Source organism: Emydura macquarii, unplaced genomic scaffold (genome assembly GCF_026122565.2).
Source record: "Emydura macquarii macquarii isolate MOO-44397 ecotype Brisbane River unplaced genomic scaffold, CSIRO-AGI_Emac_v2 contig_450, whole genome shotgun sequence".
Taxonomy (NCBI): Eukaryota; Metazoa; Chordata; order Testudines; family Chelidae; genus Emydura; species Emydura macquarii.
In genome coordinates this window covers 835,874-974,121 of record NW_027130587.1, presented here as the reverse complement: position 1 = coordinate 974,121, position 138,248 = coordinate 835,874, and the positions used below count along the sequence as shown (strand labels likewise).

The window sequence follows — 138,248 nt, the reverse complement described above, 5'->3', positions numbered from 1 at the left end:
TCCCTTCTCCTGCTCAAAGTTCCTGGGAAGGCGCGCCCTAGCCCTTTAATGGTCAGCCTGGCTCACAAACAGAAACACTGTGTGTAGGGTTAAGTCTGTTTTTAATAGGGCCCAGCTCTGCCCTAGTTACCTATTTAAACAGGAAGTGGATGCTGATAAAGGGAGCAGAAGCTGAAGACAGGAGTGATCTCCCTCCTGCTCTGGAAGCTTAACTTGACCAGGTTCAGAGACGTTGTATGGCCTTTTCGTTAAGGATATCTGGCCAGGTTCTGAGGTAAGAGCCTTTGATTTATTCTCACATGTGCTCCTTCCCTGGGCAACATATTTCTGTGGGCTAGTTTGTTTTGGCTTCTCAGGGCCCAGATCTGTGCACGTGGATTGGCTGACACTGTGGGCTAAGTGAAGGTGCAGCTCACTTCCAGTGCCACGTCTGTCCAACAGGGTGTGCTTAGGGTGGCCCATCCTTTACAGTCACCCTGTTTGTACATCCAAGGCTTGCATTAGCCCTTTTGGCCACAGTGTCACACTGGGAAATCACGTTCAGCTGATTATCCACCACGACTCCCCGTCTGTGTCAGAGGCCCTGCTTCCCAGGGTAGCATTCCCCACCCTGTCCGGATAAGCAGAGTTGGAATGCACTCTACCCTGCCCAGCTGGTATTTGCATGAGCACAGCCACCCTGCTTAGGTACTCAGCATGGTGGGACTGCTTTGCCCAAATGATCCCTTTGGCTGGTGTTGGGTTACAAATCACTTTCCTGTTAAATGCAGGGTAATGGAATGTTGTTCCCCTTATTGTATGAGCAAAGGGCAGCAGAACTGTGCTTAGCCTCTTCTGCTCAGATGATCGTGATCCTTCAATCAGAACTGGCTAAGCAAGGGGCTTGGATGCCAGAGCCGATGAAGCTTGATAGGGGGTGGGGACAGGTGTTCCTGCCTGGAAGTGTGGGTCCTGCCTAAGAGCCCCAGGCATGGTTTAACCTCCCCCTCCCACTGTTCAAAGATAGAGCTAATTAAGATTCCAGTAGGAGTCTTTTGTTTTGTTACGTGCTCACTAGAGCTGGCCTCCTCTGCTGTGGGACAGCGCAGCTTCAGCACTGAGGTTCACCCGCTAAGAGCTGATGATCAGTGAGAGCTGGACCAACCTGTAGTAGCAGCAGGTGATGGTGTGCAGCAGGGCGGCTGGCAGGGCAATTGGTGGAGCAATGCGCAGCTCTTTCAGCCTCTACTTTTGCATGTGGGCTACAAGTAACGTGATCAAAATCGTATTTCATTAGGAATGATTTAAATTCTCTGTGGTGGATTATGGTCCCTTGTCTGTCACTAGTTGTTCTGGAATACCGAAGTGAACAAAAGTGCACTTCAGTGTCTTGATAACACTGTGACATGTTATGTCTTTCAAGTACCTTATTTCTATATACCTGGAAAAAAATAGTCCACAATGACCAAGTAATGATGTCCTCTGAATTTGCATAAATCTGCAGCGAGTCTTATCCATGGTATGCCTAGTAAGGGTGTCTGAACGCTGTATGGTAACCATTGTCTCTTAAGTTTATTTGTACTGGATCTTCTTTCAAAAGTACAATATCATCAAATTCTCAGTCAAGGTCTTCCAGCTTCCTCACTAGGCCCATCGTGGCTGCCACACTGCAGCTTAGAAAGTTGTTGATCTCTGATCCTTTTGATCACATACAATCATCTTCAACCCTTCCTAGAACTGAAGTCACCTGACACAACTCTGACTAGCCCAGGGGGTATTCTGAACTTCATGGGTCAGTTCACCACAGAAACAACTTATAAAACAAAAGTTGTGCATTCAGAGTATAAGTAAGTCCTTTCTGAGATGACTGTGACTCTGCTCCTGAGACAATTTTAAAGTCTTCCCATGAATATTCAGTTTCATTCTCCAGGCAGGCTCTGTGTCACCATATGAGATAGATCCCAGAAACAATGGCTCTTGACTGTCTGTAATATGAGTCAATTCCCTGACTGCTTTGGTGTGGCAAACAACTGCAAAATATCCATATTTTGTGCATTTATTGCACCTTGCGCCTTTGGCTAGATATCATCATCTCTTGGGATATGAATTGTTCCTCATCTTGTGCACGTAGGCCATGAGGCTTTGGTGTTTGCTGGAATTTGTCCCTCTTAGCATGGAAGTTCTCTTTCCTTGCCTCAGGGATCTCGTGATACTGACTTGTAGCACTCATGCTGCAATTGTTACCAGCTATCTAGGCTAGTTTCTTGTTTTTCAAGTTTGGCAAGTTGCTCTTGGTTTTGTTGTCTCACCAGCTCAGACTTCTTTGCTATTTAAACAGCTGTGTGTAGGGTTAAGTCTGTTTTTAATTGTAGCTGCTGTGAAAGCTTTTTGTCCGTTAACCCAATAACCAGACTGTCTGTGAGATTTTTCATGTTTTGCAGTTCCAAAATCACAGTTTTCAGCTAATGCATGCAGAGTTCTTATAAAACATTCAACATTTTCCCCTGATCCTTGAATTCTCTGATGACAACATGCTCTTTCATAAATCACATTTCTCTGAGGTATTAATTATAGAATTATAGAATCATGGAAAGGACCTCAATAGTTCATCTAGTCCAGTCCCCTGCACTCAAGGCAGGACTACATAATAACTAGACCATTCCTGCCAGATGTTTGTCTAACCTATTCTTAAAAACCTCCAATGACACAGATTCCACAACCTCCCTCAAGAACCCTTCCCTAGTCATCTTTGTGGCAATCTGCAGTAAAGTCAAAGGATTTAAAGATATGCTTTCCCTGCTCCCCATAGCATAAATTAAAGATGATTCCTGAATATCTTCAGTTTCCTTATGGAGTTTTGTAGCAATTCAAAATCTTGTGAAATACTGCTTCCAGTCTGTCCATTGCAAAGATTTGTCAACACTGAAGTTCTCTGGCACATTGAAAAGCAGCATGTTGATGTGATTCTGCAACCTTTGTTGCTCTGTTTCTGTTCTCCTCTGGTGCTAGTTTACTTCTGAGATCATGTCATATATTTCTTGCAGATGGTACATTGCAGGGCTGCTACTAGCAGGTGTGACAGGGTTCCTGGGGTGCAACCTGGACTGTGGGACTGCTGAGTCCTCTGTCCCACCAACCTGGGATATCCTTCTCACACTGTGATACTGTGTCAAGCCACAAACCTCTGGCAGGTATTGCACTTACACAGACATCCACAGGCAGGGACACATCCAACTAAGTTACGTGAATACTTCCCCAGCCCCTCTTGAACCAGCAACAGGGAGTCTCCAGCCAATTCCCCCCAACTCTCCAGCCTTGCACCCCAGAACTGTATTGTCTTGCATTGGTCAGAAGCCAGACCACTGTAAGTTTGTTACCCAGCCCGCCCCCTCCCTTGATGTGGAGAGGACAAACACTAGCTTTTGTAAACTGAGCTGAGATTTCACAAGCACTTCAACCAAAATACACTGTTTTAGGTAAAATACAAAATAGATTCATTAACTACAGAAAGATAGATTTTAACTGGTTATAAGTAGCAAGCATAGAGATCAAAGTTGGTTACCTAAGAAACAAAAATAAATCGCAATCTGAGTTCTATAAACTAAACAGGATTTGAATCAAGCAGTGTCTCACTCTGAAACTGGTACAAACAGGTCACAGATCTTCAATACACAGGCTGGAACTGGCTTCCAAGCTGAGATCACTCTCCCCAGTTCAAAGTCTTCGTCCTCCAGATGTGTTTCCAGGTGTTGAGTTGTGGAGGGAGTGAGGCTAAGTGATGATGTTACTTACCCTCCTTTATAGTTTCTTCCAGCTTGCTGGAAAGATCTATGTTTGTGACATGGGCGTCTGCCCCTACTGGTCAAGTGGTCTCCATTGTCTACGTGCTCTCTCTGAGAAATCTTCTGGGATGGTCACTGGGAGTGTGGATTCCCTTTAATGGGCCATCAGTATGTCTGACTACTGCATTGTTGTACCTGGAAGGCTGGTTGTGCGTATTCCCAACCTCACACCATCTTTCAGTAACACACACAGCAAAACTTCACATACAATGGTAGCACACACAATCCAACAGGATATTAATGTTCAACAGGTCAAGTCTTTTAAGGCATACTATGTACAAAACAGATCAGTTGTATGACAGTGGTGAATATGGGGGTTCCAGGGTGCTGCTTTGAGGCTCAGCATGCCCAGCAGGTCAGACTCTTGTACCAGATATGAGCAGAGCTTTTGTCCCAGAGAGATGCACACCAGATGTGGTCACTATAAGATCATTTATTGCTCTGCCAGGGAAGGCTGAGGTTAGCTTGGAATAATGTACGTTACGCACAGCACCACCTAGTGGCTGAACGTATAATACAGTTTAGAGTTCCATTAGAAACTCTTTTGCTCACCCTCGGCATCAGCTGCTCACAGAAAGATCACCTCTCCCTGAAACAGCCCTCTCCTGGGGCCCAAGCACCAGCCTGGGGGATGGGGCCATGCCCTAGGGACAATGCACCAGCCTGGTGGGATTAGGGTGGGAGAGGTAGGTGGGGGTGGGAGCCGAGGTAGTGTAGGGGTGGGAGTGGGGCAGTGTGACTCATGGGAGGTTGGATGCCTGGGGCTGCAGCAGGGAAGGGGACCACTGACTGCAATTCACAAGGTTTGCCTTGTGCCCCAGTGGCTGCTTGTGGCAAAGGCCTCAGTTCCACCTTGGCGAGGCTGCCGCACGTCTCCAGCCAGCTGTGCAGTAATGAACAAGCTATGCCGAGCCTGCTTGCCCAGAATGTCTGCATGCTCCACGAGGGCTGAGCTGGCGCAGCTCCGCTTCCTGCTGATTTATAGCTCCAGCCCCTTATGGCTACCTGGTAGCCGGCCATGTGGGCTTATGGGGCCAATGAGGATAATTTAGTGACGGCAGCGCTGGCCATGAGACATGGCAGGAATGCTTGAGCTGAGAAGCCAGGCAGCAGCTCAGCCTTTCTGGGAGCTTGTGATGCTGGGTGGGGGTTGGGGGCAAAACCCACCATTTTCATAGCAACAAGGGGTTGGCTCTCCGTTATTCACCTATCGGCCTGTTCAGATCTGCCTGACTCTAGGCTGGGCAGGGTCCTGTGGAAAGGAAAACACAGCACCTCCAGCAGGAGAGCAGGGAGCTGACAGCCCAGCACAAAGCGAGCCATGATAAGCAAAAAAAAAACCCCATTTGTCACATCATCAATCCAGCAGATTTCTGTCCCCTGATCTGCCAAGAGACAGCGCCTCCTGCACAATCTGACTTGGGGATTTACCTCCTCCTGGGTTCTCAGTGCCCCCATCCCTTGAGCACACTGCCCCTTTGGTGCAACCAGAAAGGCATTGCCAGTTCACAACTGAGGTTGCATTCAGCCAACAGAGATGCTTCTGCAGTTTTAGCTGCCTGTAGGATATGTCAGAATGTCCCTTCTCAAAATGTTAATCAGTGCTGCTGTCTGCTGTTAAACAGCTGCCATGTTTCACCCCAGAGGTGGCTACATTTCAGCAAAGGGCAGAGTGATTCCTGAATGAATCCAGACCAGAACAGGTGCAGAGAAGAGCTATTGGGATGATCAAGGGAACAGAGGGCCAACCTTACAAGCCAAGTCTCAAAGAGTTTGACTTGTTTAGCCCAACAAAACGAAGTCTGAGAGGGGATCTGGTTGCTCTCTATAAATACATCATGGCGTGAACCCCAGGAAGAGGAAGCACTATTGAAACTAAAGGACAGCGTTGGCGCAAGAACAAACGGGGATAAACTGGCCATGAATAAACTTAGACTGGAAATGAGAAGAAGGTTCTAACCATCAAAGCAGTGACGCTCTGGAGCAGCCTCACAATAGGACGTGAGGGAGCTGCACGGGCCGTCCCTGGCAGGGATAGAGGCAAAATCCCTCCCAGCAGTTCTCCGCTCTAAGAATCTCTCCCCTGGAGCACACTGCCAGCAAGGAGCTGGGGGAGGAAGAGCACCAGTAACGGGCTGGCATTTCCCAGGCAGCACCCTGGAGGCCTGAGAAGTTGCTCACTGAGGCAGGCTGGGCTCTGCCCTGTCTGCCCATGGGAAATGTTCTGCACTGGAATTCAGCCATGCTGGGGAATTCCCCAGGTGCTGGCAATGCCGCTGAAGCAGCACCGCTCACAGTGGCAGGGGCCAAAGCACGGCCGGGGCAGGGCCCCTCAGAAAGCCGAGCCCTGCTGCTGATCCCTGTTCTCAGCCATAGATTCGTGGATTCTGGGGCCAAAAGGGTCCATTCTAATCCCCCACTCTGACCCTGTGTGAGCAGGCCTGACACCCTCGCTCAGTCCTGGGGAAAGCCAGATTCCAGCCCACACAGTTATCCAGGGTTGGGTTCACCCTTCCTACCCTGAGGTGCCTACATCACGGCCAGCTGGGCAGCGTCTCATCCTCTCTTCCCCGAGGCGCTGCCTGTGCGTTGGAGCAAGGGGAGACCGAGGAAGTTTCACTGCTTTCTGCTGCCTCGTGTAGGAGCGGAGCCCACACATTTACCCGAGGTGTGAGTTTAATTGCACAAGTGAGTGAACGTTTGTACAGCATCACAGTAACCTGCAGCCGCAAACACTGACGGGAAAAGGTGCAAAAGAGAGACAGGCAGGCTGGCTATTCCGAACCGAAAGGGCGACTGATGTAATTCAAGGACTGCGTTGAGATCGAGTCTAGTAAACAAGAAAAGTGGGAGCCCAGAAATCAATGGAACAAAACTGGTGTGTCAGAAATTAAGCCTAACTGGTGGATAAAACAATAAAAGGCCAGGTTGTTCCACCCATCACTCCCTTTGTGGGCACATAAAAAGAAAAGATTTCTGGGGGAAATTGACAGAAAAGGAAACTGTCTGCCAACAACCTCTGCAGTCAGCTTTGCCATCACGGCTGCTCTCCACTCCCCACCGTCTTCTGGTCCCTGGGTGCTGTGGTCCTCATCCTGCGAGATGTCCTGACCAGACTGGGCCAGAGAGAGGGACCCAGATGACATCATCACCTCCACCTGCTTTGGGTAAATCCTAACCTCCACCTGGGACATGAGTCTGTCACAGCCCCACCTGTGCGTCCTTTTCCTTTCCCATCTCATTTCTCCTTTTCCAGCCATCCCCTTTTGCCTGCTGTCTAACAAGCGTCTGGCTTAGCTGGCCAAGACTATCTTTTACAGCACTGCTGTGAGCAGAAAGGTGGCCAAACACACTGCCCTCAACAGCCCAGTGCTGGGACGAGTTCGCCAGGTCTCAGTGATCAGATCATGTGCTGTGCCTCTTTCTCCAGCAGTGAAGCTAGTGAGAGCCAACAGCAGAGACAGAAACTGCATCTTCTCTCTTCGCTGTTCTTTTCTCTCCCCTTCTGTGTGTGTTTGTCTTGTTTTGTCTTCTAGGAAACGGGCTCGGACTTCAACAACCGCAATAACAACAGCTCCAGCCCAGCCCAACTGACTCTTCTCTCTTCCCCAAAAAGGACTGTGGTTACCATCTAAGACAAGGGGTCAAACAAGGTTTTTTTTTTTATTACTTCTAAAGACTCTCTCCAGCTAAAGGGGAAGGGAACAAGGGGTGTAATTAACACCAAGCCTTACTTAATACTTGACATGTCAGACACTCGAACTAGTTTCTCTTCTTTTTGGTGTCTTTAGAAAAGGTTGAGAAGGAGTTGTCATGTTGAGAAGGAGTTGTCATCTTGTTTGTCTCTGGAAAGACAACGGCTTGGACACAAAAATGCGTTGCAGGTGGGCCGGCACTCCAGAGAATGTAAAGTTACTGTGGTTTTGGAAACGCCCATGCAAGCCTGTGCCCCTCACTGTGCCTGCCGCACGGTCCCCAGCGTGACCCCAGCAGGCCAGGGAGGTGGGCTCTGGGCAGCGTGCAGAAGTGACTGGGTTGGCGTGGGAGGGCGGAGTACTGGTTTCAGGCCCAGGCACAATCCAACAGCCCAAGGAGGGGGCCAGACAGGGACCTGCACCCGGGAGTGTCTGAGGCCCAAAGTTAACAACAGGGCCAGGACGCTGCCCAGAGCCAGCTGGCTCGGAAGGACGTGGGAGCCGAAGGCTGGCTCCAGTTACGACAGACAGGGACTGTGCACACAGGGACCCGGCCAGGGCTGTAACATCAATGGGGACCCAGCCTTGACACTCACAGACGTCTCCCAGTGGTGTAATGGGGGGGAGGGAAGGGGAAAGGGGGCAGGCCCCTGGGCTCTGAGCTGCAGGGGGCTTTGGGATGGCGCCCCCACCCCCCAAAGGCCTGGGGCAGTGAGGCCATCCCGGCCAGACTGGAGCAGCAGGTAAGTGTGGGGTGGGGGCGTGCCGCACTGGGCCAGCCCTTCAGATGGGAGGGGGGCAGGGGACGCAGGAGGCGCTATGGAGCACCCCTTAGTGCCTCCCTCCCCATGCATCATGAAGGGCCGGCCCAGCTCCCCTCCCCAGGCGGAGGGTGAGGCTGCCCCATGATGCTCTGCGGGGCCTGGCCCAGCCCTTCTTGGCGGAGGGGCAGGGGGGTGCAGGAGGTGCTGAGGGCTGCCCCCCAGCGCATCCCGTGAGCATCATGAAAGGTGCCCCCCCCCCCAGGCTGGGAAGGGCGGCTGCCCCGTCTGAGCCAGAGCCAGACTTCAGTGAGAGGGGCAGGCACTGCATGCCGGGTAAGTGCGAGGGGGGGCAACAGAGCCAAGCCTGCATTTGCACCCCCCACAAGCCCCTGCTGGTACAGACCCCCCTCCCCGCTGCAGCTGGGGGGCGGCGCCAGGACCCCTCCTGCCCTGCGCGGGGGACATGAGGCCTGTGGGGGGGGGCACAAATGTAGGCTTGGCCCCGGGCACCGGAGACCCTCGGTACGCCACTGACGTCTCCCCCAGCAGCTCTGCGGGACAGCTCCCAAACCTAGCAGCACTGCCTCCGTCTTGTCTGCACAGGGCCTCCGCCCGCAGGCCTCATCCAGCACTGTCCCCGGGGCCCCAGACCGCAGCCTCTGGCGCTACCGTGACTGAGCAGGGGGGCGAGATCACCGATGGCACAGAGCCCCAGGCCCCTCGCGCTCCCCGCCCCAGCGGGCTCAGGCAGTGAGCTGTATGGGGAAGAGTGTCAGGCTCTTTGGATGCCCCTGGAGTAAGAGGAGATCATCTCCCCACGGGGTCTCAGTTCCTGGAGGTGGGGAAACCAGCCCATGTGGTATTTCTGCCCCACGAGTGTCTCCCTGGGGCAACGAAATCCTTCTAGGCACCCAGCAAGGCGCGCCGGTTGGTTGGGTCGCTGGCGTGCAAGGCGCTGAGTTCCCAGCCCGCGCGGGGCAGAGCCGGTGCCAACAATAAGCAGCGTCGTTACAGCAGGCAGCCGGCGCGCGGACGACAAGGAAAGCACCAGGCGGCTGGGCTCATGGAACGGCCTGTCCCTGTCCCTCTCTTGTGGGCCTGGGAACCTGCCCACTAGCTCAGCCGGAGTGCTCGACCCTCCCTCTGCAACGCCAGCATTAGCTAGACCAAATGAAGTGACCCCGGCCCCGGCTCAGCCTCGGCCCCGCCGGGCGGAAGCTGCAGCTCCGCAGGGACAGGAAAGCTGAGCACTTTCCTCATCGACTCCAGCCCCGGAGAGCAGCAGGAAGATTATAGGGGAAACCTCCCGCCCCAAGCCCCTCTTGCCCCGGCCCCACGGGGAGCAGGGGAGCAGGGCCGGCTGCCGAAAACAGGAGCCAGGCTCCCGCCTCGTGCCTGGAAGGGCCCTGGTGTTTGAGGAACTGGCTCGGGTCCGTGCAGCGCCCGGGGCCCTGCTTGTTGCACGAGGCTGGGCACTAGCTGGCCACCGACCCTCCCCGTCCATCGCAGTGCGCCTCCAAGGCAGGGCTGGGATCCCCCCGGCACGCGGGGCCTGCCACTGAGTCAGAGGAGGAGGCCCAGGCCCGGCACAAGGCCCTCAGCACTTCTCAGGCTGCCGTATTTCAAACTCCCAAATAGAGGACGCAGCTGGAAGGGGGGTACAGTTAGGGGTGATGAAGGGGATATTGGGGGGGTGTTGGAGGGGTGTGTGTGCTGGGAGAGGTACAGGGGGTGTGTGTGTGCTGGGGAGGTTACGGGGGGGATGGGAGGGGTACGGGGGGTGCTGGAGGGGTGTGTGTGTGTGTGTGGGAGGGGTACGGGGGGAGGGGTGTGAGTGTACCGGGAGGAGGCACCTGGGGGGATGCTGAAGCAGGTACCTGTGACCTCACACTTGACCTCTCCCCCTCCCTGGCCTATCACCTCTCCCGGCCGGGCGCTGAGGCCCTGTGGCAGGGCAGATGGCCCAGCCGAGAGGCGCTTGGCCGTTCCTCTTCCCTGGCGAGCTGGGCCGGGCCAGGGTGGGCAGGATTCGGCAGCTGCAAGTGCAGGGGAGGGAGCAATCGGGGCACGGTGACGGCTCTTTCTAGCTGCCACGTCTGCCCCACAAAAGTCCCAGCCAGACAGTCTCTCTTATTTGAAAACTCTGCCCAGACAGAGGGTGCAGGACCCACAAAGAGGTTGTGTCCGGGGAACCTCAGAGGCAGGGCGACCCTAACTGTTTCTCAGTGGCGGTGGCGGGCGGATCAGTCCAACGTGGGGGTGCCAGATGGGGCCACTGTCAGGTCTCCCCAGGCTCGGAGAAATAGAGCTCTGGCCGCCGGGCGCAGTCATCCCCTGGGTGGGCCGCCGGGAGCTGGGATCTAACACGCTGAGCCCCTGCTGCGTGAGCTGAAGGAGCCAGCTTTGGTAAGGGAGGCTGTAGCGGGCGCAAGGTCCCCTGCCCACGGCCCAGCCACCACTCGAGGGGAGCCTAGCACTGCGCTGAGGGGGCAGGTTCCACCTTTGTGCCTCTGTTTCATGCCATAGCACGGGCAGGGATTTGGACGGGATGCCCCCGCAGAGGAGATAAAGGCATCCACACGCAGCGTCGGTAACCTCTGACTGCCAGGGAGCTCACGCACAGAAGAAATGCTGGTAAACAGAGCAGCTGGCGGAATCTCTCCCGACACAAACAGGCCTTGTGAAATTTGCAAACCCCTTTGTGTTTTCACAGTGGTTCCAGGAATGCTCCCAGAACACACTGGGGAGCCGTCGCTGGCATGGCGGGGGCGGGGAGGGTCGTTTTCCATGTTTTCATTGTGCTTTCTAACTTCTGATTGGCCAGCTGGGCCACACAGTGGGATTTTTCCTTCAGAATTGAGATGTTCCAACTCTGAAATAAAACTAGCCTGTTTTCTAACCCGGCGCCAGGACAAATTCCAAAACTGGAAACCAGAAGGTAACAAACCAGGACTGGGGAAATTGCATCTTCCCCACTCTTCAGCCCTTCTAGAACCAGTGGCCATGGCGGTGGCTGGGGAAGTGTTACCTCAGCGATCCCTGCAGCCAGCGCGCCAAGGATAACCGCACTCCTGTCTGCCGAGCACCGAACCCTTTCCAGTCCCCGGCAGCGTGCTGTGCACCACAATCTCAGAGGCAAGGCCTGTAGGCGCTCCACGCACTAGGTGTCCCAGTCTCCTGCCCTCAGTGGGGTCCCAGCAAACTCTCAGAATCATCTTGTAATGAAGGAATCTTTACTAGGGTAGCAGAAAAGAAAGAGTGTAAATGTCCCAGCTGCAAAATCATAATCAGTTCTAGACATTGCAGAGTCGTTCCTACCTCCTCCCCTGCGGGCAGGGCAGCACTCAGGAGAAAACATCATTTCAAATTCTTTATTAAGTTCCGGTATCAGCTTTTCCATTTCTTTGCCCAGATCAGTGCCAGGCTAATCAGCCTGTAGCTACCCAGGCCATCCTGCCTGCCCGTTTGAATACTGGCACAACTTTAGCACTCTTCCAGACTTCAAAGTTTGCAAAGCTACCAAGTTCTTCTAGCACAGCGGCTTCACATCTAGAATGACAGAACCCCAGGGTCACAGGGGTCATCTAGTCTAACCTCTGCCAAGATGCAGGATTTGTTGTGTCTAAACCATCCAGGACAGGTGACTACCTGGCCTCCTCCTGAAAACCTCCAGTGAAGAAGCTTCCAAAACCTCCCTAGGCCGTCTGTGCCATTGTCCGACTGTTCTCACAGCTAGGAAGTTTTTCCTGAGGTTTAATCTAAAACTGCTATGCTGCAGTTTGAACCCATTGCCTCTTGTCCTGCCCTCTGTAGCAAAGAGAACAACTTTTCTCCATCTTTTTTACGGCAGCCTTTCAAGTATCTGAAGATCACTATCATGTCCCCCTTAATCTCCTCTTTTCCAAACTAAACATACCCAGTTCCTAACCCTTTGCTCACATGGCTTGCATTCCATCCCTTTGATCATCTTTGTCGCTTGCCTCTGAATCCTTTCCAGTTTCTCCACATCCTTTCTGTACAGTGGTGACCAATATTGGACGCAGTACTCCAGCTGAGCAGAGCGGTGCTATCCCCTCCCGGGACTTGCATGCTCTGCCTCTGATAATGCAACCTAAAATTACGTTTGCTTTTTTTGCAACAGCATCGCATTGCTGGCTGATGTTGAGGCTGTGATCCACCACAACTCCCAGATCCTTCTCAGCAGTGCTGCTGCCAAGCCAGTTATCCCCGTTCTGCATTTGTGCATTTGGCTTTTCTTCCCTAAGTGTAGCACCTGACATTTGTCTTTGTTGAATTTCATTTTGTTGTCTGGGGCCCAGTTCTCCAATTCATCAAGATCCTGCTGAATTTTAGCTCTTTTCTCCAAAGTGTTGGCAGCACCTGCCAGCTTTGTGTCATCTGCACACTTGATCAGTCTGCTCTCTACACATACATCCAAGTCATTGATAAAGATGTTAAACAACACCGGCCCCAGAACAGATTCCTGTGGAACCCCCCTTGAGATCTCCCTCCAATCCGACATTGTTCCATTAATAGCTACTCTTTGTTTGCGGGTGTTTAACCAATTATGTATCCACTTAATGGTAGCTCCGCCAAGCCCACATTTCTCCCGCTTACTCATCAGAATGTCATACGGGACTGTGTCAAAAGCCTTGCTGAAGTCCAGATATACCATGTCCACCACATTCCCCCATCCACCAAACCAGCTACCCTGTCAAAGAAGGAAATCAAGCTGGCTTGGCATGATTTGTTCTCGGTCAGTCCATGCTGGCGGCTAGTGATCAGCCCCTCCAGGTATTCAAATGGGATGTTTTATACGTTGCTCTAGTAGCTTCCCAGGTACCCAAGCCAGGCTGCCTGGGCTACAGTTCCCGGCTCCTCCTTTCCCCCCTTTTTAAAGATGGGCACCACAATAGCCCTTCTCCAGGCGTCGGGGACCTCTCCTGTCATCCATGAGTTTGCAAATATTATTGCCAGTGGTTCCCCAGTTCCTTCAGTACCCTCAGGTGAATAGCATCCAGCCCCGCTGATTTGAATTCATTCAAACTGGTCAGAAGATCTGACGTGTTCTGTACTTATCCCGATCTGCCTCCCTTCCCCTTTATTGTCTACGGTAACTTCACTAAGTCGTCCAGTCACATGCTATTCTTTGTGGAGGGACTGAAGCAAAGTAGACATTGAGCAGCTCTGCCTTCCTGTCATCTTCCATCACCAGCTCATCACCTCCACTGAGCGGCCGACCCACACCGTCCCTGGTCTTTCTTTTTTGTCTGATGTATTTGAAGAACATTCTTCTTCTCTGTACCATTTCTTGCCAGCTGTAACTCATTCTGCCTTGGCTTTCCTGATTTTGTGCCTACACTATTGTCCTGCGCTATTCCCATGTACACTTCCTTGGTGATATGCCCCTCCTTCTGTTGTCTGTATGTACCCCTTTTGGTTTTTAGATACATAGCTAAAATCCATGCTTGAATGATAAGACTATCACAGTAGGGATATACTACCACCCACCTGACCAGGATGGTGATAGTGACTGTGAAATGCTCAGGGAGATTAGAGAGGCTATAAAAATAAAAAACTCCATAATAATCCCCATATTGACTGGGTACATGTCACCTCAGGACAGGATGCAGGGATAAAGTTTCTTGACACCTTAAATGACAGCTTCTTAGAGCAGCTAGTGCTGGAACCCACGAGGTAAGAAGCAATTCTTGATTTAGTTCTAAGTGGAGCACAGGATCTGGTTCAAGAGGTGAATATAGCTGAGCCACTCAGTAGTAGTGACCATAACATAATACAATTTAACATCCCACAGCAGCCCACCACGGTAGCATTTAATTTCAGAAAGGGGAACTACACAAAAATGAGGAAGTTAGCTACACAGAAATTAAGAGGTACAGTGCCAAAAGTGAAATCCCTGCAAGCTGCATGGAAACTTTTTAAAGACACCAGAATAGAGGCTCAAATAAATGTATACCCCAATTTAAAAAACATAGCAAGAGGACTGTAGCAAGGCGCCGTGGCCTTCCTCAGAGCCTGGGCCCGAGGAAGGGTCGCGACGTCCCTGCTGGGCAGATCTGGACCCTGCAGGCCAAATACCCTGGTGCAGAGCGGTGGAGCCAGGACAGGAAGGGGAGGTATAAAAGGCCGGCCTAGCAGCTAAGTCAAAGGGAAGGTGCTGCCGGAGACAGACATGCCTTCCCCCAGGCTGTGTTCTGGGCCTGACGCAGGCCGCGTGGTTGTGCAAAGCCAACACCCCACCGACCGGAGCCTCCAAGGCCTGCCCAGGCTGCCGGGCCCGAGTGGCTGGGAAGGGCTGACAGGCCCTAGTAGCTGGGAAGGGCTACCAGAGACCACTAACTGGGAGAAACCCCCTGAGGCCAGCCCTGAGCTGCCCGTCGCCAGTGACCCACTGGAGCTGCCTGAGCCCAGTATGCCGGAGGACCCCCTGCGACCTGGAGAAGCTGCCATCCTCGGACGGCCCCAAGGAGTTTCCGGACCTGCCGCCGGCCGACGATGAGGGACTCGTGTGACTCCCGCTAGCTGTCTACCCCAGCAACTCAGAGGAGGACCCTTGGCTCCAGGTACACGGGTTCAGGGTGGGAGGAAGTAGCCCAGGGACAGCCGACTGTAGTTTGACTGAGTTGTGGTCGCACAAGTGTTGGTGTGTTGCCCTGCTGACCCAGTGACAGAGCCTCTTTGCCACTGCTAGGGCCCTGGGCTGGGACGCAGTGGAGTCGGGTGGGCCTGCACCCCCCCCCCGTCCCTAGCCAACCAGGGAGCCACATAGGATCCCGAGTCTTGGGACCATAGACTCTTTACCAGCCCCGCACCGCCTGGGGGCTACAGACGACTTGACCGTCCCACCTTGCGTGAGGGCCAGGGGTTACAGACTGCGTAGATAGCCCGCCCTGCCTGGGGGCCGGGTCTAAAGACTCGTAACCCACTAGTTTTTTCCCTTAGAACAAGGCGCTTGACCTTCCTCAGAGCCTGAGCCCAAGGAAGGGTCGCGACACCCTGGCTGGGCCATGTCGCCAGCCTGCATGTGGTGGAGAATGCAGGCAGCTTCCACCCCGACAAAAGGGGGGCTGCCCACTAGGACAATCCATCGACCGCTAGATGCCGGTGACAGACGGGACCATAGAGTTCGAGACATTCATGAAGTGGTGAGCTGACCACCACCACCAACAGCAAGCGCCCCAGCTACAGCAACAGCTGTTACAAACGCAGGATATGCAACAACAAAAACTGATCCAGGACCTGGGGGCCCAGCAGCAGGAGCTGCAGCGGCAGAATGTGCAGCAGCTGGGTGACTTGCTGCCCAGACCAGCAGGGCCAGATGACCCCAGTGGCCGACCCCTGGTCTCGGCCCCGCTACTGCTTCGCCTCACAAAGCTGGGGTCCAATGTTGACCCTGAGGCCTTTCTGACAACGTTTGAACGCGTGGCCTCTGCTGCAGGTTGGGCCCCGGACCAGTGGGCCATCCTTTTGGACCCTTATCTGACAGGGATTCCCCAGGCGGCCTACCGGACCCTTGCAGATGATGAGTTGTGGAACTATTGGGCTGTGAAGGCCACCATCCTGGACGCACTAGACATCAACCCTGACATCCTCCAGCGCTGGTTCTGGGGGAAGATGTACCCCCCACAGGGCCCGTCCTCAGGGCATGACCCAGGAACTCAAGGATGCCTGCTGGTGCTGCCTCCAGCTGGAGCAGCACTCCGCAAAGTTGCACTAGAACTGTCTCTACACATCATAACCGCACGAGGGAGGACATGGGTGATGAGGCATCGCCCCACCACTCTGACTGGAGCTGTGCAACTGATGGAGGACTTTTTGGCTGCGGAGAATCCGGCCGCTCCAACCGGCCCCGAGCCCGGGTGGATGAACCCCAGAGGGTCAGCCCCACACCCATCATTGTGGGTCACTCAGACCCGCTGGACCCAGGAGCCAGGCCACAGTCGGCCCCAAATCCAGGCAGCCCTTGGACCCCCCGGGGGCACCGACTGCAGATGAGAAGGACCGGCCCCATGAGTCCCCAGGGAGCATGAGGCCATGCTTTACATGTGGCCAGATGAGACATCTATGACGTCAGTGCCCCACGATGGACTGCTTCCTCGGTTTGGTCTATGCCGGGGAGGGGTGAGCCGGAGGGCCAACCACCCCGAAAGCTATGATCATGGTCGGCCTAGCAAGGAGGCACCTGGAGGCCCTGGTCAACTCTGGGTGTGGCCAAACCCTCATTCTGCGACGGCTGGTCCCCGAGGATGGATGGGTCCTCTGGCAGGTTGGCCTTAGATGCATTCATGGGGACCTGAAGATCTACCCCCACTCTCTCCGTCCCCCTGACCATTGGACAGGTCACCTGGTGCTCCCAGTGGGGCTGGTGCCCCACCTACTGTACCCCATTATTTTAGACTGGGACTGGCCGGACTTCGTGGAGGTTCTACAGAGGATAGGCTACTGAGGAGCCCCTGCAGCACTTCCCACAGGACATCTTGGGGAATACAGTCATAAGCCTTCTCCAGGTCTACAAAACAAAGGTAGACCGGGTTAGCAAACTCCCACGACCCCTCGAGTATCATTGCATGTGAAGTTATGAAATATTGTTGTATATGCTGCTAGAACATGCTGTGAGGTGGGAAACACCCACAAACCAGCTTCTCGGGTAGGACAAGGGAGTGGCCTCCCTCCCCATTCAAGTAAAGTATCCACCACCAGAATTGTCTACAGTGAAGGCTTCTCTGAGGAAGCACGTAGGCAATGGACCCTGTTTGGCCAATGAGGGCAACCCTCCAGGTCACGAGCATTGACTGTTCCAATGAGCTGGAAGAAGCTATAAAAAGGAGGAAGTAAAGTGACATCATCACTTCACTTCACTCCCGCACAGCTCAACACCTGAAGGATCTGTTTGGAAGACAAAAGGAATTTGAAGGGGGGAAAGGAGCCCCAGGCAGGAAGGGCAAGGCAGACCCAGCCTGCGTTTTAGAAAGTGCTTGTACCAGCTAACAAGGGTGAGACATTGCTAATTCACATCCTGTTCAGTATTCTAGAATTTAGACTGTGAATTTATTTTAATTTCCTTGGTAACTACCTCTGATCTTTTAAGTCAACTGCTGATTGTCACTTTAACTATTGAAGAATAGATTTTATCAAAGTTATAATTTGATCTAAAAGAGCGTGTCTTGGATTGAAATGTTTAAGAAATCTTAGCTCAGTTAACAAAAGCTGGTGTATGCGTTCTCCACAGTGGACTGGACTAAGTAATAAACTTATCCTGGTCAGGCTTCTGAACAGGGCAGGAGGGGGCAACTTCAGGGTGCAAAGCAGGGAGCGGGAGTGACCTGGCTAATGGCTGTATCCCGGGTTGATTCGGGAGTGGCTCAGGAAAGGCATCCAGGTAACTCAGCTGGGTGTGTGGCTCCACCTGCTGTCGTGTTGGGTGATAACAGGGCCTGGAGGGGCTGGATGTTTGTCACCAGCAGAGCATCGTGAGAGCCAACCTGAAGCTGGATAGTTAAGGGTGCACAGTGGTCCCACAGCTTCCAGGCTGTACCCCAGGGGTGCATCCCATGACAGGCTCACAGTGGAAAATCTACTCACCACGTGCACCCAATGCTGTGGGGAAAAGGACTAATGTGATTGTTGGATGAATACACAGGGAAGTAGTGAGTTGGGAGGTTGGTGATATACCGCATTGGTGAAATACAGTGCCTAGTTCTGGGATCCACATTTTAAAAAGGATGTTGAAGCTTTGTAGTGTGTAGGAAAAAAAGCCACAAAAATCATTCAACCGCTGGAGAAAATGCCTGACCACAAGAGACATAAAGAGCGCCGTCTGTGCAGTTTATCAAAAAGAAGAATGGGAGGTGACCGGGTGACAAATGGATAAGGACCTTCATGGGGAGAAACTAGCAGGTATAAAGAGTTGTTTTAATCAAGTGGAGAAAGGCAGAACAAGAACCAGTGACAGGAAGCTGAAGCCAGACAAACTGAAATTAGACCCACCTTTCTGAGGGTGATTAACCATTTCAGCACAGGCGCTGGAAGTAGTGGTACTGAGGGTGCGGCTGCCCCCCTGGCTTGAAGTGGTTTCCATCATACCCAGGGTTTGCAGTCTGCTCAATGGCTCTCAGACCCCCGCCACATTGTGCCAGCTTTCCCCACAACCTCCATCCCGATGCCTGACCTCACCTACTCATTTTAACACTGAGATGATATTTTGGGGGTATCAGAGGAGGTGCAAACTTCAGCTTTAAACAGGAACTGCACCATGGCATGAGAAGTTGTCATGACCACTGAGCAGAGGGGGGGCTGCAAGAAGCTGGGGTGTCAGGGGGTCACTGCAAGGAGCCAGACGTGTAGGGGGGTAGCGTGCAGATGCTAGGATGATGGAGTGAGGGGAAGGGTTAAGGTGTTGGGGGGCGGTGTGATGGGGTGTCAGCAGGGGTCACTGTGGGGTGATGGGTGGGGCTAAGGTGGGGGTGATGAGGTGTCTGGGGGGTCATTGTGGGGTGCTGGCATACCAGTGCTGCTCCCCGACTGTCCAGGCCAGGCAGCACAGGGGAAGGACTGGGGCTGCCAAGCTGCCCCATCCAGGAGGAGACGTGGGCTCCACAAGGGCTGCTTGAAGTGCGGCTGATGGTGTTGTGCTGTCTGGGATTTTCCGATGGGAAATGCAGGGTCTGCAAATTTGACATTTTCCACAGGGAAATCAAATCAAAATATTGTGTTCCAGATGTGTCCAACATTTGACTGACAGCCAAATTGTGGGCCAGGGTGGGGCGAGCGCTTTGGTGACACCGGGGCAGGGTGGGGCGAGCGTTTTGGTGACACCGGGGCAGGGTGGGGCGAGCGTTTTGGTGACACCGGGGCCATGTGGGATGAGCACCCTGCTGACTCTGGGGCCATGTTGGTGGTGCTGCTCTTTGGGTGTTGAATTTTCACCTTTCCTGTTCATTGTCCTGATGTGCTGCTGCCCCAGCCCAGCCCCACAGGAAAGCTCAGTCTGGGGCAGAGGAGAACATAGACCCTGGCTCTGTGCCCTCCTGACCATGACGAGGAGGGACACAGAGACCAGTTCTGTGCCCTCCTGGCTGCGTCTCCTCAGCACAGACTGGACTGGGGGGCACTGCCTCCCCCATGGCCGGCTATGAGGCGCAGGCGGGGGCCTGGCCAGCCCGGAGCGGCAGTGGGGCTGGGCGCAGAGCAGAGGTGTTTGCACAGCTGTGCACAGCGGGGCTGAGTGAGCCAGCCCCGGGAACATGATGTTTAGAAAAGCGCCGACTAATTTGAGAATTTATCTCCAAACGTGGAGTCTCAGAGCAGGCGGCCCAGCTGCCGCCGACAGGGCCAAGTGCAGGAATGTGAGCTGGAAGCGGAGCCAGCGGCTGGCTGCTGGAGCGAGCCGACGAGGGGGAGCTGGCCGGCTGGCTTCCCAGCCTGTTTATCTTGTAAGAGGAGCCTAGTCTTAAATTAACTGCGGACACAACGTTAAAAGTGTGAAACAGGCCATTAAACGGTGCAAGGCCCAGCCGCAAAGCTGCCTCCAGCAGGCCGCAGCGCCAAGGGGAAGGTTCCCCAGCACAAGCGAAGCTGGACACAGGAGTGACTCAGCGCCCATGCCAGGGGGAGGCCTGGCTCCTGAGTGTGAATCCAGTGCCTGGGGGGCACATCCTGAGTGTGAATGGCCACTGGTGCTGGGGGCAGGATTAGCTCCTGCTGCACTCAGCACAGGGCGTGTCGGCTTGGCGCTAGTGCTTTGTGCACACACAGCTGTGGCCCAGGCTTCCAGCACTCGTATCCACTCACAGTTTTGGTGGAGTTTGGACCCAACGGGCTGCCTGCACCACATGGACGAGAGCTTGGGAATTCCACTCCCAGCTGAGGTAAAGGCGGGTCCGACACCGTATACAATAAGTCCAGTCCCCTCAGGATCCTGGTCCTCTCCCGCCAGCCCGTGTCCACCAATGCTATTGTTGAAGCCCCATGCACAGCTTAGGGCTATTTTCTCCCTCCTGTGGTGGTTCCCAGAGCCCCGAGTCCTTCTTCCTCTCGCCTCTCTGGAGACTAGGCCCTGCAGCAGAATCTGTCCAGAATTAATTCCAGTGGATCAGCCCAGGCACAGAGACGGTGCTTCTGGGGTGTGGTTTACCAAGAGAAGCACCGAGCCCTGGAGACAGAAACTGGATGACAGGAATGCTCATAAATTCATAGATGGTAAGACCAGAAGGGACCACTGGGAACAGCTAGTGTGACCTGTATAGCACAGGCCAGAAAACTTAGTTAATTCCTGCTGTGTGAACTAGAGCAAATCTTCTGGAAAAACATCCCATCTTGATTTAAAATGGCCATGATGGAGAGTCCACCGTGACCCTTGGTACATTGTTCCAGTGGTAGTTACTCTCTCTGTTAAAAATGTGCACCTTATTTCTAGCCTGGATTTGTCTAGCTTCAACTTCCAGCCATCGGATCGTGTTAGGCCTTCCTCTGCTGACTGAAGAGCCCATTATTACATATTTGTTCTCCACGAAGGTGCTTACAGGCTGTGATCAAGTCACTCCTTATCCTTCTCTTTGTTAAACAAAATAGATTGAACTCCTGGAATCTATCAGAATAAAGCAGGTTTTCTAATCCTTTCATCACTCTTGTGGCTCCTTCTCTGACCCCTCTCCGATTTATCAACATCCTTCCTGAACTGTGGACTGGACACAGGATTGCAGCAGCAGTTGCACCAGTGTCTGACACGGAGGTACTACAACTTCCTTAGCCCTACTCGAGATTCTCCTGTTTATACAGCCAAGGATGGCATTAGCTCTTGTGGCCACAATGTCACACTGGGCCCTCAAGTTCAGCAGAGTATCTACCACAACCCCCAAGTCTTTCTCAGAGTCACTCACTGCCAGGATAGAGTCTCCCATCCTGTAAATATGGCTGTCATTCTTTATCCCTAGATGCGTGACTTTACATTTGGCTGTACTAAAATCCATATTGTTGACTGATGTCTAGCTTACCAAGTGATCCAGAGCAGTCTGAACCAGTGACCTGTCCTCTTCATTATTTACTGTCCCCCAATCTGTGTGTCATCTGTAACTTTCTTATAGACTCACAGACTCTAAGGTCAGAAGTGACCATCATGATCATCTAGTCTGACCTCCTGCACCACGCAGGTTACAGCACCTCTAACCTATGACTGAGTTATTGAAGTCCTCAAATAATGGTTCAAGACACAGAAAATCCACCAGCAAGTGACCCGTGCCCATGCTGCAGAGGAAGGTGAAAACCGCCCAGAGCCAGCTCTTTTAAAACTCTTGGGTGCAAGTGAGCTGGACCTGCTGATTTTAAAATGTCTGACTTTAGCAGCCGCTGTTTAACATCATCTTGAGTTACTGTTGGAATGAAAAGTGTTTCTTCATCATCATATGATATGAATACATCACCAGTTTTTTTTCTCAGATACAAAACAGAAATATTTACTGAAAACTTCCATCTTTTCTACATTATCATTGACAATTCTACCATCTAGTAATGGACCCATGTCAGTTTTAGGATGCTTTGTGTTTTTAATAGACTAAAATCTCCTTTTTTATCTATGGGTATGTCTACACTAGACCTGGCAGTGTAATTTCTAGCTCGGGGAGACAGATTTTATGGTTTACTCTCCCCCAGCCCAATGAAGCTGAGTCTGGCAAGTGAATTCCTCCCATCAGCTGAGTTTGCAGCTTGAAGCTGAAGGGGTGAAGCAAATAAAAACCCCTCACAAGAAGGAACTGGATCTCATTGCTGCTTGGACTCTGGGGGCAAGATTTCTAGACAAAAGCAAGGGATGACCAGCTACTTAGCACGGGTTCACCCAAGAGGACATACAGAGCTTGCTTATCACAGAAGCTTTTATTACCCTTTGAAATTTAGGACTGTAACTCGCGTGTGTGTGTGTGTTTACCTGCTTTAATTGTATTCCGCTTCTCAAACCATACAGCAAGAACACGTATCCCCAAAAAGCCCCATCACCACCCTCCCAGGGCTACCAGGGTCAGGTGGAGTCGGGCAAATTGTGGTACCTGATTGATCAGGAAGGTGATGGCCCAGAAGAACGCAAAGGTTCATGCTCCTGCCCTGGTTCAGGCTTTCCATAGAAGCGACACCAAGAAACCTGGACCCATGTCACCCAGAGGATGCTTCATGGGAGGGGATGATGCCGTAATCCACAGGTCTCAAAGCCAGGTACGCAGGGTTCATAGGAGCAGCCTGCTGACAGTGGCTTATCTGGGACCCACAAAGCCCAGGTGCCGTGTGAGGCTCCATCCCCAAGGTCCAACTGGCAGAGTCCCAGAGCGGCTGATTGGCCCACTGGCCCTAATTAAGCCAGCAGCAGGAACCAGAAGCTGTACAAACTATTGGACTCCATCCTGCTCTGACCCATCTAACCCCCCCTTGTGCTCCCTGCTCCTGGACCCCTGGCTTGATTTCCTGGCATCCCAGCCTGGCTTGAGTCCTGGCATCTGACTCTGGGTTCTGATCTCCAGTTTGTCTCCTGCCTCTGACCTCCTGGTACCCCGACCTGGCCCTCTGCTTCCCAACTAGTGGCTCTGACCTCCTGCTATCCTGACCCAGCCAACTCTTGACTCCTGTCTTGTGACTCTGGCTCCGACTACTAGGTCTGGCCGCCCATGACCCAGCCAGGACAGCTTGTTCAGCCCCAATAACCATGAGGGACTGAGCCCAGTGCAAGAAGGATGGACCCAGCAGCACCAACACAGCCATCAAAAGCATTGGACTTGCCTGAAGGTGCACTCCACCACCTGGTGGATAATCAAGTGTTGCAGACCCAAGCTGTGCAGCTGACCTCTGACAACCAGTGGCTGCAGGGGCAAGTGAGGCAGCTCAGCACCAAGAACACAGTCTGCAGCGCCTTGCCCGGAGCAGGGGCCTGCGATACGCTTGCCTGAATGGTTCGACGGGAACGGCCGGAGTCCTGGGGTTTCATGACCCAATGCCGCCTTCTGTTTCTGAGGCATCCCCAGATCTGTGCCTCTGACCTGGCCACGGTGGGCTTGGCAATCTGCCTGCTGACAGGAGGCGTGTTAGGCTGCACTTCCCTGCTCCTGGAAGGCCACAGCCAGACCCAGCGCTGTCGGACTGGGATGCCTTTCTCCATTAAACAACCATCTTTGATGACCTGCAGCGTGTTAGAACGGCCAAGGCCGCCCTGAGGGGCCAGGCACAGTGGACTTCTATGCAGCGCATTTCTGTCTCCTCTCAGCAGATAGAGTGGAATGAAGCAGCACAGCTGTACCAGTTCCAGTGAGGCTTACGGGAAAAAATCAAAGATGAACTGGCCCATGTAGAGACATCTATGGGCCTAGATGCCTTTGCGGACCTGACCACCCGCAGAGATAATCAGCTGTGAGAATGAAAAGAGAAGAAAGGACGTTCCCTGCAGCCCCCACATGCACACCATGACCTCAGCTTCCGTGTGGCCCGCTGAACCCATGCAAACTGATCTGGCTCATCAGCAACTCACACCCAAAGAAAAGGAACGGTGCCATCAGTGCCACCTGTGCTACTGCTGCAGGGAACTGACCGTGCCATCTCGGCCTGCCCAGTAGGAATGACGAAGAGCTCGGGGGAACAAGCTGATCCAGGCACACAATGGGGAGAGCCGGCTGGGCCTTAAGAGAAAAGAACTCCTCCGTATTCTAGTGCTCACTGAGACAGATCCTGAGCCCCATCTAGGGGCTTCGCATTTGCAGGTGCCTATCCAGCTGGACATCCCAGGGGACCCTGACAGATTCCCCTCCAACAGGCCTCATTGATTTGGATGCAGCGGACAATTTCATGGATGCAGCTACAGCTTGGGCCCTACAGATTCCCCTGCTACACAAGGCCATGCCCGACACAGTCAAAATCATTGATGGTTCCCCGCTGTTTTCAGGTCCAGTTGTGGGAGACATTGTCTTCCTAGAGGCTATTTTTTGGGGACACAGAAAAATAAAACAATTTGGCATGATCCATTCCCTGCATTTTCCCCTGATCCTGGCATCTCCTAGCTGAACCTTCATGACCCCTCATTTACTGTGTGGGTGGAAGGTCCCATCAGAAATCTGCTGACAGCATGGCCAGAGACCAGCGAATGTCGCACTCAGACCCAAGAAGGCCCAAGTAGGTCAGTCACCAGCACTGAAACACCCACTGGGGGAACTACGGAACTTCCCCCCAAGTACCATGATTACCCTGATGTCTTTGAGAAGAATGCAGAAAGCCTCCCTCCACATTGGGACTACAACTGCCCCATAGAACTTCAGCGGAGGTGAAGATTCTGTTTGGGTGGATACATGCAATGTTAGAGCCTGAACTGGCAGCATTGTGAGAATATCTCCAAGGGAACCTGGCCCTGGGTTCATCTGCAAGTTGATTTCACCAGCCCATTCCCCAGTCCTTTGCATAAAAAAGGATGGCAACCTCCACTTCTGTGTCGATTCCTGGGCCCTAACTCAGACGACAATCCAGAACCATTACCCACTACCCTGATCCCCAAGTTGTTGGAACATGTGGGCACTGTCTGCATATTCACAAAACTGGATCTCCAGGGACGACCAGATGGCGCGACCAGATCTGCACGCAGTATTCAAGATGTGGGCGTATCATGGATTTATAAAGAGGCAATACAATATTTTCTGTCTTATTATCTATCCCTTTCCTAATGATTCCCAACATTCTGTTATCTTGGCTGCCGCTGCACATTAATTGGATGATTTCAGAGAACTATTCACAATGACTCCAAGATCTTTCTTGAGTGGTAACAGCTAATGTAGACCTGCTAACAATTTTATATGTATAGTTGGGATTATGTTTTCCAATGTGCATTACTTTGCATTTATCAACATTGAATTCCATCTGCCATTTTGTTGCCCAGTCACCCAGTTTTGTGAGATCTCTTTGTAACTCTCCGCAGTCTGCTTTGGACTTAACTATCTTGAGTAGTTTTGTATCATCTGCAAATTTTGCTGCCTCACTGTTTATCCCTTTTTCCAGATCATTTATGAATATGTTGAACAGCACTGGTCTCAGTACTGACCCCAGGGGGGGACACCACGATTTACCTCTCTCCATTCTGAAAACTGACCATTTATTCCTACCCTTTGTTTCCTATCTTTTAACTAGTTACTGATCCAGGACAAGACCTTCCCTCTTATCCCATGACCGCTTACTTTGCTTAAAGCTTTTGGTGAGGGACCTTGTCCAAGGCTTTCTGAAAATCTAAGTACACTATATCCACTGGATCACCCTTGTCCACATGCTTGTTTACACTCTCCAAGAATTCTAGTAGATTGGTGATAAATCTGAGGGACTGTCCCAGATTTAAGTGTCATAAGAGGAAGTTTTGGAACAAACTTAAAGAGTAATAACTCATCAGGACCAGATGGTATCCACCCAAGAGTTCTGAAGGAACTTGAATGTGAAATTGCAGAACTACTAACTGTGGTATGTAACCTGTCATTGAAATCAGCTTCTGTATCGGATGACTGGAGGACAGTTTACAAGCTGGGGCGTAGCACTGATCCTGTGGACCCATGACAGTTGGCCATCCCAGACAAAGTCCTTCAAAGGACCTTCTGAATTCTTTCTGAAAGCAGGGGCGGGAGATCCAAAACAAAACACTTATGTCACAACATGGAGGCAATTAACTTATTAATAACACCTGCCCTCAGACGGAGCGTCGAGGCAAACACCACTTCCACTTCTGCAACCTCTCCAGAACTCCCTCACAAATCCAGCCCAAAATACCATCTGGTCCCAGTATAATTCTCAACGCCTTCAAGGCAGTTCAGCTCCACAATGGCCCCTCCCCTGCACAACGTCACCGAGGCCTCTTGCAGGCGAGCGTCTCTCTTCCCCCAACTAATGCAAGCTTAGGAAGCCTGTTTAAAAGAGTACTGACCTTCAGTCAAACCCTGGCCAGTGCAGTCACGAGACTAAACACAGACACATCAGCAGCATGTGTGCAGACTGACACCCGAGTACAAGCCAGAACAGGGAAAGAGAGGCCAGAAAGACGAGTTGTCTGCATACATAACAGAGGAGGAGCTTACAGTAATGCAGCCTGGGAACATTCCCCTGCAGACTGGAAAGGGGACGCTCAAAATCCTCTTCACCTTAAGACTGCATATATCATTATACAGCAACTGACTAACGCAGGGGACAAACCTGGGTCCAAAACCAAAAGCTCACTCCCAGCTTCTGGCAGTCAGAGGCTAGGACCACCCAGTGCATGGGGCTGCGTCCCTGCCCATCCTGGCTAACAGCCATTGATGGACCTGTCCTCCAGGAACGTGTCTAGTTCTTTTCTGAGCCCCATTAGAGTCTTGTCATCATGCTGACCAGTCTACACCGAGCTCTGTGTTCCTTTGGAGGATGCTGGGCACAGGCGGGCCTGGCCCACCCGGTGGAGGCATTGCGGGCCCCAGGCATCCCTCCGGGGCAGTGCCAGGAGCAGTGTCACAAGGTCCTTGCTCCCAGGTACAGAGCAGGCAGAGCTTGCAGTGGCTTTGCCAAGCAAGCGGCTGTGAGCTGTGGGTAGATGGTGCCCTCTAGAGGCCCGAAGTGAGTACTGCTCTGTGGAGGGGGGCACGTTCTGGGGATGACTCACCTGGGGACAAGGGCCAGGAAGCCCAGCCAGCAGCACAAGGACAGAGTGGGCTGCATCTTCTCCATTCCTGCCCTTGAATCTCCTCCATGCCTGGGACCTCAGATGGGGAGAACCCCGACTGTCTTGGGGATGGCCAGCTGGTTCCCTTCACCTCGGGACTGAGGAGCCAGCCGTTGGGCCAGACAGCCCCTGGCCACAGGAAGGTCGTGTGACTCAGCAGAGGTCAAATGGAGTCAGTGGCAGAGACAAGCCCAGAACCCAGCTCCCCTGAGGCCCAGGCAAGGGTCCCCCCGCCCCCGTGAGGTGCTCTTTGTGTGATGGGCAGCACCCCCAGCCTTCAGCGAGGATCAGCCCTACGGTGCTGGGTGCTGCACAAACCCAGGACTAGTCCCTACCCACAAGAGCCTGCCTGCTCCCCATCCTGCAGCAGCAAGGCAGCACACGCTTCCCGGGCTGCCAGCCCAGGCCCAAGCGGCTGCACGGGGGAGCTGAGCAAGGCACAGCTTTCTAGGTGTGCGGGTGATGAGCGTGGGAGAGTCTTTCAATCAGGGTTGGAGCCACTCTAGCTCAACCCTGAGCAGCTGGGCTCGAGGCAGGGCTCGCTGGGAGGAGTCTCTGCCCCTCCTGTGCCAGACACGGGATGTCTATGTTTCTCTTCTGGCTGGAAAATCGGTGACGCTGGGGGACAGAGCAGTGCCAGGAGCAGGCCAGCGTGTCCAAACACCCACCACCTGCGAGGCAGAGGCTGAGTTGCCGGAGAGGCTGACCAAGCTGCCAGCCACCCACCAGAGGCCCAGGCTGCTGGTCTGGTGGCGCACTGAGGGACCCATCGCAGACGGCCACTGGGCCTTTTCCACCCCACGTATACGTTGTCTGGGGCCACAATACGCTCAACCAGAAGACCTCCCCAGGGCCTCAGGTGGGGACTCTGCCAGGAGGGGGCGCGCTCTCTGCTGCCGGGTATCCCCACTCCCTCTCCCAGCCCCACATGTGATGGGCAGAGCGACAAGCAGCTTCCCAGCAGGGTTTATTAAAGGCCATGAGCAGAAACTTAGACTTTTGCCTCCTTCCCAAGGAAACGTGGTTCCTTGGGTGCAACAAGGGCAGGGTGAGGCCTTACTCCCCTCGCGGTCTTCATCATCACCATCTCCACGGCCTCCTCCTCCGCCTGGCCAGCAACCCGGAGGGTGTGTTCGAAAGCAGCTTGCAGGAGCCATGCCAGGAGGCTGGTGACCCTGGTGATACAGTAGGTCGGGCCCCAGACTATCAGGACTACCAGCCTCTCCAGGCACCAGTAGCAGGTCAGCAGCCGGAGCAGAACAGCAAGGAACCGCCTCTCCAGTGCCCTCTGGCAGAGACAAAGGCAGGGCAAGGGGAGATGAGTGACCAGCACAGCCGTCCCACAGGCTCAGCACGGGGCTCAGAGACAGCCGGGGCAGGCTGCACAGGGAGGGGGCTTTGGCTGTAGCAGCCTGAGAGCCCCAGGAGGCAGGTCCCCAGGGAGGGGGAGTTCACAAACGCAGCCCCAGCAGCCTGCCACATGCAGGGGCTAGCCAGGGACAGGGGCTGCCCCAGAGACAGGCCTGCTCCAGGAAGGGAAATGGCAGATACACCGGGGGCCAGGCTAACAAGGGGTGGCCCCATGTCTTCCACTGCCGGGAGGTGGCAGAGACTCCGGAGCGGGATTCCCTGGGAATGGGATGCCTTGTGGCCCTGCAGCCCTCTGCCCCAGTCTCACCCAGCTGTGCTGCAGCTGCCTCTGGGCACAGCGCTGGGCTCTCTGGGAAGCCTTCCACGCCAGCAGCAGCAGCAGCATGCAGCCCAGCAGCAGGTTCTGGGCCCAGTAGAAGAACATGTCGGCGCAGAGCTCGAGGGAGAGCCGGGCGCAGCTGACCAAGTCCTCCTGCACCTTCCAGAGGCAGAAGTACCAGCCCAGCAGGCTCACACGCAGAGACAGCAGCGAAAGGCAGACGGGGCTCAGCAAACCTCTCACAACAGTCTCATGCCTCCTGGACCAAGAGGCCACGGGCCCCTGCTCAGAGGCCTGGCCCGGGGCGTCCCGTAGCTCAGAGCAGGCAAAACGCGTCTCAGCCTCCGCGGGTAGCCTGGCAACCAGGCAACAGGGAGGGACGAGCTTCAGCAGCAGCCACTTGTAGAAACAAACGTGACTCCCATAGGGCTGTGGGGAGAAGCGAGAATGAGGAGCATCACACCAGCAGAGCACCCGACGCCTGGGGCTGAGGGAGAGACAACCCTGCCCCCAGGGGCACCCACTGCCCAGGGACAGAGGGTGAGACGGCCCCGCCCCCAGGGGCACCCACTGCCCAGGGACAGAGGGTGAGACGGCCCCGCCCCCAGGGGCACCCATTGCTCTGGGGCCGGTGCAGTAGGTCTGTGGGTGGGTGGGTGCACTGGGGAATTGGCCCAGAGACCCAGAGGGAGGTTTTCCTGGGGGCTGATTGGCTGTTCTCCCGCGGGCTCCCTGTTCCGCCACCAGGGTGACGGTTCTGACCAGCTGCGTCCAGACGCCAGGGAAGCCAGCCATGGCCCTGCGTGTGCCCATAGTGAGGCCTCCTGCGCTCCAGCTCCGTCCAGCACTGGCCTAAGCTCATACACACTGTGACATCAGGCCCGCCTTGCAAGGCGCAAACCAGGCCCCCAGGAGTTACCGTGGCCACCAGACAGCCCCATCTGGTTGCTGTGGTGATGTCAGAACCCCAGACTTGTTGCCATAGGGATAATGCAGAGCCAGACAATAGTTACCATATGGATGTGAGGCAGCTGCAGCTCTGAAGGGTGGATGTCAGGAGAACTGAGAGGCCTCCTAGCTGCCTGCTAAGCAGTGATAACTTGTTTCTCATCAGTTTCCCATCGGTTCCTGCGATCCAGCTCCATCTCACCTGCTCTTTGAACCCCCCACCACACAGCTCTAGGGTCCCCAGCAACACTCCCCGTACTGTTTTAGCTGCAAAAGGCTCCAAAATCCAGGGGCAAAACTCCCACTGTCTTCAATGGAGCCAGGATCTCACCCCGGGTGCTCAGGAATCTTAAAGGGTACATCTGCAGAGACCGCGGCAGCGAGCCTCCCAGGCCGGGCCAGCAGACCTGGGCTAGCAGGGCTCAGGCTAGCACTCTAAAAACAGCTGTGCATACAGTGCTTTGAAGTTGCAGCTGCAGCTAGAGCTCCGGCTGGAAGTCCGCCCCCTCCTTAATCTTCAGAGCCTGAGCTACGTCTTCAAAGCGTTGTCGGCACAGCTGTTTTCAGCCTGAGCCCTGCTAGCCTGAGTCCATCAACCCAGGCTGGGAAACCCACTGCCCCAAGCTGTGGAGACAAACCCACAGTCAGCCTTGCACTGCGGCTGAACTCCATAAAGCAGATATGCCATGGTTACCTACGGCGCTTGTTGCACCTCTGAGCCTTCTCCGGTGCCTCTGGGTGCGTCTCCTGGATGGCAGCGTCCTGCCCTTACCTCTCCTGAGCTCCGGTTCAGCAACTCTCCCACTCCCAGACCGGGCCCTGTGTATCATCTGTGCTTGCCCTGCAGCCCTGAGTGTGGACAGCTGCAGTTCTTCCCCTTGGGAGTCTGTGACGGGTGGATGTAGTAGAAAGTGAGAGCCTGAGACATGAGGCCTAGGATAACAGGCCAGGTCTGAGGCCTGAGCTAAAGTAATAGTCAAGCCCTGCTGTTATAAAGCAAAGTTAGCGGAAGTCAGGCTGTGAACCTGCGCGCAGAGTCTCAGAAACTGGCAAGAATAGAGCTGATATTGCAAAAACACACATTCCTAAAGAAGTGCTCGGCACAACACTCGGCAAACACATGCCAGGAAGATAGTACCAGATCATCCCAATACCCCAAAGATAACAAGGGCTTACTGGCACCTCAGGATGACAATGTGATGGATAGAGATGTTTTGATCGAACCATCTGGTACAATGTAAAGGGTGGTATCTTACCACGTTAGAGGGAGCAAGTACACACGCCAGAGGAGCAATACGCAACTTGTTTGTTTCAATATATAAAAGAGGGTCTCAAAAGGAGTGTTTTTGTCTGGCCATGTGAAGAACAGAAAGTCCTGCCGTTTACTGAGCTGGTCCATACATGCACAGACCATGTATGTCACGGGCATACATGTATTCAGTGTACTTGTAGCACGTATAGCGTGCTCTTTACCATGCTTCATCAGCAATAAATCTGGCCTGGTACCTTTGTTACTGAAATGGATCTCTGGTCTTACTGGGTAATCCAATCGTGGTTTGCTGTATCCGTTATCTGCAGAGCTGATGCATACCCAGTGGAAGAACACACACGCAGCCAACAACTGACAACAGTGGAGAGACAAAATGGCCTTCTTCAACTACAGTACTGATCCTGGCATTCTTTTAGCTCTTCACTGTTTGCTGAGAGATGGCTATCTTGAGCCATCCTTGTCCTTCCTGCCTGGTTCCCAGACAGCCCCCTATGGAGTTCACCCAATTTAGTCGTACTGTAAACACACCAATAACCAGGCCAACGTACAGTATTACCATAAGGTGGATGCACAACTGGTTGAAAGACCATACTCAAAAAGTATTTTTATCCAGATCATTACTCACACCCTCTTGGGACACAATGTGACCCACGTACTTTACTGATGTTCTGCAGAAAGGCATTTATTAATTGAAAGTTTCAGTCGATAGGCCTCCAACAGGTTAAGCACTTAAAGAAGTCCTTCTTCATGTTCCTCCTTCAAATACAATTACATCATCCAAATAAATTAAGACTTGCAGTAAGTTCATGTCTCCCACAGCTTTCCCCATAAGACATTGAAATGTGGCAGGTGCTCCTGAAATTCCTTGGGGCATGCGTTCAAACTGATAGAAACCTAATGGACAGATGAAGACTGTCTTTTCCTTATCTTTCGCTCCCAGAGGAATCTGGTAGTATCCACTCTGGAGATCCAATACTGAGAATCACTGGCTCTCCAGCAAATTGTCCAATGCATCTTGGATTCAAGGCATGGCATACTGGTCAACTACAATGCATCTGTTTAAGGTACAGTAGTCTATACACATCCAGATTTTTCCACTCTTTACAGACCACCACAATGGGAGAGGCATACGGCCTGTGGGACTCTGTAATGATGCCATTCGCAATCAGTCCCTGGAGATGATGTCGCATGTCTTCCATCACTGAGAGAGCAATTTTTCTAGATCTCCCCCAGAAGGGTCGGGAGTCTCATAGTCTGAAGTTGCTCCACTCCTTTTGCACATCCCACATTCCACTCAGGTACTGAGAATACCACGGATCTTTCACCAAGTTTTTTCCTCAAGCATCCTTCCACTCTGCCATTGCTTCAGAACATCATCACAGCTCGTTTCATTACCAATGACTTTAATCACCTTTTCCTGGATTTCAGCAAGTAGGGTTATGACTTTACTGGGGACCAGCACTTCTGCAGGGAGCCTTCCTTCAGCCAGCTGCTCTACCATTGCTAACATTCCTTTACTGCCTTTTAGGCAGATACTCATGACAGGCACTACTAAGGGGGTCACGCCTGCATACCTCAGTGCTCCTACTGGCAGCTCAGACATCTCCTTCTTAGTGTTCTCAATTTTCCTATAGGCTTCAGCACAAAGCATATGGATCATCAGGGTGTTTGGCCATTGGTCCCCAGCTCATTTTCTGCAGTAATTAGTGAGTACTTTGAAGAGGCTGGAGTTGGTCCCTATCAGCACAGACACATCAGAGAGTCTTTTAGGATCGGGGCACATTAAGGAAGCAGTGTCCACCTCTTCTCTTACCCCAGCAACCTCCTCTGGAAATTCCAGGTGCACTATGACATACCCTTGATAGGGGGATTCCTCCATGCTGAGACCACCCAGGCCAAGCCCTGGCAGGGGCTGTATAAGCAGGTGTTTAAGCATCTGGTGGTAAAAAGACTGAAATATGATAGTGTGACAAAGTAGAGATATTCTTGGGGTTTTCTCTGAGTGCTGTATGTGTGCCTCAGTTTTCCCATATGTTACTCATGTATTTCAGTGACGGGACCCGGGTGTGTGATCATTGCAAAGGGCACTAGAGGGCGGATGGGCCTTCCCCAGGCACATGTACACAGACTTACTTTGTAGATCGGCCATCTGCTGTATCAGGACTTGCGCTTGTTGGGCCAGTTCCTCTGCACCGTTCACCATCAGGGCCTTGAGCGGTCATGTGCGTGCCGTGCCAGTGAGCTTAGAGGGCTGGACTTCCCAGGCTGCCTTTTTTCCTCCTCTCGGACCTCTTTGATTAGCTGAGAATAATGGTAGATTTCCCTGTTGTTCTCATAACCGAAAGTGGAATAGAATCAGGTTCTGAGGTTGAACTCCCCACAATTTGGGCCAGGGGGCTGCAGCCTCATCTGATGTGTGGACAAAGGCTCTCGGGCAAACATTGGAAAAGGTTGTGCAGCCCCACACTGACTTAAGCCCATACCATGAACTAAGGTTATTTTCTGGGGGTCCCATCCCAATACCTGGGGAAGAGGGGTTTAAACCGTGGTTGAAACACAGCACTAAAATGCTGCAGGAGTGGGCAGTACCAAACGCTGAGAAGTGAAGACGTCTAGTAGAGAGCCTCATGGGTCTGGCACTAGATGTGATCCGTATTCTACAGCTTGGTGATCCTGAGGTCAGTGCAAAGGACTGCCTAGAGGCGCTCCGTCACACCTTTTGGAGAAACAGAGGCTCAGAGGATATGACAAAAGGTTGAGAAACCCTGGCCTATGAGGAAAGATTAAAACACTGAGCATGTTTAATCTTGAAAAAAGTAGAAACATACTAACGGGGGAACCTGAAAAGTCTTCAAACATATTAAGAGCTGGTATAAAGAGGACGGTGATCAATTGTCTCCATGTCCACTGAAGATAGAACAAGAAGTAACAGGCTTAATTTGCAACAAAGGAGATGTAGGTTCGCTATTAGGAAAAGCTTTCTAATCCCAAGGGTGGCAAGCGCTGGAGCAGGTTTCCAAGGGAGCTTGTGGACTTCCCCTCACTGGAGGTTTTTAAGACCAGGTTGGACAAACACCTGTCAGGGCTGACCTAGGTTCACTTAGTCCTGCCTCAGTCCAGGGGCTGGACTTGGTGCCCCCTCAAGGTCGCTTCCAGCCCGACATTTCTAAGCATCTGTGATCCATAAACTATTGTACCACAGCGCCAAACGCACCAGGGCTTACAAACTGCAGAGCTGCCTGTCACCAGAGGACAATCTGGAGCCCCCGAGAGCAGAGCTGGCTGAGTCCACAGACATCCTCCGTCAGTCCTGTGCCACGCTGAGCCCACAGCTACTTTCTGACAGCTACAAACACAAGACGTGAGGACAGCAGAACTTGGCCTGAGTCTCTGCGGTGCCAAGCGCACGTGACCAGGGTCGGCTCCCCTCGCTCTGCAGTGTTTGGGGCACTGCCAGTCGGACCGGGTGCAGCCACTGAACGGTTCCCCTGCCACTGCACGGGCCTTGGGCACCAGCCGCTCCTCGGCCTCTGCGTTCGCTGCACGGCGCGGCGCGGCCCGGTCTGCGTGGGGTGGGCTACGCTGGAACGATTTCGCGCGGGCCAGGTGTGCAGCTGCTGGCGCCGGGAGGTACACGAGGTCGGGCTCGTGAAGGGCCCCTCGGGCCTGACACCCCCCGACTGTAGCTGCGGCAGGCCCGGCCTAGCCAGTGTGGGGGCGGGCGGGGGGAGGGGTGCTCGTTCACTCCCGCCCCGCCAGCGATGCCGGGCCAGGACACTAGCACGTGACCCGTGCCCCCCGAGCTCGGGGCTCCCCCGGGAACAGGCGCTACCAGCCCGGCCAGCCCGGACGAGGCGAACCAGGGCTCGGCCCGCTCGCAATGGGAGCTGGTGGCGCTCCCGGCCCAGCCCGGCCCGGCCCGACCCTCCCTAGCGTGGGGGGCGGGGCTCTGCCGCCGCGCGCCTCGTCTCGGCAGCCGCTTCGTCCGCACGCGCACGCCGGTCGCGCACGCGCACGCACACCTACGCGCGCAGGCCCGGAAACGCGCACGTCACGCAGGCAGCCCGGGAACAGGGAGTCAGAGGCAGGCCCGCCCCGCCCCACTCCGGGGCCCGGCTACTGGACACAGCAGCACCTGCCCGCCGGCTGGGACCGCCCCCCGCTGGAGATGAGCCAATGGGGAGGGAGGGGCGGGGTTATGCCCGGAGGTGAGCCAATGGAGAGAGGGCTCGGGCTGGAAGCTAACCAATCGGGACGGGGGGTGGGTGGAGCTCGGGCTGGCGCTTCAGATGGGGGCGGGACTGAGCGAAGGGCCGCCGCGTACGTGGAGCGGGGCAAGGCGCTGTCGGGTCTGAGCCCGGGCACGGAGCTGCGGCTCGGGGCGGGGGAGTGGGCGGAGTTAGGGCGGGGCGGGGGGTGCACAGGGGGTTAGGTTGCAGGGTGCGGGGGTGCAGGGGGAGGGCGGGGTGCAGTGGGGTTAGGTTGCAGGGTGTGGGTGTGCAGGGGGGTTAGGTTGCAGGGATGCAGAGGGGGAAGGGAGGGGTGCAGGGGGGTTAGGTTGCAGGGTGTGGGTGTGCAGGGGGGTTAGGTTGCAGGGTGCGGGGATGCAGGGGGAGGGCGGGGTGCAGGGGGGTTAGGTTGCAGGGTGTGGGGGTGCAGAGGGGGAAGGGAGGGGTGCAGGGGGGTTAGGTTGCAGGGTGCGGGGTGCAGGGGGAGGGTGGGGTGCAGGGGGGTTAGGTTGCAGGGTGTGGGGGTGCAGGGGGGAGGGCGGGGTGCAGGGGGGTTAGGTTGCAGGGTGCGGGGGTGCAGTGGGGTTAGGTTGCAGGGTGCGGGGGTGCAGGGGGGTTAGGGTTGCAGGGTGCGGGGATGCAGAGGGGGAAGGGAGGGGTGCAGGGGGTTAGGTTGCAGGGTGTGGGTGTGCAGGGGGGTTAGGTTGCAGGGTGCGGGGATGCAGGGGGGTTAGGTTGCAGGGTGTGGGGGTGCAGAGGGGGAAGGGAGGGGTGCAGGGGGGTTAGGGTTGCGGGGTGCAGGGGGAGGGTGGGGTGCAGGGGGGTTAGGTTGCAGGGTGTGGGGGTGCAGGGGGGAGGGCGGGGTGCAGGGGGGTTAGGTTGCAGGGTGTGGGGGTGCAGGGGGGTTAGGGTTGCAGGGTGTGGGGGTGCAGGGGGGTTAGGTTGCAGGGTGCGGGGGTGCAGGGGGAGGGCGGGGTGCAGGGGGGTTAGGTTGCAGGGTGTGGGGGTGCAGGGGGGTTAGGTTGCAGGGTGCGGGGTGCAGGGGGAGGGTGGGGTGCAGGGGGGTTAGGGTTGCATGGTGTGGGGGTGCAGAGGGGGAAGGGAGGGGTGCAGGGGGGTTAGGTTGCAGGGTGTGGGGGTGCAGGGGGGTTAGGTTGCAGGGTGCGGGGTGCAGGGGGAGGGTGGGGTGCAGGGGGGTTAGGTTGCAGGGTGCGGGGGTGCAGGGGGAGGGCAGGCCCGTGCTGCTGGCGCAGGCTGGTGTTCGTGCCGGTAAGTGGGCGTCTCCCCCTGCCCAGGCATGGCAGGTCCCTGGCGGAGCCTGGCCGAGGTGCGGGAGCGGGTCTCCTCCGTGCACCACAGCAGCTCCCTGAGCCAGCAGATCTGCTTCTATGATGACTGGGCCCAGGAGTACGAGCAGGTGCTGGACCCCCCCCCCCCCCCCCGCGCAGCCCTGCCCTGCCCCCCCATCTTCCTGCTCGCCTTGTCCCCTTCCGTCCTCCCCCGCCCGCTGCCCGGCACCCCGCCCTGAGCGGGTGTTACTCGCACTCAGGCGGCAGGCGGCCGTCACGTCGCTCAGCACCGTGGATAGGCCTGGCCGAATGTTTTTTATTTACTTTGCGATGTTGACGATTAATATCGATATTTTAACTACTTTACTTTCTACAGTTGGGGGAAGTGAAGGGGGCAGGGTTGTGCCCCCAGGTGCACGGTAAGGGGGAGGCTGCAGTCCTGGCCTGGCAGAGCAGATGCCCCAACCAGATCTGCGAGGAGGAGGAGGAGCCACAGGCTATGGGGAGGCTGCCCCACTGCTGAATGGCTCCTGGGAACGAAGCCGTTCAGCGGTGGGGTGGCCTTCTCTGTCTGTCCCTGGCCCCACAGCTGCGCATGGAGCCCTCTGCAGTTGGCTCCACAGTCCCAGCCCCGCAAACTCACTCCCATGGCAGCGGGGTTCCAGAGGGCTCCCTATGCTGCCACATGGCCAGTGGGACCCAAGGTGCAAGGGGGCTGCACTCCTGCCCCTACGGATGGACATTTTTGTTCACCGATTTCCTGACACACTCAGCGAGGGCCGACACTGGTGTGGTGGTGATGAGGGTGGTACACGAACGCAACAGAAAGAGAACCCCGCTATCTTTCTGTCCTCTGTCCTGTCCCCCATCGCACCCCTGCTCCATTGTGCCTATGCCCATCCATGTCCGGAGGCCCCTCCTTCCCCCTGACTCCCATGGTTCGGCCAGTTTGTCTCCTGTCCCCACAACCCCTCTGTGCCCCATGGCGTCTCCCTAGGCGGTGCACGGTGCATAGTTACAAGGCGTGCCTGTTCTGGCAGGATGTGGCTGTCCTGGAGTACCGCGCACCGCAGCTGGCTGCTGCCTGTCTGGCCTCTGCATCCCCAGCTCCGCCACACGAGGCCCTGGTCCTTGACGTGGCCTGTGGCACTGGACTCGTGTCTCAGGAGGTAACTACGATTTTCACAGCATTAACAACGCAGGACTTGCTAGAGCGGGTCTGCTCCCACGTGGACAGTGTCAGGTGCTCCAGGGGAAGGTCCATGACTTCCTGCTGGAGGGAAGTTTCCTCCTAGCCCCACTAGCTAGGGGGTGAATCGTGTCCCAGAGCAGGGAGCTTAGCGCCTGGCCCCACAGCACCCTTCCTGTCTGCAGGATCTCCCTACGCCCGCAGGTCCTGTTCAGTCCTGCTGAGCTCCCTGCCAGGAGCTGGCGGTGGGGCTTGAGCACTACCCGTCCTGCTCCCCCAGGTGTCATTCCCACCCTGCCTGCCCCTTCGGTGGTATCGCAGGTGAGGCCCCGAGCAGGCATAGACCCAGCCCCTTCCTGCGTCTCCCCCGGCCCATAGCACTGCGTACCCTGTCTCCAGCACCACGGGAATTGGCAACCCGCCTCAGAAGGCGTGGGTGGGTCCTGGGGCCTGGCAGTGCAGGAGGAATCGAGGTGCAGCCCCACTTGGGGAGAGCGGAGGCTGGCTGCAGGTGGAAGCGCAGGCCCAGTGCAGGCTGTGCCTCATGCAGCCGCCTCTGCTCCCCTCGGGGCCTGTTTGTCCCTGCCTGGGAGATGGGCTCCACTGCTCAGGGCGCCTCAGTCTCTGCCCCGCTCAGCTGCAGCCAAGAGACGTGGCAGCCTGTGGGGCGCGGTTAGTCACCCCAGGGTCTGAGTGTGAGGCAGGGCGTCCCCCCGGGAGCAGGGGCTGTCACCTGCACCATGTTCTCAGCTGCAGCGGTGGGGGTTCTGCCGCATGCACGGAGTGGATGGCAGCAAGGGCATGCTGGAGAGGGCGCACCGCAAGGGGCTCTACCAGGAGCTGAAGCAATGCATTCTGGGCCAGGAGCCTTTGCCAGCACCCACAGGTATGGAGCCAGACTTTGCTCCTGGGGGGACTCGGGGAGATGGTGCCAGCTACCTGCAGGGTAGAGATGGGGAGGGTTCCCACATCCAGGGGGTGGGGCAGTTAGCCCCGTATTGGGGGTGGGGGACTAGTGATGATCCAGCAAGCCCTCCCAGGGGCAGGGCAAGGGCTGGCTTTCCCCTGGGGACTGTGGAAGGACTCGGTCCCAGGCCAGAAAGGAGCCCGGGGGCTGCTCTGTGCAGGGTGGAAGGGGAGCTGGAGGCGGAGGGTGCGTGTGGTTGGGATAGAGGCTGCATGGGAGCTCGGTGACCCTCTGCCCATCTCCCCCCAGACCATTACGATGCAGTGATTATCGTGGGGGCGCTCAGCGTGGGGCAGGTGCCCAGCAGTGTGGTCCCGGAGCTGCTCCGGGTCACTAAGCCAGGTGAGGTGGGTCAGTCTGTCTGTCTCCTGGCATCCCCTTCTCTCCCCCAGCACACTGCTCTACTACATCACCGCATTCAGAGAGTCCCCAACTTCTTGCTGAGCACCCCTTTGGCCGCTGACGATGTCAGGAGAGCATCCCCCAGGGAGGGGTGATAAACGCACCCGAGTGCCGAGGGCTCCTTTCAGTACAGAGATGCCAGTGCTGCCGGGGAAGGGCAGCTGCGGAGTGCAAACACCAGGGTGAAAGCCCTTGGCTCTGGGGAGGGTTCGGGGTGAATTGAGTGCACTTCACCGTGGGGGGCCCATAGAGGAGACGGTAAAAGCCAAGCCCCGGCTCAGGTGCTAAGGTCAGTGTGAGGAGGCTGGAGACCCTCCATTCCCAGTGCACCCCAGACTGGAAAACAGCGTCCCGGGCCCGGCGTTGCTGCTCCGGAGCTGTCTGCTGGGCTGGTCACGTGCGCTGCTGTGTGAGACGTACCCGGCGACAGTCATTTATCCCGGGAGCCCAGTCTCCTGGTCACGCCTTCATCTCTGAATCAAACACGCCTGATCTCCCCCCCCCCGGCCGGCTGAAGGGCTGTTGCGTGGCGGGCGCCTTGGGCCCAGCCAGCGAGGCCGGCTTTGCCCCGGGGGGAGAGGGAAGCTGGTGGTTGGGCTGAGTGAGGCCTGGCACGGCAGCAGAGGCCGTCCACGGTTACCCTCCCACGGAGCTGGGCTTGGGGTTGACACTAGGTGGCGCCATTGTTCTGACGGGCAGCTGAGTGCGCGCAGCAAGGTGTGGGGCTGCTGCTGTGGGGCAGGCTCCCTGCCTCGGGGTGTGGCTCTCACCTGCCCCCTCAGCCTCCAGGACTAGTGCCCTGCCCGTGCAGGCTCAGCCCCGGGGCAGCTCCCGGGCCGGGCACTGAGAGCGTGTGCTAGTGAGAGCAGCCCAGGAGACAGTCCCATGGGGACGTCCCGTGACTCCTCTCCCCCGTTTGCCCCCCTTGTTTCTGTCTCCTCCTGCCCCGGTCCTGCCCTTTGCTCTGTCCTGGCCCCATGCCTGCACTGCGCCCGGACCCCGCTCGCTCCGTGCCGCTGACTGTCAGCCCCCTGCCCCTTTGCTTGCCCCCGAGCCTGGCCAGGGGGTGCGCCCCACTCTGGCTGCGGGCAGAGCTGATCGGCAGGGCCGCGCCCTGTGCCGCTGGCGTGGGGGCAGGAGCGCGTGACTCAGTGAATTTGGGAGCGAGCCCTCAGCCGCCTGGTGAGTTGCTAAGTGCGTGGCCCTGTCCCCTAGGAGAGACCCTGCACGCAGAGCGAAGTACCTAGCCCGTGTCGAACCCTGTGATTTCATCCTGGCTCCCTCCCATGCTGGCCTGACCCCTTCCCCTCCCCTCCTCTGGGAGCTGAGCTCGGCTGCTCCACTCACAGCCCGCATCTTCCTGCCGCTGGCTCTGGGCCATGCACATCCGTAGCCCTGGGGCTGCCCAAATTCGCTTCCAGCTGCCTCAGGCCTCTGGGCTGTGGGGCAGGGTGTGGAATAGCTGGGGCATGGGACATCCCAACCACACACACACACCGCCCCTCCAGAACACCCCCTCAGATGGGCCCTTGCGGGGCGGGGTGCGGAGAGCTGGCTCTGCCTAGCAGGGAGGATCTCCTGCTCTGCTCCCCGAGGGCCCTACAGCTTCTCTGGGGTGCGCTCGCACGTAGGGGCTGTGGGGCGGCTGGGCCTGGGCCCGCCCTGTGCTCTTGCTGGGGTGCTGGTTCCCTGCCTCTGTCCCTCCCAGACTCCGTCACCCTGGGCCCCTTCTCCCCACAGGAGGCCTGGTGTGCGTGACCACCAGGAGCAACCTCACGAACCAGCCCTACGCGGCCGAGCTGCGGGGAGTGCTGGACGGCCTGGCGCAGCGCGGCTTGTGGGAGAAGGTCACAGTCCAGGAAGTGGAGGAGTGGGAGAGGGCGACTTCGGCGCAGGAGACGGCTCAGGGCTCGGCCTACATCCCCGGCGTGATCTACGTGTATCGGAAGTGTGGGGCCCCTGGCTCCTGAGAGGCAGGCGCAGGCCGTGCCCATGCAGCCAGGTGGCCCTCACGGGGGTGGGTGTCGCTGCTGGCGCTGCGGGGTCGGTGGCGGTGTCACCGCCGGCACTTGTGGGGCTGGCGCTGTGCGGTCACTGAGGTTATCTGTCCGGCTGGCAACATGCACAGAGCCGTCATGAGGACGATGTGGTCCTCAACAAGCCACTGGGCTGCCCCGGCGACCGCTGAGTGTCTTTCCCACGTCCCTCCGCCTGTCTGCACCACCTCTGTCCCCTCCTCCCCACCTGCATGTGCTGGACTCTCCTGCCGCTGCCCACGGCCTCATCTGCCTTCCAGCCCTCAGCTCACTGGACACACCAGCTACAGCTGCTGCCTAGCGCTCTGCTCCTCCGGGCCTCGCCTGCGTCACGTCCTGTCCAGTCCAGCGCCGCCCGCCCCACTCCGCCAAAGCAGCTCGCGCAGTCTCTAACGACTTCGCCTGGCCCCAGCTCACAGCCCAGGCTCCAGCCTCCTCCTCTCAGCTGCCATGAGCTTTCCTACCCCAGTCCTCTCCTGGCTGCGCCGCCTTCTCCCCTTGCTTCCTGCAGGGTCCCTCAGGCTCCAGCCATGGCCCCTCCTCTGCTCCCCAGCATGAGGGTGTACAGGGAGATTGGGATAGACCAGGAAAGGGTCAGGGGCCACCTGCCAGTGTAGCATTGATTGTCATATTTGTTGCTAGCAGCAGGTCTTTCTGCAGGCCTGTGCAGCCTTGGCATGACTAAGCCGGGAGGGGAGGGGAGCTTCTTGTTCAACCTTTGCCTGCCCCTGCCCCCCCATGCTCTGGTGGACGTGCTGGGATCTGTGCTTCAGGGAAAGACCGATCAGCTGGTTTATGCATGCCTCTGGGAGATTTGTCCGGACCTTGAGATATGCAGATTTTGGAGGAACCCGTCTAGTTAATTAACTACTCTGGCGGCCTTAGGTCTAGTTTGAAACTTCTTTTCCGCTTTCCTGATGTGGTGTTGTCTGCTAACCAGAATGAATGCAGGGAGAGGCTTGGGCTCTGGGATCTCTTCTGGGACAGCTTCCGGATCCTCCAACGACAGCTGGAAGGTGAAGCCAATCGAAAGCTGTCGCTGTTCCCAATCAAAAGCTGCCCCCGACTTCAGTAATTATGATGGGCTGGGGTGTTCTACTGAGCCACTGTAGACGTGTGTAAGTGCTTGAGCCTCAGTAAAGTTCAGCTGTGTAGTGAGAGCGCTGTGTGTGGTGCTGTCTCTTCCAGTCCATCTATCGGCTGGACGCCCCCGTGTCATCCTTTGGCTCATTTCCTGGCACCGCCTCGCACGCAGTGAAAGTTCCCAGGAGCTTTGGGCTGGCAGAGCCGCAGATAACAAGGGGAACTCCTCCCACGCCACAGGTCAGCTCCACTCAGATCTCCCTTGCTGCTCCGGCTGTCTCCAAAGGAGATGTCCCGCCACTTCACTGCCCTGTCCAGAGCTTTCCTCCCACCCTCTGAGGCACGGTGCCCAACGCTCCCAGCCACTCAGGCCTGTAACCGGGGCGCTGTCTTCAGCTCAGCCTCTCCTGTGCATCCAGGCCCCGTGCACGGGTGAAGCTCCTTCCCTGGGCCGTGCCGAGCCAAGCTGACGCCTCCACTCCTCCCGTCCTGAGCGGGCGTACCCTGGGCCCTGCCACCAGCACCAATGCAGTGCTGCAGGTACGGCTCCAACTTAGCAAGACAGGTGAGGGGAGAGTCTTAGCGCAACACTAAAGCCACTTGGCTCACTGCCTCCGGGGCCAGTTCCCCGCCCTGTGCCAAGCCAAGCTGACGCCCCCACTCCTGCCGTCCTGGCCAGGCCTGCAGTGGAGGCAGCTCCTGATTTCTGGCCCGGGCCGTCTTAGACAGAAAGCTGCTGGGGCAGAGACGCGCCCTGGTCTGCGTCTACAGAGCCCAGCGCAGCGGTGGCCTGTCCCAGCTGGCCATCAGGCTGCCACCCTAGCTGAAGCAACAGCCGGGCTCCTGTACCGCCCTGAGCAGGACGCTGGGGCTCCGGGTCCCCTCCCCAGCCCTTACGGGGCAGGGTCCATCCCGCTTGGTGAGCCTGGCACTGCCTGGGTTTCCTGGCCTGCAGTGGAATCCACCCCCGGCTTCCCATGGGGCAAAGCCGAGTGCCCGCTCGCCCCGGCTGGTCATGTGCTCCGAGCCAGTGGGGTTTGCTCGGCCGGGGGGGGCTGTGTGTGCTGGGGAGGGATGAAGAGCCCACGCTAGGCCCCGAGCTCCGCTGTGCCAGCAGGGTTTGGGCGCTGCCATGGGCTGATCGGTTCTGTCTGCACGTGCCATGCTCGGCTGGTGCCTGCCTGTCCCCATTGTCCATGCCAGGCCAGTTACGGGCGCAGGCTAGCAAACCGGGGGCACTGGCTGTGCTGGGGCTGGGGGGTGGAGTAGCTGCTGTCCTGGGGCCTGCCTGTGCGTGTGCTGTGCGGAAGAGGGGGAGGCTAGGGCAGGGATGTGGGCAGAGGATGGCACCCGGCCAGCGCAGCTTTAACAAATGGGAGTGCCAGGAAGAAGGCTGGCAGGCAGCCGGGCTGGACTGGCTTTAGGGAGCCCAGCGCGGCCCCGTCTCAGAGACACGGGCAGCGCTCTCCTCCTGCACTGGGGTGGGCGGAAGGGGGCAAATGGCCCCAGGGCTGGGGCAGGTCCAGGGCCCAGACCAGGAAGGTGCCCAGGCACAGGCAGCCAGCACACGGGGGACCAGGAGAAGCTGGGGGCTGGGAGAAGAGCGCATGGACTCGAGGACGCAAGATTTCTGGAGAACTCAGAGCAGCCCACTGAGCGTCTGATGCTCCTACTTGCCCCCCACCCCCCCTTTGCCCCGGGTCAGGGAGGCGTTTGGCTGGGGGCAGGCTGGCTGGCGCTCCAGGAGACGCAATACGCCCGCGACGCCTGTTCTCCTCACCGGGCTGGCGCTCACCCCCAGGAGGCCCTTTGCCGAGCCCTGCAGAGCCAGCAGGGGCGGGGTGGGCGGGCAGGTGAAGAAGCAGAGGCGGGGGGGGGGTGCACAGCCACTGGTGTCCGCACCCTTTCCGAGGCTGACACACAGCAGTAGCAGGACGGGGGGGGGGGCATGGGGAGCAGGCCAGCGCCCCGCTGACGGGGGCACCCTAGGCCTGGCTAAGCCCCAGTGGCTTTCAGACGCTTGAGCATGGGGGACTTGGCAGTGCCGGGGGGTGGCGGGGGCAGTGCTGGGGGAGGGTTGCTGCGGGGGGGGTGTGTGGCTGGGGCAATGACTGTTGGGGGGTTGTTGTGGCTGTAGGAGGGGGTCGTAGCTGTTGGGGGGGGGTGGCTGGGGCTGTGGCTGGGCGGGATTGTGGCTGTCCGTGGGGGATGGGGATCGTGGCTGTGGGAGTCAGTCACTGGCGTGACGCTGCTGGACCAGGGACCGTTTTTAAAGGGGTGTCTTGGTGCCCCCCCCACATCCAAGCCACGTGCAGGCGGCTGGCACCAGCCTCTGCTGCTCCGTGCTGCTGCAAGCCGGGCTGGCCCCTTAGCCCCCAGCACGTTTCAGTCTTCCCGGGGCCGGCCGGGGCAGGCAGCGCTGCGCTGGGTGCCCCGGGGAGTGCTGCGCTGGCACGCGGCGTGGTGACGGCTGTAGCGGCCAGAGGCTGCATTGTGCGGGCCCAGCTGCTCTGCTCGGCCCAGGCGACCGGCTCAGCGCTTGGTTTCTGGCCAGGCTGTTGGGGGGGCTTGTCGGGGACCCTGCCCCTGCCAGGGCTCTCCTGGCAGGGGGGCTGCTGTCCCAGCACCAGGGTCCCACCCCTCCAGGCCTGCCCCCCCCATGCAGCCGCCCCACTTCCAGCTGAGGGGCCGATCCTCTCCCCGCAGAGCTCCTGCCACTGACAGCTCCCGGCCTGCCCCAGGCTGGGCTGGGCTCCTCTGCCCACGGGCGCAGGGCTGGGAGCCGGGGCCTCCCGCTGGCGCTGGGCAGAGCTGCCAGGGGATCTCACCTGTGGCGCTGCCTGCACAGGGTGTTAGCGCTGCCCGGCTCAAGGGGCCGAGGCTGGGGTGACCCGCCAGCCCCGGGGCGACGTTGGCTCCTTGCCTGGCTGCTGCTGCAGGAGCCTGGGGTGCTGCACTGGGCGGTGGCCGGTGGGGGGGGGGAGGAGAGGAGCGGCACCGACCCCCAGTGCAGGGTCTGGCCAGCGCCTCACACTCCCACGCCAGGCGGGTCAAGTCACCATCCCCCTTTCTGTGGGGCTGCAGCTGGCCCTGTGCTGGGGGCTGGGCCGGAGTGAGTAGTGGGCCGGGCGGGGGGGGATGCGGGAGCCCCCCAACCCCAGCAAGCAGAGCCCACTGTCAGGTCTGCACTCCTGCCTCCTGGGCCTGCTCCACGGCTCCTTACGCCAATAACCAAGGGCCTGGAGCGGCCGCCCTGGGGTCTGTGGGCCAAGCGTTGCGCGCTGGTGGGGTGCAGAGCCCGCGTTACGTACAGGCCGGCCAGCCAGGCTGCTGGGGGGGGGGGGGGGGGCTGGCCCTGCACTCAGGAGACGTTGCCAGCCCCAAGAAGCCCTCCTGGAGAAGCACGTCCCCTCTCAGGAGGGCTCCAGCTTGCCCTGAAATCAGTCCGGACAAGCCTTCGTGCCACCAAAGCCTTTATTAAACCCGGCCGGGCTCAGCTGGCCTGACGAGCCCGACTGGAACCGGGTCACGAGCAGCGTCTCCCTGCGCTGCTGGAACTGCTCCGGCCTCGTGCGCGGGGCCCAGACGCCGAGACACAATCACAGGGACGCCAGCCACCCAGAGCCCAAAGTGCCGGCAGCCAGTTCTCCTCCCGGCTCTGGCGTGGCACAGCTAGCCCACCCCGCTGCTCTCCTCAGCCGCTGGTGCGCGCGTCTGCGGGGGGGGGGGCCGCACGCTGACACAGTAGGGCCACGGTTCACAGAGGTGGCTTCGATTTGCAGAGCCCCCGGGAGCCCCTGTCTCCGGAGGTGCCAGCTGGAGCCAAGAGCTGGTATGGGTGCATCAGGCCCACAGGGTCTCCTGTTGGACACCCCAAATTAGGCCCCACTTCTGACGTGTTGGGCTAATCAGTAATATCTGGCTCACCCGTGGTACGCCCACATGGCCATGGGCAGCCCAGGTTGAGCCCTGTGGGGGAAGCGTAGTTCATGGACAAGGGGTATGAAGCAAAACGCCCCCATCACCCCGTCCTGGTCCCCCATTCCCCACCCGTTGGGGGACGGGGGGGGCAGAGAGTGAATACAGCTGCCAGCCCCTGTCATCTCAGGCTGGGGGATGAGGGGCAGGGTGCAGCCGTGGAGGTGTCGCAGGCAGGGCAGGGTGGGGAGGGCACAGGGCCCGGACACAGATGGGAAGGCGGCACATGCAGGGACAAGATGTGGATGGTTTCCACCATCGCTGCTTCCTGCCGTCTCGGGCTGGCTTGGTGACGAGGAGCCGGCCTCTTAGTCACGCCGTCGTCCCTTTGCGGCCGGGTGTGGCAATGTGACAGGCGTGGGCACGCGTCCTTCAGCACGTAGGAAACTCCAACTCAGCCAGCATGTCCTCTGCTCCCTGCACCGGCTTCCCACAGCCGCTCGGCTCGAGAGCCAAGGTCTCAGGCCTTAGCTTCAAGGGCCTGGCCATGGGATACCTGAAAGCAGCTGAAGCTCCGGAGGAGACCCGTGGTCAGCAGCTCCCGTGGGCCAACGGCACCCTGCACATCAGGGTAAAACTGGTCTGTGCAGGAGCCAGGACTGGGGGGCTGGTGGCAGGCTGGGCTGTGCTCCCCCCGGACGCGAGGACTGTAACAGGGCAGGCTGCCCCGCACGGCTCAGGGAAGCAACCAGGGAACGCCGTCAGGCAGGTGCGGGAAATCGCCCGGCCTGGCTGGGCAGCATTTAGCGACTGGGCTGATGGCGCCCCGCGCCGGGCGGCTGTGTGGGAGCTGGGCGTGTATCTGCTGGGGCTGCAGCACTCCTGCCCCCTGCTCTGGGCAGTGGTGCACCTCAGGTCTCCCGCGCCCAGGGGCCAAGACAGGTATTTGCGCCCACCCCCATTGGAGGCAGTGGCGGCAGCGCCCCCTTTTCCCGCTCTACCCTACTCCCCACACTGTGGGGCTGGCGGGGTGGGTGGCAGTGGTGTACTGAGGGGCCCATGTCCCTAGGAGCTACCCCCCCACTGACATCCCCGGTGGCAGCACCGACCCAGCCCTCCGGTGGGGAGCAGGAGTGACAGGGGCCTGGCAGATGCCCCCGGGGCCACCCAGCAGCTGGGAGGGCTACCTGGCCCCTGTGCAGCCGGGATCCCCACGGCTCCCTCCTTGCGTCCAGCGCGGGGCGGGAGGCAGAGGGGAGGGGCTGGGTCAGTGCGGCTGCTGGGGATGTCAGCAGGAGGGGGCGGCTCCTCTGGGGAGGGCCCAGTCGGCCTCCCCCTCTCAGGCTGGCCCCCGGGGCATGGCCCCATCCCGCACCCCCCCGCTCGGGACACCCACTGCAGTCCTAAGCTGTCAGCAGCTGGGCGGACCCACAAACACAGCTGCGAACAGCACAGTTGCTTTTTGTTATTGTTCCCCACTTCTTCATGTTGAAGAATAAACAGAGTCCTGCAGAAGGGGCCACACGCTGACCTGGCCCAGCGCCGCAGTCCAGCGCCCACACGGGCCATCGCACACCGCACTGCCTTCCTCTGCAAGTGCCCGCTGCACTGCGCTCACCCGCCTTTGCTGGCAAACACAGCTCCGTGTGTGTGTGTGTGTGTGTGTGTGAGAGAGAGAGAGAGAGAGAGAGAGAGAGAACAAACCAGCAAAGCACTCCGCTGCACACGCCCTTCTGAGGAGAGGACAACTGACAAGCGATAGATGTTAGTCACGTTGTTAATGCATAACTAGACAGCACTTAGATACTATGGCGTAGAAGCACCTACATGTAACAATAGCCAAGAAGGGGGCCCGTGGGGTGGGATGGGGGTGGGGAGGGGAACCGTGTGGGGAGGTGTGGGGTGGGCTGCAAGCAGGGGGGGGATACGTGTGGGGAGGTGGAAGGTGTGGGGTGGGCTGCAGGCCGGGGGGATACGTGTGGGGAAGTGGAAGGTGTGGGGTGGGCTGCAAGCAGGGGGGATACGTGTGGGTAGGTGGGAGGTGTGGGGTGGGCTGCAGACGGGGGGGATACGTGTGGGGAGGTGGCCCCCGTGGCGTGGGACGCGGGTGGGAAGAATACACGTGGGGCAGGATCTGGACTGGGAGGGGAACCCCTACAAATGTCACACACTCAGGGTGGAAGGCACCGTCTGTCCGGCTGGCTGTACAGGGGGCTCTGCGAGCGTGTGGGGTGGGCAGGGAAGGGGGGGGGGCTGCAGGGCCCCTCACACGTAGTTCTTAAGGGCATAGCTCCCCCCGCTGGAGGGCTTCACCGCTCTGTACTTCATGGGGTATGGCTCCTCTCGGCTGGGGGGGCAGGAGCAGCACAGAGTGGCCCCCCCAAACACCAGGAGGGCACTTGAGGCCCAGCCCACGTAGAGGGCCGCCCCCAGCTCCCTCTTTAAAGCCTCTGGCACCAGGGGGTTGTAGAAGTTGCTGATGATGGTGTGGGCCGACCAGGAGACGGGGATCAGCAGCCCGAGCCCAGCCAGGACGAAGCCGGCCCCGGCGGTGATGGAGATCTTGGCCTTTGCTCCCTGGTCATCGACGCAGCTGGTGCACTCCGCCCCACAGACGGCAACGAGCAGGGCCAGGAAGGACAGCACGATGGAGAGCACAACGAGGGCGCGGGCGGCCTGGAGGTCGGAGGAGAGGTCCAGCAGCGAGTCGTAGACCTTGCACTGCATCTGGCCCGTGCTCTCGTACACGCAGTTCATCCACAGCCCCTCCCAGAAGACCTGGGCCACGATGATGTTGGAGCCGATGAAGGCCGTCACCTTCCACATGGGCAGCGCGCAGGTCAGGATGGTGCCCAGCCAGCCCAGCACCGACAGGGCCAGGGCCCCCATCTGCACGGCCATCACTGCCATGGCTCCCGGGCAAGTCACGCTCTCACCTGTGGGCAGACAGTGGGAAGAGCGGATCAGAGATGCAGCCCTGCATCGCGCACTCCCCTAGGTGGGGCCTGGAAGCCAACCCCCCTGCTGCCCCCCGCCCGACGCCTGTAATCTGTAGATGAAACCGGGCTGCAATGGCAGGGGAGCTGGATCAATGTCCTGAATTAGCTGGTCAGGCTCAGAAGACGCTGCGCTGCCACGGTCTCCCTGGGTGACCTTGGGCAAGTCGCTCTGACCTCGCTGTGCCTCAGTTTCCCATCACTACGCTGCAGGAGAAAGTGATACTTGGGGTCTTGTGTTGGGCTTCTGCACCGCAGGCCAAGTTCTAGAACACAGAACTGGCTATCCAGAGGCAGGGCAGCAGTGGTACCGATGGTTTCCTTCACCCAACCCTTTCCATTATACACCCCTGCTTTCTGTGCATACGTGTGTGTGTGTGTCTGTACATATGCGTGTGTTCACACTTGTATGTGCATGTGTGTGTGTGCCTGCCCCTGATTTTCTGAATGTTTCAGCTACCCAGGCTGTACGCCCTGGCCTCAGTGAGTGGCCCACACTAGCTAGCCTGTGCTCCCACTTCTAATACTTCTTAGCCTAGGGGCCAGTGCATTGGGCTGGGAGCCAGGAGTTCAAGTCTCCTCTGTTGCTGACTGGTGTGAATAATTGTACACTGCGCGCCCTTGTTCCTGAGCAAAGCCTCCTGGGAACAGAACACAGATCCCTGGTAGGGCAGACTCAAGTCTCATCCACTTAGCCATATTATCTCTCAGAAGTAATGGGCTTGGTTATTACTCTCTCTGACCACTAGACAACACTCCCCTCCCAGACCAGAGCCGAGAGCAGAATCCACGAATCCTGGCTCACTGTGTTCCACTGGTGTCTAGGAAATAGCTGTGTAACCCACTGGCAAAATGATTGTTGCACATCCTCTAGTCAGTGGCCGGTCCACATCAGAGAGGATAACAAGCTAGTCCATTAGCTCAAACGGCAGAGGGCTGTGCTAGTTTGAGGGGTCAGGACAGTTCCACAAAATGGAATTTCTGTTTGTTTGTGGGTTTTTTGGTTGGTTGGTTTTTTCCATACAACAAACTGAAATAAAGGAACATTATTAAGGTTGCCCAGTCAAGCACTCAGAAGTTATGAAACGCCAGAATTAAGGTTACCTGTGCAACTGTAATTCAGCCCTCTTGTACATTATGATGCATTCTTTAATTACATGATCACATACTAATCTTTCCACATCTCTGGCTCGTTCAGTGCTCAGGATGGCCTGTGTTTGGGAATGAGGAGGTGTTCAATATCTTTGCATCCTCAGCATTTAAAGTGTGGCCCAGCGCCTCATTTACTGCACACTATGCAAAACCTGCCCGGAAGCAGAATTACTCATTTCCTAACGGACTTTTCTATGGTGCTTTTCACTACAGGACCTGAGTGCTTCACCACACCTGTGGGAGGTAGGGAGGTTATTATTCTCATTTCACACTTGGGGAACTGAAGCACAGAGAGATTAAAAACAAAAGTATTAATTAATTTGGGTGTCCAATTTGAGATGCCTGGCACCTGAGTATTATTTCACACTTGGTATGTATAGCACTTTCTGTCACAACGGGCAGTTATGACATCTTCCGAGCACAGCTCCCAGCAAATTCAGCTGCAGCCATGGGTGCTCAGCACTTCGGCAACTCAAACCCCAGTGTCTCCCATTGGGCACCCAGAAAACCAAGAACAAACCATGAATGACCGACCGTGAACATGCTGGTTTAAGTGACCTGCCAAGCATCTGACAGGAACGCTGTGACAGGGCTAGGTGACATTCAACTGCCTTAACTGGAGACCATCCTTTCCCTTCCTGCAGTCCCCTGCCCCATGCACTGCACACCTTCCAGCAAATGAAACAGGGGCCCTACAGACAAGAGACCCCTTCACTGCACCCCTCTGATTCAGCCCTAGAGCACTCCCCGTCCTGTGCAGTGAATGAGGCAGGGGTCCTGTGGAAAAACTAGTCTGTAATCATGTCATTAAAGACTGTATCATACGACTTACACACAAGGGGACAAATTCAGGTTGCACGGACAGCTCTAATTCTTGCAGTATTGTAGCTGCGTTGGTCCCAGGACAGGAGAGAGACCGGATGACTGAAGAAATATCTTTTATTGGACCAGCTGCTAAGTTAGACCAAATATTTGAAGTCTGATAAAGTTATAAGCCACTGAAAACATGGTTTTATATCGGAGGGCGTTAGGTGGCCTTGGCGCTAGGCATCAGGTGTACATAATCCCTGACTGTTCTGAGAGCAATTCCGGGTTCTGGCATACTCCCCCAGTGCCGTGTTTAGAGCTTCCTGCAGCGTTTGAACCAGTCCCAGCAAAGATCTTTTGGTAGCTGTGCCTGTCCAGCTGTAGCCCGTCCCTGTCCTGCTGTGGTCCCCTGCTTTTGATTCTGTGACCTTCACTCCCGCCCCTGCTTTTCATTAGTGGTTGTCCCCACCCCAAACTCAGTTGGGACCTGGATTCAGTGGCTCCCCCCATTAGGCTGGGGGGGGGGAACCTTCAGTTGCGCCCACCCACCCCCACGCCATGTCGTATGTCAGAGTGGAAGGTGTCATTACCCACAGAAACTCCGGCAAGTCATTTTGCGGGGATGGTAAAAGAACACTCAGCAGGTGCTGGTGCATATGGAGTGAGGGGCTGATTCTGTGTGGTTCTCAGTAAGGAATGAAATGAAAAGCGACAGCATGTGAATCCGTGATCGTGTTTGATTTCCAGACACAGCTGTGGATCACGAAGTAGTGTCATAAAGCTCTGCAGGGTGGACACACCCGGTTACTGCTCCAAAGAAATGACATGCTATTTATCAGTCACTTGTTCCTTTCTCTTTGGTTTTAGTCTCACTTCTCTGCTCTCCTCCATTTCGCTCTGCCTTCTTCCTCTTCCCTACGTCCCATCCTCCTGACCTTCCAAAGGTCCTGCTGATCAGGGGAACACATCAGAACCCCTCCTTTGTATCAGGAGCCTATAGAGTCACTGGAGACTGACATGTGACAAGTATCAGCTCTTCATCATCCTGACCCATGACAGATGGCTGGGGCCATCTCTTCCCAGAGCTAGTGTGAGTGTGTCATGCCCTCATCACTTCGGGTCAGGATGGAACAACTGATGCTAGTGTTTAGAACAAAGGAAGGAGTTTTGTAAGGATATTAGGAACAAAAAAAACCCTCCTGACAATGGGACTGGTCAATTCCTAGATGGAAATGGTAGAATTATCAATAATTATGTGGAAAAGGCAGATATGTTCAATACATATTTCTGTTCTGTATTTGGGAAGAAACTGATGATGTAGTCATATCACATGATATCACTCTTTCAATTCCACTAGTATGTCAGGAGGATTTTAAACAGAAGCCACGAAAGTTGGACATTTTAAAATCAACAGGTCCAGATAACTTTGCATCCAAGAGTTTTAAAAGAGCTGGCTGAGGAGCTCACTGGACCATTAATGTTGCTTTTCAATAAGTCTTGGAACACTGGTTAAATTCCAGAAGACTGAAAGAAAGCTAACGTTTTACTAATGTTTAAAAAGGGTAAACAGGATGACCTGTGTAGTTATAGACCTGTTAGGCTTACATTGATCACAGGTAAGATAATGGAGCAGCTGATATAGGACTTTATTAATGAAGAATTAAAAGCAGGTAATATAATTAATGCCAATCAACATGCGTTTATGGAAAATAGATCCTGCACCCTAACTAGATAGCCTTTTTTATGAGATTACAAGTTTAGTTGATGACGGCAATAATGTTAATAGAATATACTTGGATTTCAGTAAGTTAAAAAACTAGAAAGATACAAAACTGTAATTGTAAAAGGGGAATCATCATCGAACGGGTGTGTTTCTAGTGAGGTCCTGCAGGGATCTTTCTTGGCCCTAGGCTACGTAACATTTTTATTAATGACCTTGAAGAAAACAAAATCATCATGGATAAAGTCTGCCGATGACACAGTGATGGTGTGGTAAATAATAAAGAGGACAGGTCACTGTGTCAGAGCGATCTGGATCATTTAGTAAGCTGGGCACAAGCAAACAATATGCATTTTAATATGGCTAAATGTCAATGTATACATCTAGGAACAGTGAGAGTAATTGTAATGTAATTGTAAAAGTAACCAAGGGTTGTGGCGGATTCTCCATCTCTGACACTTTTAAAATCAAGACTGGATGTTTTTCCTCAAGGATCTCACCTGGGAATTATTTCTGGGAAGTTCTCTGGCCTGTTACACAGGGGGCCTGGCTGGAGGATCAGAGTGGTCCCTTTGAAATATATTCATCTATGAACTTGCCTCGCTCGGGCTGGAAGGGAACTTGGGAAAGAAGTGGAGGAGACAGCTGCAGCAAGTGGGATTACAGACAAACCAGAGAGGGTGAAACCCTTCTCCCTGCTTCCTGCAGCAGGTGCATAAGCGCTGGAGATCTACAGTATGTCCCGGTGGGAACGTGAGGGGCCAGCAAACCACTAGACAAGTCATTCGGCAGTGTCAAGCGTACCGTGATCCAGGCCAGGACGCCAGTCTGGAAAGGCGCCGTCTCTTCACTAGAGACGGGCTGCCAGCGAGCCCCAGGAACACGTTACAGAGGCAGGAGCGTCGCCGTCTCTTGTGATTTCATGGCGAGGCTTGTGACGGTCGGTGCTGCTATTTCAGCACCACATCCTGGAGTCCTGGTATTATGGGAGATTCTCAGCGATTATCTGGCCCTGCTGGTAGCAGAGCAAAGCTGGGAAACTGGACCTCCAAGTCCAGCAGGTACAGAGGATATAGCGGTTTTAAAAATCCCATGATTTGGGGGCCTGGCTTTGTTATTCTGGAGCTCGGGGGGGCTGGCAAATCTGCAGACCTCTGTAATAAAGCTACATCATGGGAAATGAAACAATTAAAAGGTGGACTAATTAGTGGCCGTATTATCTGAGGTATAACTGATAAGCAGGTGACCGGGATATAAGCTCTGTCGCCTTGACCCCTGCCAGGTGACTGGGACCAGGAAACCATCATGTTCCAGGGGCCAGTGAGCCCTGAGTGCGCTACGTGGGCAGCACCGCCTCGCTGGACCCCCCAGCCAGCAGCGTGTCCCCGGAGCAGCCTGCCACGGGGCTGATTCTTCCATTCCCCACCAGCTCCTACTGCCTCAGCGCCCCAGGCTGCCGCGAGGGATCGTGCAGGCTGAGCTCCGGTCACAGGCTGGAGACATGCCCGGGCCCCCAGACAGCCCCAGAGCAGAGCTTTGAGGAAAACATCCCGTTCTCGGGTCAAAACCGCCAGTGGTGGAGAATCCACCTGAGCCCTGCTAAACCCTTCCAATCGAGGAAGGTCGGGCCCCGCCACTGGGGGGGGCAGGATGTGTGGGGAGCGCAGGCCAGGGAGGGTTCCGGCGGGGGCCAGGAGCGGGTGTGGGGAACGCAGACCGGGGTCAGGGAGGGAGGGGTTTTGGTGGAGGGAGATGGTGTGGGGGGGGGGACATGGGATGAGGGGGCTCTGTGGGGGAGGTGCAGTGTATGAGGAAAGCTGGCCGGGGGGGTTCTGGAGGGGAGATATGGGAGGTATGCTGAGAGCAGGCTGGGGGCGGGGACATGGGGTGAGCGCAGAGCAGAGGCGGGGGGCTGGAGCGGCTCTGGAGGGGGAATGTGGGGTGAGCGCAGGCCGGGAAGCAGTGGGGTGTGGAGGGGAGGAGGTGGGGTGAGTGCAGAGCACAGGCCGGGAGGTGGGATGTGTGGGGAGCACGGGCCGGGGGTTGGGTAGCTCAAGACAAGTGTGTGTACCCTGCATCCCCCCACTGCCCCAACCTCTCCCCCCCCAGCCGCCTGCAGTGCCCTTAGCCGGCTGGTCCCGGTCCCAGCCCCGCCCGCGCTGGAAGGGGTCAGACGAGACACAGCACGGCAGGGCTGCAGAGTAAAGTAGAAAATCACACTGGAGTTTATTGACATTACAAATGGGCAGGAAGACGACGGAAAAGCCGCCCAGGTCCGGGTGGTGAGGAAGGAAGGGGGCTCCCCTGCCATGCTGGGGCACAGTCCCGTTCCCGGCACTCTCCTGGCACCCCAGAGTCCCTGTTTGCCCGGCCCCAGAACTGCTCCGCTCCTGGGGCGGCTCAGGCTGGTCTCTAGAGCTGGGAGATGGCAGCAGGATGTGCCCAGGGCCTGGGGTGGCTCCCGGCTGCAATGGCAGCACATGGGAGCTGTAGGCAGCTCAGGCTGTTCCTGTTTGCAGTGGTCAGGGTGCAGCTCCTCTGCTCCCGACTCAGCCAGAGCGGGACTTGGGCGCCACCAGAGGCAGCACCCGGCCTTTCTGCTCTTGCTCCACCTGCCTGGCTCACCTCCCACCACCCAAACCGGTTTCCCCAGCTGGGCGACTGTCACCCAGTCCCCAGCACTGCAGCCGCCCCTCCCCGCCGGTGCCATGCTGACAAAGAACTCGCAGCTGCAGCAAAACAAATACAGGCCTGAGAACGGGTGGAAAGAGAAACACAGGCAGGGGTGGGCTGGCAGGAAACACAAACATCCTGGGAGTTCCCAGCAGAGCTGCGCAGCCCCGCAGGAGCCTGGAAGGGCCTGTCTGAACCAAACACTGTCCTCTGCTAGATGCTAGGAGCATGACAGAGGCTTGTGTCCACTAGCGGGGCTGGCCAGGATAGCTGTCTCGCCAAACCTCCTGGAGAGATGCAGCTTATGCCAGCAAGAGTGCCTCTGCCGCTGTAGCTTATCCCGGCTCCCTGCGAGAAATAAGCTACACCAGCAAAGAACTTTCTCGCTGGTAGAACTGCAGTTCAAAAACGGCATACAAAATAAATCCCCTCCCCACGTGACCCTGCTCTCCCAGCAGACGTTTCTAGTGTAGACCTGGCCACAGCCACCAGGACAGACGCCTAGAGTGAGACAGACACGTACTGAAAGGCAGAAACCCTGTGACAGACACACACAGAAACTCAGAGATGCTGTGTCAGAGACACGCCCAGAGACAGAGACACAGACAGAAACTCAGCCCCAGAGACACCGTGACGCACACCCAGACCGAGACAGTGACAAACGCGCGGACACACAGGGGGCCCTGTCCTGTCGCAGTTTCACTCTAGCAAGGAGGTCTCAGGGGCACAGGACTGAAAGCTCTGTCTTTCACCCCTGTGCGAGGGCCCTGCAGAAACGCCAGCACCTGCTGGGGACCCAAGCTCTGGCTCTGGAAGGAGCCCCGAGGCCCCGGAGAGGAGTGGCAGCCCCTGAGCCCCGCTGCAGCTTCCCCTTGCCCTGCTGAGGCCGGGCTTTCTGCTTCCGAGGAGAACCTGCCCTGCTCCAGCTTCATCTCTCTGCCCCCCTGAAGCCTGGCGCAGCCAGAGGAGACGGGGACTGTTTCTATCTATTCTCTGTCTTAACTCGGATTAAAGAACCAGCTGAAATCTCAAGAGAAACAGAGAAGCCCCTGCAAACTCTGTCACTAGCCCGTCCCCCCGTAACACACACACACACACAGTGCCCCCTCCCCTCACTCCCCCCTCTCCTCGGGTGGGCAAAGGTGGGGCCGGCTGCCCACCCCACGCCATGGCTAGCAGCACTTTGTGGGCATGCCCAGCAGGGCCCTGCCGGCCAGGCGTGGCAAGCACTGGCTGGCTTCCCGCAGGTGACCTTGGGAACAGCTCGCTCCGGCAGCTCTCTGGGTCTGCCACAAACAAGCTGCAGTGGCAGATTCCTGACACCGGGGCTGCGCCGCCCAGCGCTCGCCAGCTGCCCCTGCCAGCAAGGGATGCACTGGGGGCGTGTCTGAGCAGCCAGCCCTGCGCTGGAGGCCTGGCAGAGCAGCAATCCCAGCAAGGCCCCTGCCCAGTGCCCACGGAAAGGCCACAGGCTTCTCTGTAGGGAACCTCCTTGCCAGGGGCTGTCCGTGTCCAGCCGTCAGGTCCAGCGATGCCGAGGGGAGCTGGGCTCCGGCAGAGGCACAAAGTATCAGCAGAGCAGAGGGCTGGATCTGGACAGGATGGAGGCTTCTTGATTGTCGTGCTGGGGCGGGAGGGGGTGGTCGCAGAGGGTGGGGGAGGCCCAGATGGGCAGTTCCTAGACGTAGTTGCTGGCCGGCACGGAGCGAGCGGCCGAGTACTTGGCAGAGTAGTGCTTCTCGTTCCGGGGAGGGCAGCTGCAGCAGAGCAGGGCGCCTCCGATGAGCAGCAGCGCGGACGCGGCCCAGCCGATGTAGAGGGAGGCGCCCAGCTCTCGCTTCTGCGCTTCGGTGACCAGGGGGTTGTAGAAATCCCGGATGATGTTGTTGGCCGACCAGGAGACCGGGATGAGGATCATGATGCCCGCGATGACGAAGATGGATCCAGAGACGATCATCACCTTGGCTTTGGCCGAAGCGTCCTCCACGCAGTTGGTGCATTTCCCTCCGATGACGGCCAGGAACAGGCCCAGCACGGCCAGCACGATGGCAATGACCACCAGGGCGCGAGCGGCCTGCAGGTCCTGGGGCAGCGCCAGCATGGAGTCGTAGACCTTGCATTGCATCTGGCCCGTGCTCTGCACCACGCAGCTCATCCACAGCCCCTCCCAGATGATCTGGGCCACCACGATGTTGTTCCCGATGAAGGCCGTCACCCTCCACATGGGCAGTGCACAGCAGAGGATGGTGCCCAGCCAGCCAATGACAGAGAGGGCAATGCCCAGCACCTGCAGCCCCATGGATGCCATCGCTCCTGCTCTCTGCCTCTCCCACGCCCAAGTGGAGCCGACTCGTGTGTGCCCCTGGAAGCTGAGGTGCAAGACTGAGCTGTTGGACCATTTGGAGAAGTTATACGCCTTTGCAGTGGGTGGAGTTTCATCCCCCTTGCTCCATCCAGTTCGCACAGACAGAATGGGTAAAACCAGTTCCCCAGGATTCCTGGGCTCTGCATTCTCACCAGGCAGTGGTACTTCCCTCCACTCACCGGGCAGCATTCCTGCTGCTCCAGGAGCAGGGACCAAACTCTCGCTGCCTGCCATGGAGGCTGCTCCCAGGGCCTGCCTCACAACTCCCACCATTTGTCCTAAATCCGGTTTTTCCCCCAGCTTTGCTAAAGTCCCATCTGGACAGAGCCCCGCAGGGAGTGGGAGGGGCGAGCAGAGGGGAGGACGCTTGTAGAGCGGGTCTAAGGGCTGGAGCAGGAGTCTGGGCTCTGTTCCCAGCTCTGCCACAGGCCCACTGAGTAACTTTGGCCAAGTCACGTGACCCTTCTGTGCCTCAGTTTCCCCGCTGTAGAACAGCGCTCCCGGGGCTCACTGCTGTTACAGGGTTGGACGCTCGGCAGGTGTCACTAGGTACCTTCTGGGCCCCTCCCCGCTGGGCAGCCCCCGTTCAGCACAGCCCAGCGTGCCCCGCTGCCCCGCCCGACCCCAGCCCAAGGCTGGCCCATCACAAGCTGCCCTTGTTTGTACCGAGGCTGCTTGTTGACAGCATCCGGGTGTGAATCAGGCCTCAGGGATGTGGTGTCCCCAGCGTGCCTGGCCCCACCCATCACCGAGAGCCCCAAACCGGTCTGAGCTGCTGGCTGCTGCAGGCTTGCCATAGAGGAAGGAGAGACGGCTGCGCTCGGGGCTGGGGCAGATCCCTGGGAACGAGCAGGCCACACAAAAGCTTCTGTGGGCTGTCATCACACACCAGCCCTTCCTCACCCTCCTCCCCAGCACAGGAGTGTCCCGCAGCCGCAGGCAGCCACCAGCCGCCCTGGCCTGCTGAGCCATCCTGAATGCTGACTCAGCCCACAGCCACCGGCCGCTCCTGCCCAGGGAGGGGCTGGGGGAGGAACGGCTGGACAGGGGGGGCAGCTGGGGCTGATAACTGGGCTGTAGCACCCCCTGAGCTCTGCGCACAGCTGACACTGGCAGTGGGACCGGTACACCAGTCTGGGAACCCTGGTGTTGGACTCAACCATGGGCCTGTCCCAGGAGGGGCGTTGGAGAGCCCAGGGCAGACCTGTCCTCCACCCCACAGCCCAGGGCCCACGTCACGGTGGGCGCTCACTGGGAGCCGTGCTAGTTACTGCAGACTCACAGCCTTTGCGTGTGCTGGGATGCAAGTAGGATCTGACGCTGCCCTGCATCAGAGACGGCTGGGCCCCAGCTTCACAGCCCGGCAGAGCCACCGGCTGGCACTGGAGAGGGCACAGAGGACTTGCGGGGACAGAAGACACAGGAAAAAGGGGATCTCTCTCCCTTCAATCTCGCTATCCACCCCTCCGTCTGCCCAGGCTGCCCAAACCCCTCCGTCTGCCCAGGCCTTTCTGTCACACCTGTCACTGTGCTCCCTAGGCAGGTACCACCGCTGCCCAGGTCTGGAGAGAAAACGAGCAGGGCTGGGAGCAGTGTGACACCAGCCTGGCCACACGACCCACGGCCACTTGTGACAAGAATCTGATCCAGAAATCAGAGCCTGCCCCGGCCGCAGCTCGCCGTCAGGCTGGCTGGGAAGGGACGGACAAGAGGGGAGCTTGGTACCATGCCCCAGGCTTCCTGAAGTCAGCCTGGCGAGCGATGGGGACCACAGGTGCAGCAGGAACCACGGCAGAGAAACCTTGCGAGGACGCCGGCGGGGAGACGAGAGCCCAAGGAACAGACTGCGCATGCCAGCTTCCCCCACGAGGCCACGGCGAAGGCAGTGTGCCATCCTGGAGACCGGTCCAGACAGCCAAAGAGGAGCCCAACCGCTACATCGCCTCCACCCCGATCCCACACAGCCGCAGTCCTCCCGACGCCCCTCACCTCACTGCTGGTGTGCACCCGACTGACATGCACCCAGGGACTCCGCTGTGCGGGGCAGGGGATCTATCACAGGGATCTCTTGTAAGCAGAGCAAGGGACCAGGCCCCTTTGGTAGCCTAGCGGAACCGTCCCTACAGCACAAGGCCAGCGACCCCGCGTTCTAGCAGCCGCGCCCTCACTCCCGATCGCTGGACGCCTCACGCCCATAGCACGCACCGCACTGCCGTCTTGGGAAGGCAAGGTACCGGAGAGAGGGACACCTCCGGCACAGCGCGCAACGGGAGCCGGGCTTCTGACACAACAGACCAAGTCACGCTCGTGTTGCCACTCAGAAGGTGAGTGTCAGCGCAGGAGTTCCCGTAACCCACCTTCACACCACGTGGCTCTGCGTCCGCCTCTCGTGACTAGACAACGCAAAGAAGTGCAGGGATCCAGCCGCTTCCCCGGTAGGAGAGCTGGTTCTTCAGCTCAAGCAGACAGCTAGGGGCTGACCAGACACAGGCAGCGCTACGGTGGACTGTGCTGTGTGCTGCCTGCTTGGCAAAATAACACGAGAGAAGGCCGTGCGCGTCAAACCAGCCTAGTGCTGTGTTACAGAGCTGCTGCAGCTAGCGTTCTAGCCACGAGCCCCCAGACGAGCTCCAAGCAGGCGGCTACTCTCCGTAGCCAGGAGACCACAGTGGCACCCAGAGCCAAGAGCAGGAAGCCTTATTCCAATAACATCTCGCACACACTTGTGTACCCCACTGACAAAGCGAGCGCTGTTTCCCTGCGTGAGCTGGCTCTCACATACGTGATGATAACACGCTTTTTTCTTCCCTCACTCGCTGCTGTAACTGAACGGAAGAGGCTCAGGGTCGGGAGTGAAAGTCTTAGGTTCAAACCCTGTGGATGTCCCGTATCGCAGTCAGAAAACTGCACAAAGAAACCTGGAGAAATGGTTGGATGAGTGTAAAACACTGCACTTAGAAGTGAATTTGATACTTGTTCTGCTGTTGCACCGTTAGCATTTGTACTGGGCGAGGGGAGCTGTCCGTTAAGAACAGGGGCACTTTACCGTCGAGTGCGTTTGATAAAGACAGCCGTGTGTGCGAGACTCTGCCTGTCTGTCTGGAAAGGGGAGGCTGGGCCCGTGGTCAGCACTTACCTTTCCTGACAACAGGCTCATTCATGAAGATGTAACATTAGTGCTTCTGGGGGACGGAAGGCCTCAGGGCTTTGCTAGTGATGAGCTACAGAGCCTGTCCCGCGCTCAGCTGAAGCCTGCCCCGAGCAGCAGATGTAAATCTTGTTCCCATGTATTGGATGCACTCTACACGAGAGCAGTTTGGTGAGCCCTAGTTCCAGCTCCTATTACACTGGCAAACTCGCTATTGTATGCCAGGGCGGGAGTCTCAAGGGCAACTGTGGGGGAAACAGGCACCTCTTTCCCAGGGCGTCGAATCGGCGCTGAGCATTAGCTCTTTGGGGCAGGGACAGGCTGTGTGTGTTTCTGCAGTGCCTACCACAATGGGGCCCTGATCCCTGCTGGGTCCCCTCGTGCGAGCTCACGCAGCAGGGACCAAAAGCATCTTCCTCCCTGTACATGCGGGAGAGCTGCCAACACTCTACACGTGGCCAATGCAGGGCAGTGCAAAGATCAGAAGACAGACCAGAAACACAGTTTTTAAAAAAAACCTCATGATTTTGGGGGGCCTGGGTCGTGATTTTCTTTTAACCTTTTAAAAAGGCAGAATTACAATAAAACGTTTCCAGGCTCCATCGTCCATTAGTTCTTCCTTATTCGGGAGCAGGTTAATATTTAAAGAACCTCGCTCAGGATTCTGACGTGCTGGCTACAGAGCCTTCTTCCTCCGAGTACACTAACAAGGGTGTGCCAATTTCTAAAGACCGATCTTCTTTTCGGTGCTTCTCTTGTCTACGTACTCGGTGTGAAAGCTTTTAAGGACTGTCATCTGTTCCTTTACCCCAATGCCACAGGAGGAGAAGTCACATTTTTCCAATAACGTGCAATACTAAGTCTCGCTGCTAACAACAGAGAAGAAATTGAGTTGTTGTTCTGTTCCAAACGGAGCTCCGTTACTGCAGCATTGAGTCAGCAATTCAGCAACCTCCCCAGTGGCAAAAATATGCTGGATCTTCACTGGAGTCAGCTGCCATCTACACAGTACTTTATAAACGGAGTTATGATTTTGGGGCATAGGGGATGAGACAAAAGTTATGGAGCTTGTTACTAACAATGATGCTGTAACGATGCTAGCCACACACACCAGAATCCTTGGCATAACTCAGACCTGAGCCTTTACACCTGTCAAAGGGCAGGCGCTGTTTCTGTCACACCGAGAGATGTAGGTTGAGTAACAGCTAGTTTCTTGGGCTGACACACACACTTGTAAGGTTGTGAAGCAACTTCCTCTTTTACCTCCCCTTCTATTGTAAGTGCTTTACAGAGTGTGACAGAGCGGCAGCAGGTCGAGCTGTGGATCTGATACGCCAGCAAAGGGTATAACAGCGCCTAGGTGCCCAACCGCCCCTGAGTGCCTAAACCCAATTTTCACATCCTCAAAACCCTCCCTAAGCAGCTGCCTAACCCCTTGAGGAGCTGAACGCCCCAGACCCAGATCCTCAAATGCCTAAATCCCAAACTTAGACTCCACTGTGATCCACCATGCTCCTGCCTGGCTGCTGCCTACCCCGTGGGGTCTGGTTCCCTAAGCGCCACCTTTCTGCCTCTGGCACGGGACGTGCCCTGTCTGGATGCCTTTCCCCTGCCCATGTGCAATCCACAAAGCACTCCTCCACCCCTGGCATGCAGGGAGCTCGTCCTGCAGGCATGCTCAGGGGCTGCGACCCACTCAGGTCCCACGCAGACTCTGGCCGGAGGAGGAGGGGTTACTGATGCCACCTTATCACTTTTAGCCCAGTGGGGCGAGCCCTTGCCTGGGATGTGGGAGACCCAGGTACAATACTCCCCCCTCCCTCCCGTGCTAGAGGGAGACAGGATTTGAACAAGGGTCTCCCCCATCCAAAGAGTGCTCTAATCTCTGACCTATGCGCTGTTATGATGGGGCCAGGGGGTCCCTCAATCTCTTCTGTTGAAGTGGTTCCACTTTGGAGAAATACTTAAACAGCCATAGGGCCAGTGAGAGACCGAGCCCGTAGCCTGGTGGTTATGCAGCCTACCCGGGAGATGGGAGGCCTCGGCCCAGGCCCAGTCCCCCTGCTCCACAGATGTTTCAATGATTTATCCAAACAGAAGCAGCTTCACCAGCAGGGTATCCCACAGCCCCATGGTTAGAGCCCTCTTCTGGGAGATGGGAGACCCCTGCTCAAATCCTTTCTTCCTCTCAGGCAAAGCAGGAACTTGAACCTGGGTCTCCCAGGTCGCAGGTGAGCACTGTAACCACTGGCTAAATGTTATAAGACGGGCAGCGCCTCCTCCAGCTCCTTCCTGTGGAGCAGGGCAGGGCCTAACTAATTCTTACAAGACATGGCCGAGAGCGTATCTACACTGCAATGAAAGCCCCGCACACAGCCGCGGCCGGCCCGGGCCAGCTGATGGGCTCGCACGGCTAGTGCTGCGGGGCTATAAAATAGCAGTGCAGACGTTTGGGTTCGGGCTGGAGACCAGGTTCTGAAACCCTGCGAGGGGGAGAGTTTCGGAGCCTGAACACCTACACTACAAGCTTTAGCCCTGCAGCCCGACCCTTGTGACCCCAAGTCAGCTGGCCTGGGCTCGGCGACTCAGTGCCGCGGGATTTTTACTGCGGGATAGACGTGCCCTTAGACCCTAAGCTGTCTGGCCCAAGCCGAGGGGTTCCCGGCTGTGGATCACAAGCAGAGATAGACGCCTGCCTGCGATCTGGATTTAGGTGCCTAACTCCGCAGGAGGGGTGAGGCTTAGGAAACATCCATCTCATCACCATCTCCCATTGGCCAACACTGGCAGCTCCCCGCCCCGTGCTGGCTTTTGTGAATGGCATTCGGAGGGGCCTCTCACTCCCCGTGCGCTGTACAGGGAGCCGAGACGCCCAACCTGGACAGTGGATCACAGCGTTTTGTTCCTGTGATCTTCTAGGTGCTGAAATGCTGAGTATTGCAACTCCTCCATCCCTTTGTGGACATGGGCCTGGTACCTAACTCCTGGCTGTGAATTCCGCTAGGCGGCAGGACACCAAATATTAGGTGCCGTGTGGATCTTGCCCTGGCTCTTATATAAGCTGAAGGGCTTAGACCGAGAAGGGGAGCTATAGGAAGAAGGGTGGCTTCGGGGGCTCCCTCACCCCAGCAGATGGCCTACAAGGACAGGAGAAGAATGCCCAGGAGCAGGGAGGGTCCAGCAAGGAAGCTTCTGGGCCCAGGTAAAGGTAGTTGTTGGATCTGTGCAGAGATGCTTTATGGGGAGGTGACCTGTCAGTGCATCCCATAAACGGTGCCCTGAAGAAAGGGCGTGCGCAGACTCTGGTGCACAGGCCGGCCACCTACAAGAAAGAGAACTAATGTTTAACGAAGCTACAGCTAACAAGGTGTTTGCTTTGCATTAAAGGAGTGGCTGCAGACCAGCAGCATGCTGACGCCAACAGTGCACCAACCAAAATGGTGACGGGCCACATGTCCTGATCAGCTGTACAGAGAGCCTTTGTCTACGATGCTCCTCCGAACCTTACCACCAAGGTTCAGGGAATAATCAAGGACTGGTACAGTTGTTTTGTGTTATTTCATGAATTGATCTCTCCTGTTGTTGATTACCAAGCAAACGAATCAAATGACTTTACATTGCTGCAGGACAGAGCCATCCAGGAATGTGAGGAGACTTCCCAAAAAGACTGTTCTGACTTCAAAATGGACGTTTCTGTAGGCAGCAGAGTGCTGATGGAAAGCGCTTGGATTTGAACAGAGCTGGCCAAAGGACCTCACCACAGAGGGGCCCACGGAAGGTAACTTGAGGAAGTAGGTTGGAGTCATGAAGAGTTGGCCAAAGGACCTCACCACAGAGGGGCCCACGGAAGGTAACTTGCAGAAGTAGGTTGGAGTCATGAAGAGTTGGCCAAAGAACCTCACCGCAGAGGGGCTCACGGAAGGTAACTTGAGGAAGTAGGTTGGAGTCATGAAGAGTTGGCCAAAGAACCTCACCACAGAGGGGCTCACGGAAGGTAACTTGCGGAAGTAGGCTGGAGTCATGAAGAGTTGGCCAAAGAACCTCACCGCAGAGGGGCCCACGGAAGGTAACTTGCGGAGGCAGGTTACTAACTGGAGCCGAGCCAGCGGGTATTCAGAGTATGGCCCAACACGTACTACACAAACTGATGTGGAACAAGATATTTCACACAAAGAAACGGGAATTATCCAGTGACAAAGTTGCCAGAAGCCATAAAGGAGAACGAGGAGAGAGGACACAACCCATATTCTGGTTGGACATTTCAAACTTTCCCCAGAAGCATGAATCAAAACAACGTTTTGTTCAATCCGTCACTCCCTGACGTTGAAACATCTGGAGAAGAGAGACTGTTAACGGGGCTGTCATTGCCGGGCCAGCAAGTGTGCCCCCTGCTGGGCAACAACTAGCCGCTTGTCACTAATGGGCACCTCCTTAACTCTGGGCTAGATTTACAAAGATACTAACGTCCCCATTAGGGGCTCACTCCCACATTTAGATGCCACTGGCATTCTCAAACCCCCACTGTGCTACTGCCTCACCCACAGGCACTGCAGTTTCTGCTAACAGGCATGAGCAAAGATGCCTAAATCCCAATGCCACCCCACAGCTAACAAGCTGCTCAGATCCCTCGCTCATGCAGAAGCACCCACTGGCTTCTCAGCTGAGCTGTTCCCCACCTGTCTCCACAGCAGGACCTGATCCGCCAGGCGTTCATTCTCAGGCCAAGCCACAGGATCAGGCCCTGCACAAAACAGGCAGAGGCAGGCACGCTGGGTGTTCTTCAGGCTCGCATGTGTGTGCGCTCCCAGGACAGCCAGTAACCCAGTGATTGGGCAATTCTCTGGGATGTCAGAGGCCTGTTTCAATCCCTATTCGCCCTGATGTGGAGCAGGGACTTGAACCTCACTCTCCTACATCCCAGGCAAATGCGCAAACCACGGGGCTATGGACTCAATCTCACACTTTATCCGGCCCAAAGAATATTGGTGTGGAACAGCTGAAGCAGGTGAGCTGGAGAGAGACCCGTCCCAGAACAGCCAATAGCCTGGCAGTGGGGCCCTCACCTGGGAGACCTGCATTCACATCCTTGCTCAAAATCAAGCAAAGGAGGGACTGCCAGGCTGAGATCCTAATACAAAACTGGCAGCTACCTCTGGCCTGACAATCAGGCGCCAAGAGGCCAGGATCAATCAGAGTTAGGGGCCTAAGTCCCTTTACGAATCTGGATGCTAAGCCCTGCCCCTCTCCGCAGCATTTCCTAGTGGTTAGTTTAGGCACTCCCCATTCAGCGTGCTGGCTTCTGAGAACCCTGTCCTAAATACCGAACTCTCCCATGCACTGTAGGGAAACTTAAATCAGGGCTGGGAATGCCACCAGGCAGCAGGACGCCAAGGGGTTAGGTGTTGCAACGCCACAAGTCTCTTTAACCCCTGTCTTTTAAAGTCCTATCTGGGAAGACGGCTGCACAATCTAGAAAAAGAATAAGAATCCGGCTATGCTAACACCTTGAGTGACTCACTGGACTGAACGCTTATCTGTCTCGTGAACTAGTCATTGCGACAGTGGAGCTCAGCTGGAGAACCCACCTTCCTGCCAGTTTCAACTGATAAGTAGCAGAACAACTTTTATCCCCGTGATGAGTTGGTCATGTCAGGCTAAATACTTCTCCGAAAGTATGTACCTTCAGAAAAACCCCTGAATGACTCAAGTGTCTGTGCACTTGTATTTCACTAGCAAGTTTAGTCTTAGCTATTTACAAGTCATGCTGATTCATTAACTCAGTTGAGAATGCTAGGACAAGAGAAACTCATTACTCTAACTATGCCTAATAACGATGTAAGAGAAAATTGGGCTTCCTTACAGCAAAAGTTACTTGGTCAAATCCTGAGCATTTCAAAGAGGTCAACCTAGAAATTACACAGATTTCAAGATAATTAGACAAAAAGAGGAAGACACTTTGAATTGGCTTGTAATCTAAAGATTTCCCCACCATTTCTGTGAGTAATTCATCTTTTTATAAAGAAACAAACAAGAAAAATGACAAAAATCAATTAAAAAAAAATATGATTTGACCACTATTTGAACCTTTGGATAAAGTGGCACAAGAACCTGCTGCGCTGCTGAAATTCCAGAGAAATTAGAACAGCTTCAAAATTATTCGGTGCATATTACAGTTTGGGTTTAACGTATCACAGTCTTGTGCGTGTACTGGTCTGAAATTCTAAATCCTGCTGTAGAATTGGTCGGTGGAACTGACTGGAGCAGTTCCATAATTCCACTGGGATATAATCTTGATGGGAAGCAATTTAAAGAGCTGTATTTCAATTCAATCCATAATTCCATGCTGGTGCCACAATCACTTGCCCCAGGCTAATACAGAACGAGGACAAATGTTACCTTTGTAACAAGGCTGTGATCAGACCTTAAATACATTTAACTGATTTCTCATCTCTTGCTAATTGTAACCACTCATGTGGAGCTCCAGTTTGACAGCGTGAACATTATCATCCAACCGTCTGTATTCTGCTTTCTCTCATTTCTTATTAGCCATCATAGCTTTTAAAGCTAATAAGCTGCACGGATTTATATCAATTCTCCAGCTTGTACTTTAGCTAAGGGACACAGATCCAAAGAACAATGGGAAACGTAGCAGACGGAACTGGCTAGTTAAACCATGTCACCAGTGTGTGCTAGAGATGTGCGCTTTCTTGGTCTCTCAGTAGTGGAGAGGCCACTGGCATGACGTGGTCCAGCCACATCGGCCCCCTGGCCTGGAGTGTTCTCATACCACTACAGCCCCGGTACTAACCTTCGGTATCTAGCAGTCAGAGGCCCCCCTTGCTTTGCATGTGGCCCATGTGCAGGGATCCTAGGAGAGAGGTCAGAGCAGCAGGGAAAGTTTCCTTCTCACAGCCCCTCTATGTACAGCATAACTTCCCCTACAGAGGCAGCTCAAGGGGCCCGCTGGGGAAGCAGGCACTGGCCACCTGCTATTAACAGCACAAGTGGCAGGGCTCAGAGGAAGGGCGCTGGTTCACACACACACCCTAGTGTGAGATGGCAGACTTCCAAGCAGTGTGTCGCTCACCTAGGGCCTCTCTGCATCCTATCCCGCCTGCTCTCCTGGCCAAGACAGAGCTGCCTTTGATGCTGAGAGCTGATTTGTCTGCTTTGGCGGAAGGGACCTCATGAGATACTCAACAATAGCGCGTCTGTATGTCCTGGACAGGACAGGATCTAGCAGCCCAGCTCCTAAAACAAAGTCAGCCAGGAGGTGTTTACAGCCCCAGCCCAGAGCTTGTTTTCCAACCCTTCAGTCATTCTTGTGGCTGTTCTTTGAACCCTTTCCTGTGTATCAACATCCTGCTGGAATTGCGGGCGACGGAAGTGGACACAGGATTCCCACAGCGGCTGCATCACTGCCAGGTACAGGGGTAAAACCACCTCTCAATTCCGAATCAAGGTTCCCCTCTTCATGCATCCAAGGGCACATCAGCCCTTTTGGCCACAGTGTTACACCGGGAGCTCCTGTTCAGCAGATGATCCACCACGACCCCCACATGGTTTTCGGTGTCTCTGCTTCAAGATAGAGTGTTCCTCCCCACCCCCCACCGCTCCTGTAGGTATGGCCTAAATACTTGGTCTCTCCATGGATAATGCTACCAACCAATCCGGATCTCCCTGTATCAGTGACTTCTTCACTACTGACCATTCCCCCCGTTGTGTCATCTGCAAACGATCAATGATGACTTTATGTTCTCCTCCAGGTCATTAATAAAACTGTCAAATAGCCCAGGGCCAAGAACCAAGCCCTGCGGAACGCCACTAGAAACACACCCGCTCAGTGACAATTCCCCACTTACAGTTACATTTTTCAGCCTAACAGTCAGCCGGCTTTTAATGCGTTTCGTGTGTGCCATGTTCATTTTACATTCGAATGTAACACTCACCATGCCATGCAGTGCCATGTCAAATGCCTTACAGAAGTCTAAGTATATTACGTCAACACTACCCCCTTTATCAACCGAAGTTGTAATCTCAGCAGGAGAAGATATCCAATTAGTGTGACGCGATCTAGTTTCCATAAACCTGCGCTGAGTGACATGAATTATATTACCCTCCTTTAATTCTCTGTGGACCAAGTCCCGGATCAGCCAATCCATTGTTTTGCGTGGGATCGAGATCAGGCCGAGGGATCTATAGTTAGGGGGAGACCACTCTGGCAGCAGTGCATCAGGGGCTCCCAGCTATGGGGGTATTACCCAGGTGTCTTTCCCTGCCCCTTACACCACAGTGACAGGAGCCCAGCCCTTGCTCCAGCCTTGTCACGGGGCAGCTTCCGTGGGCTGAGAGTCACGGAGACGACCCGGCCCTGCAGCTCACGGACACCAGGATTCATGACTCCTGAGCCTCGGTTGCCACATGAAGTCGGGAGCAGATTCTACTCAGACTGAGACGAGACTGTTTGTCCCAGTGCTTTGGCCTCAGAGAGCCCGCAGGAAACAGGGAAGACTCTGTCCCTCAGAAGGCGTCAGGCAGCTGGGAGCCCTCTCCTGGAGTCTGGCGCCTGAACCAGGTCAGCATTTTTCCTGGCCAAACTAAGGAGGCAGCAGTGTTCCCCCCTCCCCAGCCCCGGGTTACAGTACTTACCCAGGATATGGGAGACCCAAGTTCAAATCCCCACTCAGCCTGGCTGGGAGCAGCTCCCCTGTCTCCCCAGGGAGTACCAGAACCGCCAGGCTCAGGGAGTTCAGTCTCAAGCTGTCCGGCTGGAGCTGTTTCATGGGACTCGACAGCTCCGTGCGCGGAGTGGGGAGCCCTGAGTTCAAGCCCCTGCACCGCATCCAGAGTGGGAACTTGCACTGGGCTTTCCCATGCCCCGTGTGAATGCTCTAACCACAGGGCGCTCGGGTGTAAGGGGCCCAGACACCTCATCCTTGGCTGTTTCACATGGGGCCTGGCAGGCAGGCCTCAGCAGCCCGACTGGATCAGGCCCGGCAGACGTGATAGGCAAGGGAACCCCTGGCTTGAGAATCTAGGGGCCGAGTGGCTTGGTGACAGCAGGACCCAGGGGGCCTGGTGCCCGGCCCCTGGCAGAGATGTGAGGGGCTGCACTAAGGGGGACCTGGACGCCTACAGGGGCAGCTGAACAGGTGGGCTGTGGATCTGAATTTTGGACACTGGTCCCTAAAGTGGCAGTTACGTGCCTAAATCCCTTTATGAATCCAGCCCTTTGCTTCTATGACCTCATTCTCCTCCCTTCCCTTCAGGCTTTCACTGACTCTACCTCCGCTGGTTTGGTGCCCTCCCTCTCTCTGCACTTAATAATTATACTACATTAATTAACGCCCACGCTTTCCATCCAAGGATCAATGGTGCTTCCCAGCCATGCACACGTTTGCCTTCCCAGCTACCCCCCCCCCCAGCCTGATCTCGACCCCCAGCCTCGGTTCCCATGGCAACGGGCACAGCCTCAGACCCCGGCGAGGGGGGATGCAGGGAGACACAGGCCCCGGGCAATTCCCACGTGCCAAGGGGAGTCTTCCAGGGCGCTGGGTCCGGACCAGGCTCACTCCGGGGCGATGCAGAGACGCCCGTGCCCCGTGTAGACACCCAACTTTGGGCATCTTGCCCTTCTCTGCCCGCCTGCCCACGGGTGGGTGTCCAGACCCGGGCAGCGGGGGGGGGGCTCCACGGGGCAGGGCCCGCTAAGTACGGCTGGGCAGCGCCGAGCCATGGGGCCAGCCCGCAGCTAAGCAACCCAGCCCCAAACAGGAGCGAGCCAAGGGCCGTGGCGCGGAGCACGCCAGGGACCGGGGACAGGGCAGCAGCCGGGGTCTGGGGTCCCGGGGTCCCGGTCACAGCCCCCCCCGTGCATCGCGGTCCCGGGCAGCACCAGCGAGCAGCCGGCGCGGGGGCCCCAGGGCAGGGCCGGGCCGGGTCACGCTCCGGTCACTCACCGGGCGCGGGTGCGCGGCTGGCGGCCGAGCGCTCCGGGCGGTGGCTGCGGGCTGGGGGCTCCGGCTGCAGGTGCGGCTGGGCGGGGAGCGGCCTCGGCGGCCCGGATTGGGCGGCCGGAGAGGCGGGGAGGAGCGGGCCGGGCAGGGGCGCCAGCGGGGCCCCCCGCGCTGCCCAGAGCAGATCCGCCCGGCCCGGCCCGGCCCGGCCCGGACCCCGGGGCTCCGCGGAGCCCACGTGTGAGCGGGGGCGGGCACGGACTGAGCCCCCCGCGGGGCGGTGGGGGCGCGGGGGCTGGCCGGGCGGCGGGGTGCGGGGGGCTAGTCCGGCGGTGGGGAGTGCTGGCCCGGCGGTGGGGGGCGCGGGGGGCTGGCCGGGCGGTGGGGGGGGTGCGGGGGGCTGGCCGGGCAGTGGGGAGTGTTGGCCCGGCGGTGGGGGGGATGCGGGGGAGATGCGGGGGGCTGGCTGGGTGTTGGGGTTGCGGGGGGCTGGCCCAGCGGTGGGGAGTGTTGGCCCGGCGGTGGGGGGGTGCGGGTGGCTGGCCGGGCGGCGGGGGGTGTTGGCCGGGCGGTGGGGGGGTGCGGGGGGGCTGGCCGGGCGGTGGGGGGAGGATGCGGGGGTGTGTGTGTGACCTGGGCCGGGCTCTCGGTCGCTGAGCCGATACCTGCTCCCGTGCGTGGCCCTGACTCACCGGGACGAAGGTCCCGACACCGGGACTCCCCGGGCCGGTGAGTCACCCGCTCTCGAGAGCAGCCGTCTCCTTCCCGGCAGGTGTGCCGGGAAGTCCCTCGGGGAGCTTGGGTTGGCAGAGCCCTCCGGCCCCCTCCCTCCAGTACACCCCCACCCCACTCCCCCTTTGTAAGGGGGGATCCTGGAATCGCCTCCCTGGAGGTGGCCACACAGCTGCCAGGGATATCTAGGCTGACTTGGTCCAGCCTCTCTGGGTCCCTTCCAGCCCTGCATCCTGCAATTCTATCTGTGCAGGAAGGAATTTGGTGCTGGTGGCCTGAACCACCTCCGCCCGGCAGTGACCTTTCCCCTGCCGCCCCTCGGGTCTATGGACACACGCCTGCCAGCCGCAAGAGATCCAAAACCATGAGTCAGACCAAACAAACCATGAGACAGACCAAACAAAGCTTGATCTGGGACCAGTCTTCTGACTTTTGAATTCTCCTGTAGTCGCCGCCAGCGCCTCCATGTGAGAACTGCGGGTTGGACAGACAACCTTTAACGCCCCCCAAAAGCACCCGCTCCCTGGCTGCACAGGTGGGACTCCACCTGCTCTCCTACTGCAGAACCATACAATCCTTGGCCTTGCTTCCTCTCCTTGTGATGCCTGCATCGACAGGTGAAGTGCTCTGTGGCGCCAGTGGACGGTTCTGGTTTATAAACATCCCACTGTGGCTGTCCAAGTCGCTACAAGTCATTATTTTTATTGTATTTCTTTTTTCCTCCTGCTGCCCCAAGGCCGCTCTTCTCCCTGCGTCCCAAGAGCACCAGTTCCCCAACTCTCTCCCCCGCCCTCTGCCCCAACCCTCTCTCTGCTAAGCTGATCTATATGTGAAGACTCAGTGGCAGGGCAGATCTGGGTCCTGCACGCCTACTCTCAAAATCACGGAAACAGAGATGCTTCTCCTATCATCAGGAGAGCGCTTCCTGCAGGCACCAAAATCCTGTGGCTCATGATCCATGCACAAGTGTTGGCCGTGCTGCGGACACACCGCCCAGGGCAGAGTAACACAACAGACACCCACACACCATGTGGAGCACTGGGAATGCCTCCAGTGCCAAAGGGAAACCCAGCCAAGCCCCCGCACACTATGGAAACTGGGCAGCGCCACCTGCCTGGCTTCTTGGAGGCTGGCTGTGGCAGCCTCTGCCTGGCTGCCCTGGCTGTTCCCATCGGATTCAGCCCAGCCATGGGCAGCTGTAGCTACCCTGCCCTTCGTGCACGCTAGACAAAGCCAAGGGCCCCGGTTCTGCAGCACATGGTGCAGCAGGCTGGGAACATTCCCAGTGCAGATGTCTCCTGCCTCTGCAGCGGAGTCGCTGCCTGCCACGGCAAACTCCTGATTGTTCCTGTCCCTGCAGGCCGCAGAACTGGGTTGTGATGGTGAAAGGAAATGTACATCCATGGAGTCAGATCTGCTCCCAGATAGTTCTACTGCAGCAGCACCCAAAGGTCTCCGACCAGGACAGGGTGCATATTGCCCCGGGTGATGCACAAACATATGTGAAGAGACAGTCCCTACCTGGAAGAGCTAATAACCAAGACGAGGTAACATCAGAGAGATGCCCCTGGACCATCTAAGGGGATAGATCCCACCCCGAGGACAGTACTCTGCTCGACTTTTATAATACTTTGGTTTCATTTCAGTTGTGCATTCAGTGTGCAAGTGCTAGTGGTGCACAGGTGCAGATGATCTGGTGGGTCCTTCTGGCCTTAAACTCTATGGGCTCCATGACTCTTTTTTTGGACAGAAGCTCTCAGAGAGAGAGAGTGGGGTGTGCGTGCACGCGTGTGTGCATGTGTGTGCATGCGCATGCGTGCACACGCCTGAAGAAGAGCTCTGTGTAAGATCGGAAGTTTGTCTTTCACCCACAGAAGTTGGTCCAGTGAAAGCTATCACCTCTCCCTCTGCAGTGAGGATGAACCACACACCCTAGACCAGTGGTTCCCAACCTCTTTGGCTCAAGGACCACAGATATAATTTTTACAACCCTGAAGGGCCACCAGTCTCTGCCAGCAGCCCCCTCACTGCAGCCAACAGAAGGAGTTCAGTCAGGAGGCAGCCTCCTTGCCGATCTCCCGTCCCCCCTGGCTGCAGCAGGGAAACCGTACGTGTCCTGCAGCGGCTCCCTTCTGCAGCCAGCGGGACAGGAGATCAGCTCTCCCCTTCCTCTGGCTCCAGCGAGGACCCAGGGACCCAGGCGCAGCGCTTTGCTGCACTCCCTGCCACAGCCAGGGGCAGGGCAGCACTGATCTCCCATCCCCTGCGCCCGTCTTGTAGCCCCACGGCAACGCACTCCGCCTGGGTCCCTAGGCAGCGGCTGCCTTCCGCAGCCAGCGGGAGGGGAGTTGTGGGCCACTTTGAAAGACCCCGTGGGCCACTTTTGGCCCGTGGACCATGGGTTGGCAATCACTGCCCTAGGCCGTAAGGGCCAGGTTTTTTCAGACCTTCAACACCTTGGATGCCTGGTGAATGCTGACTCTGAGCAAGTGCAGATCCGGCCCCATCAGGCTCCAGGGAGCAGCTGCCCTGGCAGGAGCCAGACACAGCATGCGGACACCCAGCTCACGGTGCCCTCCTGTTTCTGGACGTGGGGCGGTTAGTAGAACTGTAGGGGTCCCCCATGCAGTGCAGGAGACTCAGTGAAGCTGGAGGCACAGCTCCGAAGAGTGTCAGCCGGCGGCATCACTCAGCAGGCAGGCACGGGAGTCGTCTGGATGTGCAGGAGCCTGTCTGATGATGGTACAATGGGCCCAGTGTTCAATGCTCACTGCCTGCTCCCGGGCACGAAGCTCAGTATGAACCTGGCAGTTCATGCAGCGGAGCAGGTGCTGGGGAGGGGGTAGGCAGGGTTCTGGCCCTAGGAAAGCCTTATTCCATCACCTTTCTGCCGGCCGGAGGGAGGGGATGGGGTTCCTGCATGTGCAGGTGAAGAACCAACCTCCCCACCCCCGTCCGGGTTTGAGACTGGCCAACTCTGCAAACAGGCAGTGGCGGGTGGGGGCCAGTTTCTCCCAGCTGCCCAGAATTTGGGCTGAACCCCACAGGTATCCTGGGTTGGACAGGTCACTTTGCTGTGATCCTGCCATCTTTGAAGGGCATTGCTGGGACCTAAGGGGATCAGGGCAGACCTAAGGGGGTTGGGGCTTTTGCTGCCTGCAGACCCTCCCATGGTTTTGCCATGTGATTTCTGGCCTTTCAGATGTTTATATTCCTGCCACACAGTTACAACCATGGGGCTAGCCGGGCCGAGCCTCTGGCTGAGATTATTGCCATCTGTTAAACTCAAGAGCAAAATAAAAACAAGGGGACCAGAATGAAAACCTATTTATCTCCTGGAGAAGAGAGGCTGTAAATTCCATTGCCCTGTGTTCTGCACAGCCGGCATGCACTGAGTTGCTGTGGGGCTGCCGGTAGGGAGGTACAGAGGGCGTGGGGCTAGTTTCCATTCAGGACAGGTCACTGTTCTCATTCATGGCAGGCTCTTTGCCCCTCTCCTGGGCTCCAGGGCTTTCCGGTGGGAGCATGTGCCCATGAAACGTGCCAGCACTTGGCACAGTGTTGCAAAGGGAGCTAACTGCTCCCTGGGCTGGTGGCAGATAAGAAACAATCTGTGCGTGTGTATATAAAGTGATAGGGCTGTAATCTTAAATAAACTGCCTTTGTTTTGGACAGTAGGTTAAACGCGAGAGCTGATAAAGAACTCCACAAATTCAATAAACCCGATTTCTGTGCAAAACCCAGCACTTCTATACCGTTCGCTACAGCGCCTCCTGCTGGGAGAGGCTGGGGCTGGAGTAGCCAAGAGATCATCCACCAGCCAGCGCTCCTGCCCCCGCTCCCCACAGCGCCTCCTGTGGGCTCCCCAGGCTGCCTGTCCTACAGCGCTTCCAGCTGAGAGAAGCAGGGACTGGACTTCGTCTGAAGTAATTTACTGCTGCTAAAAATACTGAAGAGTGTTTAGAATTAGGGCTGGTTAGAACCCAGAATTCCCATTCTGCATGAAGTTCCTACGTTTAAAAAAATTATTCTGCATCGGAATGAAAACTCACAACTTCAAAATGTCCCGTGGAATTGGCGGGGGAGGCTGACATTTTTATTTTGAACAATCAAATGACATTCCATTTTGATTTGTCAAAACAAAATTGAGGAGGCTGCCCAGAACGCCAGCGGCCCACATGGTGGTCTATTGAGGAGCCTGGAAGCCCTGGTGCTCTGGCTTGAGCTTTTCCTGAGGGCGTAGCTTCAAAAGGCTGGGTTTTTGCATAACTGGAGTTGGGTAACTTGCGATAACCTCTCCCTACGGATTGCTCAGGAAATCCACTTCACACTTGTTCTGAAAATCCATGCTTGTCTGGCGCTTTTCCAGTATAATTGTTTGAACTCCCAGGTCTCATATCTGTCACAGCTGTAACCCTGAAGAGGTTATATACACACCTATCCCACAATAACACACAAACTTAATACAATAACGGCTTCCAAGAATATCTCAGGAACTTGCTGTGTCTGTCACTTCTCCCCAGATTACAGTTTTGCTGGCGTTGTCTCTGTATCTTGATCTGATATTGAGGTTCCCTGTCCTCCCTCTCCTCATGCTGGGACTACTTCTTCTCTGCTCTCTTGTTCCGGCACCGGTGCTGGGTTTCCAGACACAGTCTGTCCCTCTCTTGATCTATCTGTAGATCTGTCCCCAATCCCTGTTGCAGTGATGCATTTGATCCAGATGGAGCATGGGTGTTGGCTCTGTCAGCCTCTTCCCTGCTTCTGTCCTGGGAGTTGGCGTCAAGATTTCCCCTGCCTGCTGGCCCCTCTGGTAGTGGGCTGGATGTTCCTTGTGAACCAGGACCAACATTTCTCTTTTTGTCATCAGAATACAGCAAGTCGACTTTTTCCACTCCTTCGTGTGGAGCTGCCTTGCTCTGCATAGATCAGCTGGCTGACTTTTCTCCAGCTGGTCTTAACTCATCTTTCCCTGTCCTCCTATTCCTTATCCCCAAAGACTCAGACTTTTCTCTGAGCTTTTTCCTTCTACAGTACTGGCTTTCAGAGCTGTTGGCTCTTGTGCAACTCACACAGTCATAGACTCCACATGCACTTCCACCATCTATGTCACAGTTTCAGGGCAATAGCAGCTGAACCCACTCCATGGTTCACTAAGGGCACCCACTTTCGGCTTCCAGCACCCAGCCACACCTCTCCTGGGCAGAGACCTATGTCTCATTCCCTCCTAACCGGGGATTTTAAACATGCCTCACACTGTGATATCCATAGCAAGCCAGACTGCCTAAAAAGCCAGTGCCTGTGCTTTGCTTTCTCTCCTAGGGCTATGACCAATGTGCTGCCTGTCATTGTAAGTTACCACACAGCTCCTTCTAAGCAAATACATTTATTCATATGGTGAAAGCATTACAGCGAAATCATATTAAAATGAAAGAAATGTCACACATGCTAAAAAGCTTACTAGAGGTCGTCCCCGGCTGCTGCCTCAGGCTCTGGTAGGTTTTAGTCCTTCAAACCCCACAACCAGGGTTTACCTCTGTTTACAAGTTCATCTGTCTTAGATCCAGAAACAGACCACACAAGACTGGGCAGATCAGCCTCTTCTTTATACGTCCAGGTGGGCCTTTGATCTTGGCGTATGTAACAGGCAATCAGCAGACAATGGTCCTTTCCTCCAGGTGCGGTTTCAAAAGGCTGGTGATTTGCATAAGTGGAGTTGTAATTTGTATTAACCTTTCTCTAGGGATTCCCCAGGAAATCCACTTAACACCTAATGTCCCAAAAATCCATACCTTTCCAGCACATTTTCCATATAGTCTTTTAATAGATTCCAAGGCCGGAAAGGGTCGTTTTTGATTGTGTAGTCTGACCTTCTGTATAACACAGGCCAGAGACCTTCCCCAAAATCATTCCTAGAGCAGAGCTTTTTAAAAAAATCCAATCTTGGTTTAAAAATTGTCAATGATGGAGAATCCACCATGACCCTTGGGAAATGGTCAAAAATTTATGTCTTATTTCCAGTCTGATTTTATCTATCTTCAACTTCCAGCCATTGGATTGTGTTACACCTTTCTCTGCTAGATTGAAGAGCCTAGTATTAAATATTTTTTCCTATGTAGATATTTATAGATTGTGATCAAGTCACACCTTAATCTTCTTTTTGTTAAGCTAACTAGATTGAGACCAGAACTAGACACAGTATTCCAGCAGTGGTGGCAGCCAAAGGTGACACCTGGGGGAGACATGTGATCCCATTCCCCGTGTTGCTGCTTGGCTTCTACTGAGCATGCTCACACAGACTGAGCATGCTCAGTAACGTCTGTTGAAGCTGCTGCCCTCTCTCTATGTCGTGTGTCGTCGTCGTCCCCCCCCACACACACACTGTTGGAAGGTATGGGTCATCTCTGGTGGCATCAGTGCCAAATACAGATAAAATAACCTCTCTACTTCTACTTGAGATTCCCTTGAATCCTGTGTGACGTTCTGGTTGCCCTGTCTCAAAAAAAAAGATACATTAGAAATGGGAAAGGCACAGAGAGGGACAACAAAAATGAGTAGGGGTATGGAACAGCTTCCATATGAGACATTAAAAGGACTGGGACTGTTCAGCTTGAAAAAGAGATGACGAAGGGGGTTATGATAGATGTCTATAAAACCATGACTGGTGTGGAGAAAGTGATTAAGGAAGTGTTATTTATCCCCTCACATAACACAAGAACCAGAGGTTACCCAATGAAATTAATAGGCAGCGGGTTTAAAACAAACAAAAGGCAGTGCTTCTTCACACAATGCACAGTCAACCTGTGGAACTCCTTGCCAGGGGATGTTGTGAAGGCCAAAAGTATAATGGGGTTCACAAAATAACTGGATAAGTTCCTGGAGGATCGGTCCATCAATGTCTATTAGCCAAGATGAACAGGGATGCTATTGAATGCTCTGGGTTTCCCTAAACCTCTGACTGCCAGAAGCTGGGACTGGATAACAGGGGATGGATCACTTGATAATCGCCCTGTTCTGTTCACTCCTTTTGAAGCATCTGGCACTGGCCACTGTCAGAAGACAGGCTACTGGGCTTGATGGACCATGGGTCTGACCCAATATGGCCATTCTTATGTTCCCTTGTTTATGCATCCAAGGATTGCATTATGTCTTTTGGCCACAGTGTCATGTTTAAAGCTCACATTCAGCCGATTATTCACCAAACCCAAATCTTTTTCAGGGTCCCTGCTTCCCAGGATACAGTCCCCCATCCTGTAAGCACGACCAACATTCCTTGTTCCTTTACATTTAGCCATTATGTGAAACACACATTGTTTGCTTGCATCCAGCTCACCAAGCAATCCAGGTTGCTCTGTATCCGTGACTTGTCCACTTATTATTTATCACTCTCTCAATCTTTGTATCATCTGCAAATGATGATTTTATGTCCTCTTCCAGGTCACTGATAAAAATATTAACTAACATAGTGCCACGAACGATTCCACTGGAAACAGGCTACTTGATGATGATTCACCATTTACAATTACATTTTGAGACCTATCAGTTAGCCAGTTTTCAATTGTGTTCATATGCTCTTTCTAGCATTTTTAATCAAAATGTCATGTTGCCAAATGCCTTACAGAACCCTAAATATATTACATCAACACTATTATCTTTATCAGCCAAACATGTAACCTCATCAAAAAAGATATCAAGTTAGTTTGAACAAATTTAATTTCTGCAGGCATAAGCTTTCATGGGCTGCAACCCACTTTGTCAGATGTAAGGAACAGAAATGGATTTCCTTACATCTGATGAGGTGGGCTGCAGCCCATGAAAGCTTATGCCTGCAGGAATTAAATGTGTTAGTCTTTAAAGTGTTCCAGGACTCTCGTTGTTTTTGCTGTACACAGACTAACACGGCTACGCCTCTGGAAGTTAGTTTGAGAGGATCTATTTTCCATAAACCCATGTTGATTGGCATTAATTACATTCCCCTCTTTTAATTCATTTTAATTGAGTCCCATAGCAGCCACTGCATCTTGCCTGGAGTCAATATAAGGCCTGTAATTACCCAGATCATCCTGTTTACCTTTTCACATAGTGGCACAACATTAGCTTTCTTCAAGTCTGTTGAACGTTCCCCAGTGCTCCATGACTTATTGAAATCAACGTTAGTGGTCCAGCGAGTGCCTCAGCCAGCTCTTCTAAAACTCCGCTATTCAAGTTATGTGGGCCTGCTGATTTAAAAATGTATCGTGTAGCTGCCCAGTTGTCTTCTGTATTGTGTAGCAGGCTGCAGGGCCTTTCCCCCAGAACAGTGGCATCAAATAGCAGGATGGGTGGCCGCTCCTCTGAAGGTTTCAGTAAAACTGGATTCTGTTCCAGTGTCAAGCTATGAGGATGCCCATCGCTCCCTGTTGTCTGGGGAGATTTCCCAGCAATGAGCTAAAAGTTCTGTGCCCCCAAGGATGGAGCAGGGCTCCTAATGTTACCACATGTTCCCTTCCCACAAGGACACAATGTGCTGAGACTTCTGTTATCAGATTTACCTGTCACCTTGGGGTGCACTCATTGATTAGAGTTATGTTTCCGGGGTCTCTGTCTATCAATGGACTGCTTGTGTCTCTATACGGAGCTCTATTTCTCCCTCCTGCAAGTTCCTCCCTCAATGGGGCTATCCTGCAGGGCTTAGTTTCCACAGCGCTCGGTTTCTCCAGCCCAGAATCAGTTGCATGCACACACACACACACACACCCCGCATGTCTGAGCAGGCAGAGTCAGTCAGCACTTCCAGGTTGACACCCTCATATGCTCCAGACTCAGCACAGAACTTATTTCAGCAGGGCAACCATCAAATGCAGTCCGATACATGCACACAGGTTAACAGAGCGTCCGAGCAGGAAGATCAAGCAGCACTTTCAAGCTGACAGCCTCATATGCCACGGACTCAGCGTCACCCCAATCTTATGTCACACTTCTCCTAGTAGTAGCTCCGCGGATGAGCAGATCCCAAGCCTACGTAAGAGGAGCTTGGCTGCAGAGCAAATAGGAAAATAGGGAAAGTGAAAGAGCAAAGGAAGATGGGAGAGACTCTGGCAACCAGCTTGACTATAGAAGTTATTTTATTGCTAGGTATATAAAACTTATAATGATACTAGTAGCAATAGCCATACAAGGAGAGACAAACAAACCAAGCAGTTACAATATGACACGGTTTCTATTGGGGAAATCTCGCCCAAGTTTGATCATAAAAGTCAGGTTTAGAAAGTTAGAGAGAGAAAGTTGGGGTCTCATCACTCAGGGAAGTTTGACCCCAGTCAAGGTTCCCAGGTGTTCTTTGGAGAGGGTCCAGAGTGCTTGTGACCAGCAGAGCCCCAACACGATCAGTGAAAAGGTGAAATCCCAGTGGAACTGGTACAGCTTTTGGATCCAAGCACCAGAGCAGAATTTTGAACGTGGGTAGGGGTTTTTGTAGAGAAGCCACAATGGTCCAAGGGAGGACACAAGATTTGTTTATGGGTGAATGATGGCTCAAGGGAGTATACCAACGTGGTTTAGTTTAGGCTGGACAATAGGAACTGATCATTCCTGGCTATGGGCGACGTTACTCCAAGGGAGCTCACCATGCAATCAGGCTGATTCAGTGTTTTGGATGCCCACAAAGGATTCATTACTAGAGTTGGTCTGATAAATGCTGAGCTGGGTGTGTTCAAGTGTGGGTCTATTAGCATCTGGAGCAGAGATTCCCTCATCATGCAGTGCTCCCTTGCTTCTCTGGTCCCAGAGTTGAGTGCGTTCCCTGCCTGGGAACCTCTGTTCTCCGCTCTGAATGCTAATGGAGGTGTCTCCCTGTCCCATCTTTGATGCAAACGAGACTAGTGGAGTTGTCTTATCCTGTCACCCTTGTCCGGAGGGGTTTAGGTGTGTCTCCCACTGCATTTCATTGCTTTTTATAACTCTTTCTTCTGCTCAGTTCTGGTTCAGGCAGAGGGGTATGTGTGGCAGAGGGGGGAGGGGAAGTCCTTAGTGAGTCAGACAGGCTGGGTCCTGCGCCAGGGTTCCCCAGGAACACAGAGCTGACCGATAACACTTCCATGCAAGGAGTGTGCAGAGCCACCAATGGCTCTGAGACCCTGGAAGCCACACTGCATGGAGATTAGAAATCTGGGCAATGGTGCTTGGCCTGGGTCTTGGCTGATAAAGCCCCTGTCCACAGGAGACAGAACTTTCTGCCATGTTCTGGTTAAATCAGCCCCCAATTTGCTTTGCTTTATGGCTCAGGAGCCTGAGGGACAGGGAGGAGGTGTGAGAATGGGTGTGGAGGCAGGAGTGCTGAGCGCCATGTGAAGAACTGCCGGTGGGGCAGGTTTTGGTGCAGTGTTTGAGAGCTTCCTCTTCTGCTAACCCTCACAGCCTGTTCCTAACCACAGGGCCAGCCAAACCCATGCAAGAACTAGGGGTAGGGCCTCCAAATGGAGCCAGGAACCTGTGCGTCTGTGGGCAACAGGGAAAGACAGTCACCTCAGAGCACAGCCCAGAGCCAAAGCAGGGAAAAGCTCTCTTCCAGCTGCAGCCTCCCCAGCTACACTCCCCAGGCAGCCTGGCCCCTGTCTGTATGCAAGGCAGGTTAATCCCCTGCCCAGTCCCTGCTCTCTGCCAGGGCCCGAACCCCCTCACCTGCTGGTTTCAGAGCTCAGGAGGACTCACCTCTGTCAAGGTTGCCAGTTTTGGTTGGACGTATTTCTGGAGGATTCATCACATGATAGAATCTTTAATGAAAGACAAAGCTTTTATTCTTGGCGGCTCTAGCACAATCCTTGGGGGGGGGGGGGGTCCACAACCCTCGTATTTCTTGTATTATTGAAGTATTTCTTAGTATTTAGAGGAATGATGTCATTTTCATTTTCTTGCTGCTCTTGTTGCAGGGTTATACCATTTCTTATTTCAACTGAGTCCAGGTAACAATTGCAAATGTCTTCGAGTTTGTCCATACATTAGACCATTATTAGTCATGACATAAAATTGAAGTGCTACCTCTTTTGCTACAGTGGCTTTCTGAGCCTGATTTCTCCCATTATAGATACGCACTCTATCATTCCGTTGCAAATATCTCTGTATACATATCCTTTATCACAATAATTTATTAAAGGGTTTCACAATATGGCTGGTTTATTAAAGGATTTATTAAAGGATATCACAATATGGCCTGTTTTTCTCCTAGAAATGCTAATGCTTGCACTCTACATTTACATTTATTTGTTACATTTCAGTCCTACCCCTTTTGCTCTAGATATTGTTTTAGTTAATCTTATTTCATGGTCTTATAAATTCTTCCCCCAGATTATCCCATGATCTATGTACACTTGTGTGCCGTCTATATTTTCAAAAATCTTTTGCATTGCTCTGTGAAATACCTCTGGAGCTGAACATGATCCATTTACAAACGTGCAAAATGGTTCTTTTTTCTTGCAGCTATGGCAGGGTTGACCATATGCTGGGGATTGTGGACGCTGCTGCTTCCTTCCACATCTAGAACATTCACTCACATGCCTTAACTTTGATACGTTCACTCTGGATTTCTCCATCGTCTTGTTTTATCCTTTTCCTTGTGAAGTCCAGATTCACATCCCTCCGTTTTCCTTCTAAAACGTGCCAGCATTGTTGATTAAGTTCAGCAGTTTGGCAAATTCTCACTGCTTTTTTCCAGATTTCGATCTGGTTCTTCTAACAGTCTTTTTCTCACACTGAGATCTTTTATGCCCAGCACAGTTTGATTTCTTATTATTGACTCAGATGGAGTCTGGAAATTACATGTCTGACTGTTTATCTTTAGATCTGTTAAAATAATTCAGAAGTCTCTTCCTCCATTTGATTTCTCAAGTGAAACTGAAATCTTTCAAAGGTTTCATTTGGGGGGGGGGGGTGTTAAACAGTATTCCTCAATGTTTCTAAAAGAAAAACCCAGAGGCATGGTCTACACTGGAGAGTTTTGTAAACCAAAGTCAGTTTTGTCGTCAAAACAGTGCTGGTGTGCATGCTGCAGTCACACCCCCCGCCCACAAAACTGCCCTGTTTTTTCGACAAAATCAAACCACCTTGAGAGGCGCAGGGCTTATGTCTGCTTAGCTAGGGCGGCGCCATGTCAGTGTAGATGCTGTGTCCCCTTACATCGGCAATGGGGCTGTTGTTCTTGTCAATTCCACTGCTCCGAAAGCCAGGGAGGCTGGTTCCTGCTCCATGCTGGGACCGGGACTGGGCAGGTTCTTGGCTCCCAGCTGCGAGCCGGGACGGGCAAACTGCAGGCTGTGCACTGGGACTGGACAGGATGCGGGCGGCTGAAGCCCAGCTCTCGACTGAGACCGGGGGGCCAAGGGGCAGCCCACAGGGAGCCCAGGAACCTGAGATGGTCTCTCAGCTCCCCACATGGCCCCTTAGGTTGGCGGAAGTGCTCCTGGTGAGGACGCACTCCACCACCCCAAGGAGGGGAGTGTGGACAGCAGCCACCTGCCTCCCCCCCAAACTCTCTGCTTCTGCTCAGGCCACTTCTCTCTTTTTTCCTTCCACATTTCCTCCTCGGGAGGGGAGGGGGAAGAGGACGGGTGGAGAACAGAGATCCCCACCCTCCACCAGGGGCGAGGACAGCTGTGATTCTCCCCAGGCCATTGGCACCGCCGCCCACCCCGACAGAGCCGCGGGAGGCTGCCGCAGCGCACCACGGCTGGTTCCTTGAGGCAGGACTTTGCCACCCGGACGCAGACTGTGGGCGTCTGCGCCAGCGACGCCAGCAAGGCTGCAGGCTGATGGTTTGGTGCCAGGGGATGCCTGGGCGGGGCTGGTGGCTTTCCCGCAGCCTGTCACCAGCTAGGGCCTGGGGAGTGCATGGTCGGGCATGATCCCGTGAGCCTCTCTGGTCTGGACACGGCGTTGTGTTTACAACCTCCACTCTGCCCCTGGAACAGCAGCGACTGCTAAGAGCAGAGCGTCCCGTTCCTGCCCTTTACAGGGTCGGCTGCGTCCCCCTGGAGTCCGAGACGACGCCCCCAAGGCAGGCGCCCCACTGGGAGCCCTTCCCAGGGAGCAGAGGGATCCATTTCCAGTCTCTCTCTGTCCCCAGCACTCTGGCTGCCTGGCACCAGCCCAGCAAGCATCTGTCACCAGGGATGGCCATGGAAACAGTGAGCTGGGACTTGGTGCCAGCAGGGCAGGGTTACAGCTCCCTCCCCCCACCCCCGGCCTTGCCTCTTCCCTGCATTCTCCTCGCTCACCAGTGCATCTCCATAAACAAAGGGGGAGCCAGCGAAAGGGAAAGAGTCCGTTGGCGAAACCCCACCCCTGCGTGAGGTAATGCAGCCCGGCCCTGGCTTGCTCTCACTCATATACGGCAGCCGCAGACACAGGTGCACTCAGGTGCGAGCGGATCTGCTGGAACCTGCCCGGAGAGCAACAGGTGCCTGCAGGTGTCGTCAGCTGGACGAGTCCCGCTCCCTTCCTGCCGCCGCCGTGAACGCGTCGACAGCGCGGCAACATGTCGATGGGGCTGGAGATCGGGGGCTTGTCCCTGTCGGTGCTGGGCTGGGTGGGCACCATCCTGTGCTGCGCCCTGCCCATGTGGAGGGTGACGGCCTTCATCGGGAACAACATCGTGACGGCCCAGATCATCTGGGAGGGGCTGTGGATGAACTGCGTGGTGCAGAGCACGGGCCAGATGCAGTGCAAGGTCTACGACTCCATGCTGGCGCTGCCCCAGGACCTGCAGGCGGCGCGCGCCCTGGTGGTCATTGCCATCGTGCTGGCCGTGCTGGGCCTGCTGGTTGCCCTCATCGGCGCGCAGTGCACCCGGTGCGTGGAAGACGAGAGCACCAAGGCCAAGATCACCATCGTGTCCGGGGTGATCTTCCTGCTGGCTGGGATCATGACACTCATCCCTGTGTGCTGGTCGGCCAACACCATCATCCGCGACTTCTACAACCCCGTGGTGATGGACCCGCAGAAGCGGGAGCTGGGAGCCTCCCTCTACGTGGGCTGGGCAGCTGCAGCCCTGCAGCTGATCGGGGGCGCTTTGCTCTGCTGCTCCTGTCCCCCCAAGGATGAGAAGTACACACCGGCCAAGGTGGCTTACTCCGCTGCCAGATCCACCGGGCCCAGCTACGACAAGAGGAACTACGTGTGAAGGAGGCGGCCCAGCGCCCCACCCGCCTGCCCTGATCCCGTTCTCCAGACTGCTCCTGACTGTCGCTGGGAACAGGGCCACCCCTTGCTGCCCCCCCGAGGACGGGCAGTGGGGTGGGCTGCTTGCCAGACTCTGACTGTCATTCCAAGAGCCGGGTGGTGGAGGCACTGCTGCGTCTCCCGCCGGGCTGCCGGGGAGGGGACGCGAGACCCTGGCTAAGACTTTCATTTCTGTCCATGGATGCTTTGTCTTTGATCTGTTTGCATGCCAACTCCGAGACCTCCTCATCCCCACTGGGCTCCGTTCCTCCTTGAAACCCACCGGTTCCTCCAGCTGGCGTCTTGGCGAACTCTCTGGCTGACAGTCAGACTCCAGGGCAGGGCGGGGGGTTAACCAAGGGCGAAGAGGTGTTTGTGCTGAGTGTGCCAGCAGCCTCGCCCAGCTGGCTCTGGCTCTACCCTTGCTGTTAGGACCCCCCACCCCCTTTTCCCTGTCTCCTAGGATTTTTCTTTGGGGAGCTGCCTGGGCACGCCCCCCCCCCACCTTGTCCTTTCTGCTGGGGGCAGGGCAGAGGAGAGACGCAGCACCCAGAGCAGGAGTCGGGATAGGGGGCAGAGGAGGGCGAGGCGTTCCCAGCCCTGCCCCCACAGGGCTCTGAGCGCTCTCCCAAGACATCTTGGACTCATGCCCCCGCGGCTCTGCTCTGGCGGCAGGAGAGGCACGGAACATGCAGGGCAGGTGCCAGGCCCTCACCTACCCACAGGGAGAGAGCTCAATAAGCCGTATCTTAGCAGCCTTCTCCAGGCTGGAGACCGGGGCTGGCTCGTGCAACGGGAGGAGGAATCTGGCAGAGAGCATGGAGAGGGTCCTGGGCATGGGGGAGACCCTTTGGCCAGTGAAGCGCTCTGGGTCAATACTGACTTGGGCCGGGCGCGACCGCCTGCGGGCTTGATGACTGTGTTAACAGCCATGGTGTTTTGTAGCCAGGAGAGAGATTTCCCCCATTCGATTTGCGAAGGAAGCTGTTGCTGGGATGTGCTGCCTCCTAGCACCCACCTGCACTGCTGGGACTTCTCATGGGCCCTGGAACTGCACTGAACAGCTGAGTCCTTGGCCTCAGCTTCTGGGGGCCCTGGGGGAATGAAGAGCCCCTCCCCTGCCATCGTGGGAGAGGAGGCCCAGCGGACACGGGCTGGGACGTGCAGGGCGAGAGTCTCTCCGAGCACAGCCTGCGTCTCCCTGTTACACGCGGTTAGACAGTCGTTCTTCCATTGATTATACTAAGTTACATTTTGCAATAAAGCTGTCCTGTTCCAGTAACAGAGCTGAGTGACGTGTGCTTCTTAGTCTGCAGAAGAGCAGAACGAGGGGGGGATTTGATAGCAGCCTTTAACTTCCAGGGTGGATGGAGCTAGGCTGGTCTCAGTGGTAGCAGATGACAGAACAAGGAGCAATGGTCTCAAGTTGCAGTGGGGGAGGTCTAGGTTGGATACTAGGACCACGTTTTTCACTAGGAGGGTGGTGAAGCACTGGAATGGGTTACCTAGGGAGGTGGTGGATCCTGGCTGGGATGATTTAGTTGGGGTTGGTCCTGCTTTGAGCAGAGGTGGGACTAGATGCAGGACTAGGTGACCTCCTGAGGTCCCTTCCAACCCTCATCTTCTAGGATTCTCTGGCGGAGGCAGCACTGTGCTGGAAATCAGCTTTCCCTCCCCTCCCCTCGCCTCCTCTGCAGGCTGCAGCCTTGGGTCCGGCTCTCTCTGGCTGGGGAAGGGTGAGCCAGAGAGCTCCGTGGAAGAGACCTGTCAGTAATCCCTTCTCCTGTGGGTTCACTCTGCAAGCTCCCTAACCACCACCTCTGCGTGCTCAGGCTGGACAGTGGGCACAGGGGCCTCCCTAGGGGCTTACCCTTCCCCACCTCCCACCCCAGTGAGTGGAGTCCCATCCCCCCCGTGTCCAGAGGCCTGACGAGGTCTCCCTGGCGAGATGCTTGGACGCTCTTCCCTCCACGAGCTGACGGGTTAACAGACATTGGAGCAGCAGCTCAAGTTCTGATCTGTTTACTTTCCCGGCCAAGCACAGTTCAAAGTGTGTTTCTCGTCTGGGGTGGTGGGGACCGGTCTCTTCCCTGTGTGCTGGGGGGGAAGGGCAGGGTTGAGCAATCTGTTATTTGCATTAGCCTGCTGCAGGCAGCACAGTGCGTGTGATGGACAGGCCACACCTCAGCTCCTGCCCGCCACGCTTCGCTAGACACAGGCAAACACGCAGGCCCAGGCTGAGTTCCTGGCATGTGCGGGGAGCACGGGGCTCTGCAAGGCCCAGCCTGGGCTCCTCTGGCCGAAGGGATGGCCAGTTGCTGAGGAGTGGCTACGGGCGATGGGATCCTGCTCTCCCCCACCCCTTTCTGCTCGTCCCGTTCTGTGATCTCCCTGCAGCCGCGGGTATCCGGGTAAGTGCCCCTGCTCCTGACGGGCGCTGCCTAGTCGCCAGGCCAGTGACAGCTTTTCAAATGGAGACTCCTGGGGCCATGTCTCCATCCCGCCCATCACCTCCCCACACATCAGGAGCCGCGAGAGACACCATTGACGGGTGCTGTGTTCAGGCACTGACGGAATATGTCCTTCCACCCCCGGTTACCAAGCAGGCGCCCACCCAGGATGTGACCCTCCTTCATGCGGTGGGGGAGCAGATCGGGCAGGGATTAGGCCCTGCCACACTCTCCAGGCATTCGACGCCCGCCCATCTCTGCTCTCCACAGCGCCCGGGAGGCCTGCCCGCCTGACTGCCTCTTGGTGACGGCTCTTGTCTTTCTCCTCCTAGAAAAGCAGCAATAAAACGCTCGTTATTTAAGCCAAACTGACCTGGCATGTAACTTACTGGCTCGAGCTGAGCACTGACCCGGGTGGGGTGAGTAACTACCTGGGCAGCTGGGGCCAGGGCCCGGGACAGGCTCTGTTTTTCTTCTCATCCCTCAGGGCTGTAGACGGCTGCCATTGAATAGCTCACTGCCATAAGCGTGGGATGCTCACTGGTGGGCCCAGCACTGCCTTGGTCTTGCACTGAACACAAGGGAGACAGACACAGGGCTCTTATTCTCAGGACACCTGTATCTAAACATAGCTCCTTCCCACCCCGCCTCCTGCTCATCTCCTGATCCCATGGTACAGCCTGGACGTCACAAATATTAACCCCCACATGGTGCACACAGGACCCTGCCCTCAGACCCCCCCTCACCGTGGGCTGGTCCCCTCCTGACTCCACACACCCTTGCCGTATGTCAGAGATGACACTATCCAGATACACACCGAGAGCCCAGCATCAGAGCCAGCCTAGCAAGGGGAGACAGAGCCCTGGGGCTTGACACAGGCTGGAAGGGGGAGTACGGGAGAGAGCATCATGCTGCAACCCCTCGGACGACTGCAATCCAGGCTGCATGTGCACCAGAGACAAGGGGCCCTGCACCATCAAGGGGCGTGTCAGCAAGGGGGAAAGACAGAGGTGGGGTTAAGAATGGAAATTTACCTGGGCATTGCCAGACTTCCTGGTGTTTAAAACCGCTTGAACGGCCAAATCCTAATTTCCTGACATTCAAACTGCCTCACTTCAGCTAATCAGACTTCTCAATATTACTTGATTTAATAACAACCACATGCCAAGAACATTGCGGCCAAGTAATCGTCTATGTCTGCCCTGCGGGTGTGTCTCTGTTGCACTCAGCGGTGTAAGTGCCGCTCAGGTAAGCGCATCCTTGCTAGCGTTAATCTAGCGAGCACGATGAAAGAGAGCGACGCAGCTGTGGCAGCTCAGCCCCCGGCGCACGCTAGGACATGAGTCCACACCTGGCGTTCCAGGTGGGTTTGTACAGCCCACACTGAGGCCTGCACTCACTGCCGCATCTTCACTGCTCTTTTCAGTCGTGGCAGCTAGATGAAAGCTAGCGCAGGTGCCCCCGTGAGCTGCAATCTCACCACACCTTAGCTCGCAGGGCAGACATACCCTGAGGCAGACTCAGCATTTGCTTGCTGGGAATCCAGAACAGAACTGGCCAGTTCCCAACACACAAGCCATGAAAGGCGCTAAGGCCCAGATCCACAAAGGGACTTAGGCACCTAAACCCCAGAGGCAGTTGCCTTGATCCCATTTTTAAGCACCCCTGCGAGTCACAAAACTCTGTTCTGCCGCCACCTAACCCTGTAGGTGCCTAAACCCAGGCGGCACCTACCTTTTCAGGGTGAAGCTCCCTAGACGCCTGCATTTCTACCCCTGGGCGTGCGCACAGGCTGACCTCAAACCAAGCGAGACAGGCAGGGGCACAAATGCCCAGGTTAACTGTAGGGCCTATGCTACACCGCAATCAGAGGTGGGGTTTCAGCGTCATTAGGCACAAAGCAGCTCGCTTTAATCTGGCAGGCCTGGCTCTGAGCACACCTAGTGGATCAGGGCCCATTCAAAATCCAGCTGGAGGAACGGGAGCTGCCTTCTGCCGTTTAGTCCCGTGCTTAGAGCACTCACCTAGGGTGTCAAGTCTCTCCCTGCCGGAGGGGACAAGGAGCTGCACAGGGTCTCTTCCCCTCAGGGCAGCGCTCTAACCACTGGGCTATGGCACCCTGTGATGGGGGTTTCCATTCCAGCAATTGAAGCTTCTCCACTTTGGATGAATGATCAGTGGAGCAGGGGGACTGGATTCTGGGTCTGCTCACTAACCATAGAGCTGTTCTCTCACTGGCCCTGTGACTATTCAGTCATTTATCCACAGTGGAACAGCTTCACCAGGGGAGACTGAGGCAGCCCCACGTCCAGCTGTCCCCCAGCCCTGTGATGGGAGCACACTGCTGAGAGGTGGGAGATCTCTGTTCCTTGTTCCTCCTCCTCCGCAGGCAGACTTGTCCTCAGATCTCCCACGCCTCGGGCCAGTGCTCTAGCCATGGGGGCACACGCTATAAGGGACGGGCAGCACGTCCTCCTCCTCTGGTGAAAATCAGCATAGGCTCCAGGGAAAGGGCAGGGCTCCTGGCTGGGCATCACAATCCAAGAGAGGGTGAAGCCTAAATCCCAGAGAGGGGTGGAGCTTAGGACACACCCCTCTCATCAGCAACTGCTATTGGATACTTTAGGCAAATCCCTACCTAGGCTGCTGGCTTGTGTGGCTCCCTGCTCAGGTGCTCTCTCCCCTCGCACTGTCTCGGGGTCTAGCAGCCTGACCCGGGCTTTGTGGGTCGCAGGATTTTCTAGGCACCCTGGTTTCATTGCTATTGTTGCTTGGCCTAGCTTTGATCAAGGCCAGCTGGGGGCATCTAGACAGGTTGCCCCCACATCTCTTGAGTGCATTGTAGACATACCTCTGCTCTCTGGCCCAACGGCTATGTACATCTTTAGCCGAAGACGGAGAGAATCCCACACTGGAGTAGCCATAGCCCAGTGGTTAGCGCACTCTCCCGACGGGCGAGACCCCTGTTAAAATCCTTTCACCCTAGCAGGACACCTGGGACTCCCACAGCCCAGCGGAGCGCCCTAACTGCTGGGCCTAAAGGGTGACGACGACTCAGGCTGGATTTTGTATGGGCTCCAGGCTGGTAGGCGAATTAGGCAGGGGAGCATCTGTCCTGCTGGCGCATAAGCTGGGGTCTGGAGGCCTAGAGTGAGTGCACATGCCCAAAAGCTGGGCACTTTTACAGGGAAAATGTAGCCATCGAGGAATTGTAGGTGCCTACAGGGTTAGGCAGCAGCCAAGCAGGGTGTGACCCATCCATGCCCAGGGCAGCCCCCTGAAAATGCCAAGGTCAGGGCAGGCTGCAAACGGAGAGCAGATTCTCCCAGCACTGGTGGGTGGCACTGAAGTCAGACTTCCCAACCAGCCACAAACTGTGCTTCTAATTCTCCAAACTGGTTATCAAGAAGCTAGTACCCAAATACACACAGCTCCCTTTACTGCATTCCAGTCTCCGGCCCCCAATCAGCCACCAGGTCCAGTAAAGAGACCAGTTATTTAAACTCTATGCTCTTTACTAAAAAGGTTCCTCCTGACCCCAAAGGGTCAGCCACAGCACCAGATCAATATAAGTTTGGATCTTACCCAAAACACCACGCTGCCAGCCAATCCTGTAGTAACTAAAACTAAAGGTTTATTATAAAAAGAAAGGAGCAAACCATAAGAGAAGTGTTAAATGATTAGAGCAATCAGATACATACAAATGATTGGAAAGTCCTTATACATCAGGTTTCTAGAAGAATTGTGGAGTTTGCAGTCGTGTACAGTCCGTCTGGTGCACATCCAGTACCTGGATGGGTCTCAGTCCTTTGTTTCACAGCTTCAGTTCAGTTGCAGATGACTTGATCCAGAGGTAGATAGGTGGCTGAAAGCTGAATAGGACTGAAGACAAAATGGATTCCATGCACTTGCCTTTTTATGTCCTCTGGCCCCTGCCATGCTGCTTGTGGAATTTCACAGGAACCAAAATGGAGTCCAGAGTCACATGAGTAAGTCCTGGTGACTCATCAGGTATATCCCTGGCTTCTCCCCCTGGGCCCCTTGCACCTGTGACTGTCTCAATGGGCCATGAAGCAGGCTATCACTGCAGCCATCCAGTCTGAGGTGTTAGACAGCACAATCTGAAATACAGATATATCAAACATCCATAACTTCCATTACACACAACACATGAACATAAACATCATCATTTGACTTAGCACAGTACAGCCTTTCTAACAGCACCTGACGTGGCATATCTCACATGAATTACTATGACTTTGACATACTGATGTCAAACAATATACTAAATGCTCCCCGCCCCCCAACCCAGCCAGCGTGACACAGGGATTTTGAGGAAGTCAGTGGCACTGAAATTTCTGAGGCCCAGACCCTCAAAGGTAGCCAGGCGCTGCTCCACTCAGCACGGCAACACCTAACCCCCCTAGGCAGCCTGCTGTCCATTGCAACCCTCCACCCTGTGCTGCAAGGCGCCCAGGCCCAGAGCCGCAAAAGGACTGGCACCTTGGGGTGTGTGACCCCACTGACCCTCAGACAGGACTAGGGACACGGACATGAGTGCCCCTCTCCAGGGCATGAGAGCAGGGCCCAATGAGGGGAGGTGTGGAGACCCAATGGGCACCCCTGGGTGCTCTTGGGGAGGAAGGGGGTCTCCACTTGCTGTCTGTTATGCGTGGGAATGGCCCATGAGCATCACCACACTATAGTCTGTGCAGGCTCCTCCATGCACGTCACAAACCTGCAGCAAACCTCACAATCCCCAAAGGAGGGGTGTAGGAAGCCGCTGTGGCCTCCCACGGAGCCAGAGCCCGAGGAAGGGCGCGAGCGCCCTGATTGGACCACCTCATGCCCTGCCACGGAGTCTGCCCGGCAACAAGGGACCCGGGCCGAGATAGGACCACCCAGCCAGTCCAATCGGCGGCAGCGGGGCGGAGCCACGACAGGAAGGGGAAGTATAAAAGCCTGGCCCCTGAGCCCAGTAGGGCCCAGACTGTTGCCAGAGACAGACGTGCTGCCCTGCCAGCAGAGGCCTAGGCCGGAGCTGAGCCGAGCCGCCGATGAATCCCGGCCCCGCCTGGGGACTGGATAGGGCCTTTGCAGAGCTGGACCAGGCAGCTCGGCCAGGATGACTGGGCTGAGCTACCCCGAGCCTGGGCCCAGACACTGGAACCCCAGGACTGGGCCAAAACCCCGGAGCAGCCCGAGTCGCGGGTACCCCCTGAGGCCAGGCCAGATCTGAAGGAGCTGCTGGCTGCCGAGCCCCTCCCTGAGTTGGGGCAGGACTTGGAGGAGCTGCCAGAGGCCGAGCCTCTCCCTACCTACAACGACCTTGAGGAGCTGCCCTCTGAAGAGGAACTCCCCGCCTTACCCCCGGTCGATGCAGAGGGACTGACGCTAGGCCCGGCGGAATACCCTGGCAGCCCAGAGGAGGCAGGTACTGGGGTCAGTGGGGAGGAAGTAGCCCAGGGACAGCCACGTGCCGTGGCTGAATCCCCGTTATAGTCGGTGTGTTGTGGCGGGAGCCCCGCCGACACAGTGGCAGCCACTTCTGCCACTACTAGGGCCCTGGGCTGGGACGCAGTGGAGACGGGTGGGCCTGCGTCCCCCTCCCCTTCCCCTTTTCCCTAGCCACCCCAGGAGAATCTCTCTCCTGACCGCTCCGGAGGCCGTTGCCTTGCTCGCTGCTCACCCTACCTAAGGGTTGGAGCAACTGACTCCTTGTTCGCTCACACAGATTGGGGGCCTGAGCGGTAGACTGGGTGCTCACCCTGCCTAAGGGTGGATTGCTAAGACTGCTCCCTCGCCAAGCGCGAGCTATTTCCCTGTCTGTAGGAAGCCGCCGTGGCCTCCCACGGAGACAACGCGCTTACAAGGGGGTTCTCCTCAGACACGGCCAGGCGGGTCTGTTACCCGTGTCTGACCATCAAAGGGGGGCATGTGGGCTCTCTTGCAAAAGAGAACTAGCTGGTTGCCGTGGTTACCACACAATGGTAGTATGGGAAACAGTTTGGCAGGTATATCAAATGTAAATTAGGCTGCACAACTGTTGAAGTGAGACTTGCAGCTGGGGCGAGGGAGGGTCTCAGGGCTAGCTCAATCAGCACCGAACAAGGTGAGCATCTGCGGAGACCCGACAGCACTTTGTTTACTGTCTGCGCCAGCTGGGGATTTGAGCATTTACTGAGACAGATGGAGGCCCCCGGGCTAAGACAGTAACCTGCGTAACTGTGTAAGAGCAAAGGGAACGGCACCAATTGTTATCCGTTACTAAAGAGACACTCTGCCGGCAGGGTGCCTCATGAAAGGTGCATCCCAGCTCTCTGGACTGGACAAGCGCTGCAAGGACTGACCATTGGGTGAGAAATACCTTATTAGACAGGGAAGGAACTAGTTAAAAAGCATAGGCTGTAGATTGTCTTTTATGTTTTTATTTGAATTAGAACCTTAGGTTTCAAACCCTTTGATTTTTGGCTACTTCTTTTATTTGAACTGCTGTTTCAAGCTCTATGAATTAAACTTCAGTTTGGTTTTATTATAGACATGTCTAAATGCCTTGTGCTAAGGAGTGCTGAACTGAGCTGAAACCAGTGGACTGGGGGGCACTGCATCCACAGAGGCAGCAGATCAGTGCATATTAAGGGTGTCCAAAAGACAAGGCACTGGACACTCGAATGTTACAAAGTGGGGTGTGTATATTGCTTGCCAGCAGACTACATAAAACTGAGGAAGCTAATTAAATGGAAATTAAAAGGAACAGTCATAAGGGTGAAACGATGACAAGCTGCATAGAGACTTTTTAAAAATATTCATAGAGGCTCAAACAATTTGTGTACCCCAAATTAAAAAAAATCAGTAAGAGGACCAAAAAAACCCAGCCCGCTAACCCTACCACCAAAGCTAAACAACAAAGTAAATGAGGGGATTAGAGACAAAAAGGCACCCTGTAAAAACAAAGTCAAATCCTACTCAGGAAACTAGAAAGGAACAAACCCTGGCAAGTCAAGTGTAAAAGTATAATGAGGCAGGTCAAAAAAGAATTTGAAGAGCAACTAGCAAGACTCAAAAGCTAACAGCAAAAACATTTTTAAGTACATCAGAAGCTGGAAGCCTGCTGAACAATCAGGGGGGCCATGGATGATCAACATGCAAAAGGAGCACTCAAGGAAGACAAGGCCGTTGCAGAGAAGCTAAATTAATTCCTTGCATCGCTCTTCATGCAGAGGATGTGAGGGATAGTCCCACACCCAGGTCATTTGTTTTAGGTGACAAATCTGAGGATCTGTCCCAGCTTGAGGTGTCAATAGAAGAGGTTTTGGAACAAATTGATAAAGTCACCAAGACTAGATGGTATTCACCCAAGAGTTCAACTTCTGAAGGAACTCAAATAGGAAATTGCAGAATTGACCAAAGACTTTTAAGCAAAGAAAGGAGTCATGGGATAAAAAGGGAGATCCCTCTTATGGATCAATAACTGGCTAAAAAATAGGAAACAAAGGGTAGGAATAAATGGTCAGTTTTCACAGTGAAGAGAGGTAAATAGTAGGGTCCCCCAAGGATATGCACTGGGTTCAACATGTTGGTAAATGACTCTGGAACAGGGAGTGAACAGTGAGGTGGAAAATTTGCAGACGATACTAAATTACTCAAGATAGTTAAGTCTAAAGCATCTGCAAAGGGGTGTCACTAAACTGGGTCAGAGGACAAGAAAATGGCAGATGAAATTCTATGTTATGTGGCGAGGGAGGCCTGTTCCGCCCCTCCACGGTCCCACCCTCTACCCCGGGCCCGACCCAGGGACCCTGTGAGGAGTAGCCTCAAACCGCTTAGTCCATGAGAGCTACTACCTTCCCTGGGCCGCCTGTCCTTGGCCCCACTGCTCATGGTCCACTTCCTGGAACCGGGGCGAGCGTTCTTCCGCCTTCCTCATCTTGGGTCTCTCTGTCCCTGTGATCCTCCCGTTTGGTTGAGGTCACCCCACCTCAACTCCTTCGCTCAGTTGTCTGAGCAGCTGGGTCCTCTTTCAGGCCCCGTGCCTACGACGCTCAGCCCTGCCCGGACAGGCTTCTCCTTAACTCCCATACCTTTGGTATTGTGGCAGCAACAGTTCTAAGCTACGGTACGGCACGGCACGGCACGGCACGGCACAGCTGCTCCTCCTCTCAACTCCCTTTCAACCTGAAAGGGAGGCCTTTAATTGCTAGGGCAAGCTCCTTAATTGGCCTCAGGTGGCCTAATTGACCAGGAGTAACCCTGGCTGAATCACCCAGGGAACAAGGATTTGTTAATCCTGGGGCTAATATATACACCTTCTGGGGCTGGATGAGCCAGCAGCAGCCGCTGCCATGGGGCCCCCGGCAGAGACCGACCTGTACCGGGACACGTAGGTGCGCTACCTGGGCTACGCCAATGAAGTTGGAGAGTCCTTCAGAGCCATCGTGCCCGTCTCGCTGGTCTGGGCGAGCTATGGAGTGGCAACGGTGTACGTGATGGCCAACGCGGTTGATAAGGAAAAGAAGGCAGCGGTTGCATGGGAAGACGACGCGGGTGGTCGTGGTGGATACGTTGTGTGGCAGGCCCTGGCCTCTGTAGCCATCCCCGGCTTCACCATTAACCGCATCTGTGCTGCCTCCCTCTACCTCCTGGGCACCATGATCCGCTAGCCTCTCCCCGTCCGGAAGTGGACGACCACTGCCATCGGCCTCTCAGCCATTCCCTTCATCATCAAGCCCATCGACAGAGCCGTGGATTTCCTGATGGACTCCAGCCTCCGCAAACTCTACAGTTCAGAAGAGAAACACCCCTCTTCCTCCGGATGCAGCCTCCCCTGGCTGCTGAAGCAGGGGGAACACCTCTCACGCCCCAGCTCCACAGCTGACTCCACTGTATTTCAGACTCATTTGCTGGTGTTAAACCTATTTACTGTGAGATGGGGGCAGGAGAGGAAGTGGGTTGGAGCAGCCTTTCCCTAGCGGAGACTCCCCTGTTTGAGAAGCATTAGCACTAGGCCTGCATTACCAAGAGCTGGTGCCCTACATCTGTGCTGGCAGCTTGGCTGCTTTGGCAGCATGGGACTTCAGGGTTATTTGTGCTGCCTTGGGCCTTCCCCAGGGCGTACAGGGAGAAGAGGGCCCTCTGCCCCCCACACACACTGATGCAATGGGATGCTAGTCCAGCCTAGCGCTGGTAGATTCTATAGCTTAACTTAGAAAGCCAGGGGACCATGTTAGAATCATACAATATTAGAGTTGGAAGGGACCTCAGGAGGTATCTAGTCCAACCCCCTGCTCAAAGCAGGACTAACCTCAGCTATATCATCCCAGCCAGGGCTTTGTCAAGCCTCAGCTTAAAAACCTCTAAAGATGGAGATTCCACCACCTCCCTAGATAACCCATTCCAGAGCTTCACCACCCTCCTAGTGAAAAACTTCTTCCTAATGTCCAACCTAGACCTCCCCCACTGCAACGTGAGACCATTGCGCCTTGTTCTGTCATCTGTCACCACCGAGAACAGCCTAGCCCCATCCTCCCTGGAACCCCCTTTCAGGTAGTTAAAGGCTGCTATCAAATCCCCCCTCATTCTTCTCTTTTGCAGACTAAACAAGCCCAGTTCCCTCAGCCTCTCCTCCTAAGTCCTGTGCTCCAGCCCCCTAATAATTTTGGTTGCCCTCCGCTGGACTCTCCAACTTCTCCACATCCTTTTTGTAGTGGGGGGGGGGGGGGGGCCCAAAACTGGACACAATACTCTAAATGCGGCCTCACCAATGCCGAATAGAGGGGAATAATCACTTCCCGTGACCTGCTGGCAATGCTCCTCCTAATGCAGCCCAATATGCTATTAGCCTTCTTGACAACCAGGGCACACTGCTGACTCATATCCAGCTTTTTATCCACTGTTACCCCCAGGTCCTTTTCTGCAGAGCTGCTGCCCAGCTCGTCGGTCCCCAGTCTATAGCTGTGCATGGGATTCTTCCTTCCTAAGTGGAGGACTCTGCACTTTTCTTTGTTGAACCTCATTAGATTTCTTTTGGCCCAATCCTCCAGTTTGTTTAGGTCCTCCTGTATTCTATCCCTACCTTCCAGGGTATCTACCACTCCCCCCAGCTTAGTGTCATCCGCAAACTTGCTGAGGGTGCAATCTACCCCATCCTCCAGATCATGAATGAAGATGTTGAACAAAACCGGACCCAGGACCGACCCCTGGGGCACTCTGCTTGTGACCGGCTGCCAGATAGACATGGAACCATTGATCACTACTCATTGAGCCCGATGATCTAGCCAGTTCTCTATCCATTTTATAGTCCATTCATCCAACCCATACTTCTTTAACTTGCTGATAAGAATACTGTGAGAGACATATCAAAAGCTTTGCTAAAGTCAAGGTATATCACATCCACCGCCTTCCCTACATCCACAGAGCCAGTCACCTCATCATAGAAAGCAATCAGGTTGGTCAAGCATGACTTTCCCTTGGTGAATCCATGTTGACTGTTCCTGATCACCTTAGTTTTGGCCCCTTGAGAGATCTATATTTACTGTGAAATCCTGGGGTGGGGGTTACTTGCATTCAGTCAGTCACTCACTGGCCCCAGTTCCTGCTGTTGACTACGCAGGTGCCCCCTCCATGACTCCAACTCCCTCACTTCCGATTCTGCCAATAAACTGCTTTAAACATGAAAAAAGAAAAAAAAAAAAAAAAAACACCCTCTCCTACAGCCATCAGGTCTGGCCCTGTCACAGTTGATAAATTAAAAATAATGCACTTTGAAAAACACAATTGCACTACATATACAAAATGACAGGATCTAAATTAGCTGTTACCACCCAAGAAAGAGAGCTTGGAGTCATTGTGAATAGTTCCCTGAAAACATCCACTCAGGATGCAGCAGCTGTCACAAATGCTAGGAACCATTAAAAAAGGGATAGATAATAAAACCATAAATTTCATAATGACACTATCTAAATCCATGGTAAACCCATACCTTGAATATTGCATGCACTTCTGGTCACCCCATCTCAAAAAAGGTATATAAGAATTGGAAAAAAGATACAGAGAAGGGCAACAAAAATTATTAGGGGTATGGAATGGCTTCTGTATAGAGAAGTGATTAAAAAGACTGGAACTGTTCAGCTTGGAAAAGAGATGATTAAGGGAGGATATTATAGAGGTCTATAAAATCGTGAATGGTGTGGAGAAATTGAATAAGGAAGTGTTATTTACCCTGTCACATAATACACGAACCACGGGTTATCCAATGAAATTAATAGGCAGTAGGTTTTAAACAAAAATAAGGAAGTACTTCTTCGCACAATGCACAACCTGTGAAACTCGTTGCCACGGGATGTTGTGAAAGCTAAAAGTATAACTAGGTTCAAAGTATATTTAAGTAAGTTCCTAGAATATAGGTGAATCAATGGCTATTAGCCAAGATGGTCAGGAACACAACCACATGCTCTGGGTGTCACTAAACCTCTGACTGCCAGAAGTTGGGACTGGACAACAGAGGATGGATCACTTGATAAATTGCCCTGTTCTGTTCATTCCCTCTGTAGCAGCTGGCACTGGCCACTGTTGGAAGACAGGACACTGGACTAGCTGGACCATCAGCCTCACCCAGTACGGCCGTCCTTACGCAAAACAGTGGGGCTTGCACAACCAAGCACCTGTGGTGCCATCAGCCAGTGGCTGGGGACTTGGGGAGCGTCTCCCGTGGTGGACAGATGGGCTCTCTCCCGCTGTGCACAAGTGGTTGTGATTAACCCTGGACAGCCCAGGTAACCCCAAAAAGTTTCCCAGGAGGTGAATAAGGAATCAAACCCTGGCATCCAGCTGGAGAGAGCAGGCTGGACGTTATGTATGATGCCGCTTAGTGCTGAGCACAGACACACATTGTGCGTGCTTGGCCTAAGCAGAGCTGAGCCCTGGTGGACCAACACAGCGCTCTCACGACAGGAGGCGTCAGTGATCAGCACTGTGGTGAGAAGCAGCCTGCATTAGACTCAGGAGGAAATGAGAAGGAGCTGGTCAGAAGGCAGGCCCCAGTGTGGATTACAGAGCAAGGCCCTGGTGCTGCAGAGGGACAGAGATCCCTTTTACGGCTGGTCCATGCACAGCTCTGCACAGACTTAACTACATTGGTAGAAAAACCAGTGTAGGTAAATTGGGGCATCCCCCTAGGTGGCTGCAGTTCTAGCAGCAGAAAGGCGTTGAGAGCAGCGTTGCTTGGTTTAGACCAGAAGTGTGGCCACACACAAGGGGGCTGTGCTGATTTTGTGCAGAAGTATGCAGACAAGACTTTCTGGAGTCTAGGTCCTTCCTCAGAAGCATGCACATGCACACTCACACCTGACACACACACCTGCGTACAGCTCGCCTCACACTCCCAGACATGCGGGCACAGACACACTTGTGCTTTCGATGCAGTTTGTGCATCTCATCTCAGGCATGGATGCTGAGAGCTGTGACCCCTCCGCTGGGCTTCACCCTGGTCACGTCCAGCCATTCATCATTGTCTTTGCAGACCCAGGTCCTCCCCGCCTCACACACACACACTTGACTACCCTGTGTCAGGCTAGCTGAGTGAGAGCGAGCACAAAGAGATGCTTCGAGTAACAGGGCCAGACTCTCCCCCAGCATTCAGCTAGTGCTGCTGTAGCCTCCCAGAATCATATGGAATCAGCCTGGGTAGGAGACCGCTCAGGCCTAAGGAACATTTGACTCTGGGGAGAGGCAGAGGGACTCGCACTGAAATGGCTCTTCTGACTGCCCCACAGGCAGCTAAGATGGAGGCTGCCGTCCAGAAGCCGCACACACTGGTGAGCCCAGCACCAGCACTGCCGTGTCACTGGTGACCTGCCCTCGCTCCGTTCGGGAGGCCATGCAGCATTCTCTGCACAGCGACCTGCCGATGCTTCTGGGAAGGTGTGGGCCGGCCGGCCTGAGCCTGCACGATCCGGCTGGGGCAGGCTGGCGTGCCCGTCGAGAGGGTGTGTCGCCTTGGCCGGGACAAGCCCTGTGCACGGGGCGGGGGACAAGCCCCACACCAGCAGCCGGGCTGGTTTAGTACCGGCTAAGCCCAAGGCCCTGCAGGGCCGGGACACTCCAGATCAAAGCCCGGCTCCTCAGGACAGGCTACGGGCTCCTTCCTGCACCGCCCGCGCCGAGATCCCGGCTCTGCCTGGGCCCCTGGGCAAAGGGCAGCGCTCGTCTGCAGCCGGAGTGGCACTAAGCACAGCGGGCCCAGCCCTGTCCCCGCCCGGCCTGGCTTATCAGACCGGCCTGGGGCCTCCTTCCCGCTGCCTTTATGGCTCGATGGCCCCATCAACCCGCCGAGTGGCTCCGCTCGCCCAGCCGCTTTCGCGCTGATCGAGACGGGGCGCCGGGGGGCGGGCGAGGGGACAGGCGCACGGCACGGCACCGCTCCCCGGGCGCCCGCAGCCAGCAGGGCAGGCCCGAGGCGCCCGGCACCAAGCGGGCAGCCCCCCCCGGGCAGGGCACTGCGGAGGGGAAGGGGCGAACCTGGCCGTGGCTGGGGAGGGGGCTGGGAGGGACGGGAGTGTCCGCCCTGCCCAGGAGCGGGGCGGGGCGGGGCGGGGACGGGCGGGCTCGGGCAGTCCGCGCTGGGCGGCGGGAGCCAAGACTGGCCCCGAGCCCGCGCGCAGCAGCAGCAGCGCCCCTCCCCTGAGGCGGGCGGGGCTAGGCCAGGCCGAGGCCGGCTGCGAGGGGCGGGGCTGGCTCTGACGCGAGGCTCGCGGCCGGTATCGGTCACGTGCTGCGGGTTTCGCTGGCCCCAGGGCGAGGTCGCACAACTCTCGCTTTGTTCCGCCGTCGGGCCGCAGCGGAGGGGCGGAGCTTGTGGCAGCCCCGCCCCCGAGTCCCGCTGGCTCAACCCCTACGTGTGGCGGGTCGCGCGGCCGGTCTCCTTGGTGACCGCCCCCCCTCGCCCCGATGCGCCGCTGGCTCGGCCGCCCCCGCCTCTGCCTCCTCCAGGCCGCGCGGGCAGCTCCCCGGCCCCGAGACCCGCCCCGCGCCCCGGCCGGCACCCGAGGATGGTGCGGCAGCGCGGCCGGGCGCCCTTCGATGACGTAAGCGTTCTGCCCCGCCCACACTGCGTTCCTCCGTCCCCGTCCTGTTCCCCCTCCCCCCGCTCCCGAGCTCGGGCCAGTGCGGCCGCCACGTGGCCAGCGGCCCGGCCCGGCCAGTAGCCAGCCCCCAGCGCGAGTGTGCGCTGCGCGGCCCCGTAGGGTCACACACACACCCCCCATGTTCCCAAAGAGAGGGCACGGGGATACCTGCTGGGATGTTCCCAAAGAGAGGGGGGTGCACGGGGATACCTGGGGGGTGGCTGGGAGGAGGTGCTGGGAGGAGGTGGGGGGTTGGAGGGTATGGGGGGTGCTGGGAGGAGGTGGGGGGTTGGAGGGGGTATTGGGGGGTGTGGGAGGTGGGGTGGCTGGGAGGAGGTATGGGGGGTGCTGGGAGGGGTGGGGGTTGGAGGGAGTATGGGGGGGGAGGTGGGGTGGCTGGAGCAGGTACCGGTGGCCTCACTCTCGAGGTGTGGCCGGGGGCAGTGTCGCTCCCCCTGTCACGGTGGCAGGGTGGCTGGCGCAGCCCCAGGACTAGTCAGTCAGAGCCTCCCTGCAGGCCTCTCCCCCTCCCGACTACAGGGAGCCGGCCTGGAGCCTGGCTGTCAGCACAGAATCATAGCAGATGAGGGTTGGCAGGGACCTCAGGAGGTATCTAGTCCAACCCCCTGCGCAAAGCAGGACCAACCTCAACTAAATTATCCCAGGCCCCAGCCAGGGCTTTGTCACCTCTCCCAGAGTCCTGGCTGGTCTCTGAGGCCCCCTGGGGGCAGGCAGCCCAGCACTGCAGACAGGCACTTAGCAGCTCGGCTTACCTGGCGGGCCCGGGCAGGACCCAGCAGCTGCAGGAGAGATCAATTGAGGCAGGGAGGCAGCTCTTTCTGAGCTGCAATGTCTGCTCCGGAAGGAAAGAATTCCAGACATTTCCTCTTATTGGAAAAATCTCCCTGGACAAAGGGCAAACTACTAAAAAAGAGGTCATGTCCTGGAAAACCAGATGTATGGTAGCCCTATATCTCTGGTCCAACCTGGCCTGGCTGTGTCCTGCCCCTGGCCTGTGGCCTGCCTTGGCCCAGCCCTTGTCCTGCCCCCAACCCATGTTCTGCCCTGGCCTGGCCCGTATCCTGACCGCGCCCGGCCTAACCCAGGTCTTGTCCATGTTCCAGCTGTGTCCTGGTCCATGTCTTGTCCTCGGCCCAGGTCCTTCCCCTTCTCTCCCAGCTCAGGTCCTGCCATGTCCCCAATCTGTGTCATGTTCAACCTGGTCTATATACTGCCCTCAGCCCCATCCTTCCCCCAGCCCAGCTCAGTGTCTGTGTTTTGGAGGCCACTGCCCCTTTCCTTTGTAGTGGGTCATGTCCAGGAAAACCAGATGTATAGTAACTCTATATCCCTGGTCCAACCTGGCCTGGCTGTCCTGCCCCTGGCCTGTGACCTGTCTATGGCCCAGCCTGTGTCCTGCCCAGCCCATATCCTGCCCTGGCTTGGCCCAGTCTGTCCTTCCCCCAGCCCAGCTCAATGCCCATGTTTTGCAGGCCTCTGCCCCTCTCGTACACAGTGTTCGATGGACCTGCGCCACAGCCCCCACTCGTCTTCCTGCATGGCCTGCTGGGAAGTAAGGGCAACTTCCGTGCCATCGCCCGGGCCCTGGTGCAGCGGAGCGGCCGCAAGGTGAGAACAAGGGGCAGGGCTGGGCCAGTACAGGGGGCAGCCAAGGGGTTGAGCTCTGGGCCTGCCCTGCCCAGCTTGCAGCGGCTCCTCTCCCCTGCCAGGTGCTGACCATGGACGCTCGGAACCACGGCGAGAGCCCGCACAGTGCCACCATGAGCTACGAGGCCATGAGTCTGGACGTGCAGCGCCTCCTGCGCCAGCTGCACCTCCCCAAGTGTGTCCTGGTTGGCCACAGCATGGGCGGCAAAACCGCCATGACGCTGGCACTGCAGCAGGTACGTGTACATGCGGCTGCTGGGGAGCGGCCAGCAGGGTTCAGAGTTTGGGGCAATTGCTACTGTTTGCCCTTTCCCACCACGCGGCTCTCCCTGGGGGGTAGGGGGTGTTGTGAGGAGCAAGAAACCCCTTCCATGGGGTTGCAGGAGGGCACGTTGGCATGTTCTGTGAGGAATAAGAGCCCAGCGTTTGCTGTCCTGGCAGGGCCTGGCGAAGGGAAGGTGGAGGGGTTTGTTCCTTTCTCTGGCCCCTGGCATGGCCAGCCCACAGTCAGCGCAGTTTATTGGGACAGGCTCCCTCTGTGTGAATACCCCAGAGTGCTGTTCGCATGGAGATAATGGACCTTGTCCTGAGGAAGGATCTATTCAAGGGGAGCTGGGACCTTCTCACATCTCCATTGAGCAGGATCTGGCTGGCCACTTCTCATGGCAGAACCTGTTAACACATGCACAGGAAAGGGGATGGCCTTTTGGTACCGGGTGCTCTTCTCTCTGCACCTTCATGGAAGCAATATCTCAGCTTAGTCCTAGAGACTGCTGTGCTCCTACAGATGCTCTCTCTCCAATGAGGACTTCATTGCCTGTGGGTTTAAAATTCCCCGGCATTTTCCAAGACCCATTGTCATAAATCTGGTTGTGGGGTTCTGCCTTCTGACACACCCTGCCATTTCATCTAGGGAGTTAATCTCTATTCTCACAGTAAGAGTTACTGTGCCATATTCCACCCCAGAAGTGGCTGCATTTCAGGGCTAGCTGGCAGCTCCCGGCTATCCAGTCTATAAAGGGATTTGGAGCATTCACTTGGCAGAGTGTTATGGAAATGTAAGCTGGATGTGAAAATCCTGTTTAGCCTTCCCTGTCTGCTCTGTACTCTCCCCGTTGTGTGCTCTGGGATCTTTGCTGGAGAGTGGCAGGCATGTCAGGGGTGGAAGGCCCTTGGGTAGGAGCTACTCCCCAGAGCTGGTTTTTCTTGGGGGCACATCTATGTGCGGGGCTCTCTGACTGTTTCTCACTCTCCTCGTGGCCCTGAGCAGAGTCCCTGTTGGAGTGGGATCCTTACACTCGCTTGTGTCCCCAGCCAGATCTTGTGGAGCGCCTGGTGTCTGTAGACATTAGTCCCACAGAGAGCGTGACTGTGACGAATTTCCAGGCCTATATCTCTGCCATGAGGAGAGTGAGCATCCCGAGTGGAATCCCCCGCTCCACAGCACGCAGGCTGGCAGAGGATCAGCTGCGTCCAGTCATCCAGGTAAGGTAGCCCACAAGGATGACCCCTCCTACCCCATTGCGGGAGCGCACTGTCTCAGAGCCTGCCAGTCCCAGCTGGAGCTTTTCTGTCCTCATTCTCTTAGTCCTGTCCCTGATGCCTGTCGTAACCTCAGCTGGGCCTGCACTGGGGATTGGCACTAGGGCCAGCACATGATCAGCTGGGGTAGGGAGGGGGTGCTGGAACAGACACATGAGACCTGGTGTGACAGGTCAGCTACTGAGGGGGTGTGACGGGGCGCCCTGGAGCATCCCTGGCTGGCATACATGTGTGCACCATGATACACATGAACACACCTTAAAAAATAGAATTAGGAAGGCCAAAAAAGAATTTGAAAACAGCTAGCTAAAGACTCAAAAGGTAACAGCAAAAAAATTAAGTACGTCAGAAACAGGAGCCTGCTAAACAACCAGTGGGGCCACTGGATGATCGAGCTGCTAAAGGAGCACTCAAGGAAGATAAAGCTATTGTGGAGAAACTAAATGAATTCTTTGCATTGGTCTTCATGCCTGAGTGTGTAAGGGAGATTCCCAAACCTGAACCATTCTTCTTCAGTTCCAAATCTGAGAAACTGTCCCAGATTGAGGTGTCATTAGAGAAGGTTTTGGAACAAATTGATAAATTAAACAGTAACAGGTCAGCAGGACCAGATGGTATCCACCCAAGAGTTCTGAAGGAACTCAAATGTGAAATTGCAGAACTACTAACTGTGGTATGTAACCTATAATTTAAATCAGCTTCTGTACTGGATGACTGGAGGATAGTTAAAGTGATGCCAATTTTTAAAAAAGGCTCCAGAGGCGATTCTGGCAAATGCAGGCCAGTAAGCCTAACTTCAGTACCAGGCAAATTGGTTGAAACTATAGTAAAGAACAGAATTATCAGACACACAGATAAATATGATTTGTTGCGGAAGAGTCAACATGGTTATTGTAAAGGGAAATCATGCCTTACTAGTCTACTAGAATTCTTTGGGGGGGTCAAAAAGCATGTGGACAAGAGTGATCCAGTGGATATAGTGTACTTAGATTTTCAGAAAACCTTTGACAGGCTCCCTCACCAAAGGTTCTTAAGCAAACTAAGCAGCCATGGGATAAGAGGAAAGGTCCTCTCTGGATCAGTAACTAGTTAAAGGATAGGAAACAAAGGATAGGAATTAAATGGTCAGTTTTCAGAATGGAGAGAGGTAAATAGTGGTGTTCCCCAGGGATCAGTACTGGGACCAGTGCTGTTCAACGTATTCATCAGTGATCTGGAGAAAGAGGTGAATAGCGAGGTGGCAAAATTTGCAGATGATACAAAACTACTCAAGATAGTTAAGTCCAAAGCAGACTGTGAAGAGTTACAAAGTGATTTCACAAAACTGGGTGACTGGGCAACAAAATGGCAGATGAAATTCAGTGTTGATAAAAGCAAAGTAATGCACATTGGAAAACATAATCCCAATTATACATATAAAATGATGGGGTCTAAATTAGCTGTTACCACTCAAGAAAGATCTTGGGGTCATTGTGGATAGTTCTCTGGAAACATCCACTCAATGTGCAGCCCCAGTTAAAAAAACTAACAGAATGTTGCAAATCATTAGGAGAGGGATAGATAATAAAACAAAATATCGTATTGCCACTTTATAAATCCATGGTACGCCCACATCTTGAACACTATGTGCAGATCTGGTTGCCTCATCCCAAAAGAGATATATTGGAGTTGGAGAAGGTACAGAAAAGGGCAACCAAAATGATTAGGGGCATGGAACAGCTTCCATATGAGGAGAAATTAATAAGACTGGGACTTTTCAGCTTGGAAAAGAGATAACTAAGGGGGAATATGATAGAGGTCTATAAAATCACGACCGGAGTGGACAAAATAAATAATGATGTGTTATTTATTCCTTCTCATAACACAAGAACAGGAGTCACCAAATGAAATGAATTGGCAGCAGGTTTAAAACAAACAAAAGGAAGTATTTCTTCCCACAACGCAGAACTCCTTGCCTGAACTCCTGTGGAACTCCTTGCCAGAGGATGTTATGAAGGCCAAGATATAATAGAGTTCAGAAAAGAACTAGATAAGTTCACGGAGGATAGGTCCATCAATGGCTATTAGCCAGGACAGGCAGGGATTGCTGTTTGCCAGAGGCTGGGAATGGCTGATGGAATGAATCACTTGTGTACCTGTTCTGTTCAGTCCCTCTGAAGCACCTGGCATTGTGGCATTGGCCACTGTCTGAAGACAGGATACTGGGCTAGATGGACGGTTGGTCTGACCCAGTATGGCCGTTCTTATGTTTACCCTCGCTGCAGGTGTCGGCGGTAAGGCGGTTCCTGCTCACCAACCTGGTGGAAGCTGAGGGCCAGTACATGTGGCGGGTTAACCTGGAGGCCATTTCCCACCATATGGCCAATATCATGGGCTTCCCTGCATTCCACTCGCCTTACCCAGGACCCACTCTCTTCCTAGCAGGATCTGACTCCCCCTATGTCAGGTGAGTCCTGGGACTCTCGTGGCTCTGAGACCCATGGCTTGTTCCCTCTCATGTGGCTGCTGCATGTACTGAGAGATGGAGTGAGCCCCAGGCTCCCTGAACTGGAGGGATGTGTATATGGGGGGGAGGTCCCAGCGTGAGCCCCAGGCTGACCATGTTGGGGGGGCATTCCCAGTGTAAGCCCCAGGCCCTAGTTCTCCAGTGTGTTCTCTCCCCCTGCAGCTCCGAGGACTACCCAGAGATCGAGCGGCTCTTTCCCGAGGCAGAGATCCAGTATATCTCAGGTGCTGGCCATTGGGTCCATGCAGATAAGTCCCAAGAGTTCATCACAGCCATCTGCAACTTCCTGCTGCTGCCGTAGAGCTGCTTCCTGGGCAGGTGGAGAGAGCAGGATTTCCAGGGCTGCCTGCTCCTGGATCACCACACGAAGGACTGGGGATCCTTTTGGGGACAGGTCACTGCTGAGGTGTGGCCCCTGTTCATGAGCAGGGCCCCTGGGACGGGAGACTTGGCACACATCTGTGTGAGCGGCGGTCAGCGGAGTGTGAAGCACGGTTGCATTGCCAGGGCCAGGATCTCTCTCCACCCCATGCAGCTGGAGATGATTTGGCCTCAGTGCTGGTCCCAGCAGGCCATGGCAGAGCTGGAGATGAGGCTCCCCCCAGGCCATCATTCCTTTCCACATGCATCCCCAGCCTGTTCAGGCAGTGGCCTGTGGGCTCCCTGGCCCTGTTCTTCCCTCTTATTTGAACCCTTTTTTGGGGGTCTTAAGCTTGTTCCCATTCCCAGCCCCCTTCCCCTCTCAGCCCTTCCCCAGCTTCCTCTAAGCACACACACACCCTTCCCTGGGCTGCTTCTCTGAGCTCCAGAGCAGGTATCAGAGTCCTGTCTGTCCAGACTCCAGCCTTGCTGGAGGTTTCCATCCTCCACCAGAGGCTGGAACCAGAGCTCCCTGCTCTTGCACTGCCTGTCTGTATAACTTCCTGGGGCTGTACAGTATTTAAAATAAAGCCAAATCAGCACTGAGACACCTACACCTGCAGGCCTTCTCCCACAGACAAGACAAGGGGAGTGGGGCAGCAGTGGATTGGACTGCATGTTCTCTCAGCCTTAGGGGCCTACATAGTGGAACAAGAGTCTCTGTTCTCCTTGCCTCACAACCCAAGACCCAGGGGACATCAATGAAATTAAAAGTCAGGAAACACAGAACAGATCAAAGCAAATATACTTTCACCCAGCACATAAGGCTGTGGAACTCACTGCCATAGGACATCATTGAGGCGATGATCCTGTTTTGGAAGGGAGATTCAACTCTCCTGCTTAAAGGCTTAACTGGTCTCTGACCATTAGGGATTAGGATGAGATCTCTATTGGGACAGATTATCCCAGAGATGCTACTGCGGGGTTCCTGCATCTTCCTCTGAAGCATCTGATGGTGGCCACTATCAGACACAGGGTACAGGGCTAGATGGACAAGTCTGGCAATTCCTGTGTTCCTATTCCTTGAGCTCCTGGACATAGTCTTCTGGGGTTGGGCTGGGATGAGCGCAGCCTGGAACATGGGGTGGACTGACTTTGCCATTTCCCAGGCTCTGGAACTCTTGGTGGTTTGGTTCCAAGTTTCTGGAGTGTAACATGCTTACTGCAGGATAGGCAAATGCCTCATTAGCATAGATTATAGATTCTAAACCAGAAGAGACCATTTTAATGTCTGACTTGCATACCACTGGCCAGAGAACGTCCCTGAAATAATTCTGGGTTGAATACAGCAGATCTTTTAGAAAAGCATCCAATATTGATTTAAAAATTCCCTTGGTAAATTGTTCTAATGGTTAATTATCCTCACTGTTAAAAAAATGTGGACATTATCTCCAGTCGCAATTTGTCTAACTTCAGTTTCCAGCCGTTGGATCTTGTTTTACCTGTCTGCTAGCTTATTGAATGTTTGGTCCTCATGGAGGTACTTCAGCCCAGATCCACAAAGGCTCCTAACTTCCACTGAATTTTTTGTTCTATTTTGTTTGCTTGTGCCCAATTTACTAAGCACTCCAGATTGCTCTGTGTCAGCGGCCTGGCCTCTTCGTTATTTACCACTTCTCCAGTCTTTGTGTTATCTGCAAACTTTACCAGTGATGATTTTATGTTTTCTTCCAGGTCACTTAAATAGTAGAGGACTAAGCACTGATTCCTGTGGGACCCTACTAGAATCACACCTGGTTGACGATTCTTCATTAGTTCCATTTTGAAACCTATCAGTTAGCTTTTAATCCATTTAATGTGTGTCGTTAATTTGATAGTATTCTAGTTTATTAATCAAAATGTCAGGTGGTACCAAGTCAAATGCCTTATTAGAAGTCTATTACATCAAAACTGTTACCATGATCAACCAAGTTTGTCATCTTATCAAAATAGATAATGTGACAGGATCTGTTTTCCATAAACCCCTGTTGATTGGCAATAATTACATTACCCTCCTTGATTTCCTTATTAATCGAGTCCCACAGCAGCCAGTCCATTATCTTGCTTGGGATCAATGTAAGGCTGATGGGCCTATAATTACCCGGGTCATCTTGGTTACCCTTTTTGAATATTAGCACATTAGCTTTCTTCCCATCTTCTGGAACTTCCCCGTGGCTTCAAGCATTACAGTCCAGTGTGCATCCCCCAAGGCAAAAGCACAGCCATTCCTGCTGGGCTTGGAGACCTTTGGGGGTGTCTGTCCCAATCCAGACCACTCCAGACTTTTGCTGCTCAGCCCCAGGCTGTAGGCAGGCACAGTGGGAAAGGAAGGCTACTCACTCAGCAGTGGAAGAAAGAAGCAGTCCTTGGTGTCAGTGAAGTGTGGGACATGGCTGCGCTCTGTGAGTACCTGCCTAGGGTGTTTCTCAGAATGGAAGGGTTTTAACTTAGAAGACAAAGTTGTAACAAGGGCAGACACTGGAGGCTGATGCTAGACAAATTCTCTGCGGAACTCAGGGACACATTTTCACAGTGTGGATAATTAGTCTTGGAGCAGATAGCCCAGGGATGTGGTGGCATCTCCCTCACTTGCAGTCTGTACATCAGGATTGGCAGTCTCTTTCGCAAAGATCTCTGGCTCTCTCAGAAGTTCTGAGCTTGCCGTAGGTCTCTGGGTGATGCTCTCTGGCCTGTGTTATACGGGAGCTCAGATGAGATGATCATGACGGTCCCATCTGCCATTAAAATCCAATGATGACTTTAAATGGCCTCTAATGCACCAACATTTTTTGTCTGTAAGTAGCAGATGGGGGTCTGGAGAGAAACAAGCATGGGTGGGAAACAAGCAAGTGAGATTGGGCTGGAAGAAATCAGCTAATTTAAGTGAGGAAAAGAAGCTGATCCTCAGGAGTTCTGAAGCCTGGGCAGCAGGACTGGCTGGGAGGTAGCTAAGCCTAATTTTCAGAGGTCCCTGCAGCTCCCTTTGACTTCAGTGGAGCTGTGTGAGCTCAGCACCTGAGGTGCGGTCCCCAGAGGGCAGAACAATCAGCAGTTCAGAGCTGAGTTTGCAATGGGCGCTCTGAATGCCGAGTTGTCCCCTTGAAGCAGGGCCCTGCGCGGATTCATGGAGTTTGGGCGATTTGGCCTGTGCTGGTGGGAAAGAGGCAGCAGCACCTTGTGGAGCTTCAGGCAACTGGCAAGTAATTTGGGAGAGGGAGCCAGTGAGTTGGGCTTTGCAGGCGTGCTGGGAGCAGGGCTGGTTCCAGCCGAGCTGATGGGACAGATGGGTGTTGGGGGGTGTGTCCCTGCACACAGTCACAGAGCTTGCAGGAACAGGCCTGGATCAGCAGACAGCCCAGCATGTGCAGTGCAGTTGGGCTGAAGGTTGGAAGACGCTGGGGGCTCTGGGCAGGCAAAGTCTGCACTTTTAGTGCCCCAAGATAGGGAGGAATTTCCCTTGGACCCAGCTGACTCGTTTGTTCTCCAGTGCACCCATGAGCTTAGACAAGAATGTGCTGTGCTCCCGCCTTGGGGAGGGGAGGGCAAAGCGGACAAGTAGCCGGGGCCCGTTCAGTGAGCTGGTGAGAGTGACAGAAAACCTGCCACGGGCCCTGCAGCCCGGCTCCCAGGAGGAGCCCCAGCTCGTTTCCTGTGGCGGCTCTCCGAGGCGCGCTGGCTGCCCGGCCCGGCAGCAGGTGGCGGTGGCGGCGGCGGCATTGTGCTGGGGCTGGGTTGCCTGATGCACAGGCAGAGCCTCTGCAGCCCGGTTCATGTCACGCTGGGAGCCAGACCCCAGCCAGGGACTAGCCTGGCACCCCCCAGCCTGCGTCAGCCCTGTGCATGCTGTGCCGGCCGTCGGGGCTCCAGGCGCCCATCGGCCGGCTGTTCTCTGCAGCCGGGGCAGGAGCGGTTCGGTTCGGTTCAGCTGGCGGCCCAGATGTGGATGCATTCACAGGACTCCAGGAGCTAGGACTTGAACACCAACTATCGCCAGACGTGCAATAAAATCACAGGGGCTGGCGGGTGCCGGCCGTGCCCCACATCACCTGGGCCCTCTGGGGAAGGACGGGGGTGGTGAGGATGGTGCCTTTGCTGCGGGGCCAGGGGACGCGGAGCGGGGCCTGCCTCGGGAGTCCCCCGGGGGGCCGGGCTGGGCCCCAGCGTCCAGCCTGCGCGGGTGCGTGGCGGGCCCCGCGGTGACAGCAGGCCGGCGGGTGCCCCGGGCCGAGCCCGCTTCGCTCCCCGGGGCTGGGGCTGGGGCCGGGCGTGGCGCCTGCGAGCCCTGCGCCCGGCGGCGGCGGGAAGAGGCGGGGAGCGGCGCTGCTCTGCTTTCGCTTTCAGTCCGTCCGAGCCCCCGGCGAAGGCGCCTCGGCCCGGGCGCGATGGCTGGTGAGTGGCGGGCCGGGCCGGGCCGGGCTGGGCGGCGGGGGCTGGGTCAGCTCTGCCTCCGTCCTGCTTTGGGGCCGGCCCCTGGAGCCCCCCCCCCCGCCTGTCCCCCTCGTGTGGGGCCAGCCCCCCTGCCTGCCCCCCTCTCCCTGCCCCCCACCCTGCCCCCCTCGTGTGGGGCCAGCTCACCACCTGCCTGCCCCCCGGACAGGGGCTGTTCCGTGGTTTCCCACCTCCCCGTTACCTTCCCCTCAGAGGGGGCTAGCGCCCTCCTGTCCCGTTCCTTGCGCCCCGCTCCAGCGGCCTGTGGCAGGGGGTGGCCTGGCCCTGGGCCCAGCCGGCCCTGTTCGGTTCTCAGGAGGGAGGCGGGGGGCGCTTGGTTTGTGTCACTCTGGGCGGTTCTGGTTGAAGGAATAAAGGGTGCGAAGGCAGGGCCCCAAGGGCCGGGCTATGGCCCTGAATCCCTCCTGGGCTGGGCAGGACTGGCCAGCAGCATGGCACCCAGCCACGGCCTCCCCCACCCGGACCTCACACTGCGCTGCTCCCCAACCCGGCCAGGCCGATGGCAGGAGCTCAGGGAGGGCCAGGCCAAGGACCCTTCGCGATGCAGCCGAATGTGGCTGTGCCCAGAGCCCCTGCTGCAGGAGGGAGCCCGCCCCGGTGAGCCAGAGCCGGGCACGGCTGCCAGCGTCAGAAAGGGTGTGCAAAGACGGCTTGTGCAAGGACGCTGGGTGTCACTGGCTCCCGGGCTGCTAGGGGCTGACGGTGCTGCCTGGGGACTGTTAGCACTTCACACGCCCCCAACCCACCCCCCTGCCACCCACCCCTTGACAGAGGCTGCTCACTAGCCCCATTTAGAGAAGGGAAAACTACCGCAAAGGTGAAGGCCACCACCTTCAACCGATGTACCTAGGTCCCTAAGTCTGTGGCCTGCCTGTGGGGTGCTGAGCCCCTCCAGGCTGTTTGCAGTAAGGTGCCTAGCTCTGGGTCTGGGTGTCAGACTGGAGCTGGCTATGCTGCTGGGCTGGGTGGGAGCTGGGGCTGGGCCAGTGCCATCAGTGTTAGCCTTGGCGACACTGCCCCCAGCCAAGAACTGGTCTGGGGCCCTCCCTGCTTTCCCTAGGCCCAAGAGCCAGCCCAGGGCCCATGGATAACGGGCAGTTTTAGGAAAAATTGATGACGAGCTTTCGGCACTAGTGGCTGCGTCACATTTGCGTATTTGGGGCTTGTCCGTGCTTCAAATGCTGCAGCGGCGCCGCTGGAGTGGTTCAGGGAAGATGCCACCTACAGCCGTGGGAGGGGCTCTCCCTCAGCTCAGGTAATCCAGCGCCCCATGAGGTGCTAGCTAGGTCGACCAAGCGCTGTCTGCACCGGCGCTAAGGTCAGGTTCACTGCGTCGTGCAGGGGTATGGATTTTTTACACAGACTTATATCGGTGTAACTACATCGCTCATGGAGCGTGAAAAATCCACACTCAGGAGCGACTAGTTACACCACCTAACCCCCGTGTAGACAGCATTGTGTTGATGAGAGCTTGTCCTGTCGGCACAGGGGTGGATTAACTGCTCTCCCCTTGGCGTAGGAGCAACTGCAGCAGCACAGCTGTGCCAGTGCAGCCTTGTAAGTGTAGACCTGCCCTGCGTGTCTCGGGGCTGTGGGGTTTGCACTGGGAGTCGTTGCTATGCCGATGGACGTTTTCAGGGTGGCAACCCCTCCCCCCATAACCGGCAGGCTGCAGTGGCTAAGGGAGCAAGGTTCCCATTGCGAAAGAGAAGCCCGTCTGTGTCACTCAAGTGATGGGGTGGCGCTTAGGCTGCTGTTTAACCCTTCTATTTCTGCCACTTCCTGCCTGTTCAGTGCTGAGCTGGGCAGCCTGGGGTAGGGTGACCATACATCCTGTTTAGGCTGGGACAGTCCCTTTTTAAGCCCCATCCCTGCTTTTTTGGCAAAAGGGGGCATTTGTCCCATTTGCCCTTGTCAGCTTGATCAGTTGGCAAGAACAAATAGGAGAAATGCCCACTTTTGTTTAAAAAAAAAAAAAAAAAAAGAAGTGGGGGCGGGGTTGAGAAGGGGAACAAACCATCCCAATGTGCAGAAAGACTAGCAAATATGGCAGGCAACCAGCTTGGCCTAACAGAGAAATCTTTGGTGATCTTAAACACAAAAAGGAAGCTTACAAGTTTGGACAGATGACTAGAGAGGAGTATAAAAATATTGCTCGAGCATGCAGGAGTGAAATCAGGAAGGCCAAAGTGCAAGTGTAATTGCAGCTAGCAAAGGACATGAAGGGTAAAAAGAAGGGTTTCTAAGAAGGTGAGGGAAATGGTGGGCCCCTTACTGAATGGGGGAGGCAACCTAGTGACAGAGGATGTGGAGAAAGCTGAGGTACTCGATACCTTTTTTGTCTCTGTCTTCACAGACAGGGTCAGCTCCCAGACCACTGCACTGGGCAGCACAGAATGGGGAGGAGGTGAGCAGCCCTCAGTGCTGAAAGAACAGGTTCAGGACTATATAGAAAGGCTGGATATACACAAGTCCATGGGGCCGGATGCAATGCATCCGAGGGTGCTGAGGGAGTTGGCTGATGTGACTGCAGAGCCATTGACCATTACCTTTGAGAACTTGTGGCAATTGGGGAAGGTCCCTGATGATTGGAAAAACGCAAATCTAGCGCCCATCTTCAAAAAAAAGGAGGGAGGATCTGGGGAGCTACAGATCAGTCAGCCTCACCTCAGTCCCCGGAAAAATCATGGAGCAGGTCTTAAAGGAATCCATTTTGAGGCACTTGGAAGAGAAGAAGATGATCAGGAAAAGTCAGCATGGATTCACCAAGGGCAAGACCAACCTGATTGCCTTCTGTGAAGAGGTGATTGGCTCTGTGGATGTGAGGAAAGCGGTGGATGTGATATACCTTGACTTTAGCAAAGCTTTTGATACAACGTCCCACAGTATTCTTATCAGCAAGTTGAAGTATGGGTTGGATGAATAGACTATAAAATGGATAGAGAACTGGCGAGATGATCGGGCTCAACGAGTAGTGATCAATGGCTCCATGTCTAGCTGACAGCCGGTAACAAGCGGAGTGCCCCGGGGGTGGGTGCTGGGGCCGGTTTTGTTCAACATCTTCATTAATGATCTGGAGGATGGGGTAGATTGCACCCTCAGCAAGTTTGCAGATGACACTAAGCTAGGGGGAGTGGTAGATACCCTGGAAGGTAGGGATAAGATCCAGAGTGACCTAGACAAACTGGAGCATTGGGCCAAAAGAAATCTGATGAGGTTCAACAAGGCCAAGTGCAGAGTCTTGCACTTAAAACAGAAGAATCCCAGGTACAGCTATAGACTGGGGACCGACGGGCTAGACAGCAGTTCTGCAGAAAAGGACCTGGGGGTTACAGTGGACAAGAAACTGGATATGAGTCAGCAGTGTGCCCTTCTTGCCAAGAAGGCTAATGGCATATTGAGCTGCATTAGTAGGAGCATTGCTAGCAGATTGAGGGAAGTGATTATTCCCCTCTATTTGACACTGGTGAGGCCACATCTGGAGTAATGTGTTTAGTTTTGGGGCCCCACTACAGGAAGGATGTGGAAATATTGAAGGGAGTCCAGCAGAGGGCAATGAAAATGATTAGGGGTCTGGAGCACATGACTTATGAGGAGAGGCTGAGGGAACTGGGTTCGTTTAGTCTGCAGAGAAGAGTAAGGGGGAATTTGACAACAGCCTTCAACTACCTGAAGAGGGGTTCCAGAGAGGATGGAGCTAGGCTGCTCTCAATGGTGGCAGATGACAGAACAAGGAGCAATGGTCTCAAGTTGCAGTGGGGGAGGTGTGGGTTGGACATTAGGAAAACGTTTTTCACTAGGAGGGTGGTGAAGCATTGGGATGGGTTACCTAGGGAGGTGATGGAATCTCCATCCTTAGAGGTTTTTAAGGCCTGGCTTGACAGAGCCCTGGCTGGGATGATTTAGTTGGGGTTGGTCCTGCTTTGAGCAGGGGGTTGGACTAGATACCTCCTGAGCTCTCTTCCAACCCTAATCTAGGATTCTCTGATTCTGACAGCGATGCCAGCCCCATGCAGGGGAGAGGCAGGGCTCGGATGGGGGTGCAGGCAGGGCTCCAGCAGCGATGAGGATGCCAGCTCCAGCCTCACGAGGGGAGCCGTCAGGGATCAAGCGAGCAAGGACACCAGTCCCATGCAGGGAGGGAGGGGGGCAAGCAGTGCTTGGGGAGCAGCAATCCCAGCCCTAGGCGAAGGGAGGAGCAGAGCTCAGGCCAGCTGCACGTGGAGAGGAGAGGGCGTGGGCTAGCCTCACGCCGTGTCCTGTTTTCCCTTTGAGAAATATGGTCACCCTAATTAAGGGTCACAGCTGGCAGCCCTCGCAGCTCCCTCGCTTCGCTTTTCCCAGGGTCACATGCCATGGGAATGTGGCTGTGTCTGGTGCTTCCTTGCTGCGTCTCTCCCACCCACACACCCCACCACCTGCCATCAGTCAGGGAAATCCCTGCCCCAGCATAGCTCCCTTTCTGACAGGCCTTGCCTGGTTTTTCAGCTGTCTGGTTCACCAAGGGAGCTTAGTGGTTCCTTTATACTGAATGAAAGCAGCTGTTCCATTCACCAGCGTCAGTGAGGTTTAACCAGGCCTATGCGGCTCCCGTGCTTTGAACAGCAGTGAAACAGTTATGGACATTGCTATTTACATTTTTGTCCTTGGCTATGGGAGTTAACCCCCCACTGAGCTGCCTGGGACAGGTCTCCCCTTCCAGAGCAGTGCAGAGGCAGGCAGGCAGACCTCACTGCGTGGCTCCATCTTGGCACAGCTCGCCTCCCACCGGGAACAGTGCGGGACTCACCTTAATGAAGGCTGGAAAACGACAGACAAATGTACCGCGTCAGCAAGTCGAGCCAGTGTGAGGAGCTGGGAGCAGTTTGTGCGCTTGAGACGGTGCTGGAGGCTGGTGGGGTTAGAGGGGGTGGGCGGGTGGCTGAGTGTGAAGGAACGGGTGGGGTGGGCCATGGCTGTCATCAGCCGGTCCCTACGGGCGTTGCACTGGTGCAGTCCCTATGTGAATGAGCTGCTGGTGCAGCGTGGCACATGCACGATGCCTGGTGCTGACATGGCCAGATACAAATATCCCCAAGTCGGCAGGGCCCAAGGGGGGAGGCACCAAGGGCTCATGCGGCTGCTCTTACAGACCAGAAGCTGACTGTCATGCGGACCGTGTTTGTGGAGAGCGTGAACAGAGCCGTGCTTAGCACCCTCCTGGACGACCTGCTGCAGAGACAGGTGCTGAACGAGGAGGAAGTGGAGGAGGTGCGGGAGAGCTGCGGTCGGACGAGAGACCAAGCCAGGTGTCTGATCGACGGGGTGAGGAGAAAGGGCGCCAGAGCCAGCGAAATATTCATCGAGCGCCTCTGGGTCAGAGACAGCCACCTGGCCACAAACCTGGGGCTAGGAGCCCCCTCAGGTGAGTGATGCCCCAAGGGCTGGTTCTCTTCCGTCCCTGGGGGGCTGCACACATGGGGCACCCGGGTGGGTCCCAGCTGGGCAGGAGGCTGGGATGTGCAGGGCTTCTGACGTGGGCCCAGGCCTTTGGGAGCCTCTCACTCCATGCAGCGCAGAGGCCTGGGGCTTGTTTCCCACTGGCAGCAGCAGTGGCAGAGCCAATGCCACAGATGTGCCCTGTGCTTTCCAAACACTGGGATTCCCCACACCCCAGATACCCAACGGGGCAGAGAGGGCAACTGTATAGCTAGAGAGGCCAGGCTGGCTCACCCCTCCCTGCTGGGCATCAGCGAAGGACTGAGCACCTTCCTCCCCTGAGTGGCAGACGTGCTAGCACACCCCGTGAGGTAAGTGCCCCCGCCTGTGTGGGGACGGGGTTCCTCACCCTTTGTGAGCTCCCTTTGGGGCAGGGCTGGGCAGAACTAGCGACCAGGAGCAGCTACCGGGAGTTCTGTGAGGGAGTTGAGGGAGAGTGGGGGGCTAGATACACTTCAATAACATTCCTTAAAGGCAATAAACACCCCCCCAAATAAAAAACAAACAGCAGCAAAGGAAAGAGCTGCAGGAATAAACAGAGATTGCAGGCAGAAGTCCAGCAACAGTTTATTGCAGTGAATGCAGCAGGTATGATGACCTGCCCTATGGGTGGGTGGCATATGTGTGAATTCAGTGGAAGTTGCTCCTGGCCCTCAGAGACTCCGCATGGGCTTTGGAGACCAGGGTGGCTGAACTGGACAGCTAAGGGAAGCAGAGAGGTACATAGAGGAGACTTTCTGGGACACAGTAGAACGGTCCCAAAACCCGTCTGACAGCCTCAGTGCTGTGGAGGAGAATGAAAGTCTCAGGGAAGAAGAACATCCCACTGGAGCAGAGGGAAACAATCCCATAGTTGGGACCCTCCTTCCGGATAATGTCATGGTCTCCTCTCGCGTTGAGGACACCTCTCCGGTGGAGGGAACGCCAGTTATTAGGAAGAGACAGGCAATAGTAATGGGGGATTCGATCGTTAGAAACATAAATAGCTGGGCTTGTGATGACCAGGAGAACCAAATGGTGACTTGCCTGCTGGGTGCAAAGGTTGCAGATCTCTGAAGACATCGAGACAGATTAATGTATGGTGCTGGGGAGGAGCCAGTGGTCGTGGTACGTGTAGGTACCAGTGACGTAGGGAAGGATAGGAGAGAGGTCTTGGAGGCCAAATTTAGGCTGCTAGGTAAGAGATTGAAGTCCAGGACCTCCATGATAGCATTCTTTAAAATGCTTCCAGATCCACGCACAGGGCCAGTTAGACAGACAGAACTGCAGGATCTCAGTGCGTGGATGAGACTATGGTGTAAGGGGGAGGGGATTAGATTTATTGTGAATCTTTTAGGAAAAGGGTGAGCCTATACAGGAAGGATGGGCTCCACCTAGGCCAAAATGGAACCGGATTGCTGGCATGTAAAATTAAAAAGGTCGCAGAGCAGTTTTTAAACTAAGGGCTGGGGGAAAGCCGACAGGTGCGGAGGAGCATATGGTTCAGACAGAGACATTCCTTAGGGGAGGATCTATGAATGGAGATTCTCTATGTCCTAGTAAGGGAAGGAGAAAGAGTCATATGAAAAAGAGTGCCATTCAATTACATCACATAATGGCAGATAGCTAAAAAGAGACAATTTTTAAAAGTGCTTATTTACGAATGCTGAAAGTCTAAATATTAAGATGGGTGAATCTTAAGCAAAGTAAGCTATCAGGGGATAAGAGAGAAGGTCCTCTCTTGGTTCAGTAACCAATTAAAAGATAGGAAATAAAAGGTAGGAATAAATGGTCAGCTTTCAGAATGGAAAGAGAGAAATGGTGGTGTCCTCTCGGTATCTGTACTGGGCCCACTACTGTTCAACCTATTCATAAATGATCTGGAGAAAGGTAAACAGTGAGGTGGCAAAATTTGCAGATGATACAAAACTACTCAAGATAGTTAAGTCCAAAACAGACTGTGAAGAGTTACAAAGTGATTTCACAAAACTGTCTGACTGGGCAACAAAATGGCAGATGAAATCCAATGTTGATAAAAGCAAAGTAATGCACATTGGAAAACATAATCCCAACTATACATATAACATGATGGGGTCTAAATTAGCTGAACCACTCAAGAAAGATCTTGGGGTCATTGTGGATAGTTCTCTGGAAACATCCACTCAATGTGCAGCCCCAGTTAAAAAAGCTAACAGAATGTTGGGAACCATTAGGAGAGAGAGAGATAATAAGACAGAAAATATCGTATTGCCTCTTTATAAATCCATGGTACACCCACATCTTGAATACTGCGTGCAGATCTGGTCGCCCCATCTCAAAAAAGATATATTGGAATTGGAAAAAGTACAGAAAAGGGCAACAAATATGATTAAAGGGCAACAAATACATATCAGCTTCCATATGAAGAGAGATTAATAAGACTGGGACTGTTCAGCTTGGGAAAGAGACGACTAAGGGGGGATATGACAGAGGTCTATAAAATCATGACTGCTGTGGAGAAGGTAACTAAGGAAGTGTTATTTACTCCTCATAACACAAGAACTAGGGTCACTAAATGAAATTAATAGGCAGCAGTTTTAAAATGAACAAAAGGAAGTATTTTTTCACATAACACAAAGACAACCTATGGAACTCCTTGCCAGAGGATGTTGTGAAGGCCAAGACTATGACATAGTTCAAAAAAGAACTAGATACGTTCCTGGAGGATAGGTCCATCAATAGCTATGAGCCAGACGGGCATGGATTGCTGTTTGCCAGAAGCTGGGAATGGGCGACAGGATGGATCACTAGATGATTACCCGTTCTATTCATTGCCTCTGAAGCACCTGGCACTGACCACTGTCAGAAGACAGGATCCTGGGCTAGGCAGACCATTGGTCTGACCCAGTGTAACCGTTCTAATGTTCAAATGCTGCTCAGAGCATGGTAGATGCTGCACTCCTTCCAGGGCAGGGTATCCGTGGCACAGCAAGGCCGGGGTGCCCTGAGTCTGCTCACTACAGTTCATGACCCCATCTCACCCCAGTAGACCGTGGCAGTCGAGGAGTGATGTAGGCGTGGCGATGGAGAAGGACAACGCAGGCTGTCTCCACTGAGCAGGGGATGCTCCCCCAAGTTAGACAGTTACGGCCCTGCCTCCACAGGCAGTAGCTTCTGCTCATTCTCACATCCTTCGTGGTTCCCTGGCATGGCGATAGCCGGTGTGGAGGGTTAGCCTGGCCTCCACTTGCTGCTCCTGGTCTCAGCAGGAAACAGTGGCTGTTTTGTGTTTCTCCCTCTGCCTTTCCCAGTGGGGGTTTCAGGACAGCGCATGTAGCTAGCAGCTAAACTGCCAGGAGCGGGGCCACCACTCAGCTAACTGCAGAGTTTCTGCTTCCAGGCGTTCCCGAGACACAGCAGGTTCCAGACACCAGGAAGAGCGCCCAGGTGTCCATTGTGGAAACCCAGCCAGCACAATCTGAGGAATGGATCAAGTCCTGCCCTCTGGAAGTTTTCCAGAAGATCCAGAAAGAGGAAGAAAAGGAGGTGCTCTGTTCTGCTCCCTTTGGGCTTCCCCACCCGCTGGGTGTGTGTGGCAGAGACTCCAGACCCCAGGCACAGCCTGCTGGGTACAGCCAGATTTTACCTCTGGCATTGCTGTGAACATGTACAGCATGAGAGCCATGGCACCCACCCTGACGGGTCCCCAAGGGACTGGGGTACAAGAGGGGACCATCCCGACAATGTTGCCCCCCAAGCCTTACACCTCCATCTCTGCAGTGTGGAGCCCGAGGAGGAGAAGTGGCTGGTCTCGGCGATTTGCTGATCTTTAATTTTAGCTGCAGAGCAAGTTGCCCCTTCCTTCCAGATACCTGGCCTGGGGCAGCTGATCTGATCCCTTGGTCGCAGCCCCCCAAAACCAGATCAGCTGTGTGACATCGGGGGGGGGGACCCTCGGAAGCAGCAAGATCTTTCTTACCCCTCCCTAGGTCATCCCAGAAATTGGGGAACAGCCACCAAGAGGGAGCTCAGCTTCTTAGTGATTGTAGTGGGGGCACTGCAGGCTCCTCTGTGGAGGGCCCTGTCCAGCCTGCCCCACTACAGGCAGGAGGGACTAGTCACAGATGCTCCAACGGCGGCAGCGCCTTAAAAATGCCCTGAAGGAAGGAGCTGCGGCCTCAGGCAGCACTTTCCTGGGGTTTCTGTGCAGCCTTCCCCATAGGAGCCTGGCCGTGGTTTAGCTAGCAGACCAAACACCGTGTCAGCGCCCGTCACAGACAGCCACACGCTCGCACTGCACTAGCTCTTCACCAGTGACACAACCTCCCATCAAAGACCGGGCGATTCTCCACCGCCTGGTGTCAGGCTAGTGGAGAATCAGGCTAGATCCTAGCTTTCCTCCCCTCCCCCCTCAGCCTGGGGCCCACCTGTGCCCACCTGTTTGGCTGTAATGGCCCCAGCTGTGTTTCTGGCTGTGTGGACAGTATCATCCAGGGACTGGGGCTAAGGATGTGACTTAGATCCTTTCCCTCCTGAGCAGCAGTCCCAATGAGAGAGTATTTAGGGGTCCTCTTCCTCCACAGAGACCCTACTGCATAGGAACGCTATGCTGAGCTCCCTGTTGGGATGCTCAGGGGCATGGAGCAGATGGGGGCTCCTGGTAATTTGAGCGGCGTGGTATCTAATCTAGAGATGTGGGTAACACCCTGCCCGTGGGTCGTGGATCCATCCTGCCCCATGCACTAGGGCCCCCCAAAGTGAGGGCTGCCTGGTGGCCAGCCCAGCATGAATTTTCCTTTCTTACAGATCTATCCCCTCCGGGGACAGAAGACGCGAACCCGCCTGGCCCTCATCATCTGTAATGTTGAGTTTGACCATCTCACCAGGAGGAACGGGGCTGAGAAGGATGTGGCTGGGATGCAGAGGCTTCTAGAAGGGCTGGGATACAAGGTGGAAACCCACTGGAACTTACACTCCCAGGTACAGGATCCCCCCCAAGCCACCCGTGACTGTCCCAGGCCCCTGGGGAAGATGCTGTGACCTTTGCTTGGTTCATTCCTGGCTCATTGCCCCCTTGGCAGGAGTTGTGGGGCTGGTTTCTCCTAGGAGCTGCCAGTAGGGGGATGTCAGATCCCTCCCAAGCCCTCTCTGGCCTGGCGACCACTCACCTCCGTGGGGTGGGACTCCTCCATCCCACAGGGCCCTGGCTGCTACCGCTATAGGTCTTGCCCCTGCCCCTTGTGGTGAGTCACAGTCATTGTGGCTGCTGCTCACTCTCTCCTGTCCCCGTGTTGCTCTCAGGCCATGGAGGACTCCCTGAAGCAATTTGCCGCTCGGAAGGAGCACGAGGCCTCAGATAGCACCTTCCTTGTGCTCATGTCCCACGGCGTCAAGGCTGGTCTCTGCGGGACAAAGGCCAAAGACGAGTCCGTGGACATCCTTCCCCTTGACACCATCTACAGCACCTTCAACAATAAGAACTGCAAGGCCCTGATGAGAAAACCCAAAGTGATCATCATCCAAGCCTGCCGGGGGGGTGAGCCTGCGCTCCGGGACAGCCCGAGGGGGTGGGCGGGGGAGGGCACCCCGCTGGAACAGGGTGTGGGAAAGGGAAAACATGGCCTGCTCTTGGTCCATAACTGGTGCCCATGTTTCCCAGAGAACCAGGGCCGCGTGTGGGTGAGTGACTCTGCAGAGCAACCCAGAGACGGCTCCAGCCTGGCTCCGCAGTCCCTTGACGGGCTAGAAGATGATGCAAGTTACCAAATCCACGTGGAGAGTGATTTCATCTGTTTCTGTTCCACAACGCCAGGTAACTGGCTGCGAGGGGGCAGGCCCAGGGCTGGGGGGGAGCTGTGCTGGGACATGCACAGAGAGCATTGGCTCTACATTGGCTGAGCCCATGCACCCCGCTCTGCCGGGATCCCCCCCAACCCCCATCTGCTTTCTGCTCTGCTGAGCCCATCCCACCAAGACCTCCACTGGCCTCTTCCTGGCCAGTCCTCGGGGCCTATACTCCAGCCTCGACCTGTCTGCCCCTCGCTGGGCACTGAGACGCTGTCCTCTCCTGCATCCCTCCTCCCACGCTGACCACCAGCCCTTTCAGTGGGGCTGCTCCCTGCCTTTCTCTCGGGGGTTCCCAGTGCTCTGCCCTTGGCCCTTTGCTCATCTCCTTGGATAGTCTCACAGCCTCAGCGCTCATCTCTATGCTGATGCTCACACAGCTCTCTGCATGCCTCGCCTGTCTCCTGCCATGCCATCCCGCCTCTCAGCCTGGCTCTCTGACATCTCCCTTTGGGTGTCCTGTCATTATCTTACCCTGAGCACGGCCAAACCCAGACACCTTCCCTTCCCTCCAAAACCTTCCCCTTCTCCATCATGCTCGACAACCCCCAACCCTCGTCACTCAGGCCTGCAGCGTGGGGGCTATTTCTGACTCCACCCTCCCCTTGCTGCCCATCTAGGCCATTTCCAACTCTGCTGCTTCCTCCTCGGCATCTCCAAGATCCCTTCTTTTCTTTCCATCCCCTTAGCCAGATCTCTGCTCCAGGCCCCGTGACACCCCCCCCCCTCGGCTGCTGCATCAGCCTCCATCGGGCCTCTCGCTCACACACTTTCCCCTCTGGCCCATCCGGAATCCAGCACTAGAGCCACCTTCCTTCACCATCGATCTCCTCGCTGTGTGGCCCCTGGCTCCCTGTCCACTACCACGTCACATACAAGTCTCTGGCCATCTCCTCCAAGGCTCTGTAGGCGTGGCGGCAGATGCCAGAGGACCTTCAGGATCGCTGCTGCTCTAACACCTTCGCTCGCTGGCAGAGCCACTTACTGGGACTCCACGGTGCCAAGTCATTTGTGCCCTTCTCCCCTCACAGTGAAGAGCTGCTGACATCTGAGTGACCGTCCTTGGGCTTTGCAGTCAGGTCCCAGAGATGGATCAGGTGACAGCACTCCACGCACCTGCTCTCCATCTCTTTGCAGACACCCCGTCCCGCTTTCACTCTGTTCACACTGGCAGGTTTTCTGCACAGCCAGTAGGGCTGGAGGCCTCTTTTTAAAGCGCAGTTTAGATGCTGGAGCACAAACCGCTTCTCCCCCAGCTGCCAGGAGTCAGCCCAGGTCAGCCTGTGTGCCGGGAAGCCCAGAGGCTCATTCCTGATGGCCGCACTCCCAGTCTCTAGTAGCCTTGTGCCCCAGCCAGTGCTGCGTGTCAGGCTCTGCAGTGGAGACTCACTCAGCTGGATTGAGCAGAACCTGGCTTGACAAAGAGTGGGGGAAGCAGGGAGTGGTACTGCAGCGCAGCCAGGGCCTGACAGAGCTGGATATCCTGCGGTAGATCTGTGACCCAGAGACCTGGGATGGGAACCCTCTGGTTAGCGGGCACGCGAGCTGTGCAGAAAAACCTGCAGCTGACATGCCCTCTCTGGGATAACCGGAGACTCAGATCTGTTCTGCTTGTGCCCTTCCCGTTTGTGTTTCATTTTGCTTTGTTTACAAGGTTTCTGAAACCCTAGGGACGTAATCAGGTGCCAGCCCAGCCTATCACTTGTGCAACTGTAGCAATTCTGCTGTTTTTAGCATCCTTGATCAGAGTTCACACAGGGAAATGACTCTCCAGCTCCAGTGTAGACATTCTCAAAATGGCCTCCTCTGCACAGCCTGACCAAAGTGTGTGTAGGAGGTCACAGCAGTGAGGGTCTTCTGGTAGGACTGGAAATGAAAGGGGTCCAGAACACTTAGTAAGATGGCCAAGGGGTCCTTGGGGGAACAGAGTTTGGGAACTACTGGTCTAGAGGATCATAATGTCCCTGTTGCAGTGTAGCCACTTATTGAATCTTAGAAGATGAGGGTTGGGAGGGACCTCAGGAGGTATCTAGTCCAACTCGCTGCTCACAGCAGGACCAACCCCAACTAAACCATCCCAGCCAGGGCTTTGTCAAGCCGCAGCTTAAAAACCTCTAAGGATGGAGATTCCACCACCTCCCTAGGTAACCCACTCCAGTGCTTCACCACCCTCCTAGGGAAAAATTTTTCCTAATATCCAACCTAGACCTCCCCCACTGCAACTTGAGACCATTGCTCCTGCTGCTGTCATGTACCCCCACTGAGAACACCCTCTCAAGCACCTTCTTGTGGCCAGAGGTTGCTCTCCGACAGGGGCGTGCGTAGGAATTTAATTTTGAATACTTTTTGAAGTGGCATCTTAAACACACACAAATGAGAGGTTCACAGGGCGTGCACGGATGCAGGCAGGCACACGCCTCCCAGATTTCTCGGGATGTCTGGCAGCGAGGAGGCAGTAACTTCCCCTGGCAGTGGCATGCTCTGTGTCCCTGCAGCCTGGAGAGGGAGGGAGGAAGCAGCAGCGTGGCTGGCTGCTGGCTGAGCCCCTTTCCCCACCCCTACAGCTGCAGCCTGCTGCTTCTCCTTCCCTGCTGCTGGAGTCTCAGCGCTGCGGCCTGGTTTGCAGACTGCCCACTGAGCTGAGTCAATGCGGGGGTCTCCAGCAGCAGGGAAGGAGAAGCAGCAGCTGTAGGGGTGGGGGAAGGAGAAACTCAGCCGGCAGCCAGCCACCCTGCTGCTTCCTCCCTCCCCAGGCTGCAGGGACACATGGAGATTTGTGGGGTGGGGCATGCCCCTGCTTGCCCGCCTTTGTGCAAGTACCTGCTCTCCGCATCCTGCCTCTGTGGCCGTCCCATCTCTTCTGGGGCCCTTGGAGAAGTCACAGTTCACAGAGTAATTCAAACAGTCCCCACCAGGGATCCTGTTTATTGAGCCCTCTGCTGCACCCTGGTCCCCCAGGCCCCAACCGTAATTTAGAGCCCCTCTCCCAGGAGTCTAACACAAGGTCTTTCAAAACAAAACAGCCTGAGGCCGTCTTCTTCCCAGCTGTAGCTGGGCACAGCCCCTGCTCCCTGAAGGTTTGTCAGGCTCTCCCCTGCTTCTTGGGCAGGGTCTCCCCCAGGCCTCCCTGCCTGGAGAGCTTTCTCCTGCTGCTTGGCACTCTCAGCCTGCCGCTTCTGACTGCCTTTTAACCTGGGAACACTCGCTTCCACCCAGGCATGGCTCATCCTTGTAATCAGGACTGGCTTAGCCTCAGGCTCTCCAGCCCTGGGCAAGCCGCACTGTTACAGGCCCTTTCTGGCCTTGAGCTGTGAATGGATGTGCTTGGCATAGCACAGCTGTCTGTTGAAATATCTCGCAGCTCTCCATCTCCAGTGAGCAGTCTTCCTGCAGTGACGGGTCCAGAACTGCTCAGCTTTACCCTCCTGGTAATGCCCCTTTTTTCCTTAACTTCAGCCTCTCAGAGAACTCCCCAGCTGCCCGATGGAAGGTGAAGTCCCTTTGCCAGACCCTGTCCCCTGTTTCTCCAGGGTTTGTTGTAGTCTGGAGCAGTATTTCTCAATGACCGGTCCATGGACCGGCACTGGTCCCTGAGACCTCCCTGACGCAATTGAGGAAGGCAGTAAGCCAGTCCCTGGCATCATAAAGGTTGAGAAACACGGGTCTAGAGGAAGATAAGCAGAGCCTGCTCCATGTTACGTATCAGCCTTTTGTCTCCACAGACACTGTGTCCTGGAGAGACCCAAAAACTGGCTCCGTCTTCATCACCCGCCTGATAGAGCAGCTACGAACCTCTGCTTGGTGCTTCCCCTTGGAGGAGATCTTCCGAAAGGTGGGCTCTGGTGACTCTCCCTGTCCGTCCTGCTGCGCCTGGGAACACGGCACCCCGGTGCTAGTGATCAGCAGCACTGCAGCAGGGAACCGTCCCCAGGAGCTCTGGCTGCTCGTGCAAATCATTCCCCAGCAGCCATCCAAAGTGCAGAATGCACTAAACATGCTCCAGGTCTGACTGTCTGACCAGGGGACTCTCGGCAGAGTTCACAGCTCAAATCCGCAGGGGAATCGGAGCGGAGCGCATAGCTGCTGACTTTTGGTTTTGGGTGCCCTGCCCAGTTGCTGCCGGGGCTAGTGGTTGGGTATGGCTCTCCCATGGGGCTTTTCCCCTCGCCCTCCCAGCTTCTGCCGAGGCCAGGGGGTTGGGTCCAGTTCCCCTCTCCCCCTGTGGCTTCCCCAGGCAGCAGTGACCAGTGGGGCTTTCCCCCCTACCCTCCTAGCTTCTGCCAGGGGCTGGGGCTTAGTTCCCCCCACCCATCCCTGGATGTCTGCTGCTGGGGGTGCCAGCTGGTGCCCAATTTTCCAGGGGCCCCACATTGGCCACCATTGCGCACTCACCCTCCTCGCCTTAACCTAGTAGTTGGGTGCCCTCTGCCGGGACTTACCTGGAGCCTGGCTGGGAGCCGGGGAGCTGCAGGCTGCAGCCACACGCTGTCTGCCTCAAGGCACATTCATGCAGGTGTGAGGGAAGGCAGTTGGAGGGGGGGGATGACCCAGTGTGCGTCCCCAGGTGAGCAGCAGCAGCATCAGGGGCTGGCCCTGCATGCAGATGACCTAGAACAGGGGTTCTCAAACCTTTTTGCTGGGACCCCCTTTACAAATATTTCAGGCTGTGACCCTCCCCCATGCCATGCCTTCCTTACACAGGGGCTGACAACTGGGCTGGAGACAGCTGAGTGACTCCACAGTCCAGCCCCCCCCCTCCTCATAATAACCTCATGACCCCCTGAGAGGTGGCGGAACCCCTGTCTCCAGCTGGCACGGGGATTGCTCTGAGAGTTACATGGGAGATGGGCACGGGCAGCGTGCACAAGACCAGCGGCTGGAATGAGGATGTCTAGGAGACGTTTACAGTAGAAGTGTAGGTGCTGCGTGAGTTTAGGCACCTACAGCTGAGCAGGAGTTTTGTGGACCGCAGTGGTGCCTAAAATTGGGTGCAGGTGCCGAGGTCCCTTTGTGGACGTCAGCCCAGCCCCAGGAGTGGTGTTCTGCTGTGAAACTTCCATCCATCCATCCCTGCACAAGCAGTTCTTCCAGAGACGGCCTCATTTACTTGTTCACGCTGAGCACAGACCCACTGCAGCAGTGTGGGGAAGTGAGTGCGGAGACGTTCTCTGGGCAGATCTCACACTAATCATAGAGTTTCAGGCCAGAAGGGACCATTGTGATGATCTCATGTGACCGCTGCATAATGCTGCATCAAGCCCGTAACATCTCCCCACCGTCTCTCCAAACCTGCTGGTGGGGGCAGTTTTTCTCCATTTCTTCTCCCACCGGAGCCCTGGTCCCTCCACATGGGTCCCTCTCCCCTTCCTGATCCTGCCCTTCGCCCTCCAGCCACTTTTCCTTCCTCTCACTCGCCAGCTGCCATGGAACTTTCCCCCTCCACCATTGCATCCAGCTCTTAAAGGAGCCGCTGCCCTGGAGTTCTTTTGGAAATGGTTCTGGTGGCGGCAGCAGGGGCATGCACACCATGACAGGTGGCAGGCATGATCTCTGACATGCCTCGCCCATGAGTGTTTGTGTCAAAGGTGGCTTGAGCACGCATGTCTTCTAAATGAGGTGCAGGGTGCAGACTGCCTGTCATTATCTTCAGGCAGAATCGTCATTCTGCCTTTTCTCCCCTGTGTTGTTCAAGGTCCACGCTTTCTAGTATCAGATGTGTTTCGTTTTGAAAGTGCCGCTGGTCCCCCTGGAATTGTGACGATCTGACCTTTCCTCCCCATCTCAGGTCCAGTTCTCCTTTCAAAATTTCCCTCGTCAGATGCCCACAAAGGAAAGAACTACCATGATGAGAAAATTCTACCTATTCCCAGGCCATTAGACTCCACAGTGAGTATCTTGTTCTGGAGTCCCTGCTATGACCTATAACTGTACATCTTCTCAAGGGATGGACGGGGCTCTTGTTCCGTATGTAGCTTGTAAATTCACCCTCCATTCTCGATTCCAGATTGCCCGGGGTCTGGCAGATCTAGATTCCACTTCAAAGGCAGCTTTTCCTCTTACGTGTGGGGTCAGGCCAGGGAGATCTCCCCATCCTCTGAACTTCTCTGCATAGAAGCTGGATGTTGAAGGAGAAGGCGTGGCTAGGCCAGTTTTAGTAGTCAAACCTTTCTGTGGCTAATCTCGTCTTAGAGCAGCTTTGTGCTTGCAGAAAGGAGTGAAACATATTACAGAAAAGGACACACAGGGGAAGCCACAAGACACTAGCCAAGCACAATTCTGCCCTGCAGAGTTGCACCACTCCAGGAAGCACAAGGAGAGGGAAACGCAGCGTCTGGAGAGTGTAATTTCAATCCCCAGTACAGCAGTGAAATAAATCATCTGTAATCCTCCACAGGGCAATGGAACTCTGAGCAGGCAGCAGCATGGAGAGGAGGGGTGCTCAACTGAGCAAACAATCTCAGATAAACAATAGCTTTTCTGAGCCTGAACTAGAGAGTGAGTGGAGGTTGGGGATGCAGCAGGCACAGTATTTGGGGACTAGCAAAGCGTGACATGATCTCACAGTGGGCTGGACGTGACGCTCCTCGAGATGGAAAACCAGCTGACGGATGGTGAATGAAAGGAAAGCAAGGTATCATGTCCAAAGATGAGATTCGGTCACAGAAGTCACAGATTCTGTGACTTTTCAGGACCTCTGTGATTTCTGGGGCCATCCCCGCTCCGAACAGCTTGATCAGCCAGCCAGCCAGCCCCCAGGGCTTGCCAGCCGAACAGCTGATTGGCTGGCCAGCCCCGGGAGCAGCAGGCTGGGATAGTTGCAAGCCCTGGTAGGTTCCCCCCTCCCCTCCAGGTCCCTCCCCGAGTTATTTTTAGTAACAGCCAAAGACAGGTTGTGGCTTCCGTGAATTTTTGTTTATTGCCTGCGACCTGCCCCTGACTGTTACTAAAAATACCCATGACAGCATCTTAACCTTAATCACATGATAAGACGAGTGTGAGGTCGGCTTTTATCGAATATCTGCCATAATGAAACGGGAGGAGATGGTGGGTGGAAGTGGCACTCAGTTGGAAGGAGTTGGGACCATTAGCGAGGACATGACCAATCATAGGGCGTAGAAATGTGGCAGGATATCCCAAAATGAGAGTCAGGGGGGAGAAATGCAGAAAATCCTTTTGGGGAAAAATCAGCTGAGACAGCCCCCCAGGGGGAAGCAGCACTGCTGAGCGGGACCTTGGGGCTTAGTAGCCATGGGTTGTAGTGCTGTAAGCAAGTGATTTGCGTTAACCGCGGAGACAGGAAATGACGGAGCAAGAGGGAATTGGCCCTTTGCTCTGGGGTAGATCCCAGCACACTGCGGCTGGTTCTGCGCACACCATTACCAGAAAGGCAGTGACAGAGTGGGGGGAGTTCCCAGGGGAGCAGCAGATGACTCATTGCGATGGAGGGTCCCCAGAGCTCCGGGCACACGTGTAAACCAGTTGTAAGGCTCATGCAATATACAGAGCGGGTAGATGTGCACAAATAAAAACCCCTCTCAAGCTCCCCAAATTCAGCTTCTCCCCACCCGCTTCCCAGTGGCGTACAGAGGTCTCTGGCCCTCAGGGGCCAAGCCTGCATTTGCACCGCCCCAGGCCTTACGGTCCCCCCTCCCCGCAGGGCAGGAGGGGTCCTGATGCCACCCCCCAGCTGCCCCGGGGAGGGGGAGTCTGTACCTGATGCAGGGGAGGCGCATGAGGGGCGCTAATGCAGGCTTGGATCCGCCGACCCGCCTCGCCCCCCGCATTTACCCGATGCGTGGCAGCCACCTCTCCCGCTGCAACCCTGCAGCCCAGCGCCAGCTTGGATGGGGCAGCCTCACCCCTTGGTCTGGGGACGGGGGGCTGGCCCAGCCCTTCATGACCCACAGAGGGGGAGGCGCTGAGGGGCGCCCCTCAGAGCCTCCTCTGCCCCCCATCCGGCATGAAAGGTCAACCTGGTGCACATACACCCCGCTGCAGCCCAGCATTGGCTCAGATGAGGGGCGGCCTCACCCCCTGGGCTGGGGGGGGCCAGGCCAGCCCTTCATGACACGCCGGGGGGGGGCCCAAGAGCAGAAGTGGGAGCAGCCGCCCCTCAGCTGGAGGCAGTGGTGGATAAGTTCGCTCCAGGCCAGCCCTTCATGATGGGAGGAGGGCGGGGGCGCAGGAAGCGCTGCACCCCTCAGAGCCTCCTGCCTCCTCCATTTCCTGCGCATCATGAAGGGCTGGGCCGGCCCAGCGCCCTCCCACAGGTTGGCGCCCAGGGGCCTGGCCCCCTCCCAACCCCCCTTGGTATGCCAGTGCCTCTCCCCTCCCCTAAAACCCCTGACCCTGGAGACCAGAGGCAATGGTCCATTTACTGGCTCAGACTGGAGGCAGGGGAAGGGCTATTGATGAGTATCACCGGGATGCAGAATCACTCGTGGAAGAGCCAATGTCTCTCTTGCAGGGCCCTTCTTTGCAGAGGAAGGAGCTGACTGGGATGTTCAGAGCGCTGATTTATACTCGGGGGGACCAGCCTTGTGCTCTGCCCTGCCACCGCTGCCTTGCGGGGGACAATGCCCTTATGAGGCTCCCGCTAAGGAGCTACGGCCCCGGAAGGAGACTCCCGCCCAGATGGTGGCCTTAGAAAATGCCATTTCCCTTGGTGGCCTGTGCTGCCCAGCTGCACTGTGAACTGTTGCTCTTCTCTTCTCTCCAGGTGAGACCGAGCATCTCCCGCTGGCGGCCGGCCTCGCCTTCCTGAAGCACAGTGTTTACACACACAACTGTGGTGAGCGCTCAAGGTTTCTGCTCCTCCTTCCTAAACACTTCTCACCTGTAGCTTTTCCCTGAACTGCCAGACGTGCCTTCAGCTCTTCACCAGCATCTTCCTCTGGGGAAGTGACTCCTCTTCATGACAGGACGGAGCCCAGTGGCCACGCAAAGAGGAGCTCAGACCAAGAATGTCTGAAAGGATTGTATTTCTCTCTCCAGCGGTAAGCTGCCATCATGCCAGACTGATGCTACAAAGCAGGGAAAGAGGGCGGTTCCCATCCGACTTGCACACTGCAGCTTCTGTCCCAGGGCTCTGTAGCATCAGACTGAAGCTCCTGCTGTCAGGTATCAGTAAAATAGAGGTACCACCACCCACAGGTATGTAGATTCTACAGCACTGACAGCCACGAGGGTCACGCCTCTGACATCTAATACGTACTCGGATCGTTCCCTCCTTTATCCAGACTGGCGGCGGCCCTGGGACATTCAGACAATTGATTCTCAGCTGCATCCTTCTTGCTAAATACGTGGCATCTCCCTGTCGGGCTACCAGACCCGAGGGGTGTGTCTTCACTGTAGCGTCAGCCTCTCACTGGGCCTTTCGCCCCAGGCCAGCTGCCCTAGCTGTGGGTGGCTTAGAGCTTGGTGCTGCTTTCACTTGGGCCGGTAGCCTGCCCACGTTGCAGTGAGGATGCAGGCTAAAAGTCCACCAGCGCCTCCCCACAGCTCCCACCATGGGCCCAGAAGGACAGACACGTTACCCCACACATGCACTGGGAAAGAATCGTAGAGCAGCTCAGCTCACAGCAGCACAAAGAGCACTGGGCTGTGCCCCAAAAGTACTACCGGCCGAGCGCAGCGCCAGGGGGACGCAGTAACTCGGGCAGGCCTTTGCAATGGGGCTGCTCACACCCTGAGTAGAGTAACCCGGTGCTCAGAGCGGGGTGCTGATCACCCGGATTAACTGCACTTCAGGGCAAACCCTACGAGAGCTCATCTGCTAAACTGCGAGGGGAAGGTGGAGTGTAGCCAGCAACCCTCCCCTCCTGCCAGCTGTGATTCGCAGACTCCCGGGAATGCAAGAGGCCTGTGTCCATTCCCCTTACTGTGGGGCAGGGTTAACTGAACTCACTCCAAGTCATCCCCACGCTGAGCCTCTGAGCAGTGGTGATTTCCCAGCCTCACTTAGCTGTTTGCCACCTTGTTCTAATTCTTCATAATTATAGAGCCACATTCGGCCCAGTGTAAACGCCGCTGACTTCGGAGTTCAGAGGCTTCAATTGTCCCATGAAATTTGGCTTAGTACTTAACCCACATTTCTCTATTAAAGCCTAAGTCATTGCTTCTGTCCTTGGCACCAGGGATCAGAACTGATCCCTCTCTTTAGAACAGCGCTTTTTGTCCTTTAATGATGACGTAGAGACACTGGGCTACACCACTGCACGGCATGAACATCAAGAAGGGAGAAGGATTCTCTGGCATGATACCTGGGAGGCAGAACTAGGAGTAATGGAGTATAATGATGAAAGGGGAATTTAGCTGTTTCTTTCTGGGTTATTCCTGTGGCTGGGGCAAGGCATTACGTGACTCCGGGGACCAGAGGGCACTCCTGCCCCCACTCTACTGTTGAGCACGGCTTTCTGGGCACACTTCTCTCTTGTTTCCCTATTTCTCATTACCTGTGGTTACTTTTATATCTGGTTTGACCATGTTCTTGTAAAGCAATGACTGTACGAAGGGGAGTGGCAGTTTGCTGTATTACTATGTGGTTTTTAGAGCCATCATAATTCATCTCAGGGCTATTTAAAAATATTTTTCTGGGCTTGTAAGCACCTCTTCACCATGATTATTTCTGGCCACTTATGCCCTCATTTCCCGAGATGCTGAGAACCAGCCATTCCCTTTAACTCCTGTTCACAGCTTTCATACATTCCAAGGAAAAAAGGGACCATTGTGATAATCTAGTCCAGCTTCCTGCATGACACAGGCCCAAGACCTACCCTAACGTAATTCCTAGAGCAGAGCTTTGAGAAAAACATCCAGTCTTGATTGAAAAATTGTCAGTGATGAAGCATCCACCATGACCTTGGTCAGTTGTTTCAAATTCAGCTGCGGGTACTCAACCCTCCTAGAAATCAAGTCCTTGGTGCCTACCACACTGTTCTGATTATATTCCCAAACCAGAGCTAGGAGAACAATGGGGCTCCAGGTGGAGTATTTCTACCTGAACCTCGAGCCCCCAAGGGACCACGAAGTGATGAAAGGAGACCATCCACTGTAATGCAGCTCCATCGCAGCCCTCCCTTGGTGCTATGGCATTAGAAGCACTTGAACTGGAAGATAAATCCCCAGTTATCTTCACTCACTTCTGCTATATCACCTAAGGAATAATCACAATCCCTATTTTCTGCCATCTGGGGGCTGCAAGGAATACTTTATTAATCCAAACTAAATTCAGTGCCTGCCAAACTAACAGCTATAGAGTAGGACAAAGGTGGCAGAAACAAATGGAAGAGATGTGGAAGGGAGCAACTGTGTCTGAAGCGGAGGGCCGAGGCATAACAGTGTCTGCAGGTGTCTTGACCAGAGAATTCCTTTGTACACTGAAGTGGAACTTTCAGAAAGTTCTGCTAAAGGGTCCAATATTCATACACTGGTTTTGCCTGCAAGAGCAGAAGGGGAGGCACCTTTTATTCCTTTCTTCTTTGTGGCTGCATCTTCTCATCCCTCCCTTCAGATGTTGTTAGTCTCGCGATAGCTGGGCTGTTTCTCAAAACCCAGCTCCTAGGGTCAGGTGATTATTAGGTGAGGATCTCAGATTCCATTTGAAAATCAAATGGAAGTTTCTAGCCCTCCTAGCTGCAGAGGAAATCTCATAAACGTGACCTTCCCCCAAAGGTCAAATGCCACAAGGTCAGTGAAGAGAACCCCAGTATATCGCAGCCAGTCTCAGGAATTTGGGGTGCCAGCCAGATGCAGGACTTTTGCCCCCTTGGCTTTGGACAATACTGGGAATGATGGTAGGATTCCCACACAGCTCTCCACCTTTGCCTCGCCCTGATTACTGTATTTCAGAGGGTCAAGCTTGTTCTGTGGAGAGGAACAATTCCAGTTTCATGATGGCCTGTGGTCTAAGTGTAGGACTCCAGGCTGCTCAGTCCCCCGCGTGGCGGCAAGAGGGCAGAAGAGTGTCCTGATGTAAGAACCCCTCACATAGTGATTGTTAAGGGTTGATTCAGAACCTGTCACGTTCAGCGTCACGGACTAAGAAACAGACTCTCTCTCAGAACCACCGTTATCTCCACCCTTTCTCCACTCTACATTTCCTTCCCAGCAGCAACTCCTGCTTCCCACCCTCTGTGCTTCACATCCACCACCTCCCCTCAGCCCAGCTGCAAATGCATCAGTAATTAAATGGTTAATACTGACATTAAAGTGCATTAGAGTAACTCCCAGGTCAATATAACGGCCACACTGGCTCAGACCAATGTTCCATCCAGGCCAGTAGCCTGTCTGACAATGGCCAGATACTTCAGAGGGACTGAACAGAGCAGGGCAATTATCCAGTGATCCATCCCATCACCCACTCCCAGCTTCTGACAGGTGGAGGTTTAGGGACACCCAGTACATGGGTTTCGTCCCTGGCCATCTTGGCTAATAGTTATTGATAGCTTGTCCGCTGGGAACTTACCTAACTATTTTTTTTTAACTCAATTACACTTTTTGCCTTCACAACATCCAATGGCGCAGCTCCACAAGCTGACTGTGTAGTTTGCGAAGAAGTACTTCCTTGTGTTTGTTTTAAACCTGCTGCCTGTTAATTTCAGTGGGTGACCCCTAGTCCTTGTGTTATGTCAAGGGGTAAATAACACTTCCCTATTCACTTTCTCCATACGTTCATGATTTTGTAGACTTCTACTATATCCCCATCAGTCATCTCTTTTCTAAAATGAACACTCCTAGTCTTTTTAATCTCTCCTTGTATGGAAGCTGTTCTATACCCCTAATCATTTTTCTTGGTCACTGCACTTTTCCCAATTATAATATAACTTTTTTGAGCTAGGGTGATCAAAACTGCACCCAGTATTCCAGCTGTGGGCGGACCAGGGATTCATAGATTAGCATTGTGATGTTTTCTCTTTTATATATCCCTCTCCTAATGAGTGATTTCTAACGTTCTATCAGCTGTTTTGACTGCACTGCACAGTGAGCAGCTGTTGTCAGAGCACTATTCACAGTGACTCCAAGAGCTTTCTTGAATGGTAACAGCTCATTTAGACCCCATCAATTTGTACTTAGCCTTGGGATTATTTTTTCCAATGTGCATTACTTTGCATTTATCAACCCTTTCCTCTGCCATTTTGTTACCCAGTCACCCACTTTAGTGAGATCCCTTTGTAACTTTGCAAACATCTTTGGACTTGAGTAATTCAGTATTGTCTAAACATTTTGCCACTTCACTGCTGTTTCTGGATCATTGATGAATAGGTTGAATAGCATACATCTGAATACAAATCCCTGGTTGTATCGACTATTTACCTTTCTCCATTGTGAAAACTGACCATTTATTCCTACTCTTTAATTCTGGTCTTTTAACTGGTTACTGATCCACGAGAGAAACTTCCCTCTTATTCCATGACTGCTCAGTTTGCTGAAGAGCTTTTGATGAGGGACCTTGTAAAAGGCTGTCTGAAAGTCCAAATACACTGGATCACCCTTGTCCAGCTGATTGTTGCTTCCCTCAAAGAATTCTAATAGAGTGGTGAGACAGGATTTCCCTTTACAAAAACTGGGTGTGGGAATCTATAACCTCTACAGTGAAAACCAATACAAAGAATTTATTTAGCTTCTCTGCAACGGCTTTGTTTTCCTTGAGTGCTCCTTCAGTACCTCCATCGTCCAGTGACATTTTGCTGTTATTTTTGTGTCCTTAGCTAGTTGCTGTTCAAATTCTTTCATGGCCTGCCTTATCATACTTTTCCACTTACTTGCCAGAATTTACGCTCTTTTCTATTTTTTTTTCAGTAGGATTTGACTTCCAGTTTTTAAAGGATGCCTTTTTGCCTTTAACCACTTCTTTCCCTCTGCTGTTATGCCATGGTGGCATTATGGCTGGGGTGTGGGGGGGTGAGGATACATTTAGTTGGAGCCTCTGTTGTGTTTTGAAAGAGTCTCCATGCAATTTGCAGGGAATGGGGGCAGGGAAGGTCACATCTCTCAGAACCCAGGTGCCAGACGTGAGAAGATCATGCTGCTTCACTTACACCCTGTTCCTAATTGGAAGCTATCAGGCACAGGAAAGCCAGAGCC

General features: G+C 55.3%; 7 protein-coding genes, 1 long non-coding RNA gene and 1 pseudogene across 16 annotated transcripts; 5 read left to right on the top strand and 4 right to left on the bottom strand.

Moving 5' to 3' along the window:
* Positions 1–27,186: 27,186 nt before the first annotated feature.
* On the bottom strand, positions 27,187–32,776 carry TMEM270 (transmembrane protein 270). The gene is made up of 3 exons (XM_067538148.1): positions 32,711–32,776; positions 28,668–29,108; positions 27,187–28,277 (listed from the first exon to the last, which is right to left on the bottom strand). Exons 1-3 carry the CDS (start codon positions 32,774–32,776, stop codon positions 27,981–27,983), a joined length of 804 nt encoding a protein of 267 aa, XP_067394249.1. The 3' UTR covers positions 27,187–27,980.
* A 458-nt stretch (positions 32,777–33,234) lies between these two features.
* On the bottom strand, positions 33,235–34,797 carry LOC137146409 (uncharacterized). Its single transcript, XR_010917923.1, has 2 exons — positions 34,144–34,797; positions 33,235–33,613 (listed from the first exon to the last, which is right to left on the bottom strand). It is a non-coding gene; the product is annotated as an uncharacterized lncRNA (long non-coding RNA).
* A 426-nt stretch (positions 34,798–35,223) lies between these two features.
* Positions 35,224–41,432, top strand: METTL27 (methyltransferase like 27). Its single transcript, XM_067537665.1, has 6 exons — positions 35,224–35,246; positions 36,422–36,543; positions 37,456–37,584; positions 38,355–38,490; positions 38,821–38,913; positions 40,714–41,432. Exons 2-6 carry the CDS (start codon positions 36,424–36,426, stop codon positions 40,941–40,943), a joined length of 708 nt encoding a protein of 235 aa, XP_067393766.1. The 5' UTR covers positions 35,224–35,246; positions 36,422–36,423; the 3' UTR covers positions 40,944–41,432.
* Positions 41,433–47,800: 6,368 nt separating this feature from the next.
* Positions 47,801–100,450, bottom strand: LOC137146407 (claudin-4-like). 2 transcript variants are annotated; one of them, XM_067537664.1, is made up of 2 exons: positions 100,445–100,450; positions 47,801–48,946 (listed from the first exon to the last, which is right to left on the bottom strand). In XM_067537664.1, the coding sequence occupies exon 2, from the start codon at positions 48,918–48,920 to the stop codon at positions 48,276–48,278; it is 645 nt and encodes a 214-aa protein (XP_067393765.1). In that variant the 5' UTR covers positions 48,921–48,946; positions 100,445–100,450; the 3' UTR covers positions 47,801–48,275. The 2 variants fall into 2 exon arrangements, with proteins under 2 accessions (XP_067393765.1, XP_067393764.1); XM_067537663.1 differs by lacking the exon at positions 100,445–100,450 and adding an exon at positions 70,831–71,030 and having other exon boundaries at positions 47,804–48,946.
* Positions 56,743–57,666, bottom strand: CLDN4 (claudin 4). The gene has a single exon (XM_067537661.1). It carries the CDS (start codon positions 57,664–57,666, stop codon positions 57,037–57,039), a length of 630 nt encoding a protein of 209 aa, XP_067393762.1. The 3' UTR covers positions 56,743–57,036.
* Positions 84,960–86,994, top strand: LOC137146405 (claudin-3-like). Its single transcript, XM_067537660.1, has one exon. The coding sequence runs from the start codon at positions 85,067–85,069 to the stop codon at positions 85,709–85,711; it is 645 nt and encodes a 214-aa protein (XP_067393761.1). The 5' UTR covers positions 84,960–85,066; the 3' UTR covers positions 85,712–86,994.
* LOC137146651 (mitochondrial fission process protein 1 pseudogene) lies at positions 96,542–97,168 on the top strand (annotated as a pseudogene).
* A 1,566-nt stretch (positions 100,451–102,016) lies between the features above and the next one.
* Positions 102,017–108,852, top strand: ABHD11 (abhydrolase domain containing 11). 4 transcript variants are annotated; one of them, XM_067537731.1, is made up of 6 exons: positions 102,017–102,280; positions 103,813–103,948; positions 104,050–104,223; positions 105,302–105,472; positions 107,794–107,846; positions 108,198–108,852. In XM_067537731.1, exons 1-6 carry the CDS (start codon positions 102,144–102,146, stop codon positions 108,334–108,336), a joined length of 810 nt encoding a protein of 269 aa, XP_067393832.1. In that variant the 5' UTR covers positions 102,017–102,143; the 3' UTR covers positions 108,337–108,852. The 4 variants fall into 4 exon arrangements, with proteins under 4 accessions (XP_067393832.1, XP_067393830.1, XP_067393833.1 ...); XM_067537729.1 differs by having other exon boundaries at positions 107,794–107,975; XM_067537730.1 differs by lacking the exon at positions 102,017–102,280 and adding an exon at positions 102,759–102,928 and having other exon boundaries at positions 107,794–107,975.
* A 290-nt stretch (positions 108,853–109,142) lies between these two features.
* LOC137146467 (caspase-1-like) lies at positions 109,143–134,703 on the top strand. 5 transcript variants are annotated; one of them, XR_010917953.1, is made up of 10 exons: positions 109,143–110,836; positions 118,015–118,287; positions 121,720–121,865; positions 123,126–123,299; positions 123,621–123,855; positions 123,979–124,131; positions 127,886–127,995; positions 129,949–130,049; positions 132,883–133,159; positions 134,326–134,703. XR_010917953.1 is itself a non-coding variant. In XM_067537724.1 (9 exons), exons 1-8 carry the CDS (start codon positions 110,824–110,826, stop codon positions 130,039–130,041), a joined length of 1,197 nt encoding a protein of 398 aa, XP_067393825.1. In that variant the 5' UTR covers positions 109,143–110,823; the 3' UTR covers positions 130,042–130,049; positions 132,883–134,703. The 5 variants fall into 5 exon arrangements, 4 of the variants coding, with proteins under 4 accessions (XP_067393825.1, XP_067393826.1, XP_067393827.1 ...); XM_067537724.1 differs by having other exon boundaries at positions 132,883–134,703; XM_067537725.1 differs by lacking the exons at positions 132,883–133,159; positions 134,326–134,703 and adding an exon at positions 132,631–132,838.
* The last annotated feature ends 3,545 nt before the right edge of the window (positions 134,704–138,248 follow it).

Coding starts and splice junctions, on each gene's coding strand:
- TMEM270 (XM_067538148.1), bottom strand. CDS start 32,776: ATGGAGGAATCCCCCTATCAAGGGTATGTCATAGTGCACCTGGAATTT. Junction 29,109..32,710: donor TTCCAGAGGAGGTTGCTGGG/GTAAGAGAAGAG, acceptor TTCTCCCCACAG/CCCTATGGGAGTCACGTTTG. Junction 28,278..28,667: donor GGCAGCTGCAGCACAGCTGG/GTGAGACTGGGG, acceptor TGTCTCTGCCAG/AGGGCACTGGAGAGGCGGTT.
- METTL27 (XM_067537665.1), top strand. CDS start 36,424: ATGGCAGGTCCCTGGCGGAGCCTGGCCGAGGTGCGGGAGCGGGTCTCC. Junction 36,544..37,455: donor GGGCCCAGGAGTACGAGCAG/GTGCTGGACCCC, acceptor CTGTTCTGGCAG/GATGTGGCTGTCCTGGAGTA. Junction 37,585..38,354: donor CTGGACTCGTGTCTCAGGAG/GTAACTACGATT, acceptor CCATGTTCTCAG/CTGCAGCGGTGGGGGTTCTG.
- LOC137146407 (XM_067537664.1), bottom strand. CDS start 48,920: ATGGCAGTGATGGCCGTGCAGATGGGGGCCCTGGCCCTGTCGGTGCTG.
- CLDN4 (XM_067537661.1), bottom strand. CDS start 57,666: ATGGCATCCATGGGGCTGCAGGTGCTGGGCATTGCCCTCTCTGTCATT.
- LOC137146405 (XM_067537660.1), top strand. CDS start 85,067: ATGTCGATGGGGCTGGAGATCGGGGGCTTGTCCCTGTCGGTGCTGGGC.
- ABHD11 (XM_067537729.1), top strand. CDS start 102,144: ATGCGCCGCTGGCTCGGCCGCCCCCGCCTCTGCCTCCTCCAGGCCGCG. Junction 102,281..103,812: donor GCCGGGCGCCCTTCGATGAC/GTAAGCGTTCTG, acceptor CATGTTTTGCAG/GCCTCTGCCCCTCTCGTACA. Junction 107,976..108,197: donor TCTGACTCCCCCTATGTCAG/GTGAGTCCTGGG, acceptor CTCCCCCTGCAG/CTCCGAGGACTACCCAGAGA.
- LOC137146467 (XM_067537724.1), top strand. Junction 123,300..123,620: donor ACTGGAACTTACACTCCCAG/GTACAGGATCCC, acceptor TGTTGCTCTCAG/GCCATGGAGGACTCCCTGAA. Junction 127,996..129,948: donor TGGAGGAGATCTTCCGAAAG/GTGGGCTCTGGT, acceptor TCCCCATCTCAG/GTCCAGTTCTCCTTTCAAAA.